At 29.3% G+C, this 144,179-nt stretch overlaps 3 protein-coding genes across 12 annotated transcripts in view; 2 read left to right on the plus strand and 1 right to left on the minus strand.

Moving 5' to 3' along the window:
• The first annotated feature begins 1,272 nt into the window (after nt 1–1,272).
• LOC119609790 lies at nt 1,273–64,033 on the plus strand. Of its 4 annotated transcripts, XM_037964724.1 has the most exons (13): nt 1,282–1,713; nt 11,532–11,759; nt 11,814–11,872; nt 16,037–16,333; nt 28,249–28,840; nt 28,911–29,343; nt 37,711–37,903; nt 38,045–38,324; nt 38,379–38,616; nt 41,290–41,510; nt 57,397–57,717; nt 57,915–58,070; nt 58,128–64,033. In XM_037964724.1, exons 4-13 carry the CDS (start codon nt 16,172–16,174, stop codon nt 60,116–60,118), a joined length of 4,587 nt encoding a protein of 1,528 aa, XP_037820652.1. In that variant the 5' UTR covers nt 1,282–1,713; nt 11,532–11,759; nt 11,814–11,872; nt 16,037–16,171; the 3' UTR covers nt 60,119–64,033. The 4 variants fall into 4 exon arrangements, with proteins under 4 accessions (XP_037820651.1, XP_037820654.1, XP_037820652.1 ...); XM_037964723.1 differs by having other exon boundaries at nt 1,273–1,713; nt 11,532–11,872; XM_037964726.1 differs by lacking the exon at nt 57,397–57,717 and having other exon boundaries at nt 1,273–1,713; nt 11,532–11,872.
• An 8,084-nt stretch (nt 64,034–72,117) lies between these two features.
• LOC119609789 (transcription factor grauzone-like) lies at nt 72,118–118,620 on the plus strand. 2 transcript variants are annotated; one of them, XM_037964721.1, is made up of 5 exons: nt 72,118–72,372; nt 103,998–104,800; nt 112,002–112,199; nt 112,256–112,863; nt 118,572–118,620. In XM_037964721.1, exons 1-4 carry the CDS (start codon nt 72,262–72,264, stop codon nt 112,791–112,793), a joined length of 1,650 nt encoding a protein of 549 aa, XP_037820649.1. In that variant the 5' UTR covers nt 72,118–72,261; the 3' UTR covers nt 112,794–112,863; nt 118,572–118,620. The 2 variants fall into 2 exon arrangements, with proteins under 2 accessions (XP_037820649.1, XP_037820650.1); XM_037964722.1 differs by having other exon boundaries at nt 72,219–72,352; nt 118,572–118,619.
• Nucleotides 118,621–137,726: 19,106 nt separating this feature from the next.
• LOC119609788 (lysozyme-like) overlaps nt 137,727–144,179 on the minus strand; it is a 23,340-nt gene continuing 16,887 nt past the window's right edge. For all 6 annotated transcript variants that reach the window (XM_037964720.1, XM_037964717.1, XM_037964716.1 and 3 more), the window contains exons 3-4: nt 141,373–141,546; nt 137,727–138,016 (exon numbers count right to left, since the gene is read on the minus strand). In XM_037964720.1, coding sequence (XP_037820648.1) covers nt 137,814–138,016; nt 141,373–141,546 — 377 coding nt within the window. In that variant the 3' untranslated portion in view covers nt 137,727–137,813. The remainder of the gene's footprint in view (nt 138,017–141,372; nt 141,547–144,179) is intronic.

A 144,179-nucleotide genomic window follows, 5' to 3' on the forward strand; every position in this document is an offset into this window, starting at 1 on the left:
TAGAGCAAGGTGTGGCTTAAAGCAGGATAGGATAAAGAAGGATAAAAAGAAAATGTGCAGATACGTTTTAAGAACGCACAAATAGAGTTACTAGCCATGGTTGTAAAAAAGGTAATAGATACTTAATTTATTGTTAGTCAACATTTTCAATTTGTAAAAAATAGCTTTAATACGCACACTACTTTTTAACAATAAATTTTGTTTTTTCATTTTGTAAATTTATTTTATAAAATATAAAGTAAATATATAAATTTTGTTTTCATCTCAAATATTTTCAAACTAAAATAATACAGATCAATGTTAATATTAAAAAATTGTTATCTTTAATACGGAGATTAGTCTATAAAGGAATACATTGTACCTATAAAGTTTTTCTTCCTAAATTTCACCTCTTTTATAAAGAACTAATTTACTGGTCCAACGGCGTTGTTAGTACCACTTTTTACTGTATTTACAATCTTACTACTTTAATAATATAACGCTGCATTATCAACAACTCTATGGATAATAGCACAGCTGATTATTATTTGTACTTTCCTTGGGGATTACAACTGTCAATTTTACAGTTTGTTCTTTCTATAAAATATAACAAATCCAAAGACAACAAAAACTACGAAACGATTTTGACAGCATTATACACTTTTATAAAAACAAAATGCTGGTTGTTTTTGTAATTATTGCCACCATCCACTTAGTGTGGTATGAATAATACAGTATATTTTATATTTCTTTTTATGGTTTCTTTCTTATTTTGCTCTCTCTCGCTTTGAATGAAAATTTCGATAAAAAAACAGTGATGGGATATAAGACACAACCTTCTTGTACCGAATTATTTAAATTCAAGTACCTACAGTTCTTATAAGTAGATTCGCTCGAATCTTTAAATGATTTATTTATATTTATTATATTATATATTATATAAATTATTAGAAATTGTGATCGCTTTCGAATCCGTGAATTTTAAACTAAATTTAAATAAAATTTTACCTATCTAATATTAGTAAAGTTAATTTTAGTTTTAATTTTTAAATCAAAAAATGCCTCTCACATCTAAAATAGTAGATATTTTTGAAAATAGATAAGAATAAATGAAAGACGATTTAGAACGGCGCATTCTTTATAGGTAATTCAGTTCTAAAAAAATATATAGATCTATGTATGTATTTTATGTTAGGTACTAAATTGAAAATATTTTGGTACATTTTTAAATTGTACAAAAAAAAAAAAAGAACTTCGCCACTGCCGTCACTGTGCCCAACTAAGGTTTATTTTATCAATCAATTATATAGACTGCTTACTAGATGGATTCATTCGTCTCACATAATTTCACATAAATTGATGGGATTTTTTCGTTTTACGGCGAAACTTTTTAATTGAAAGTAAAAATCACTTGTTAATTTGTCTGACGTTACATATTTTTATTCTGTAGTGAAGTGGTTAAAAAATGTGATATAAAAGTTCGAAAAATAAGAGAAAATATTTACGCCAAGAAAAATATAATATTTATTACAAAACGTAACAAATGCTAATCAGAATAAAAAGCAAATAATAAAATATGGAAAATTTTAATCCAACTGTGAATGAGTGTGTGAGCGTGTGAAGTAACAAGAATGAAAAAAATTAAAAAAGTTTCAATTAATTATTAATATTTTCTTAAAAATAACAATAAAAAATTAATTTTATCTATTATTGTTGAATAGTTATTATTAAAAGGTATATATTTTAAAATTATTGTTTAAAGAATCATTATATACACATTTAATACACACATGTATATATACATATTTATGTAGTTCATACACACATAGATACAGTATTTGTACATGTGTGTATGTACACATTTTAATGAAAGAGAATGAAAAAAGCAAATAATCACACAATATAATACCGAAGGTTGGTTTATCGGTTATTTTACTTGTTCTTCTTTAATTCTTTCTGCGTCTTTTTGAGTAAAAATAAAAACAAATGAATTTAGATTAAAACCGGTATAAAAATTAAATATATTGCTTTCAAGTTGTACTTACCTATTTTTAATATTAGCATGAAATAGGAAAATATCGTTTTATTATGGTCTGTTCTCCATCCTTGTTCACCAAGAATTATATTTTTTTGTCTATACATTTTTGAAACAATTGGGCATAGTCTATTAAATAATTTGTATGCTCCATAGCATGCTTCATTTTACCAACAGATATCAAATAAACACTAAAAAATTAGAATTTGTTCTAAAACAACTGCATACCTAGTTCTAGAACGAGTGCAAACAGAACCACTGATTATTGAGTTATATTGTTCCCTCGACAATTGTTTTTTCACTCCAGAGCGATCCGAGTTTTCCCGAAACCCATAAAGCCTCTTGGAGTAATCAAACGATGGTTAGAATCACAGAGGTGATTGCTCAAAATGAGAAATTCTGAGATTAGTATGATGGTAAGAATTCTTAGTGGACACACGGGATTACGGGCTTAGCTATACAAAATTAGACGTGCGGATTCAGACGAATGTAGAGCATGTAGAGAGTACAGTGAAAATCTGGAGCACTTTGCAATTGTTATGCTTTCGCCGAAATTAGATCCAAATATCTAAGGAGGATATAAGGATATAACAGGAACACTGATTAGAAAATTCTTAGGAATTATGTCTAGGAAACTGAGTTTCTGAACATCGGGTGATAATAGATTTATTGAAATCTATGTATATAAGGTTTTTTAAGGCACAACAGGCCTGAAAGTGGATAGGTGTATTTTTCGGATTTGATGTAGATACATCATCCTGTCAAGCTAATCTTAAGTTTTTCTTAATTTCCATATTACAATACAATTGTCTTCTTTTTATAAAACATGCATTGTTTTGATAGCAAACAGTGACGTTTTCTGTTGTTGTTGTAACAGTTCGACTGTGGCCGATAGTTCTTTCCTGTAGAAAAAACTTTCGATTGATACAGCTGTCACTGGGTTGACAATCTGTGGCCGAGTATGACTCGGGTCGTTTCGGAGCGAAGATCAAATTATCGTGGGAACGGACGTTTTCTGTTGTTTTTTATGGCAAAACTGCGAAGTTTAAATTTTTACTCAAAATATTAAAATGGGATTACCATTAGATTGAATTTATTTTTATATTAATTAATCTGATTATTAATTGACATTTAATTGCCGACACAAAACCCGCTCTTAAGGCTATGTTTCCATGAAGTGTGAACGTTGAACAGCAGCCAGGATCTCATTCTTTGGATTTTATGTGTTCGGTTCATGTTAAAAGTATTGTCCTTAAAAATTCATAATTATTAATTCTAGAATATAACCCTATCAATAAAGCATATATTTTGGCCCTGGATGTTTTTGCCCTAAAATAAAAGAAGTATATTTTTTTAAATTTATAGTTTATGTTTATACCCTACACCACTTTAGTGGGGAGGGTATATTGGGTTTGTGCTGATGTTTGTAACGCACAATAATATTGGTCCTATACCCACCTTAAAGTATACCAATCGGCTCAGAATCATTTTCTGAGTCGATTTAGCTATGTCCGTCAGTCTGTCCGTCCGTCCGTCCGTCCGTCCGTCCGTCCGTCTGTCCGTCCGTCCGTCCGTCCATGTAAACCTTGTAATCAAACTACAGGTCGCAATTTTGAAGATAATTCAATGAAATTTGGTACATGATCTTCTATTGTCCTAGGGACGAAGCCTATTGAAAATGGTTAACATCGGTCCATTATTTCACCTTGCTCCCATACAACTGAACCCCTCGAATAGGGTTTTTAAAATTTGTAATCAAACTACAGGTCGCAATTTTGGAGATAATTCAATGAAATTTGGCACATGATCTTTTATGGTACCGTAGATGAAGCCTGTTGAAAATAGTTTACATCGGTCCATTATTTCACCTAGCCCCCATACAACTGAACCCCTCGAATAGGGCTTTTAAAACTTGTAATCAAACTACAGGTCGCAATTTTGGAGATAATTCAATGAAATTTGGCACATGATCTTTTATGGTACCGTAGATGAAGCCTGTTAAAAATGGCTTACATCGGTCCATTATTTCACCTAGCCCCCATACAACTGAACCCGCCGAATAGGGCTTTTAAGTTCATAATTATGTTTAATATACTCATATCTCGACAAAAAGCTGCAATAACCAAGTTGTATACAAGACTTGATGACCCCCACGAATTCCATAATAATAGGTTCTCATATGACCCTAGTCCCTATGAAAAGCCCCCATAAAAATTTCACTTAAATATCCACAATTTTATTCAACAATAAACGGCTTAAGTATGTATATCTAAGGCAAGGTACAATTCAACTTAAATGCTTTATTATGGCAACTAAATCACATTATATTTTTGTCAAAGGTGTAGGGTATTATATGGTCGGCCTCGCCCGACTATAATTTCTTACTTGTTTAGATTTATAAAAGATGTTTTAGATTATGGATTTCTCTAGCATTTTTCTGTTTCTGTTTTTTTAGCCTTAAATAGGCTAAAAATATTCACATATTTAGTTAATTTAAAAACATTTTACCAATTTTCGGCAAGGTTTCACGTTATCCGTTAATTTTAGATACAAATGAAAAATAAATCGATAGGCTTTTAGTAGCTTTACTGTCAATGTAACAGCAAAATTTCCCAAATTATGTACATGTAACATTAAATTTCATATAAATATTTTGGACAAAAATGGGGAACTAGCAATAGTGGGTGTGGCACTTCCCATATAAAATAAATACTAAAAGCTGTATTTCTGTACATGTAACTTTAGTTTAAATATGTATATTTTGGACACATAGGCTTCTCGCAAAAGTGATAGTATAGATAGTATAGTCCTCCCATATAAGGTAAATACTAAAATCTGCATATCTAGAACACCAGAACTGTTAGACTGCTCACATCTCGTACGAATGTCTTCAGGTTCAATATGAATGTTTAAAAAAACGGCAATCCAGCATTAGGGGGCATGGCACCTTCTTATCTAACATTTTTATAATTTTACTAAAATTCGTATATCTGGTAATCTATAACAGCTAGAAACCTTAAAAATAAAATTAATTTTACCGAAAAGAAAAAAAAAAAAATTAAAAAAATCGGAATGGAATGGAATTTTAGTATAATACAGTGTACTCGAAAAACGTGAACAAATTTTTACCATCGCAGTTTACGTTTTAGAGTTTGTTCACGTTAGCGAATGTTAAGATTTGGAAAAAAATAAATATTTTAGTAAAAGTTATTAAAGAAGTATCACAAAACAAATAACACCCTGTAACAATTTTGAAAAAAAGCGTTCATAAATAGAGAAGTTGATATGCATGTGAAACTAGCATACATTTATAGCCATTCTGCATACTCCGATTTTTATAATCAGCTCTTATGTCCTTATAGAAGGACTTCAAAGTTTAAATGGCTTACAATTTAAATCGAATATTTTAACTGCCTTATTCATTAACATTTATCGAAGGTTTATCGAGGAAATTTTATATGAAAATTTGATTTATAAACCTTTGATAAAAGTTTATGAATAAACCCTAAATATTTATATGTGTTGTATGATGCTAATATTTTTCTTTAAGCTTCCATTTCTTTTTTAATCCTGATGAATTGAAATAAATAATATTATTTTGAAGAAGAGGTTCTCAGCTTCATTTGATATTAATACCAACTTTTTATATAAATTTAGACTTCCATCTTTTGAAATCGTATGTCCTTTAAACTTTTTTACAGGGGCGTAAGAGCTGATTATGAAAAACTACGTCCACAGGGTTAATACTAATGGTCCACAGTTCCTGTACACATAGATTTTTTCATTTGCGAAAATGACTGTTGCACGGTGTAATAGATTAATTTTTAATAAAAAAAATAAATAATAAAATATGAATATACATATGTATATTCAGTTCACTTTTCATATGGGCAATGATGACCATATCATACGTGACAAAAAACGGAAGTGTTTTTAAAGTACATGTAAATATTTACGAAAATCTACGAATTCTGTAGGTGTATCTTTATTGTTTTAATTTCTAACAATATGGGACATATTTTTCATTCGTAATTCATAATTTTTAAATAAAAAAATTTTAAAAATTTCGAACAAAAAATGCAATTTTGAACATACGTTATGCAAAGAAAGTAATCCAAAATTCTCAAATTCGTTACGTTTTATCGAAGTCTAAAATTTATATTTTTTAATATCGCATATTTTCTAAACTACTTATCCGATTTTATTATAAAATTTTATGGTTACACCGTGATACAATTTATTTATTATTTTTTAATTGGAATTGAACGAGACCATATACATATGATACTAGAGGTCATTTAAAGTGAAACTGCGATTTCAGTTTATAATTTTCAGATCTTTTCTTGTTTCTTTTTAAAAGACTTTAAAGTTTTAAGGACATACAAATTTATTAAAATATATTTATTGAATAGTTTCAGTGAATATGGGTATTAAATGAAAGAGGATAATCTTCGGAAATCAAATATATTTATAACCTACACCACTATTGTGGGGAGGGTATTATGGTAATATTGGCCCTAGTACACCAATCGGCTCAGAATCATTCATGTAAACCTTGTGCGCACTCTAGATGAATTCGATTTTCGTAAAAATCTGGCATTATTTGAAGGCCCCATACTAAGTCCCCTTCAGAAAATGACTTGATTGTCCACAATTCACTTATAAACACAAGTATCACGATGAAATTTTGCACGAATAAGTTTTATATAAACATAAATCCCGACAATAAATTCTATAAGGATCGGACCAAGTTTTGCCCTAGCTCCCATATAACCGTACTTCCAATTTGAGCCTTTTAGCTCATAACTACGTCAAATATACAAATATTGGCATAACTAAGTTTGATATAATCTTAATAACACTTTCAATTTTAGTAATTATCGGGCCTCATTTGACCCTAGCACCCATACAATGTTCGCTTCAGAATATGAATTGAATGTCCACAATTCACTTATAAACACTAGTATCGATTAAATTTGGCATAAGTTATAAACATAAATCCCGACAATAAATTGTATAAGGATCGGATCAATTTCTACCATAGCCTCCATACAACCGGACCTACCGATACTACTATCTTTCGAAAAATTTGCAATATTAAGTTTGGTATAATTATAAATAACACTGGCGATTTTCAAAAGTTATAAACACAAAGTCCTCTTCAGAAAATGACTGGAATGTCCACAATTCACTTATAAACACAAGTATCACGATGAAATTTTGCACGAATAAGTTTTATATAAACATAAATCCCGACAATAAATTCTATAAGGATCGGACCAAGTTTTGCCCTAGCTCCCATATAACCGTACTTCCAATTTGAGCCCTTTAACTTATAACTACGTCAAATATACAAATATTGGCATAACTAAGTTTGATATAATCTTAATAACACTATCAATTTTAGTAATTATCGGGCCTCATTTGACCCTAGCACCCATACAAAGTCCGCTTCAGAATATGAATTGAATGTCCACAATTCACTTATAAACACTAGTATCGATTAAATTTGGCATAAGTTATAAACATAAATCCCGACAATAAATTTTATAAGGATCGGATCAATTTCTACCATAGCCTCCATACAACCGGACCTACCGATACTACTATCTTTCGAAAAATTTGCAATATTAAGTTTGATATAATTATAAATAACACTGGCGATTTTCGCAATGATCAGGCCTCATTTGACCCTAGCCCCCATACAAAGTCCCCTTCGAAAATCTATCTAAAAATCTCACTATGTGCTGATGTTTGTAATCCCAAAAATATGTATTTGTCCTTAAGTATACCAGTCGGTTCGCAGTCAATTTCTGATTCAATTACGCTATGTCCATCGTTGTGTTCATGTAAATATACTTGTATCTCATCAAAAAGTCGAACAACTTAATTACCTTGCTGAATTTCATAATAATCGGGCCTTATATAATAGTTATCTCTCATATAAATCCAATCACCAAATTTTATGGCTTACTTGTAACCAATGTAAAATGCAACATAAAGCTTTATTATTGAAAATATTATTTGATATTCGTAATTGGTATTGGGTATCATATGGTAGCCATGCAAAAATGATTGAAAATACCAAAATTTTACAAAAATCCCCAAATCTCTCCCCAAGTAAAACTTTAAATCCCCAATTTGGAGACAATCCCCACATCTGGCGATACTGGTATTTAAGATAAAATACCCAATATGAAAAACCTTTGAAATGATGTAAATATTAGGGTGATCGATTATTCGACATTTTCCAAAAACCGGTTTTCGAATAGTTCGAATAGTTGACATTTAAAAAAAACCGGTTGATATTTTCCAAATTCAGAAAAAACCGGTTAACCGGTTTTTCATTATAAATAAAAAAAATATATTTTAATTTAAAAAACTTAATGTTTATGTTTAAATTTGATTAACAAAACATGCCCCGAAATGATTTTTAACAGTTTAAAAGATTATAACTTTAGATCTAGTCTTCTGATTTACATTATTTCTTTAATATAAAAAAAATAGGAAAAAAGTGGGACACATCTGTTAAACATAAGGTACTATGTAATTCTAGCTTATTTTAAAAGCCCTGTTTAGGAAATTTGCATAGGTATTCCAACACTTCCATAAAATTTCAGCCGTAAATTAATTATTGTAATTGGAATATAATCTTAAGATTGATAAAATTTTATCAAACATTTATCAATTTTACAAATAAATTTTTTTAATTAATTAGGAAAATCAAAGAAGTTTAACCAAAGGAGCTGTAGAAAAATATACGCTAGTTCCTCGACTCGAATATTTTTAAAATTTAGACGGGCTGTATTATTTACTTAAAAATTTCATTTAAATAATCTTTGAATACAAAGCAAATAAAAGTATTCGAAACCGGTTTTTAAAAAGTGAAAAAACCGGGTTATTCGATATTCGAAAAATCAACATTAAGAAAAAACCGACACTGGTAAAGCAGAAAAAACCGGTTTTAAAACCGGTTGAAAAATCGAGTCGATCACCCTAGTAAATATACATATATTTGAAAACATATTTAAATATGTATCATACATAGCCTTTAAGAACAAATTTGAAAATTTTTGTTTTCAAATGGAAAATTCGTGCCATCTCAAACAAAAAGGCAGTTAGAAATCAAACCTATTTATACCCTACACCACTTTAGTGAATATACCAATAGGCTTCGTTTCGTTTTCTGAGTAAGATTATTTTCAAGATAATTGGATGAAATTTGGCACACACGCTTTTTTTGGCCCAAGGATTAAGCCTATTGAAAATAGTTAAAATCGGTCCATTATTTCACCTAGCCCCCATACAACATAACACCCCGAAAAGGGCTTCTGAGGTCATAATTATGTTAAATATACCTGTATATGGATGAAATTTGGCACATACGCTTTTTTTGGCCCAAAGACGAAGCCTATTGAAAATAGTTAAAATCGGTCCATTATTTCACCTAGCCCCCATACAACATAACACCCCGAAAAAGGCTTCTGAGGTCATAATTATGTTAAATATACCTGTATATCGATAAAAAGCGGCACAACTAAGTTTTATGCAAGTCTTGATGACCTTGCCAAATTTCATTAAGATCGGGCCTCATTTGACCCTAGCTCCCATACAAAGTCCCCTTCAAAAAATTACTTGAATGCCCAAAATTAACTTATAAACACAAATATCGCGATGAAATTCGGCACAAATAAATATTATATAAATATAAATACATTCACAAAACTTAATCGGGCTTGGTCCATATTTGCCCATATAAAGCCTCTTTCAGAAAATTAGATTTTCATTCATAAATTGCTTAAATGTATCGGAACAAGGTAATATTGAAGATAAATGCTTTATTATGAAAAATAAATCACATTTAATATTCATAACTGGTGTAGGGTATCATATGGTCGGTCACGCTTGACTATATTTTCTTACATGTTTTCAAATGTATTTCAAATAAGGCTAGAGATAAGCTTGAAACTGAAAAAAATTTCAAACGTATTTCAAGTATTCTTTATTCGTATTTTCCTGCATATTGCAAACTTCATATATTTTTTACATCACCTGAAAACAAGACATTCATTTTATCATATTCCTCAATTATATTTGCGATTATTTCTCCTATATTTAGCGTTTTTTCGCTCCCTTTTGTCTGTAGAAAAAAATGTTCACAGGTTTGAATCAATGTTTATTGGGTATAGTCAAAAACAATATCATTAATAAAATCAGAATATACCTGCGAAATTTGTATCAATTGATCCAAAAGTACCTGTCCTATGATATGTGAAAATAATATTATTAAAAAAAGTACAGGAGTGTGATAGGTTAAAACTAAAGAACTGCAATGATAACACAACAATTTGTTAAAAATATCGTTTGCGCCATCATAAGCACACGACATTTTTAACAAATTGTTGTTTTATTGCTGTCTTGTGCACGCCTTTAGTGAAAACTAGACCTTTTTCTAATTGGTTTAAAGGAACTGACACAAAACTAGTCCATGGTGATCCCTTCCCCGCAGGTATTGTTTATTCTTTGTATTTTTCGTTCGTCTTTGCGACCCATTTATGAATCGTTGATCTATGCGATATAAGGACATATGGACATCCTAAACATATTACGCAGGATTAAAATCATCTTACGGAAATAAATACAACTATTTAGTAACAAAAAATATTTTTCAAAATCGAAAAATATTCACCCACCATTTTCTCGCAAAATGGCATCGAATATTTAGTTCATATATTACGGACATTTTATATACATATATAATAAAAAAATATATGTACGTTTAAGGTTTAATTTCCATTTTTTCGATGTCATTAACGGTGCTAAATGATCGGAGGAATTTGTAATAACTTTTACAATTCTTTTTTTTACCGATTTTTTGTAGATCTCATTTCTACACTTCCGTAAAAATTTTAGCCCCAAATTTAAGGTATTCTTCCATTATTCCAATTGGAATTTAATCTTAAAAAACAAAATTTTATTACACAATTTCGTATGGTTATTCCAATTAATTTTACTTCTGCTGTTCAAAATACAAATAAAATGTGTGAATTAGTAAAATCCAAAAAATTTAACAAAAGCTCCTTTAGAAAAGTGTATTCTAGTCCCTGGACTCCAAAAAATTGAGCAATTTTAAATGTTATTAAATATAAAACACGGGAAATGTTTTATAAATGAAATCTGTAATCTTCAATGTATTCATTTAAGAAAATTATTGCAATAAAAAATTTACTATTACTTCCACCAATTTTGTTCAACTTTTTGCAACACTTTTGTCTCATTTCAACCCAACGTGCGCTGTTATAACGTCTCAAAGGTTTCCAAAAAGGGAATCTGGGTTTCGACTTTTTTAAAATTCTGTTAGTCTGTTTAATATTTCTTTTTTATTTAGATAAAATGCAAACAATTGAGATTTTCGAGGTAAAAACAAAATAAACTGTACTGCAATCTTTTTTTATTAATTTATTATGCGACAATATTACATGTTAAATATCGTTTATTTTTGTTTTTATTTTTTTAGACTCATCAAAATCGCAAATAGAATAAAATTTAAAGGCGGCCTGCTCTGAATTGAAGAACTATGGCCATGCAAGTTGGTCATAATATTAAAAATATTTTTGACGTCAATACTCAACTTATTCCGGCACAACGTTTACAAGACTTGTACGAAGATCACTATTGCAAATATTACGGTGAACGATAATATTTCCGACAGTCTATTCGATAGTGGATAGTTGTGGATAGTATGGTGAATATATTTATATTTTAATAGTGTAAATTCATAACGTATGTCTTCGAAAAGGTCATATACATATATAACATATCTGGAGATTAAACTTTAAGAATGGTCTAATAAAGTTGGTACGTATTGTATTGTCATTCATTGTAATATGTTAAGTAAACTTAACCCTCTTCCTATGTTAGATACATTTTTATCATGCGTTTGTAAAGGCAATGCCACACGTTTAATATACATATATCGTGGTAATTGCTGTATAGTATTGTATTGTACGTGTAGCATGTAATATTGATGGATCGTGTTCCATATCACAGAAAATCCCATTTTTCTGAAATCCAAAATTTCATATTGTATATTTATAACGGATTACGTGATAATATTGGACGTGTAGCATATATTGTGATCAATGATGCCAAGAGCTATTTTTCAGAAAACCCTAGGCTTATCAGAAAAATCCTTTTTTTCCCTACACCTACATTTTATTTTCCCTTCACTACTACTTTTTCCATTTTTTTACAAGATATATAATTTTTTTGTTGTTTTGGGATTTAATTTAATTTTTAAAATTTCCATTTTAAAATTTTATTTTTTTTACTATCAATTTTACATTATACATATAAGAATCTTAACATAAGATTGACAAAAAAACAATTGCAGTATCATGATACGTCGTTCGATCTAAAAAAATGTATTTTATGTGTTAATTACATTTATTACCACATAACTTGACTGCCCCTAAAAAATATTTTCATATAATTATTAATTAATATAATTAATAAAACCAACTTTTATAAATTATCAAAACTCGAAATTAAAAAAATATATGTATATTTCTACAGACAGGCGGACATCGCCAAATCGACTCCGCTATCTATAAGGAGTCATAATGTATCGCTCTATAAGACTAGCATAAACGAGAAAAGTTGTTTCGAAAAAAATGGCTTTGAATGTTTAATGATATTTTACTATTTTTAAATAACTTTTAAACAATTTTGTCAGGTTTACAGGAGAGCAAATTTTGTAATTTCGCGATTTACATTTGAAGTTATATGTTTCGTGCGAACTGATTTTGTTTCAAGTATTTAGGAATAAAAACTTTTGAAATTTGAAACTTTTATTACACATAACCATAGCTATAAAATAATGATTAATAATCGTAATGATTATTAATTAGATTAGTTTTATTAAAAAAGTAAAATTAATGATTAATTAACGATTATTTTCAATTTTTTAATTAATTATTGATTACGATTAAAAATAATCAGGGATTAATTGAAATTAATGAAAATAATCAAAATTAATAAAAAAATTAGTTGATTATTTTCAAAGATTAATTTTGATTATTTTCCATATATTTAGTATAATTTCCTCAAAAAAAAAACTAAGAAAAAATTTATTATTTTTCCCGTAAACAGCTAAAAATTTCTGATTTTTTGAGACCCATTTCGAAAAGATTGCATTAATTTTTTTCTAACATGTTGCACTGAGATCAAGATTTTCAATCGAAATAAACTTGATAAATTTGTTGTTTTCAATAAAACAGTCATATAATTGAATAGTGTCATAACTTGAAAAATAGTTTTCCATTACACTTAATGTAAAAAGGTAGGAAATTATACTAAATATATTAAAAATAATCAAAATTAATCCTTGAAAATAATCAAATTAATTATTTGATTATTTCTGATAATTTTTATTAATTTAAATTAATCCCTGATTATTTTTAGATTAATTTCAGTCGTAATCAATTAATAATCAGACATTTTATACCAGAGAATTAAATAATCATTACGATTATTTTTGATAAATATTTTAATTGAATATTAATTGTAATCGAAATTTTACAGCTATGCACATAACTAATTCTGTTCGTAAAACTTGTACTTTATATGATCAAATGATAATTTCTAAACAAATAAAGATATCTTCACAGAATTTGGTGGGTAAATGTATGACTAATAGGTTTTTGACGGTTTTTTTTTCGTAAAATAATAATCCCAATAATCACATTAGAAAGGATTTATTGGAATATACTTATCAATTCGGATTCAAATATTATATTATATATTAATATTTTTTGTTTCTACACTATCACATTTAAAATCAAGTAAAGCTTCAATATAAAGAAAAAGCTTAAATTTTCTGATTAAATTGTACTTTGTTTCAGTTTTAATTTTTTTGTGGGTTTACACAAAAATAAAAAATCGAATCGTTGTAAAAATAAAAAAATAAATATCACACTATTAATTTTCCATCCGTATCCATTAGAAAGTTTCATTACATATTATATCTACACTACTTTTTCATTTTATTTTAAACTTTGATATATCGTTATACCCTACAGCACCTAGATTACATACTCTTCTCTTGATTCAAGGAAGAAGCCTATTGAAAATGGTTGAAACCGGTCCATTATTTCAATCGGACCCCATAGGACCCCCTCAAAAAATAATATCTTCTCTTTGGGTCAACGGTAGTTTCAACTCTGAAAGCAATCTCAATCAGTTTGCAACACACTTCTTGCGTTATGAACGTCCATACTTCATGGCAGCTCTCCCGGAGGTATGTTGTGTTTTTACATCGGTGTTCGTAATTGTAAACCCTATTTTACCATAAATTCTCAATAGGGTTTAACTCTGGCGACTGTAGGGGCCAACGTAGCAATGAAATTTTAACTAGAGATTTAACCCAGCAAAAAATAATTGATGTCATACTTTACAAACTACATCTTAAAATAAACCCAATATTTCCTTACAAATGAAACCCCAGTTAAAAGTGAGGAAAGAGATGTGGAAAAGTCAATACAAATAACCTATTTGAAGTACATCAAGATTTGGTGAAAGAGTAGTGAAATTTACATAAGCGTGTCATTAAGAGAATGTGTTTTATTTTTGACATCCAAATATCGGATTTTTACTGCTTCTTAAAATAGATTAGATGTAGTTCAAAGTTGCCAAAAACGAACAACATCCCTCCAATGACACGCTAATGTAAAATTCATAGGTTTTTCACCTGAATTTGAAGCACTTCGGGTTACTAGTTGTGATGAAAATACTACATCTTTTTCCACACTTTTTTTGCTGGGAAGCCCTATATTTGGGGCCATTATCTAGTTGCATCACAGTATTTTCAATGTTTTGACCCCAATCATTAAAAATATTCCAATAAAATGGCTTCATAATATCAGTCGAGATTTCAACATTTGTCTTACCTTTGATTTTATACATTTTCCGTACGCCTTCTGATGGGTATAGAACAGTTATTGCGAATTCCACCTTAAGCTATACCAGTATTGTCAACCGTTTCCTTTCCTTCTTTCTATTCTATATGGTTTGCTTTGTGGTTATAGCTACCTAAAGTAAAATCCCCTGTAGCTGATTCTAAACGTTTTCTTGTATGTTTATTTGGGAACACAGCACACCCCCCAACGACGAGCACAGCCGAATTAATAGGTAGCATTGTTCCCATCGTAATACCCCTACTCTAAGAATCGTTACAGAAATTTCCATCTCCAAATTTCATAATAAGTATTATGTTGCGGTCTTTTAATGAAATGCTAAAATGTTTGCACAACAAAATGTTAATTTTTAATAAAAATTTTACTTTAGTACTACGCGCCAAATTTGTGTAAGCCCCGTTAACTCCACCTCCTGTTATCGTTTATCCTGTAGATGCATTGTATATATGGGGAATTTCATGTCAAGTAACCCAACTCAAAAAATCGATTTTGACGAAATTTGTACTAAGGTTAGTACTATTGGATAGTAGGTTAGACATATTCAGCTCTATGGGTGAAGAACTGTCGGACTTAGAGCGGGTCAAAGTTGGACATTTTGGTCATACAGGGTTTTATTTAAATGAGTGTAACTTTTCACCTACTGGTCCTAGCAAAAGTTTTCCAAAGGAGTTCAGATAGCTATTTCTTCATTCTTTCAAAAAAAAAAAAAAAAAAAAAAAAATTTAATTACAAATTTTTTTAATTTTTTTTTAAAATGTTTTTTTTTTTTGCTTAAAAGAAAGCTTATACAATTTCCTTGAAGGGCTTCATAGTCCCATAATGGGATGTGAGTGGGAGTTTTATCAAAAAAAAAAAAATATATTTTTTAACTCAAGAATACAATTTTTTCAATATTTGGCTTTTAATTTTCCCCTATTTTTCAAAAATGGAATTTTTTGTTGTATTTTTTTTTTTTGCAAATATTGAAATAAATTTATTTTTGAGTTAGAAACAAGAAGTTGTATTCTAATAAATAATTGTTATTTTTTATTTTTGCATTTACTTTTAGTGTTTACACCTCTAAGTAACCAGAGTATTTTAATAAGCAAAAAACCTAATACACGTCCATAACATTCCATCTAATCTACAACGAATACTATTTGACTGCACTTAATGGTACCGCTTCAATTCATCTATTATAAAAATGGCATCATCTACGTTAAAGCAAAACTATAAAGTTCCATCTACTAGCAAAGTTTCAGTAGATAAACTTCTACGAGTGGGATGCTACGATTTAGAGAAAACTATTGGCAAAGGTAACTTTGCAGTTGTCAAATTAGCATCAAATATCATAACCAAAACTAAGGTAAGTTTAAAAGTCATATTTAAATTTATTACATACTCTGTTCATATTTGCGAAAAATTATGTTTTTTTCATGCGAAAAATTGTATGTGCAACAAATGTAGTCTATCTCGCGATTTTGGAAAGTTTTATTGCTTGAAAGTATGCATCATTACTTTAAACGCGTTAACAAAAACCACATGTTTTTTGAAAGCTGAAAATGAAATAAAAATTCAATAACAAATTTTAATAAAAGAAACTTTTCTGTGATTTTGTAATTTTTTCGGCTCGACAAATAATAATTTTTGGAAAACAAATGAACTATTTGTTTTAATTTCGTGTGAAAGAAGTGCTGTGTATGCGGGCTTTACACTATTAGACTTTTATTTTTTTTTTTAAATTTGAAAACGATTACATTTTTTCGTTTTATCAGATTTTTATTTTTATTTCAACAAAGAAAAAAATAAAAATATAAACAAAATCCAATTTGAAATTAAAGTTTTATGTTTTTTCTTTGATTTTTTTCGAATTGAAGTTATATGTTTTTTTAAATGAGTAACCTGACCGCTTTTTAAAGGTTGATCCCGACTTAGATTTCAATCCCGCTTCTTAATAAAAAAATCCAGTTTTTTGCATAACAGGTACCACCCAGATTGTGGGAATTTAAGTTTCGACTTATTCGAATATAACACTTTTACTTGTTTTGATATTAAATTTTATTAAATCCCGATTTAATGAATGGCCATTTTCAAAATCCCGCTTTTTAATCACTCGGATCCCGCTTTTGTTCAAAAACCATCTGGTCACGTTAGGTATGAGTGGAGTTCGTCGACAAAAACAGCCACCACTGATTCACCTTTAACAAAGGCTCTAGGAATCATTACAGACTAGTGCAAAGTATTCGTTCAAATAATTTGAGCAGTACTGTAGCCAGAGCAATCGAACGATACGAACACGCCTTGTTGAGATTGTCACCCTTCTTCCCAAGAGGAATAGTCCTAAAATGGAACGTCTCCAATGTAATAATAGCATTGAATTCACTTAAAATACTAAGTATATTAGCTGTATTAAATAGCCGAATGTGTGAATTACGAATACCATTTAAACCTGGCGCAGTGTCCCTTAACGCAGATATCGTCCTATTCAACTCAGTAAAGGAAAATGGTCATGAGAAAATGGCGCAGGTTGGGTAAATGGAATGGGACCCATCAGCCCTGAAAGATTTTCACAAAGTTGTTGGATATAGTACCTAAAACCAGACGTTGTGTCGTTATAATTACCCTTAAAGAATCGCACCTTTCTTCACAGGTCCACTACAGAGATAAGACCATTTAGGGTAGCATAAAAATCTCGCCAACCTTTTATTTTCTCAGACCGGAATGTATACTTGTAAAATTTTCTAGTATTAGACAAATAAAAAAGTTTTCGCGAGATGGATCAACTGAATATTTAGTAACGGACAATCTCAGTATTTCACTCGCCTCGTTGCATTTTGAGTTTCACCACGGATTCGGTGATCATGATATCAGTCTAACCTAATACCAAACGTGCTGGCAAATTTAAGAGAGAAAATGTCAAAAAATTACCCAGCCGTAAAGTCAAAGCGACAATTGGCAACCATGATATCAGATAATTTCCTGTTTAAAAAACATTTGTCAATCAATTTCTTGTTTTTTCAATCATTTCAAAAAATAAAGAGAGCCATACGACTGTAAAATTGTTCAGTCGTATTCTCTCTCATGTTTGACAGATCATATTACTTGTGGTATAATGTAAAAGGGGTTTTTTGTTATTTCGTAAGTAGTAAAACGAGGTTGCCAGCAAAGTATATTAATAAAGTAGCATCACTAGAACAGCTATTTTTTAAACTAGGTATTAATACCAAGTCGGCAAAGATTATTTTGAAAATTGTCAACATTGTTTATGTCGTCATTTTTAAATTCTGTTTTGCTATTTGTAAAAATTTGTGAAAAGTTAAAAAGTGAATTAAAAGTTGTTTTAAAGTGATTTATAAGTGCTATAAATTATATAACCCATCAAAAACTTGGTAGTGGGTTGTACTTCTATAACTACTTACTTTTCAATGACTACTACCTATCGTATGCATTACTTAGAAGTACTCTGGTAATGACTTTCTTATAATCTGATATCGAAGTACTTTATTTTCGGCTTTGTTACTTTGTTTGCACATTTTATTTGATTGCTACTTAATAATTGTGTTTTACAAAAAAGAAGGCTTGAAATGCTAATGAAGAAGTAGTGAAAAGAGGTTTTATTAGCTTTTTAACTCATTACTTTTCAATGTAAGTAAAATAATTATATCCCTAATTTCTTAAATTTAAAAGTGCTGATGTTTGTAACGCATGGAATTAATGGTCCTATACCTACCTCTAAGTATACCAATCGGCTCAGAATCATTTCTGAGTCGATTAAGCCATGTCCGTCCGTCTGTCCATGTAAACCTTGTAAGCAAATTACAGGTCGCAATTTTGAAGATAATTGGATGAAATTTGGTACGCGCATTACTTTTGAACTAGCCCCCATATAACCGGACCCCCTAAATTGGAATTGGAGCTCATTATTATGCCAACTATACTAATATCCCTACAAAAATAGGCACAACTACGTTTTATACAAGCATAAATAATACTGCAAAATTTCGCAATGAGCGGCCTTTATTTAACCCTAGCCCCCTTGCAAAGTTCCCCTCTAAAAATGCTTGAACATCGTTAATTCACTCATAAACACGTGTATTTCAATGAAATTCGGCATAATTAACTTTAATGTCAACAAGAATCCCTCCACCAAATTTTGTTAGGATCAATTCAGTTAGGAAAATCATTTTTTCATCAAAAATATATCGAAATTAAGGAAAAATTAAACGTAAATGCTTTACTATTAAAATTAATACACATTTTAGATATACACTTCAATGGTGTAGATTATCATATGGTCGGTCACGCCCGACTATACTTTTTTACTTGTTTTATTTATCTTTTCTTCACTCTGTTGAAAGAAATTATTGTTCAATTTTATAAACAAAAACCTTGTGAGTTTGGCACAATCGTAACTAATTTAAAAAACAAAATGCATGTGGTTTTTGTAGATGTTGTTGTACAACAAAAGATGTCGCTACTTTCTGAAGATACTTTGGTTGCTTTTCACAATGCTTTTCACAACAAGAACAGAGTACGTACCAAATATTTTATATGTAGTTTGACAGCATTTCGCACGAAACTTTGAAGTTTAAGGGAATCAGGCCATCTTTCTGCTTTACCTTCGAGAGTTTTACGTTTCAAACCGCATTAGGGTTTTTTTTTGAAGTGCATGTTCACCATATGCAATCGGGTTAACTTAACCTAAGTTTTTAATTTTGATTATGGTGGAGAACCAAATAAAACTCAAATTTGTATTCTACCCAGCCGTACTGGAAAAATTAGATTTGGCGTTGTGAATACTCGATTCGTGCCAAGTTAAGTCTTAGGAGTTGCTAAGAAAACTTAAAATATAAACAAACAAATTGTAGTCAATTACCCTTAAAACCCCGCACAGTGTCAGATTTTACCATTTTAGGGGAAACTATTAAAGGTAAAGCTAAACGTCGATAGTCTATATTTGGTGAAGGAAAAAAGAAAATGGAAGATTCCAGGGACTCAAGGACATTTTTTAATATCATTATCCTTATTTTAAAACTATGTATATCATATATCATTTTGAAAACGTATTGTTTTTAATATTAAAGGGGAATACTAAATTTTAGAGTGCAAAATAATCTATAATGTAGTAAAATTCCAAACCCTGTAGTAATGTTGAAAAATTAAGATATGGTCCACCAACACATATGGTCTATCAATGCATGTATGAAATTGTGGAATGGAAAATGGTATTGAAAAAATTTATATATATGAACAATAAATCCGACCATGAATTTTCATGATTTGGAAAACAAAATAACAAAATCATCAACCGAAAACTGCATTTAATAATGTAAGATTTTTTATTTTCTTTTAATACACAAAAATTACCTAAAAGTAAAATCGTTTGTAGAATTAGTGGTAGTTAGACGAAAAGTATTGTTCGTGTTTTGATATTTAACACCAACTAAAGGGCTAATTAAAACCTGGAGTAAACCCTATTGCTCTAAAGTTGGAAGTACACAACACGAGTTGAGGCGGCACCACGATTTACGATTTTCAAACTTTTCGCGCTTTACAAGTTGCAAATTATACACTACGGGTCATTTTGATCTTTCTCTTAATGTTTTTTAAGACTATTACTGTTTTAAAAAACCAAATTTTAAGATTTTGTTTATTTTTTAATCTTTTCTTTCATTGTTAGTGAAATTTATTTAATTTTAATTTATTCTTATTCTACACAAAACAAAATACAACCCTGATCAGCTGCCGACGCGTCAAATGTTGAAAGTTGCTGAACTTTTCGCGGCAGACGCGTTACAAACTACAGTGTGCAACTTGTTAAATAAAAAAAAAAAACACTATTTGAACTATTTTGAGAAAAGCCTATAATGCGTTGCCACATTATAGACTTCTGTGTGTTCGACTGTCGGAAATGACCATATACATACATATTATGTACAATATTTTTATGCTCCTCTTATTAAAAATAAAAATATTGGAATTGTTAACGCTATGTACATTCATACATACATATGTATTAATGAATATTTTATTTTAATCTGACAATTAATGTTCACAAATTTTTTGTAAAAGTGACAATTCGTTAAAATTTTTTAATTTTAAAGTTTCGATGTCTGAATTTATACAAGAAATTTGGTTCCGTAAATCCGCTACAGAAAATTTGGATAAGATTTCCGGTTGCATATTTTCATTAATATTCTTTATTTTTAAATATATGCCATTAGCAGTTGCACGAGATTGTTGAAGATACGCATTTAATTCCCCCGCCAGTTGTATTCGCAATTGCTGGATTTCATTGGCTGTCGAATCATGTTGATTTAATAGAGTTGTTGATGAACTCGCTATATTGTCCGTTATATTTACTTTTACTTCGGTACATTCAATATATTTTTGCTGGGTTTTAAGCCGAGTTAGTTCACATAGAAGTGTTGTGGATGATTTCATTTGTCTAAGTGTCAAAAAACTTGCTCTGTCAACGACGTCGATTGTTCCTTTAACTTTTTCTCCAGCTTTACTTTCATTATATGACAATGTTAAATTTCCTTCTGGAATAGCGTAATCGTTCATTACTTTAAGATTATTATTATATTAAAATATGTATATGAATCCTTCGTGCCACAGATGGCAAATTTTTGGTATAAAATATCTAAAATAGAAAATAGTGAAAGTAAGTAACTAAGTTATACTTTAGTAACTAAATTGTACATTGTTATCTTCTAGAAAAAACGCTGATTTATAGCAATTATTGGCTGCATAAATGTGTAAAAATACATACAGTGTCTCACATAAATATTCGAATTTATTATTTTTTATGAATTACTGTGTTATTGTATGATGCTACTTTAAAAATAATAATAGTATTTAAAATTTTTTAATGAAATTTTATTAATTTATATTATTTTTACAAAATACAAGAAAAAACTAATAAAAAATCATTAATGGTTTCCAAGAAAATGGAAGAAACCCAAAAAGGGTCATTTCAGGTACTGCGCAAAAATATTCGAATTTTTTCTAAGAACTTTATTAGAATCCTTGAACACGTGTTTTATTGTCCATTAATTAACCCATTATGCAGGTAGTGGTTATATGGAATATTTAACATTATATTTTTTGGAAATTTGCATAATTATGTTGTAAATCCTTCCTGTGTAAGCGCTTAAAATGTTCAAAGAAAAAGAGTTGATCAATTCAAATTAAAAAATTAATTTATATCTGTATAAACAAGGCCGATCAATTAAATATATATAGGAAATGGTTGATAGATTCCCATCGACAATATATATTGTCATTTCACGCATGGAACAAAGAATTCCATCGAGTATTTACCATTATCAAGTCGTCCAAAACTGCTGTCAATACAGGACGACAGAGAAATACTGATGAAATACCGAAAGAACCTTCATCTATCAGCTCCAAAAATTAACAACGAACTCATGACAGTCCTGTGAATAAAAATTAGTGTCGAAATTGTGCGCAAAGTACTAGGGAGCAATAATTCGCATGGTCAAGTACCAAGGTGGAAACCGCTCATATCGAAGTTAATCGATGTTAAGTGTCTTGACTCCGCAAATAGACTCATAAGTAAGAATATTGGATTCTGGAAGGAGGTTATCTTCTACGATTAGAACAAATATAATATTTTTGGCTCTGATGGTCGTCAAATGATATGGCGAAAGCTTGGAGATGCCTTGGAATTATCTAACTTAAAATCAATTGTAAAGGACCCAAGTTGCTCTGCCATATTTTGGGGTTATGTGTCCGTCCACGGTGTTGGACTGCTAAAATTTATTATTGTAATTATAGACTAGAAGGTCCACTTGTCAATTTTAGAGCAGAATTTGCATGCTAGTACCACCAAAATGGGGCTACAACCCATTCAATTTATTTTTCAACAGAAAAACGATCCAAAATACACGACCTGGTACGTGAAAATGTTGATCATTAACAACACTAAGTATCTTCTTTCACCAAATTTTCAATGGAGTTAATGTCTGGACTTAAACTCCATTGAAAATTTGTGGTTATATTTACAAGAACAACTTTTAAATCACTCATTATCCTCTAAAACCACCATACGGTTGCTTTGCATGAAGAATGGGACATAATAACGCCAGAACTATTCCATAAATTGGTAGAAACGGTCCCACGACGCTTGGAAGTTGTTTTTAAAAACAAAGGCTACTATACAAAACATTAATTTCATTTTAATTATTTATTTTTACTTCATAATGCTAATCTAAATATGATTTATACAAAAAATTCGAATACTTTTGTGAAGCTATTTTTTGCACTTTTTAAAAAAAAAGTTAAATTAGTTTATGTAAATATTTTTTTTTTTTAATTTTTAAAATGTGGTATAGAATTTAAGGACTGTCTGGACAACATAATAAATTTATTTATTTATTTTTCCCACAAAATCTATTATAAAATGATGTCTGTTTTCATAATACATTAAATTCGAATACTTATGAGAGACACTGTACATACATATGTATGTGTCAATGAAATTGTTGTGCACGTCGTAAATAATATTTACAGTGATTACTAACAATATATACATATATGTTCAAATCTTTGGACACAACTGATACTTCAGCTAATTTTTTTATTGAAATATTCACCACTTTGTTTTAAGCTATTCAGGTCGCAGCACATAAATGTCCTTATGATATTAACTATTGAATAGTCTGACTGTTTATGTTGTAAGTATACGCACATACATAAGCAGTATAAATTCGAATGTTAGTTGCTATAGTTAAGATTGCGCTAGCAATTATATGTTTTCTTCAAAACAACAAACTCTTTAAAAAAATTGACATGTGGTATGTAAATAATTTGTACAAAAAATACCTATAAACGGGCTGGCAAAAATATTAAGCGTATTCTAGGTTACTGTTAAATCGATTGGTTGTAAACGATGTGATTTATACTCTGTATATAACATTTGAACATATATATACGTTTGTACATATCGCCAACTGAAATGCAAAAGAGCGTAGCACTATTAATTACTTTTAAGGAGATGAAAAACTCAATAAAATTAATTCTTTTTTGAATATATGTACATACAAAATATTTTTTTACAACATCATCCTTACATTTCTTTCTTGACAATAAAGTTTTGAATATCGTCATTGAAGTGAAAAAGGGCGTAACCGGAGGGCGAAAATAGTCGCCGAAATATTTATAGTTGCCTATTTTTAAATTGTTCCCATGTAGACCTTGTGCGCAAGGTACAGGTCGCAATTTTCAAGATAATTGGATGAAATTTGGCATGCACGCTTTTTTTGGCCCAAGGACGAAGCCTATTGAAAATGGTTAAAATCGGTCCATTATTTCACCTAGCCCCCATAGAACAGAACCCCCGAAAAGGGCTTCTGAGCTCATAATTATGTTAAATATACAGGTATATCGATAAAATAAGGCATAACTTAGTTTTATAGAAGTCCTGATGACCCTGCCAAATTTCATAAAGATCGGGCCCCATTTGACCCTAGCTCCCATACAAAGTCCCCTTCAGAAATCTACTTGAATGTCCAAAATTAACTTATAAACACAAATATCGCGATGAAATTCAGCAAAATTAAATATTATGTAAATATAAATATATTCACAAAATTTTATCAGGCTTTGTCCATATTTACCCCTAGCCCCCATATAAAGCCTCTTTCAAAAAATTAATTTTTCATTGAAGATAAATGCTTTCTTATGAAAAATAAATCACATTTAATATTCACAAATGGTGTAGGGTATCATATGGTCGGCCACGCCCGACTATACTTTCTTACTTTTTTATGACTATTACTGTTTTAAGAATCAAAATTTTAAGTTTTTGTATATTTTTCTTCCATTTTTGGAGAAATTTATTTCATTTTAGTTTATTCTTATTCTTATTTTTTCGTTATTCATTGTTGTCTATATTAGATCTAATTGAAGTCCCAGTCTGATTTCAATGAAATTAAGTATAAATATTTTCCTTACCTTGTAGATTATGTCCACTAATTCTTTTCAAATTATATTCATAATTATGACCTGTGACCCCATCGGAAATTTCGGATCGACAGACATTGCACTATGGGCCAGAGAGTGATTCTGTGATAAGGGATGTAACAGAAATTAATTATGTATTTTTAGGAAATATGAAAAACTAAAAACGCAGTTTTTCTCCATTAAATTTATAGTTTCAGACGTACATATATCATCCGGTTCATATCTAACGATTTTGGTTTTGTCTCTTTCACATAATTGGCTGAAATTTACCACTTTTTTCCGCTTTAAGCTAAATTTTGACATTTAAGAGTTTGGCGTCAGCGGGGCATTGCCCGCTTAAATGAGCAAAATTTTATTTTATACGCTTACGCATTAAGTTCTCTTAGCGGATCATATCAAATTTGTATATAGTCCCAAAAAAAATTTTTTCTATAAAAGAAAAAAACCTAAAAAATAAAATGAAAAACTAATTTTCTGAAATAGACTTTATATCGGGGTTATGGAGAAATGATGACCGATCCACATAAAATTTGGTGAATGGATCTACGGTTACAAAAAATTAGAGTCCGACCGAACTCAAAATTTCGTTCGGTACCGAACACCGAAGCCGAACTTCGGTAAATTTGAAAGTTCGGCAAAACCCGAACTTTGTTCGGTTTTTAAAGTTCGGTGAACACGAAATTTTTTTTAATGAAAAACGCATTTATGATTAAAAAGTAATAAATTTATAACATTTAAAACCAAAATATGAACATCCGGAATATTTTTGAAGAGGGTCTTGAAATGGCAATTGGGTCAATTATTAACTAATTCCGTATTCCAGAGAGTGATAAATTTCTAATAACAAACCATTTTTTGTGAAATGCATATATCTAAATACTTTTATTTTTGGTTTTTGAACGATTTATTGACAATGATATAATTATCTGTAAGAGCACGCAGAGAAAAAACATGATTGTGGTAACCATGTTCTAAGGCAACATATTATGGTTAAAATTATGATTGTAGTCTAAACATATTATCGTTATTGTAACAATTTTAAAATATAATATTATGATTAAATACCATCAAAATATTTCATCATGATATTTTTGTATTTGTCATAATATTGTTATACATGATCAATTCAATTTGACGATATATATGAAACTTCGGTTCATAAAAAAATATAAGTATAATTTCATAAAAATACTAGTATTTTTAAGCCTGTTATGAGCGTTAGTAATTTTCTAAACCCATGTCTAAATGTAAACGGATTTTGTCCATTTTGAATACCAATCAAACTGCAACAATAGTTTAGGTCCTATCGTTCTTTCAAGAGACTGACTGACTGACAGACATGTCTAGATCGTTTGAGAATAAGGACCTAGAAAATTTCGATGTTACATCGAAACTAGATAATTCAAATTAAATGTTTCACTTTTCTTTGCTTTTTAATCAGTTTCTGGTTAACAGTTTTTCAAATCGCCGAAAAAACGAACGGTTAAAATGCGTTTTGTACCTATGTATATCGGAAATTTATTGTACAGTCAGGATGTATGATAACTTCTGTAAACAAATTTTCAGCATTTTAAAAACTTTTTGATGATATAAAAATATGATAAATAAACATTTTATAAAAAGTTCAGCGTTCGGTCAAAATTTCGCCGAACATTGGACGAACCTAACTTTTTACCTGCGAACCCCTACCTGAATGTTCGGTCGGATAATACAAAAAATGTTTTTATCCGCGACATTGGCCTTTTTAAGCGAATTGTGGAGATATAACTCATTTTCTGAAGGAGTCTTTGTATGAGTGCTAGGGTCAAGCGATGCCCGATCATTACAAAATTCGTCAGGGTCATCAAGGCAAGAATAATAGACGGATTGTAACCATTTTCAATCGATTTCGTCCCTACTGGAAATGGAAAGAAGATCATGTACAAAATTTCATTGAATTATCATCAAATTTATTATATGTATTTTATGTTTTCTATAAAGCAATGAAACACTGTGCAACAAGAAAATCTTTCCCGAATGAGACCAACTGGAAATGAAAGTAGGCCAAAATCCCCAAAGGGTTTAAAAAAGTTAGCTGGATGTATGTATGTATGTATGTATGTATGTATGTATGTATGTATGTATGTATGTATGTACGTATTTATTTAAGTATGTATGTATGTATGTATGTATGTATGTATGTATGTATGTATGTATGTATGTATGTATGTATGTATGTATGTATGTATGTATGTATGTATGTATGTATGTATGTATGTATGTATGTATGTATGTATGTATGTATGTATGTATGTATGTATGTATGTATGTATGTATGTATGTATGTATGTATGTATGTATGTATGTATGTATGTATGTATGTATGTATGTATGTATGTATGTATGTATGTATGTATGTATGTATGTATGTATGTATGTATGTATGTATGTATATCACCTCCCATATGAATTAAATACAAAAATTCGTTTATCTAGAAACTATTGGAACTACAATCTTAAAATTAACATAAAAGTGAACATTTGGAAATAAAACTTACTTACTGTGCGGATATTCTTTTGGGGTTCATGGAACCTCTCATATGAATAAAATTAGTATATCTTTGTATGTATGTATGTATGTATGTATATCACCTCCCATATGAATTAAATACAAAAATTCGTTTATCTAGAAACTATTGGAACTACAATCTTAAAATTAACATAAAAGTGAACATTTGGAAATAAAATGTGCGGATATTCTTTTGGGGTTCATGGAACCTCTCATATGAATAAAATTAGTATATCTGAAAAACTATTAGAGCTAAAATCCTTAAATTTTGCGCTAACAACTCTTACATGTGAATATTTGAATCTAGAATCCTAAAATTTTTCACGAAAAATTTTCACATTCATGTGAACATAGGAGAAACCATACCCCTATTGTGGACTATCAATAGGCATACCTCCCATATGCATTAAAAGAAATATTCGAATAACTGGGAAAGTAATAGAACCAGAATCTTAAAAAATCGTAGTTCTTTTTTATTTATACTGTTTTTATGGTAGCAAAGCACACTGGGTATAGCTAGTTACAGTCTAAAATGATTAAAATCGTATGAATATGTTAGAATACATACAAGATCAAATTTAACCCTTTGTGGAATTGGGCCTATTAATTGTCTACCTTCATTTCCCGTTGGTCTTGTTCGGGAAAGATTCGAGGACCCACAATTTGTTGCATAGTGTTATTTATTGAAAATATTCTGAACAACGGAAATTTTACTAATGAACTCTCTTTTGTTTACTAAACAGGTAGCTATAAAAATAATCGATAAAACATGTCTTAACGAGGAATATCTTGCCAAGACGTACCGCGAAATTTCAATTTTAAAAAAACTTCGACATAGACATATAACACGTTTGTATGAAGTGATGCAATCTGAAACAATGATCTACTTAGTTACTGAATATGCTCCTAATGGCGAAATATTTGATCATTTGGTAGAAAACGGGCGAATGAAGGAACCAGAAGCCGCAAGAGTCTTCACACAATTGGTATCTGCTGTGGATTATTGCCATTCAAAGGGGGTGGTGCATCGGGATTTAAAGGCCGAAAATGTACTCTTGGATAAAGATATGAACATAAAGCTAGCAGATTTTGGATTTAGTAATCGTTATGAAGAAGGAAATTTTTTAAGAACATGGTGCGGCTCGCCACCTTATGCAGCTCCTGAAGTATTTCAAGGTTTAGAATATGATGGCCCCAGAGCTGACATATGGAGTTTGGGTGTTGTTCTATATGCTTTGGTATGTGGCGCATTGCCATTTGATGGTAAAACTTTATTGGAACTTAAAAGTCGGGTCGTAACAGGAAAATTTCGGATTCCCTATTTTATGTCTCAAGGTATTTATGATGCAATAAGATTTAATAAAATCTTAAAATATTAACGTGTTAATTGTTCTACTCTTTATAGATTGCGAGCATCTTATTCGTAATATGTTAGTCGTTGAACCAGATCGACGTTTTACCTTAAAACAAATAATTAAACATAGATGGTTAAGTGAATGGATTGCTGAAGTTGAAAGAGAATGTCATCAAGTGAGGCAGCCATATAATTCGAACTCTAATAATTTGCTTCAAAGTAGTACTACGATCAACTGCACCGAAGAACTATCAACGAATCTTTCAACTCAAACAACAACAAACTCCACATCAGTACCTAATTTGGATTCCGTTGTTATGTCTCATATGTTGCAGTTATCTGGTTTAACTGCAGACAAAATTGCCCAATCCGTACACGAACATCGTTTTGATAATATTTACGCAATTTATTATCTACTCTACGACAAGTTACAACAAAAACGTATAGAACATCAAAAAATCAATCAACATGCTAGTAGAGCTAGGTAAGAAATACAGATGTTTCTTGATTTCGTGATTAATCAATAAAATATAAATTCAGGTGTTATATGGCGAGGGTCAAATATGGACCGATCCTCATAAAATTTGAGATGGGATTTATATCCCTATAAAACTTATTTATGCTAAATTTTATGATAATACTAGTGCTTATAAGTGAGTTATGGACATTTAAGTGGTTTTATTTCTTCATCTGTTTTTTGCAGAATATCTGGCTTATATGCGTCATACACATATTAATGTTATTATAATTTCTATAGAAAATTGATTTTCCTACATTTTGGTTAAAGAACATTTGGCGTATCATAATATTTTCAAATCTTATTATAGATTTTGCTAATAACGAATTTGTCATAATTTTTAAGCTATTCATAAGCAGTTAATATATGCTTAAACTTTGTTACACGTTTTATCTCAAACTCGTTCTATGACCCATAGTGCAATGTCTGTCTATCCATAATTTCAGATAGTATCACAGGTCATATTTATAATCAGAATTAGAAAAAATTGGTGGTCACTATCCACATATTTAGAGTAAAATTTTCACCAAATTTTATTAAAATCAGATTTTATCTTTAAATATTTTGTAACAATTTTTGAATTTTCAAAAGAGTAAACACACTGTGGTTTGCTATGTGCCAATTTGCACTTAGTTATCTATCTTAGTTATCCTTTTCATGGAAGTGTCCATATGTAATTCTTACATATCATCACCTAAAATGCAAACGGTCCTATCTAACATTTTTAAAATTTTACAGAAGCAAAAAACTATTTAAATTGAAAATTGTGTTCCTATCAGCGCAATTTAATTTACAAACTACATCTTAATCACATTTAAAAATGCGATTACAATACAAGAATTCCTTATAAATTAAAACCTACCCAGCAAAAAAATAGTAAATGAATGGGTTCAACTGATAATGGAACTGGTTTAGCAAAAATTATTACCCAGCAAAAAATTTTGAAGTTGTTCAAGAAAAAGGGATATTTTCATGATTTCTTTAGTACATATTATATTTAATGCATTTAAATACATACCTAAATTCTAATAAATTTGTCAAACTCCTTTGACAAGTGCTGATTTTGTTTTTCAAGTTGAGAGCAAACCAACTGATATTGCTCATTATAGAAAGATGAAGAAATAAACCTATAGTGTATGTGTATCAACTAAGTGTCAGCAGAATTTAGAAAACTTCAATAAAAACCGTCGCTGGATTAGATCTAGATCAACGTTGTCAAAAATGAACAACATCCCTCCAATGAAAAGCTAAAGTAAAATTCGTTGGTTTTCGCCAAAAGTAGAAGTACGTCAAATCCGAAAAAATTTACCTAGGCCAATATCGGGTCTGATTTTGCTCATATCGTTGTTTATTAAAAAATTAGCTAACAGGTGTTTTGTTCTTTTTAGTAGTAAACGGGAAGAAAAAGTATTTTCGCACTTGTCTATAAAATTTATATTGAAATGTTTCGAATATTAGTTTGGCACTTTTGGGAAATTCGGACGTTTGAACGGTAAAAATCGTACTTACTTTTGATACATTTTTATAAAACATTGATTTCAATTTATTGGTTTTTACTATGAATATATGTACATATGTACATATGTACATACATACATACATATGTATATTCATAGGCCCCCAATAGAATGTTGAATTTTTTGGAACGAAATTGTTAGAGAGAAAAACTACAAAAAGGCATAAAAATTTGAATTTTAAATTTATTCAAACTCATTGTGCCAAGTTTGATTAAATTTAGTGAGAACATATAAAAGGGGACTTCTTGGAACTTTTTCCTTCTTCAAAGAGTACCTTTTGAATTTTTTATAATATTGAACATTTAGAGCACTTTCTGGTACTTTTTATACCCTTCACCTTCGTGAGAAGGGTATATATAAATTTGTCATTCCGTTTGTATATACATATATATTCTGAATCCTTATAGATAGCGGAGTCGATTAAGCCATGTCCGTCTGTCTGTCCGTCTGTCTGTCTGTCTGTTGAAATCAGTTTTCTGAAGACCCCAGATATCTTCGGGATCCAAATCTTTAATAATTCTATCAGACATGCTTTCGAGAAGTTTCCTATTTAAAATCAGCAAAATCCGTTCATAAACAACGGAGATATAAGCAAAAATCCGAGACAACCTCTGAAAATTTCATAAAAAATAAACAACAACAACACTGCTTATTCATTGCCTTTGTATTTTGTTTTTGTTTTTTTGAGTATTTCGTTTCGTATGTTTAGATGGCTGTGTGTTTCATTGCCTTGTGTATATTGTTTTTGTTTTCTTGGTGTATTGAATTTCGTATGTTTGAATGTCTGTTGGTTTCATTGCGATGTGTATGTTGTTTTTGTTTTTTTCTGTATTTCGTTTCGTATGTTTGGATGTCTGTTGGTTTTACTGCCTTGTGTATATTGTTTTTTGTGTGTTTATTTCGTTTAGCGTTGTTGTTGTTCATTATGTTTTGCTATTGCTATATAATGATATAGTCATGAAAATGACTTTTAAATACACTATGGTGAAGGGTATATAAGATTCGGCACAGCCGAATATAGCACTCTTACTTGTTCGTTTTACAATAGGTATTTTTTGATTTTTTTTTTTTTTAACTTATGCTGTTTTGTTTCCTCTAAATTTTGTTTTCGTTTTTCTTTGTCATGGATCCATTTTACCAATCTTCTCTACACTTTTTTATCGCTTAAGGACCATTATCTCATTCTCTGATTATCGTTTAATCGGTAGATATTCTCCCGGTTAAAATATATAAATTTGTATGAAAACTGTCAATATGTCGTTTCGAGAAAAAAAAAAAGACATTTATCCCCATTTTCACAATATCTGATTATTTTTTATCCAAACGACAAATTGACAGTTTTATTATATTATTTGTATACAAAAGTTATTTTAACTGGCAGTATATCTACTGGTTAAACAATAAACGGAGGTTGAGATATTGGTGGAAAAAATAATAGGAACGACCTTATTTTGTGGTAAAAAAGAATTTTTCTAAAAAAAATTATCCGTTAGAATTTTATGTTTTTTATCTTTATGTAACGGTTCTTTATGTTCTCAGCAAAAAAAATTTAAGTTGTTAAAGAAGAAGGGATATTTTCATGATTTCTTTTGTACGTATTCTATTTAATGCGTTTTAAATACATGCCTAAATTCTAATAAATTTGTCATCAGTGAAGGCATGAAAAATGCACCCAAATTCACTCATGTAACTCCACTATAGGAATTGTAATATTTTACTATAATTTGGTATTCTCTTAGGAGATTTAACGAAAACGTGCATTTCATACAATAAATATTAAAAATGACATTAATTTTTTTATTAGATTTTTGTTTTTGTAGGTACCTACCTACCTAGTAATATTAAGTCCATTTTAACATTAATAAGAGAAGGAAAAAAACAAGACTGCTTAACGGATTTTAAAACACAATGGGTATTTTTCCTCTGCATGAATTTAAATCCAATAAAAATCAGTTAGTTATGTTTTATCTTATTTTATTTTTATCAATATCACGCAAAAAAATATTTAAATATTGATAACTAAATCGAAATACCATTATTAATGCATTTTTAAATAAATATAGTGCACCAATGAAAATTCGCTTGAGAATCATCGAATATTCATTGGTTATAAGAACTTATTTAAATGACGAACTATTTTTCCAAATACGAACACATGCATGCCAATGACACGCTAATGTTAAAATCATGCATGTTTCCCCTAAATATGAACCAGTTCATTATCAGTTCAACCCATGCATTTACTACTTTTTTTGCTGGTTTAACGTGTGTTCAGTTTAAAACAAATATAATAATATAATAGGCACAAAAGTTAAGTAAAATTAGTTTACAATTATAATTATAATGAAATATATAAGGTATGTTTCAAAATTATAAGAACAAACCTATTTCGCTTCAAGTATTGAATGGGTCTACTAAAAAATTTTTACAAATAATACATTTTTGCATTTACTGTTTATACATATACAAAAAATAAATTTGAAATTATTGTTGTTGCATTTCTGAAAGTTTTCCGTTATTTGAATGTTTCATAATTATAAAACCAAGTCAATAAAAACCCATTATGCAACTTAGTAGGCCATAAATCTTGGATATAATTGGTCATAAAATAAAGAAAAAATGTGTCTTTGACATGTCTTTGACATGCCATTCATTCTGACCCTGCAAAAGGTAAAATTTCGGCCATAAAAGACCAACTTTTAAAATTTAGGCAAATTGCTCAGAAATTGGATAGGATTGAGAAAATTGTTAATATTTTTTATTTTTTATCGTGATAATTAAGCACAAACCAAGTGATCAGCACGACAGAAAACACTTTCCCAGCGAAAAATACCCCATATTATTCGTAAAAAGAACAGTTCAACTTTGAGTTTAAAAAATATAAAAGCTTGGATTGGCGTTTCAGTGCCTAAAACAATAGTGTGTTGGACAATTTCAGAAATAAATAATTCAAAATATTTAAAAATGAAGCAAGTTCCGCGGTTACTACCCCATCAAGTATGACTTTATCTATTTTTTTGTAAATGGGAAAATAACTATAAATTTTACATTAGTTTATATTAAAATTAACAGCACGTCCTACGCCAGAACTCTAGAAATTAATTTTGTGCTTTTCATGGCAGCAGTGCTAACTAGATGTAAAGTCCATGGAAAATCTTTGGGGCATACAACCCAATCTAGTTTACTTGGGAAATCAACTGTAGAAAAACCTTAATTTACGAAAAAATGGAATTTCTCAGGAATCATCAAATATTGATCAAAATATAATAAAAACTTTAGTAAAAAGTGTGAATTTTGCAATATTTAATCTTCTTAAATATAAGGGAGGCCGTATAGCAAATAATTTTTTAAAATTGTGTTTAATTTTTAAAAAATAATGAAATGTTTTTATAATTTTGAAACATAGGCAAACTTGTTATTTGAAAAATATTAGAAATTAAGAAAGAAATGGAGACAAATTGCACATCGATGAAAAGCACGTTCGAAGATGATAATTTTTCCAAAATAATTTATAAAATTTATTAAACATTTTTATGAAAAACATTATAATAAAAAGTGTTCTTATAATTCTGAAACACACCTTAGTTGATAAATTCTACAATACAAATAAGAAAAATTCCCATAAGGTTTATAAAAAAGAAATTGTTCAATTAAATCATAATTGCAGTTTTAGAACATTGTTAAAATGTAAATAAAGCGAACAAAAAAAAATAAAAATTACAAATTGATCACGGTTATTAGAATTAAAAGGAAAAAAAATACATTAATTACATCAACACATATATGTGTGTGTGTGTGTGTGTATGTATGTCATATTCCAGTATGGAATGTCCATATGGAATTCAGGGAAAATAAAACGATAATAAAGCCACATGTTAAAGTCATAAAGTAGTATTATATGAAGAAAGAGATATCCTGTCATAAAATAAGTTCAACTTGAGTAAAAGTATATCAAAAAAGTATATGTTTACAATTAATTTTGTTTCTCATTGCACCAGAAACAAAACATTAAAAACATAGAAAAAAAGTCAAAACAGTTCCTCGCTAAATAAACGTTTTAACAAGCTTAAACGAGAAAGCAAATTGGGAAGTTTACAATTAAAAGTCAGTAATAGTGACAAAGCAAACAATATAAAGCAATATAAAAAGACATGTTTAATGTGTGGGCATAAATTATATATTATTTTCCTGAATATGTTCCAACATTTTATGTTTAAAAACATTAATTGAAAGTTCAAATGATTTCATATAATTAGGTAAAGTGTTGAATATGTGTGCAACCCTTACATGAAATGAACGTTCCAAAATTGTACTCAATTTCGGTATAAGAATTTGTACATTACGTTTTGATCTACTAAACTTGAAAAATGATAGCAAATATGAAATATTACCATGACTGAATGTCTTATAAAAGAAAAGCAAAACTCTAAGTTGTACATTTCCATTTCATGGGATATGATTATACACATTTTTCACTTTGTATCAAAGGTATCATGACCATAATTTATGGGTTGTCCATCCATTTTTATAATTGTTTATATGGATGTATAAAATTTCTCATATACAAATTTAGTCTCTAGTTTTTATAGATTATATGCAACGCTCGTTATTGCTAGTTCAACTACATATTTTTCCAAATGCTCATATAGGAATTCTAGTTTAATACTTTCTTAGATATATGAATTTTTGTTATTAATTCATATGGGAGGTGCCACACCCCTATTTCTAGTTCTCCCATTTTTCCTTCAAATTGTTTATATGAATTTCAATGTTACCTGTACAAACTTTTAGAATTTTAGCTCTAATACTTTCCCATATAGACGAAATTTATTATTTTGTTCATATGGAATGTGCCACGCCCCTATTTCTAATCCGCCAATTTATTACCCAAATATTCACATGAATGACATATTTGTTTGTGCAAAATTTGAGGTTTCTAGCTTTAAGCGTTTCCTAGATATACAATTTTTGTATTTAATTCATATGGGGGTGCCGCGCCCCCTATTACTAGTCCTCCAATTTTTCCACCAAATAATCATATGGATGTCAAAATTGCCCATACTAAATTTGAGGACTTTTATTTATTTTTTATTTATTTAATTTGTTATTATACAATTATAACTGAGCCCAAAGGGCCATATATAGTTAACAAATTTACTACATATAATGAAAAACCACTTAACAAAGAGTAAATAACAAAATGTTTAAAAATAAATACAATATAAATCTTATATATATATATATTCTTAAGATAGGAAGAATAAAGAAAGAGAAAGAAAAGGATATAGATATAGAAGAGAAAATGGGGAAAATCTCAATTGCAAGATGGTGATAAAAATCAATTATAAATCATTATTTAGAAGATGAACAAATATTTTATTTTTGAAGGTGTTATAAGAAAATCGAAATGTTCTAAGAGAGCTGGGCAAATTATTGAATATTCTAGCCACTCGCTTTAGTTGTACTATGTTCCGAGATATTCAACTTTTGAAGAAGTGGGCGTGGGACTCCCACTCCCACTTACAATTTCAAAATAAAACATAGCCTATAGTTCCTTCCAGATAAAGGGGAACATACACTGAAAATTTGAAGAAGAACGCTTCAGTGGTTTAGCCATAAAGGGGAACATACACTGAAAATTTCAAGAAGATCGCTTGAGTGGTTTAGCCATCTATAAGGTTCAAACAAACATACATTGATTTTTCTATATATAGATTACGAACAAGAAAGGGATGGAAAAAACTAAATTGTTGCTAGCACTGCTTAAATTAAAAAAATTCTGTATTTGTTATCATGTTGTTTTACTAAAAGTTGATTTACTTGAGATCCCCCCATTGTCCCATTCTGAAATTTTTATATTTTATTGAGAACACTATAAGCTTTTTTTAGTGATGAGATATCCTTGACTGAAGGACGTTTTTCGATATCGTTATCTTTATGTTAAAACTATAGAATTTTAAATAATACCCCATTTACACTGCATCAAAATACAGTAGACTTAAAATCTTTCTTCAAATCTCTTCATATTTTTGGCATTTTGGAAGATTTAATATTTTCTAAAATTTCTTCAAATTGTGTTTGATATGAAAAATTAAAAGGAAATATGGGATATTTATTAGAATTTAATATATAATAATACATAAATAAATAGATATTTAAATATCACATTATCTTCATGTTTTCCAATTTATTTAATCTTTTGTTTGTTTTTTGTCTTTTAAAATCAACTAGATTTGGCTCGAAATCTCGTACTCGTTGCAGTGTAAATGGGCTATAAGATCGCTGTGCCAGGCCAAATCAAATGCTGATTTTATATCTAAAAGAAACATTTTGAAAGTTTTGTTTTACCAATTTTCTTTTAAAACTTTTTCAAGAATTTTACTTGTTGAAGGCAATAATGGGTCTGTACAAATGTGTTGAATTTGGAGTTTTACCAGACTTTTGAATAGGAATTGTTTTAGTTTTTTCCAGTATTTGGGACAGTAGCACAATTTATGGTAACTATTAAACAGATTTGTGAGATATTTATTTTACCTTCCAAAACGGCGATCAAGACTATTGTAGGTATATTACTATATTTTTAATAATTTCTTCGTTCAGACTTCATCCCATTTCTGCTTGTTTTTGGGCAGAGATCTTTTGAGACCTTGTCACCTTGTCCTTTTGTTTTTCGTTTCATCTTGGTTATTTTTTTATTTATTTTTTATAATTGAATTAGTTGTTGTAAGATGAAAGTATAATTAACCGTAAATTTATTCACAAACTACTCCCACATTAGCTAGATAAAACACCTTAATTTATAAATGATAATTTTTAGATCTCGTACCAGCATAACCACTGGCGTGGTAGACCGTTCAGAAATCTTACATCAAGATGCAATAGATCGATTGAGCCCTTTAAACAATACTGGTGTCAATCAAACGGGTATGGAATGTATGTGGTCTGATGTTTCTGTAAATTTAGAAAAGTATGGTGATATTGACCTTGATTGTATCCAGAGACAGAGCGAGGTAAGTGGGAAATTAATTCTTCATTTTAGAAAAAATGGGGAAATCGAAACTAATATTTATCACAGTTTAATATCTCAAAATAATGATATAACTATTAACAATTTAAATTTTAATAAATCTCGCTTGACCTTTTTTTTAAAGAATTTTAATCAAAACCAATTATGCACCAACGTAACATCAGTCTCTCATGTGAGTGGAAACACCAGACGTCATACTGTTGGACCCGGAGATGTTGCTCATGAACAAGCACTTCAAGACCCTAACGTTGTACCGTTAGACTTCAAAAATGAACCTCGAAATAATCAACAACAAGCTGGGAACCATCCTCCTATAAATTTACCCATGTTACAAAATCAACCCCTACATTACTTAACCATCAAAGACCAACACTTATTAAAACCACCCCTCGTTATGGGTGCAAGTAAGTACTATTTTTACATTACCTGCCTAATTAATCTAACAAATTTTATTTTAGCTGGATCATTTAATCGTCGAGCTTCAGATGGAGGAGCCAATTTACCGTATTGCTTTACAACTGGACAACAACTAAACCAAACACATCAGGATCACAATATTCCTCCTGATACCTTTTACATAGATCCTTGTGTCAATGAATTGACAGGTTCAAATGCAAATGAGCAATTTTCTTCAGATGTAACAACTATTAAAACTTCAAATTCTATTCATGATGAGGGTTCTGACGAAATACAAAGGTAATTATTCAAACTATCCAAAACCATAAATAATTAGAACACAAGCTGTTAATTGGTTTTCACAAACATTTTAGTTCTCACGCGAACATTTAATTTTATTTTCAAATTTTCGTATGTTTAAGAAAAAATTAAATTATTTCCCGAATGGGTTTCTTTTTCTTAGCCTTTTTGATATTAAATATGACAATTTTTGGATAATTATCCATTCTCCTAGAAGGGATAACTGAACGAATGCATTCCGTGGATTTTTAACTTCAAATACTCTTGCAATAGTTGAAAGTATTGACCTCAGGATATTCAGGACAAAGTCTTAAAAATGATCTAGTATTATATGCAGTCTATTCCTTTTATAACGAACTCCGGGCACCACTAAAATCTGTTCGTTATAAGCGAAGTTTGTAATAATATGGTTAAAGTTTTTGTAGATCAAAAAATAATGTGGCATTTTACAAAATTAAAAGAATGTGAATTATAAATTTATTTCATATTCTTAACAAAAAAACCACACTATATTCATTAGAAAGATAAATGAATTTTTTTTTCACTCTTCATACTTGGTTTTTCAACCGGCCAGTCTAATTTTTTAAAAATAATTGAGTCCAGTTACTAAAGAGTATTTTTTAAAGACCCTTTGGTTAAACTTTTTTTGATTTACCTAATTAATTAACGGATTTTATTTCAAAAGTGTTTTGATTTTCATCAAACCAGTGCGTGTAAGTTTTTTCACTAACACAATCGAAAAAAATCCTGTTTGTGTAAATTTGTTTTATCATTGCCATCACCCTTAAAGCTCAGTTAGTTTGAAAGTTCCGTAACGTTTCCGTTCTGTGACTGTTTATGTGTAGTTAGTTTCTACGTAAGCAAAAAAAGCAACTCTGATTGGTTGTGTCAAAAATCAGAATTGATTTTCTTTCTTTGTGTTTAAAGCTATATTAATTAATATAAATGAATTAATATTATTACATAATTAAAATAATTATATAAAGTAAAAATATTATCGAAGCATATTTTTTTAATTTCTTTTTTGGTCTTTTTTTTGTACATAATTTTTAAAACTTCACTGTTTTTTTCTTGTTTACATTTTTTTGTATTTTATGTCAGCTGTTTATAACTGTCACTTAACAACTTAATTACAATTGGAACCACAACCGCTGTCGACAATGAGTTTTCATACATTTTGTATGGAGACTCTCCATTGGAGAGCAAAATATCGTCTTGTGTTGACGGAACGTAGAGACTAACTGAGCCTTTAGAGTATTAAAGCTTTTTACCACACATAAATTGTCTACATAGTTGCACAAAATCGCTCGAAATAATAGTACAATGTTTTTATTTATTGCACTAATTTTCTTAAATTAATACATACATTTGAAATTGTCAATTGCAATTTGGATTTATTAAATCCAAAGAAATTGTTGGATTTAACTAATTTCGATATGGCAATGTATCGCATTCACACAACAAAACCAAAATAATTTTCAAAGAAATAAATTTGTTTTTTTTTTAGATTTTTTCAAAATCTTTTTCCTAAATAATAGCTTTGTTCCAGAACTTATCTGGTTAAAGAGAATTAATGAATTTTCTCTTCGTACTTATAAAAAGTACGGGAACGGGAAAACAAAATTTCTCTTTCAATAAATTTGTTTTGAAGTTTATTCATATAAATTTCTATTGAAATTAAAATAAAATTGAAAAACTACAATCACATATACTTATTTATGAAAACAAATCAAAAATATCAAACATTTTTTGTTTTCAATGTATTTTTTTAAACAAATAATTTATTTGACAATTTTTTTTCTATTTGCCAGGAAAAAATGTTCTGGCTAAAACCTGCAAGTTCTGGCAAAGAGAAAATAATTTTAATTGCTCAAATTTGTTCTCTTTTACAATTTCTGGTAAAAACCTGCAAACTTGACAAGTAAAGGAACAAAGCTAATACTAAAGCATTTAGTATTAGAAAAACAAACAAAGAAAAATCAAAATGTCAACAAAATTTGAATAAAGCTATAGCCATATAGTAGGGATATAGGCGAAACTGAAGGGGTTGTCAAACAAAATTTGTTATTCTCATCACACAGACGAGTTCTGAGAGAATAAAACACACTTGAGAGAACTAAACGCACTAACGAAATAGCACTTAATAGTTTTTCTTATCACTTAAACTTAATATTTATTATTTTTTGCGATTTGAATTTAGTTGAAAATGTTAAAACTTACTATTTTTTAATGTAACTTACGCCTTTTTGGGTTTCAGAAAAAACAAATTCTCAAGGGTGTAAGTTCCATATCTCCGTAAGTAAAACAAAAACCGCAAATTTTTCTTCAAATAATAATTTGTCAATAAGAAATAAGCTTAACTTGAGAAAATGTTGAACATTTTTGGTTTATTTATCATTTTAGACGGTTTTTTGCTTCTCCTGAAAAATTTGTTCAATGTAACTTAGGTCTTTTTGGATTTCATATGACGATTTATTAATTATTATAATAAAATAAAAGTCTTATAACTATTTTACATTATAAATATAATATACACAAGTGTTCAATATATACAAAATTTTAATTCAAATCCCGCTAATTATCCATTATTAGAAGCATTACTTCCCAATTATTATTTCCTGAATATTCCTTATTTTTGCTTATGCTTATATTTAAATAATATTTTCATTTCAGATATATGAAGAAACGTGGTTGCACTAAACGCCACACCGTTGGTTGTACAGAAGATCTTTCCGTGTCCCGCCACCCAGGTGAACAGCAGAACTTGCCTCACGTATCGGTAAATTTAAAACCTCAGACGCCAACAGGAGTTATTTCTCAAAATACTGGGTGTGTAGGTGGTGGAATGCGTACGAGGCGTACAGGTTTACTTACTGTAACAGAAAGACCTCCCGGTGAGTCAACTTTATAGATTTAGAAATTGTCGATAGAAAATGCACTCTAAATAATTCATGTCTCATTGTGAAGATAAATATTCCTACCTAAATATGTTTTGACGTAACGAAATATTTAACTAAAAAATGTATGTTTTTAACAAAATTACATGTTTAACTAAAACCGAGCAAAATCACTAATTACAAAGTTACCAGAAAGAGCACATCGATTAAAGTACTTAAAATTCTACTAAAAAAATGGTTATTTTTGTTCGAGTTGATCCAAATATAAGCCCTTATTATTTTTCCGGAAATAAGTGGTTTTGTGAGTTTTTATAGAATTACACTAGTTTACAACGATTTTGTACATGACATAAAATCTATGTGGGTTCTTTTTTTGCCATCTTAGTCCAAAAATATATTGAAACAAATCTAGGACGTCAAATTTTAAATTAGGAAGTAAAAGTGTAATATTTAGAATTTTAGTTATTTTTTATAGAAAAAATTTTTATTGGTCACAACACTCTAACAACATGTTCTTGTCACAAAAGTATTGAAAATTCTTCCAAGAGTTTTTCGAAAAAAAAATTAAAATAGAATGTTAGAAATGAATTATGAGGGTAAATTTCGATCCGTAATTTTTTAATTCTGAAATAAATTGTCAATAAAAAATCTGGTAAAATTCATTAATGCAGTACAATTTAATTGTCCTATAGTAATTTTATATAGTTTATTATCTTTTTAAATAATTCAGTTCTTTGAATTTTTTTATAATTACATATATAATTTTGTCTTGAAAGAACCATTGTTAAGTAAAAATTTGTACCCGCTTATGGCCAATAGGCTAGGTTATTGAATATTGTTAAATAAAGATAAAAATGGGTTAAGGAAGCCCTAAATGTAATGTTATTAAATTTTTTTTACAAGCGAAATTAAGCATAATTATATTATTATTAAATAAAACTACTACATTTTTTATAAAATTTAAGAAAAGGTATAATGTAATTCACGAACTATTTTCATAAAAAGGAAAAACTCGTGTGGATGATAAATTGTTAATTAAAATTAGAAAAATTAATTTAAAATGAACAAAACTGTTTGCATAAAATAATATTTCGTAAATTTTACCACATTTATTCAAATTTTACAATTTATGTAAATTAATTTTTCTAAGATTATCTTGCATTATACTAAAATATTTCGTTCATATTAATAAAATATTTCGAAATGCGAAACAACGGAAGATTCGTACAATGTACGACATTTTTCGTATATATTAGGCATGGATTATTTTCAGTGTAGGGAAAAAATAAAAACTGTTAATTAATCATTAGACATAGATATCCCTTTTCAAAAATATACCGTCACCTAAAATGCAAAAAGGGCGTTTCAACACTTTTTTTTAAATTTTACAGAAGAGGCCTAAATAAAATGAAATATTTTATTGTTATAAAAACGCCATTTTCTTACAAGTATTATATCCTAACATCAATAAACATTGTCCGTTTTGTTGAATTTTTTTAGTAATTATGATTCAGAAAATATTTTAAGAGTATAAATTTTTTTTCAAATTTTCAAACTTAATTTCGAATAATTGGACATAATATTATATTTTCATCAAGTGCAGTTCGAATTTTCAAAAATTTAATTTAATGTTTATGATTTAGTGATTATTTAATTTTCGAATCTAAGTTCTGCATTGTCCGTTTTGTTGCATTTTTTTAGTAATTATGATTCAGAAAATATTTTAAGAGTATAAAATTTTTTTCAAATTTTCAAACTTAATTTCGAATAATTGGACATAATATTATATTTTCATCAAGTGCAGTTCGAATTTTCAAAAATTTAATTTAATGTTTATGATTTAGTGATTATTTAATTTTCGAATCTAAGTTCTGCACAATTTCAGCAAATTCGGTTTGATATCAGTGGTAAAGAAATTTAGCTTACTGTTAATTTCTGTTTAAAAACGCCCATTTTTAACTGTGTTTTAAACGTAAATATCTATAACTAGCATACCCCGGGTGCTTCGCTACCCTAACCCAAATTAAATAGATATATACATACAAAATTTGTATTACTTTTATAGACAATTTTAATTGATTAAACGTTTTTTTTAATTTTTCTGTTTTTATATTCAATATTATCGAAATTTATCACGTGAATAAATTCGCATTCAGTAAGGAACGTGTATTTTTAGTTTAATCGTTTAGCTTCCACATATTTCACATGTCATGTGTTTCGGTTCCCCATTATAGAGAATCCAAAAGGTACTATTTGAAGAAATGAAAATTACAAAAAGTACCAAACAATTTACCAGAATTTAGTCCTATATAGACCTTAGTACCCGAATTCCAAAATAATATACCAATAGCTTATTTTGTGTGAGTAAATTAACTATTTTTTTAAATTTTTTAAAAATTGGCTCATTTAGTTTGAATTGAATAAATTAAAATTTCCTTTTTTCCCATTTTGGTACTTTTCCCCAGTGAAATAGCAAATATTTTGTTTCAATAAATATTACAAAGTTATTACGTAATTTAATAGGTATACGTCAATAACTCAAAAAAGTTTTCTTAATGTGCTGAAAAAAGTACCAATACCAAATGCAATTCTCCCTTTACACCCAAAAAGGACTGAATTTTAAAAAAGTGCGAAATAGGTGTCTCATAATTTTGGAAGATATATCCAAAATATTTACAAAAATTGTATTATGTTTATTAGTTAAAAAGTTATAAAGGGCCAAAAAAGGTACCAAAATCACCTTTGTTACACATTTTTAACCCTCAAAATTACGAATTTCAAAAAAGTACCAGACACCCATTTGATCATTTTAAGAGTAGATACAGGTACATTTAATATCATTAATATTGTGTAAAATAATTAAGAAACCCAGTTTTACCAGTTTTTTTCTTTTAGGGGTAAATGTACAAATTTCCAAAAATCTCTCCTTAGTGGATCTACTTAACCAAAAATACACCTACTGTCAAAATTTCATGATTCTAGGTTCAGCCGTTTGGGCTGTGCGATGATGAATCAGTCAGTCAATATATATAGATTTCTAAAAGCATACATATGTACATACATATATATTTAACTGTATAATTAAATAGGAATATATATCTTCGCACACTTCTATATGCATACAAATTAACATATTTTTTCGTAGATATTAAGAAATTTTTTTTATTTGACGAAAACCATTTGAAAGTAAAATATTAAAGAAATATCAAAACATTTCGTAGAATTTATGAGACATTTTTATATGTTAGACATGGATTATTTTCAGTGTACATATCACATTTCAACACAGTCATTTATTTTTTAAACAATAACTTGTAATTGCCTAAACTCAATCCAATTTAACAAACTTCTTATGTATCTGTTGATCTAAATAAAATTAAATGTATGTACATACATATGTACATGCATATTAATGTACTACATGCATTTCTCAAAACCATGCAGCAAGTTTTAACATTAATCTCATATGCCTAAAAATTTATATACATATACAGTCAAATTCGTTTATAATCGGGTTACTATTAAAATTTGTTCGTTATACGCGAAGTTCGCAATAAGACTGGTGAAGTTAACAAGTCCAAAAAATAAAATGATATTTTTCGCAATTAACGATTTCTTTCATACTTTTTAGAAATATCCACCATTGGTTATATTTGTTCACATACCATAACACATATCGCTCATTTACTTTAAGACTACAAAAAAATAATTGATATCATACTTTACAAATGACATCTTAATCACATTAAAAAATGGGATTACATATTTTTCGCTTTTATAAACCAGATATTTCCTTACAAATGAAAAACAAGTTAAAAGTGATGAAAGAGGCGCGAATAGTCACTACAAATAACATATTCGAAGTACATCAAATTTTGGTGAAAAACCGATGAAAATTACGTAAGCGTGTCATTGAAAGAATGTGGTTTATTTATGACATCGAAATGTCGAATTTATACTGCTTCTAAAAATAAGATTAGATTTAGTCATTTGTCCAATGACACGCTAATGTAAAATTCATAGGTTTTTAATGTAAAATACAGTGAATCAACTAAGTTTTTTGCCTACATTTTTTTAAGAGAATTTTGTTTTTTGTTCATAAATAAAATTCAAAAAAAAAGGTAAAAAGTAAATTTATGTTTTCCAATTGAAAATAGAGATTGTGTAGAATGGGAAAACCAAGAAAAAAACATTAAAGTAAAAATTTTGGTGCATTTGTTGTTGCATTTTATTATTTTTCGTCAGAATTTGCTCGTCAATGAAGTATTTTGCATGTTGAAATTTCCAGTTAATTTCGTTGGGGGTTTCAAATTATTTTTTAATTGCTTTTTGGAATTTATTGTTAAAAAGAACACGTGTTAAGTATTTTTCAATTGTAATTTTTAAAAATCATATCCTTATTGTGTGAAACTGTGTAGTTATTTGCGTTAAAAATGTTTTTTAGAACAAGTATAAATCAATGAAATTCAAATATGAGATGTTTAATCAACCATTAAAAAATATAAAATATAGAAATTAATGAAATAACACAAAGAATTATTTAAAAAACGCACTGAGTTGTCTTTCAAAATCTTTAACTGCCAAAGGAAAACGACTTGTATCCAGCAAAAACCATTGGAGTCCTCATTTATCTTCTCCAAAGTCCATATATGTACGAACTTAAAAGAACAGTATGTTTAAATTTAGACCTCTAAACAGACCTTAGGTTGCTTGGAAACAATATAAGGTGAACTATCGTGTGGTACGGGAAAAATACTTAATTTAGATATTTACAAATAGAGGCGGTTCTCACCACCTAAGATCCACAAAAGCAATACTTTTGAGCTAATACATACACTTATATTTAGTTAGAACCCAAATCAAGAATAACTATCCAACTACGCCTACTGTATTTTATTCATAAAATAATGCATTCAAAATATGAGGTAGAATATCAAAATTCTAGCATGTAATAGTTCTATAGTGGTATACGGTGATATCCCCATACTTAGAGTGGCTAGGATGGTACTTAGTGTTAGCTTTATTGAATAAGAATCAATATTATACAATTCTAAATAAAATTCACACAGTACTCCCCAAATAGATGGGGTTTCCGTAATGTAGTTTTTGTTTATCAATACAAAATGACCAAAAACCCAGATTATTTTTGTTCTAATCTATAGATTTATACCCCACTAAAATTTTTTTCTATGTCCAAATCCATTGATTTCCTAATATATCATGTATCCAATTCAAAATTACTAATTATTTTCGAAATTAAATCAAAGAAACGATAGATTTCATGTAAAGTCAAATATTGAAAAATTCTTATAGGTATATAGGATAATAAATCGGTTAAGAAATGTCCAAACTTAGTTGTTCCACTACTAAAATATCTAAAAAATGTTATTCTAATATATAGGAGTAATAAAAATATTAAATTTTATAAAATAATGCAGCAATATTAAAAAAATGAACAAAAAACCTAAAAAAGCAAAATACATTATTGACCTTAAAGATTAACAATACGTTCACATTTTATCAAAAATCTCGTCAATTAATATCACGATTTTACTTTTTATGGTAGAAAATTATAATATAAGATATTCTTTAAAAAATACTACAAACCAATTTGCTATAAATAATTGTTCAGATAAAGCTTTTTCTTAAAATTTATAAAATTTTACATAGGCAAATTACTTAATTGATTCACTGTATGTATGTGTTCTTTAAAAAGAAAAAATAAATTAAAAATACTTTCTCTTTGTCAGAACTGGCAGTTTTAGCCAGAACATTTTTTAATTTAGTTTTATTTTAATAGAAATTTGTTTGAATAAACTTCAATACAAATTTAGTAAAAGAGCAATTTGGTTTTTTCTGTTCGCATAAAAAACTTCACCCGTCTTATTACGAACTGCGCTTATAACGAACAAATTAGACCGGTTTTGAATGTAAAAAAGAAAAATTTAAATCCATCAGGATTTAAAAAGATATGGAAGCTTAAAGAAAATTTGTTACAAAAAAGTAGTTAAACATTTTTGTTTTCAAAATGAGAGCATTTTTAAATTTAATTTATTTTTCGATTTTTTGTAAATAAATAATGTAGATAGTGTCTACAGATTCCCAACTTTCATTTGATACTAATGTTAGTACCATACAGTACATATAAATATTTAAAATATTCGTTTGAAATTGTAAGTCCTTTAAACTTTGAAGTCCTTTTATAAGGATACAAGAGCTGATTGTAAAAATCGGAGTATGCAGAATTGCTCTAAATTGACTCTAGTTTCACATGCATTCAACTTTTCTATGTGTGAAAGCTTTTTTTAATTGTTACAGGGTGTAATAAAACTTATTCGTTTGATTTCCAAAATTTCAAAACATATTTTTGTTTAAGTTCAATGAAAGCTATTGAACCTGTCATTTCGAAAAGGGAATGAGTCCTTTAATACAAACTTTTCAAGGAGATGAATATATGTTTGGTATAAAAAATTCTATGGGTCTAAAATAGTTAAACATAGAAGTTGACAGATAAAAACACAAGTAATTTTCGTAATATTTATTTTTGTAAAAAAAAAAACAAAGATATCGTACATACACATGTTTTGAGATAAAGTTTTTCCATTTTCATAAAAATAGATTTTGATGGAGAAATATACAGCGAACAATCCCGCATACGTGATGTAAATTTCAAAAACCAAAATATATTTTTGGAATTTTTATAGCATTTTGAAATTTTTCAATCTAAAAAATAACAATTACTGCATGCAAAACTTTCTATCTTTTCCTAATAATTGTTTTAAAATCTATTATGTATTTTGCATGCCGAACACAAATCCTTCAAAATATTTAAATCCACCCAATGGGTTTCGAGATATCGCCCATTATGATACAAATTTTTTTAATTTTATAGCCTCTTTAAAACCCCCCACAGAGGAGTGACTGTGGGACTAAGCGTTGGAAATGAGTTGGTGTTAATTGTATATGGTACGGGATGAATGTGGGGTATGCGGGCCTCACCCACCCGTTCATCTAGAATAAGTGTGTCGTATATGTTTTTCTCTTATGAATGTGTCGAATGAATGAGAAGTGTGCTGGGTTGAATGATGATGGACGAAAGGTATCATATACAAATGATACCATTGAATTTTCCTTGTCCAGATATGTTCAGATATGGAAGTGATGTTTTACATCTCGGAAGTTAAGCAACGGGCAGCAATGGTCAGATATTATATAGCTCAAACTTGCCACTTAATTTCTTCATTGAAGATTGAAGAATGTGTGTGAAGTTTCCACACATTGGAAACTCATTCCAATGTAAAAATATCGCGATTTGAAAATTGAAAAATATGTTAACATCTCCTAAAAGTACATACACATAATTGTCAATAACTCTGAAACTACTTAAAGTCTAACATAATTTTTGATTTCATATTATTATATTATTTCATAAGCCAAAGATATTGTCTTTAAATCGTATAAATAGAACATTTTACTTCCAAAAGGTTAAAGGTCAATTTTCATAGTGTATAGTTCAATGTCAAATAGGGCAAAAATTATACAAATACATGCACAGAAAAAAATAATACATAACTAGAATGAATTTTGTAATAAATTGTATGAATCGAACATGACCTTTTTTTCCAAACCATTTTCATTCAGAATATTAAAAGTTCATAAGATGTATGAAATTGTTTTTTCGTTCACAGAAAAAATTAATTTTAAAAAATTTTCAATTAAACGATTAATCAAAAATTTTAAAAGGGTTCAATTCATTTTGTATTTGATTCATAAAAATGTATAATCAAATACGTATTTAACAACAACAAAAATAGAAAAAAATAAAAATTTTGTGTACGAAATCAATTATAAGTAGTAATTGAATATACAATTTTTGTTATAGGTTGAACTTCAAAACATAAAATAATTGAAAACGAGGTTTTGGTAATTGAAATCGTTTTTCAGTTTTTTCTGTGTTTGTAAAAAATAGATTCTTTTCGGGCTATTAAATGTATTTAAATTGTGCAAAAAAATAATAAAATATAACTTTGTGATAAAAATTACTTTAAAGTGCTATAAGCGAATTTTCGCGACAAAGTTTTGAAGTTTTAAGAGAGAGTGGCATTCTTACATGTGTGTTGGAGTTGCACAGTACTCGTCGGTGAGAAGAGCGTAACGTTACTGTTGTAAAAAAACGTCACAGTTTCATTTCTTGGTGCTTTTCAGTGCTATTGGAAAACAAAATATGAAATAAAAAACATCAACAAATATAGAAAATTTTAAACATTAAACATCACAATACTTCAAAACTTTTTCGCGAAAATACCGGGATAATAGGACTTGAACGACGTTTTTTCACAAACACATAACTATTTTTTAATTTTTTACACAATTTTATCGCATTTAACAATCCGAAATATTTTTATTTTTCACAAACTAAAAAAATATTTTTTTAATTTTTTTGACAATTAATTTTTGTGTGTTGAAATTAAAATTGACAAAACAAAGTTGTATATTTTGGTATTGAAAATGAAAAAATTATTTAAAATAAACTAATTTTTTTGCATAAAAAGAGATTTTAAGTGCGAAAAATATATTTTTTAATTGTTTACTGATTAGATGTGGGCAAAATAAAGTAAAAAATCTGCGAATGTAGAAATTTAAATGTTATTTATTTTTCCTAAAATCTTTATGTACGATTTTATGCAAGTCTGCATGTTTGGAAAGTGTGGTGAAAGTGGTTGGAGCTCCAATACTAATACAAAAATTCTACCAATACATACTTAGAGTTAGGTACCGAATGACAACTCCTTTACGTACCAACTGACAAGCCCCAATTTCTTTATATTCTTTGGCTTCTAGCAAAGAATAATAAGAAATTGGACTATGACATTGTTTTACAACAATAACATATCCCTCTCCACACAGACGAGTTTTGTGTGAATTCAACACATTGGTGAAAATCCGACTCTCTCACAATACTTCAAAACTTTTTCGCGAAAATGTGAAGATAATTTCACTTCTTGCGCATTTCCTTACACACACAACACATTTTTTAATTTTTTTTGCGCATTTTTACACCGTTTAATAGCCCGAAATAGTTTTATTTTTTATAAACGAAAAATATATATTTTTTTAAATTTTTTGACAATAATTTTTTAGGAATTTAAATAAAACTAGAAAAAACGAAGTTGTAAATTTGAGTATTGAAAATGGGAAATAATATTAAAATAAACATAGTATTTTGCAAATATGAGAATAAACAAATTGAAAAATGTATTTATTAAATGTTTACAGATTAAATGTGCAATAAAAAGATTAAAAAATATGTGAAAGTATAAATATAAATGTTTTATATTTTTCCTAAAAATTTTAAGTACGTTTTTATGCAACTATGTAGGTTTGAAATCAGTGGTGAAAATGGTTGGAGCTACAATACTTATACAAAAATTCTACCAATACATTCTTAGAGTTAGGTAACGAATGACAACTCCTTTAGTTACCAACTGACAAGCCCCAATTTCTTTATATATTCTTTGGCTTCTAGATTATGTTTAAATTTTAAACTTTGAACATATATTTAACTTATTTTTAAATATTAATAACTTTAGTCAATGAACGCAGTTCATAATATTTATGTGGTACATTCTAGTGAAAACTTTTCGATGGAGACTAGTGTAGTTCAAGGGTAAAGAATGATAAACTAAAGATTACGTAGTCAAGCGAACACAATTAAAACTTTCTGCGCATATAGCAGCTCTGACGTCACACAATCTTTGTTCCTATTGGTTAATAATTTTCAGCTATAAATATAACAGTGGAACAATTTATTATTTTTATCTAAAAATTAATGGATAGTAACCATTATTTTCAAAAATTTATTTTTTTATTACAATTTCTTTTAAGAAAAATATTTAACAATATTTTAAATATGTACTAAAAAGTAAAAAAAATATACATAAAAAAGGCTCAATGTAAAATTTCTCACTCGTTTTTTGAATATACATTTTGATTACATTTGTCCACTGTTCACTCCATGTTTATGTTTTTTCCTCCAAATGTTGGTTTCGTTTTTGTCCTGGAACCTTTTTACCGCACTTCACTACACTTCTTTATCGTTTTATATTTTTTAATGTTTTATTTGAGTAAATTTAAGGCGAAATTTGTTATATTTTTCAAGAACCGATGTAATATTTTTTTCTAAACTGTCAAAGTAAATTAAATTGCAGGGTTACCAACCATTATAATACACATTAGATTTTTTCAAGAAATTGTAATTACTACACATGAAACATATTTGGAAACCTTCTAAAGGGAACAACTACGTCATCTAACGGTAAGTCACGCACAAGGCGTAATCTTGAGTTTATCATTCTTGTTCAAGAGTTATTATTATCGTATGAAAAATTAAACAAAGTATAAAACAAGTAAGAAAGTATAGTCGGGCGTGGCCGACCATATGATACCCTACACTAGTTATGAATATTAAATGTGATTTATTTTTCATAATAAAGCATTTATCTTCAATATTCCCTTGATCCGATACATTTAAGCAATTTATGGATGAAAAGCTAATTTTCTGAAAGAGGCTTTATATGGGGGCTAGGGGCAAATATGGACCAAGCCCGATAAAATTTTGTGAATATATTTATATTTACATAATATTTTATTTGGGCTTTATATGGGGGCTAGGGGCAAATATGGACCAAGCCCGATAAAATTTTGTGAATATATTTATATTTACATAATATTTTATTGAGCTGAATTTCATCACGATATTTGTGTTTATAAGTTAATTTGGGACATTCAAGTAATTTTCTGAAGGGGACTTTGTATGGGAGCTAGGGTCAAATGGGGCCCGATCTTAGTTGTGCCGTATTTTATCGATATATCTGTATATTTAACATAATTATGAGCTCAGAAGCCCTTTTCGGGGGGTTCTGTTCTATGGGGGCTAGGTGAAATAATGGACCGATTTTAACCATTTTCAATAGGCTTCGTCCTTGGGCCAAAAAAGCGTGCATGGACAGCCAGCCAGCCAGACGGACGGACGGACATAGCTTAATCGACTCAGAAAACGATTCTAAGCCGATTGGTATACTTTAAGGTGGGTCTAGGATGAATATTTTTGTATGTTACAAACATCAGCACAAATCCAATATACCCTCCCCACTAAAGTGGTGTAGGGTATAAATACACATTAGTAACAATTTTAATTTATATGGTAAATTACATTGTATCTTATAAACCACTGATCCGATTTAAATGAAATGTACAAACAAATTATTGAGGAGGATCAGGCCTTACTGAAAGTATCTTTTGTCATCACAATATTAAAATAAAGGTGGAAAACAGCGTGTTAGAAGTGAACTCTTCAATAATTATTTTAAAGTTTCCAGCAACTATAAATGAGATCAAATTTAACTGATCATAAACTTCTCGTAATCTATACAATACAGTAAAGCTAGATCCATATTGCAGTACTAATTAAATTTAAGGGTTTAATAGATATAATTTAAATATAGTAGTGGACAAAAGTTAAACAATTAAACTAAAACAATTTTTCCATTATAACTTAGTACTACCATTAAGTTTTATAATACTCTACTCTACTATAAAAAAAATTCAACTTCAGCCAAATCGGTCCATATTTGCAGATTTGTGAAGCTTTAACATCGAAGCTTTATAATCGAAGTACTTTCATTTAACACCACGTATTTCACCTTGTATTTTAACAGGGTGGCAACAAAGTAAATTTTCGGTAAAGCTGCAGTTTAAGAAATACAGGGCATTTTCCATATAAATTGAAATTGATTCCACTTTGATTTTTTCTGTTTGTTTAATTTTTCATACGATTTTATATAAAAAAAACTTGCTTTAAATTACGTTTTGGTTAATAATTCCTGAACTAAACGAGCCTTCATGTCCCTTTATAATTTTTAATACGGGGCTATCTGATATATTTGGCATTGAACAATATACTATGAAGATTGACCCTTAACCGTTTGGAAATAAAATACGATTTTAAAGTCTTTAAAACGAAATCAAAAATTATCCTGTACTTAAAGGAATTTCAAAGTTATAGGCAATTATATGTATATACTTTTGGACAATTTAAAATTTTTTTTAATTTTTCAATTTTTTATCAAAATATATTATGTAATTTCATTATTTTAAATTTCTCTTCAAATTATCTTGAACTACTATTCGCAACATTCGCAAAAAATAACATTTATTCGCTTTCGCTAAATTGGCATTCGCAACAACTCTACCATAATGTAATATTATAGCCATAAGTACAACAGCAGATAAGATATTATTGAGATATTTTTTCATACAAACTTAATTTTTCAATGGCTTAAAAATGGTTGTACTTGAAAACATCTGATTTTCACAGGGAATATATAAAACACTCCAATAAATGAAATGACATCAAAAAGTGACCCGTGTCCTTTTCGAAATGTCTGTGTCTGTTGTTGTTCAGCATTGAATTTACATATGTACATACAGTGTCTCTCATAATTATTCGAATTTGGGTAAACTATAAAAAGAAACCAAATTTAATAATATATTTTGTGTGCAAAATAAATAAATTAATTTGTTATATTGTCTAGATGGTCCTTATGTTTGATATCACGCTTTTTAAAACTTGAAAAATTTGCATTGACTTAAATTAATTGTCGATTTTAAAAAAAAAGTTCATGAAATTGCCTCTCAAAAGTATACGAATTTTTCCTGTATTTCATATTTGATCATATTATACGCAACACAAATTTTAGAATCGAATGGTTTTTATGCGTAATATTGTTTTAAGGGGTTACTATCCACGGAAAGGATATATTTTTGGCCCATTTGGTCCACAATTTTGGGGAATTTGTACATTTTTTCAAGTAATATCATTAAAATGGCGATTTTTGGCCATAATTGTAAATTTTTCTCCTTATTTCCAGAGATAAAACAAAAATTTGATATTGGGACTTAAAAGACGCCTTGGGGTATCTAAAAATAATATTTTTTGTTACAAGAATCTGTATTTAAACGTTCCAAGATAAATTATTCGGATCATTCTTCTTTCGCTAATTCAATATATTGGAACTTAAGTCCATTTTTATAATACTAGGATCAACTATTTTCGGGGAAAGTTTTCTGGTATATATTCTTTTAGATATCAGCTTTTATACATTTTAAGTTTTCAATGTGTTGTGGAAGTGTACATCTCCAAAACATGCCTCTAAAAAACACCATACAAAATAGTAAAATCATTATTTTTATATATCAATGGCCTCCATGCTGCATGGCACGATATCATTATGATCTAACTCAAAAATGTTGATATGTGTTTAAATATTATTTACTATGATCAAATTAAAACCAAAATTTTGGACTTACAGTGTTATTGTAAGGGGCAACATAAGCGTGAAAGTTACGAGTAGTAAAAACTGAAATCTACTATATAGGATGACGTTTTGTTAAGACATGTTTTGGGGTTGTATACCGCTATAATATATTGAAAATTTTAAATATATTAGTGCCAATATGTACATGAATATACACTAAACAACTTTGTCGGAAAATATCGTTCCTAGAGGTACGAAAAGGGACTTATGATCCAGATTATTCAATTAGAAACTGAAAAAAGACACCAAAACTACATCCTTATAACAAAAAATATTATTTTTAGACACCCTATGGGTTCTATTAAATTCCAATATTAAATTTTGGTTTTATCTCTGGAAAAAGGGTGAAAACATTACAAATATAGCCAAAAATCGCAATTTTAATGATATTACATGAAAAGAGGGTACAAATCCCCCAAAATTGTGGACCAAATGGGTCAAAAATATATCCATGCGGTTGATAGTTACCCCTTAAAACAATATTAAGCATAAAACGATGCGATTCTAGAATTTGTGTATCGTATAATATGATCAAATATGAAATACAGGAAAAATTCGCATACTTTTGTGAAGTAGTTTCATGGACTTTTTTTAAAAAAAGCACAACTAATTTAAGTAAATGTAAAGTTTTCAAGTTTTAAGGGGCGTGATATTAAAACTAAGGACTATGTAGACAATATAACAAATTAATTTATTTATTTTCCACACAAAATATATTATTAAATTTGTTTTTTTTTCATAGTTTACCTAAATTCGAATACTTATGAGAGACACTGTACATACTCCAATAAAATAACATAGCCCAATTCATGATCTGGTGTATTTTTCCAATGGTGTTTATGCAATTGTAAACTCCGATTCCAAAACACAAAATACACTGGTTTTTGCTTTAAATCCGTTCTTACCTCTATCTCCGGTGCTTCTAGAAGACAAATTAGAATTATTTTTGTCGTTCTTAGTCCATTTTTTGTTAAATTTAATCATTTTTATTGCTTTTTTCGTTTCCATTTGTTTTTTTATTGTTTTTTATTTTATTTTTTTTTTTTTTAATTTTTGAACTGTCAGTTTGCATTGCAAAATGTTGAGTAAATAAAAACTACGTTTCTAAGAGTATTTATGTATATTTTGTTTGTGTTGTGTAAAAACTATTTTGCTAATGTAATTTTAGTCAACGCCAAGCAAAAATTTTATTAGTTCCCCAGCAAAAAATAACTGATGTCATGCTTTACAAACGACATCTTAATCACATCTAAAAATGCGATTATATATTTTTCGCTTTTATAAACCAAAAATTTCCTCACATGCAAAAACCCAGTTAAAAATGAGGAAATGATGTAAAAAAGTCACTAGAAACAACATATTCGAAGTATGTACTTCAAATTTTGGTGAAAACCCAATGAAATTTACATAAGACTGTGTTTTAAGAATGTGGTTTATTTTTGACTTCCAATTATCGTATTTTTACTGCTTCTATAAATAAGATTAGATCCAATTCATAGTTGTCAATAATGAACAACATCCCTCCAATGACACGCTAATGTAAAATTCATAGGTTTTTCACCCGAATTTGAAGCACTTCGGGTTACTAGTTGTGATGAAAATACTACATCTTTTTCCACACTTTTTTTTCTGGGTCCATAACTAGATCTAGAATGCATGATTATAGCCGGTACTCGTTCTACTTTGGCGTTGAAACCAATGGATTTTGTTCGAAATTGTCACCTTCGGAACTAGATCTAAGGAATCGTATAATTCAGTTGTATGTACAAATATTCATATGAATGCGTTTTCTATTTCGATAAAAATTATTTTGAACTATTTAATTTTTGAAATTTTTTTAAACTGATTCCAAGAAGTTGTTTCGAAGTTGTTTTAAAGAACAAAACTCTTCAAAATTATTTTAGAACCAAAACAATGATCCGAGGAACGGGTTTCAGAAGTAATGGCGACATCACTAGGTAGTTGTTTAAGAATCTGAAGTGGTTCTGTTTGCATTCGTTCTAAATATTATTGTCTTCTTTTTTCCAAGTTCTAAATTTATTTTGTTTTTAAATTAAATTTAAATTCCAATAAAATTTTATTAAGGCCCATTATTACAACTTGCGAATAAATAAATTTACGATTTTATAATACCGATAATTTGTTTATCGTTATTATATGTATACGAGTTATCTGTATTATTAAATCCTACTTTTCGTTATTGCCAAGTTGTAATAATGGGCCTTAGAATTTAAATTTACTAATTTTCTATTATAATTAAATTTTATTTTTTGCTTTATATAAACCTATGTATGTTTTTTGTTTTTTTTTTTATTTTATTTTTATTAATTTGTTTTTATTAATTTGTTTTTATTTTATTTTTTTTATTTACAATGATTTTATTTAAAAATATACATGTGTAAAAATAATATAACTGATGGCTGAACTAAACAAAACCAATAATGCTGCTAATATTAACGCTGATTCATTGGGTCAAACCTAATAATTCCATATTGAACTTAATTAAGTTATAAGTCCTGAACTTATACGTGAAGTTGAATCACGTATGAATCGAAATTATTTGCCGCCAGCGCTAAAATTACAGAGTAATACATCTGTTAGTTTAAGTCAGTCACCCCCAAAGTCCTCTGGTGGTCATTCTTATGTAGGCGGTACTTATTATAATTCTTCATCAATTAGTTCTCCGTACCCTACAGTGGGGTCTTCTCCAATGTGTAATCCGCCATCTTTATCATTAGCTTCGGCATCTTCTGCCCCTTCTGCAGTTAATTACCCTAGTAGACGAATTTATGGCAAAGCTTGCAAATTGCCACCTGTTCAAGAAGTTGGTAAGTTCTTTCTTTGCTCAATTAATGTATGTTTTTAAATTGTTGTATTTAGCTTTTTTGTTTATTTTTATTGAAAAAAAAACTCATGTTAATTACTTAAATATTTACATGTCCGTCTCTCATGGATACTAATAACATACATCATTTGCTGTCCATAGAAAAGACGTTGTGATTATTTTTTATTTATATTTGCTTAGGTCGATATAGCCCCGTGAGAAGAGCATCTGAAGGATCTAAGACTCAATTTCAAGGACCATTGCAAGAATGCCAATATCTGCAAAAGGGTATTGCACAACGAAATTTTCTGGTAGCGCCCAGCCCACCGCTTTTAGAGAACTCAATAAGTTTACCTGGTAAGTCTGAAATATATTCATTGTAACGGTAAAAAATATTGTATTATTTATATTCAGGATCTCCTATACATGGTAAACCATCAAGTACACATAATATTTTTCGCCGCAACGGTGGTGGTAATTTATCGTCTGTTAATGACATAGAAATTCCAGAAGATGCGTTAAAATCTATAATGCCTTTGTTAGACCAGTTAATAAAAGAGCAGCGTATAACCGTGGAATTAGTAAATAAAATTTTGTTAACCAGACAAATACCAATGGATTTAGCTGGACACTTTGGTTTATTGGCTCATAGTTCGGCGGCTAGTAGTGGTAACCATATAGAGAATGTAGGATCTTATTTGCAACAACAAATGTTTAGTCTTAGTGTTTCTCCCTTATCCCTGCCAAATTCTGCAAATTCTAGTCACTTACAAATGAGTGGAGTAGATCAAGCTAGCGGTGTTAATACGGCCAGTAGTGGTCCCTTAGTTCAGCAACAAATTTCTCAAAATCGAAAAATTTCTGAAGGAGACGCCATGGAAGGTTTACATTCCAAACAATTACTTGATGTAGCTTACGCTCAACAAAGTAGTGGTGGATTAATCAGCACACATCCCGTTATCGGTTCCGGTTGTCAGTCACCTGTTTATAGTAGTTTCAGTGGAACGACATCTCCGAATCCCTATGTGCCAAATACGTCTTTGTTTTGTGGTAGCAGTCAAGGAGCCGGCGGTTCATCCCCCTTGCATCAAATCACTAAAGGTATATCATATCTCACTACTGGCGGTGGTGGGTCTATAACACGAGGTACATCAGCAGCTAGTGAAATTACAAATCAACCTTTAGATTTATCTATGGATGTTTGTAATTCTGAAGATTCGGAAACACCACAGGGTTCATTAACACCACAGAACTGGTTTGTACCGTCTTCGCCTTACTACGATTTAAAACCACTAAATTTATCACCTATGCAACCTGTTAGAGTTGTTTCCACACCACCATCTTCTCCTAATTTGTGTATAATACAGGAAGAAAACGCTAACGGACAAATGTGTCATACAATCTCTACTGGCACCCCTTATGTCGGCTGTACTGGAGGTGTTACTCCAACTCCATGTCCGGAAGTCATAACTTTAGGAGACGATAACATATCTCCTGGCCAACAACTGTCACATCCACAAATATGTTTAACAGATGTGCAAGGAAGTGAAATCACTCTTGTAGCACTATCATCAGAAAACAGTAGGGACAGTGATTGCGACTCATTGGACCAAAACAACATGTCCCTAATGTCATTGCAAGGTTTAATAATTACGGAACCTTCTAGCGATATGCCCTCTATAACAAGAGGTATTGGACGTAAGACTAGCTTGGAGACAGATGTTAATTCAAGTGTATCGCAACCATCAATAAGCTCCAATCAACCAAATGATAGAAGAGGAAGCGATAAATCTTTAGGGTTTTCAGATGACTCATTAAGCAATGATTCTAACAATCTCTCACCATGTCAAGAACCATCGGCCTCATCAGGCTTTAAGTCCGATTCGCATTCAGAAATAGGTGATCACACAGAGGGACATTTGACTCCTGATTCCATGTGTGACTCACGCCGTATGTCAGAAGAAATGTGCTACGAAGTTCCATTACCACACGAATGTTCAAATTTGGATACAACACGAATATTACAAATGGTGAAACAAACTATTGACTCAACAATGCCACCAAAAGGGTTCACCCTTCATAATGCAGATGATTGCACGACATCATCATCTGCTACTAATACAGGTAATTGGCCAGAAACTAAATTGAGCAGTGCATCTACAGGTACAACTGATTCTTCACTATATTCCGTGGATATGTCTACGTCTTCAACTGCTACAAATTTAAGTTTGGAATACTCTGGAGGTTTGCAAATTGAAGTTCAAGTTTGTGAAGGTCGTAATAGAGACAATCAGACTACCAGTAAAGGTATTAAACTGCGGCGTATATCTGGAGATCAATTTGAATATGGAAAGTTATGTCAGCAGTTAATAAGTCAACTCACTATGCAACAAGTAGCGGTTTAAAAATAAAAATAATCCATTTACACCGCTTCAAAATACCGACAATTACCTTTGCACTGAATCTAAATATCCTGGCTCAAATTTAATTCAATTAAATACGTCATAAAATTAAAAGACTATAGTTTATTTAATTATTATTCCAATTTATATTAATAAAAACTTTATATTTAGTGCAATCAACTTATCCCTCTGTACAAATGCAAATCTATCAATTACATGGCTATCAACGAGAAGTTGCAAATGAAAAACTTGATAAGTTTCATGTAGAGAGTTATTCACTAATATATAATTTGAAATATGGATAAAAAGTTGTATCAAATGCCTGCATACATACATATGTTCATTAGCGTGCTCCCTTCCGTGTAGAGACAAAAAACCTAGACTATTGACGGCGTTTCGACAATAAACACATTACATTTAACTTGTATATGCAGCAGGACAACGTTTTAATGATTTTCCTTCTGAATATTCTTACTTGAAAAATTGTATGTACATATGTATAATGTCAAACATTTTGTTATTAAAGGTTGGAAACGAAAAAAAATTACATTTTCAAATTAAGATATTTTACGATGTTATTCCGATTGCGGGAAATCCCAAGAATATAAATATATTTTTTATTTTTGTTCAAAGTTATCAGCCGTTAGATTTTTACTTCGACTGATAGTTTTGAACAAAAATAAAAATTATACATATGTTTTTATATTCGGTAAAAAAGCAGAGTGTCAGAGTACAAATACAACCTTAGGGCTGCGGAAAATCTAATTTTGACAACTTAAATCGTAGAAGAAATCCACAACAAATTCAAATTTATTTTAATTTGTTTACGAATTTCCTCTCTTTCACATTTAGAGTTGCCATGCCATTCATACTTTATATGAACAAAAATCATGTGTTAAATAAATAATCTATGAAATACAAAAACAAAAAACAAATAAAATGGCTACAAATCTGCATCCGTAGGTTTGTATTTTTACTCTCAATCTCGAATACTATTTTTATACAACTATTAATTTATATTGCTTTCTCTTAATTACTTACTGCCTTATGCAAAAATAATTATTAACTTAACAATGCTTATTAAAACCTGTTTTTATATGGAAAAAGTGTGTAGTAAACCATTGTTAACGTTAATAATCGTTTTTGCATAAGGCATTAACTCATTATCTGTTAATTAGCTTATAATTTTAATAAAAACATAGAATCCCAGCAAAAACATACATTGGGTTAAAATCAAGGTTGGCAACCGATACCATTTTTAGTACCGATACCTATTAAATACCGTTTAAAATTGGTATTGATACCGATAACAAAACAAGTTTATCATTATGATAACGGTATTAATACCAGTATTAAACCAGTAAGTAATTGGATAGTTATATGTTTTCAAAATTGCAATCATGTCTGTGGTATTGTGATGACGACCACTTATTACAAAGCAATGTATTAAAAACCAACGGGTCATTACGAAAACATGAACAATTTTCAGCGGTATATGTCTAATGTTTCTTTTTGAATTAATAAAAAAAAATATCGTAGAACCACAAAAGTATAATATATATTCTGGGTGTGTTTTAAGATGATCTGTAACACATTATAGGGCCCAAACGGATGTTCTTTACTTGTTATTGAAAATAGGCAATATCAGTCCACAATTCAAGGGTCTTCCTAAATACCGTGTATACGCACATAAATATGAAATTATGCAATAATCATAATATATTTTTGCACAAGTTTCTTTTAAGTATCCATAAGTCATACAATGCCATAAATGTGACCTTATAAAATATCTTTAATATTCATATTGAACTTATAATTATTAATATCGAGATAAAATTTGACATAATCTCCAATGAAGGGACTATTCGAAAATTCAGAATGTGCGCTCATAAATTCACTAACAGTGATAAATTTCGATATTAATAAGCAGAATAATAATTTTAACGATTTTCTAAATTCTATGATAATAGTTCTATTCTATAATAAATACCGATTAAAATGGTAAAATTTATTTACACATTAACATTTAAGTCATTTTAATACGGCGATAATATTGGAGCAAGTACTTACCCCACTCACTCACAAGTAGAGAGCTATGTCAATACTTAATACGATCGCCTGCAAATAAGGAGTTACTCGTTCTACAAAACGAAAAAAAATCTTTTTTAAAAAAACAACGTTCGAAAACAAAATGTCAAGGCTAAAAAGTACATACGAATATATTAATGCAGGCGGTATATAGTAGTCATTGAAAAGTAAGTTCTTGCGTAATTACGAGTCATTAATATGTTTTGCTGGGATCTTCAAAAAATTTCAAACAATAAAAAATTTATCTTATTCTTAATGTTTGAAGTAACAAATTTTGTAAATTTATATTCTCCTTAAAATATTAACATTGCGCAAAATTTTCAATTGCTTTACAATTTTAACGTTTATTAGCTGACTGATAAACATTGGACCAAAAACAAAAATGGATTGGTATTCTCAAGAGTTCACAGAATCCAAAACCTATTAGCTTTTTTGAATATTGTTTATACGGACTTAATATCTAAAATTAAAAATGTAAAATTTGTTTCGTTTCCATCCTTTAATCCTATATGCAAAATAGTATATATTACACAAAAAAGTTACTACTCGAATAGATCTATAACTTATAATTACGTAAAATTGTACCGAAATTTGTGAGAAAACAAGTAAGAGTTCTATATCGTCATATGAAATCCAAAAAGCCCCAAGTTACAAAAAAATCAAAATCGACTTTTTGATTGATTATGATGCATCGTATCAAAATACATGTTCCTACTGAATTTTACACTCCTACAATTAAAATCAACGTCCCTATCAAAGAAATTTTAAAAGGTTATGTTCTAAAATTACCTTGAAATTCATGAAAATTTTAAAATTCTTTTGAATTTTTAACTTCGAAACTGTGAAATGTTATAAGTTGGCATCAAATGAAACAAAAATGGCACTTTAAGCGAATCCTTGTAATTTAGAGATTATTTTATCAGTTTTAGATTTTTTTCAAAGAAAAATTCCAATTTCCTAAAATCTTTATGAAAACAAAGAAGCCTTATGACTTCCATGTTTCGGCCTATTTGACCAACAAAACCGATTTGAATTTACTATTTTTTAATGTAACTTAGGCTCTTTTGGGTTTCAGAAAAAACAAATTCTCAAGGGCGTAAGTTTCATATATCCGTAAGTAAACCAAAAACCGCAAATGTTTCTTCAAATAATAATTTTTAGTTTATTTATCATTTTAGACGGTTTTTTGCTTCTCCTGAAAAATTTGTTCAATGTGACTTAGGGCTTTTTGGATACCATATGACGATATTCGCCTTTGCCGAATCTTATATACCCTTCAACATAGTGAGTTTAAAAAAGTTTAATTTTATTAAATTAAATATTTCCCGGCTATTACCAATAACTTAGAAATAGCAAAACAAAAACAAAAATATATTGTGGGAATTATAAACTTATATATTCCCTTCTCACGAGGTGAAGGGTACAAAAATTAAATATTTTCCAAAGTTTTTTTTAATTTACTTACTACATTTAACTATTTCACAGATTTTAAAGTTTAAATGTAATAACCAACTGCGTATATTTTTGCATTTTTAGAGCATATTTTACGTATTTATAGCATATTTTGGAATTTCACGTATTATTTTTTTATTTTCGTTATTTTTCATAAATTTTTTCAAATTTAATAATTTTTAAATTTGTTGTGTGATTCAAATAATTTTTAACCTGAACACAATACTTTTTTACATTGACGAGGTCAAAAAGGTCTGAAAATTATGTTATAAAAAACAACATTTCGTGTCTTTATGTTTAAACTAAATTTTGAAATAGTTTAAATGTTAATTTACCTTCGAATAACCATTAAATAACAGAAAAAAATAACCTAAAAATTACAAATCGTTTATGCGCCTAAAACCTAAAATATGCTTTAAAAACTCAAGAAACGCCCTAAATATGCTATTAGAACCAAATTGTGTAAAAATATGATATTTTGGGTAAAATATGGCAAAATATGCTCTAACAAATCGATGTCAAACTTATTGAATTACTCCGAAATGTATAAATATATGGTCCATGAATTCATACGAAGCCCCTTATTTTGGTTTCCCTGATTATAACCAGCAACATATATTTATTTAGTTTTTATTCCAACTAGCTGCTAATCTTCTAATCAGAATGATGGCAGCACGTTAGCTAGCATAACAATAAACTGTTTAGAAGAATAATTCAGGCAACCAATGGCTAGCGCTTTAATATCGATATCATATTTTTAGGGCCGGCTTAATGTACATTCTTTGAGTTATGTATATAGTAAAAACATTTTTATTGCAAAGCACAATTATGCATATAAATCTCGTTGAAATGTAGTAACGCATATTAAGTATGTATGTATATTAATTAATGTAGTATAAGGTTAAGAAGAAATCTATTTACAGTAATATTTTCTTTATGTTAAATGAATTAAAAAACATTTTAGCTAATTCATGTCATTCCAAACTAGGTATATTAATGATATGTATAAATTTGTATATTTATAGGAAATAAAATAATTTTATGGAAATATTTCCCATTTTACTTTTAAGTGATAATTTTTTCTTTATCAAAAAATATGCAAATAAAGCGAGAGTTAAAATAACTCATTGTTAGTTAAAAATTGAACCATATAATTTTCAGTATTCCTAAGTTCATTAATTTTGTTTTAGTTTAATCATAAGTATTTAATTTTTTCTGTATAGCACTATTAGTGTAGAAGTAAACAATACATACATAAATATATTATGAAAACATGTAAATTTCTAAGTGATTGCATATATATGTACATCATATGTATGTATATTAATTTTTAAGACATTAAATAAAGACTGCTGTGATTAAATAAAATATGTTTAAATTATAGAAAAAATGTTATGTAATTAAATTATTTAACTTTTAATGTCTCTTAATAAAAACAATTAAATTTTAAATCTCAAAAATAGTTGTTGTTTTTTACGAAATTAACCTGCCAGCAAGAATATACCCAGGAAATACTTTACTTGCCCGGTAACCAGGCAAGTAATATTAGAACAAAGTGGAAGTGCTTTTTACAAACTTTTTCATTGGACAGATGCTCTAGATAATTGGCTACAAATCTTATTCAAAACAATAAATAATGTTATTGATAACGCAAAGTGGTTTAGAAACTTTTATTTAATTTGGTGTCTCTGAAACTATTGGATATATCGCAATGAAATTTGACAAATGCTCTAGATAATTGGCTACAAATCTTATTCAAAACAATAGATAATGTTATTGATAACGCAAAGTGTTTTAGAAACTTTTATTTAATTCGGTATCTCTGAAATTGTTGGGTATATCGCAATGAAATTTGAGGTGTTTTCGAGTTGATTGACAGTTGTAGGTGATTGAGGGCGGAATGGGGCCCAGTGGATAACCACACAAAGTTGATCACCCCGGGTATTAATTTTTTTTAAATCCCCAAAAATCCATTTATTTGAAATACAACTACTCCTTGATAAGGTCTCCAAAAAAATACGCTTACATATGTGGGTTATTTCTTTTGCTTTGAGAGATACATTTTATGTTTATTTCTTTTTATTCTTAAATTTTCCCTATCTATTTTTAGTTTTTTAAATGTGGCGGGCGTACGGAGTTTCGTATTTTTTTTTAATATCATCTAGATTTAGTGTTTATAAACCGGTTACCCGGTTAACCAAAAAAACCGGTTTTTATTGCATATTTCGGTTTTTCGCAGACCGTTTTTTTTAAACATTGGTTTTCTATTAACCGGGTTATCCGGTTTTAAAGTCTAACCAGTTTCAAAAAATTTAAATTTTTAGTACCAAATTATATGTTTTTATGGTGAGTTTTTATTGTGATTCACATTTTAAAAAATTTTGGATAGATAATTCTAAACAAATTTTTCCGTTTGTATATATTAAAACAGACCTAAAATTGTTAAACAAAAGTTAGGAAATGTTAAAACTATATTATGTATAAAAAATGGAGATTTACAATATCAGACAATCAGGAAATTAGTAAAAAGTTGGCATTTAAACCAATAAAATACTAACTATTTATACTTGATAGTCGTGGATATACTTTTTTTATTGGTATAGCTGCATTATATATTTATCCCTCCTATTACAACTTCCATATACCTAACGAATCAATAATATCATCAGATCTGTATAAATTTGTTTTCTTACGATATATTTATATACATACATACATATCTATACTAAAAAGTGCAAATATCTTATTAAGTATGTAATTCATAATATCCTATTATGTATGTAATTCGCAAAATGACATTTTTCAACTAAATATTAGAATATTTTAAAGATTTCCAAACATTTCGGTTAACGGGTTTAACCGTATTTTTTATGCTAGGTTAACCGACAAACCGGTTTTCTAGAAATGATCAATTTTCAAAATTCGAAATAAAACAAAAAATGTCTCAACAGTTATCTTGTCCCTATAAAAAGTTAGACGCATTCAAAGTTGCAACATGTTGAATGTGTCGTATTTTTTAGGTTTTTTCAAAAAAAATCCCTGTATTCTTTCTTTTATAGAAACAAATTTAATTCGGGACAAATTACATTTAAGCAGACACATCCCCAACCAGCTCTATCCAAACATGGTCAATTTTGAAAAAAAAATATTTTGATTTGAATAAAAATTTTTAAAACGCAAAGCACCGATTCTCACAACGATCCCATATTTATATAGGCCACATATCGCACACCCAGCACAAAAGTGACTCAACTCAAAAAACATTTTTTCAGAAAAGGGAACAAATTTTTTACAAATTCTGAAAGACATTACGTTTTTTTCCTCAACAGTTAACAACAACAACATACACTGATATCTTTTTGGAAATAAACAAACTTATTTTAGGTTTATTAACCAATTTTAGGCAAAATTCACGAAAATCGTATTCATAAACATTTTTCCAGTGTTCATTATTGTGCATTTTATTTTTACTGTTATTGCTTTCAGTTAAGTAAACATATAAACCTATATTTATTTTTTTTTGTAGTATTTTTAGTTAGTACCTTTAATTAGCCATATAAGGCCCTAAAGGGCTCGGTTATGTAAATGAAGAACTAATAAATAAAAAAAAACTTCAAATAGCTTAAAATACCTTCAATAAACCATTGACAAATATACGAATTTTATTGTAGTCTCGAAACTTTGCCTTTTGATTTGATTTGCCTTTTTGATAGTTGGTTGGCTAAATATAATGCCATAAAGTACTTAATTACGTAAATTATACTGATTAGTGAGTGTTATACCAATGCAAAATATATTCGCCGGCGTTAAAATTAGGCAAATATAAAAGAAATTTATCAATATTTGCCGAAATTTATCAAAAATTCATATACATATACTTATTAGGGTGACCGATTTTTTCAAAAACCCGGTTTCGAATAGTTGACATTAAAAAACCGGTTAATATTTTTCAAACTCAGAAAAACCCGGTTGACCTGTTTTTTATTATAAATAATAAAATCTATTTTATTTTGAAGAAATTAACGATAATGTTTAAATTTGATGGCCCGAACTGATATTTAACAGTTTAAAAGATTATAAATTTAGATCTAGTCGTCTGATTTATATTACTTCTTTAATGGAAACAAATTGGAAAAAGTGGGACACTTCTGTTAAATATAAGGAACTATGTAATCCTAGCTTATTCTCAAATCCCCGTTTAGACAATTTTCTTAGGCATTCCAACACATCAATAATATTTTAGCCGCAGATTGCTTTAATGTTATTGGAATATAATCTTAAGATTAATAAAATTTTATCAAATAGTTATTCCAATAAATTTTACAAAGAAAATTTGTTAATTAATTAGGAAAATTAAAAAAGTTTAATCAAAGGTGCGTTAGAAAAATATATGTACTCTAGTTCCTAGACTCCAATATTTTTAAACTTTAGACGGGCTGTTTTATTACTTACTTCAAAATTTAATTTAAGTAATCTTTGAATACAAAGCAAATAAAAGTATTCGAAACCGGTTTTTCCAGTTATAGGCTTTAATATATTTTTCTGAAGAGAAATTTATATAGGGGTCAATTTGGGTAGCGTCAATTTGGACAGATCATCAAAAAAATTAACAGAAGGATTTTGGATCTTATAAAACTTTTTAATGGCGAATTTTATCGCTATACATGCTTTTTAACCTTATATGAGGGTAGGGGGTAGGGTGATCGAATCGGTTTTTTCTGCTTTATCAGTGTCGGTTTTTTCTAAATGTTGATTTTTCGAATATCGAATAACCCGGTTTCACTTTTTAAAAACCTGCTTCGAATACTTTTATTTGCTTTGTATTCAAAATTTACTTAAATTTAATTTTTAAGTAAATAATAATACAGCCCGTCTAAATTTTAAAAATATTCGATTCGATTAACTAGAGTATATTATTCTAAAGCACCTTTGGTTAAACTTTTTTCATTTACCTATAGATTAGGATTATATTCCAATTACAATAATTTCTTTGAGGCTGAAATATTATGGAAGTGTTGGAATGCCTATGAAAATTGCCTAAACAGGGACTTTAGAATAAACTAGGATTACATAGTACCTTATGTTTTTCCTAATTTTTTTACATTAAAGAAATAATGTAAATCAGACGACTTATAATATAATATTTTATATTATATATGTTATAATATTTTATATATGTTATAATATTTTAAACTGTTAAAAATCAGCTCGGGCTATGTTTTTTTAATCAAATTTAAACATAAACATTAATTTTTCAAAATTTAAATATTTTTTTAGTTATAATGAAAAACCGTTTTTTTCTGAATTTGAAAAATATCAACCGGTCAAATGTCAACTATTCGAACTAATTGAAAACCGGTTTTTCGAAAATGTCGAATAATCGATCAGCCTAGTAGGGTCAATTATGAAGCGATCCTCATAAAATATGAATTATAAATTTTAGTTCTTATAAAACTTCTTTATGTCAAATTTCATCGCTATACTGATAATTTAAATCGAGTTATGGGCGTTACTCATTTTCTGGCCTTGGCCATTACTTGGTACCTCTACCAAGTACACAGGTGAGTAGAAGTACCGGGAGGAGTTTTCCCTCACCAAATGGAGTTCAAAAGTTAAAAATTATTATATTTATAAGAAATCAGCATATAAATATTTATGTTTTGGAGAACACTGTAACTGTGATCATCCATACGACAAATTTGACCTTACAGTGGACACACATATGTATACCTTAATCATATTTTCTGCTGATAAGATGATGGTAACTATATAATGCTAGATCAGTGCTAAAACAGTCTACTGAATATGCTGAGGTTAATACTTTCAACATTTACCAGAGTATTTAAAGCTACAAGTTCACAGGATGCATTCGTGGACAGTTACCCTTTTAGGACATTAATGGGCAAACATATCGAAATACATATTTATACAAAAAACTTCATATTTAATACCAAATAGAACACAAAGAATATATACCCAAAAAGAGAACCTCTCGGAAAGTAATTTATCTTTCATAGTTTGTAGTCTTTTGTGAAATTTAAAATATGAATAAAAATCTTAAAAATATTTTATTTATTGAAATTAAAAAAAGATGTCTATTAATTTACGTACATATATGTATGTACATTACATTTACCAGAATGTAAGAGTTTATTTTTCTTGAATCTATCGAAAAATACCAATCAGAAACATCGTTTGTAGACTTATATAGCATGGTGTAAATATTTCCGCATACCCGACTTATACATATATCCACATACACAATGTGGATATTGTGATTAATATCATAACGATATAATTGTGTCTTTTGACGCGTGCCCGAAGAATGAGCCTTTCCCGATTTATTATTACCTTCATTACCGACAGACTTATACTGTTTACTCCGCTTTTTACATCTTTCCACAGAATTCTCTCTGCTATTCGTCAGCCATATCCGCGCGTTTGCCAAAGACAATTCCCTAATCGTAAATACAAAAAAAAAAGACAATTCCCGAAAAATGGAAACCAATGAGATGAAGTTTAAAGAACAATGATTCTGTGAAGAGTTGGAAAGAATTGTTGAAAATTATGGCAAAATGCCTCTCTGAAGTTATTCACAAAGTCCAAAAAATTCCAGCAAAAATTTCCGTGGTCAGCAATGAATTGATAGATATTTTCTTTTTATTCAATGAACTCACTGGAATAACAGTACATATTAATTAGCAAAACAAATACTCAGCAACAAACAGAAGACGTCCAAAAACTTCTAAAGAAGAATGCGTCTTGTCTAGTAATTTGTTTTATTTGTTTATGTTAAATTAATAGAGACTCACCACACAACAATCGAAAACAGCTGTTAGAGTCTGCTTTTTCCCAAAGGTTTGTTTTGTTAATGTGTATGTAAAACCCTTCTATTTCCAGTGGCAACATTTTTTGTCAGTGATGTCAACTTTTGCAAGGAAAGAAACGCGCTAAGAAACAGTTTGAAACGGCTTGGGTACACATCAATATGGTTGACTCAAACGTTAAGTTTTTTTATACTGCATATATACTTGTGAGTTTTTTTTCACTAAAACCAGGATGCACTCATAAGTTAAAGTCAATTCAACAGCTGATCACTCATTATACGCTACACCACTTTAGTGGGGAGGGTATATTGGGTTTGTGCTGATGTTTGTAACATACAAAAATATTCGTCCTATACCCACCATAAAGTATACCATCGGCTTAGAATAGTTTTCTGAGTCGATTAAAGATTTGCCAAATTTCATAAAGTTTGACCCTAGCTCCCATACAAAGTCCCCTTCAGAAAATTACTTGAAAGTTTGATCCTAGCTCCCATACAAAGTCCCCTTCAGAAAATTACTTGAATGTACAAAATTAACTTATAAACACAAATATCGCAATGAAATTCAGCACAAATAAATTATATAAATATATTCACAAAATTTTATCGGGCTTGGCCCATATTTGCACCTAGTCCCTATATAAAGCCTCTTTCAGAAAATTAGTTTTTCATCCATAAATTGCTTAAATGTATCGGAACAAGGTAATATTGAAGATAAATGCTTCATTATGAAAAATAAATCACATTTAATATTCATAACTGGTGTAGGGTATCATATAGTCGGTCACGCTCGACTATACTTTCTTACTTGTTTTTTTATTTGAGGTAGTCACAATTGTCAAAGTACACCATTTAGAGTTGCCCCAATTAATTAATTAATTTTTTGAATAAGCTATAATTTAATATTGTATTCTTATTATATTGGTGGATTTTTTTCAATTCATATATAATTTTTAATAAATTGTATCTTATAATACATATTTATTTTACATGGATAAATTTTTGGGTATGTGGGAACCAAGTTGATATGTTACCATGTCGCTTTACAAACTACAATGTGAAACTTATTAAATGAAAAATACACTTTTCAACTTTTCTACAGAAGCTATAACGCGTGTTGTGTATGTAGTAAATGAGCGATATGTGTAAGTCAATAAATTGAAAATGTTTTATAAAAAGTACCAAGAAATGGATACGATTTTTACCCCTTAAATGTCCGAATTTTCCAAAAGTATGAAACTTATATTCGAAATTCTTCAATAAGGGACGAATGCATATTAATTTTATTTTTATACTCACTGGTTTAAAGATACATGTTACAAGTATATTCCTGAAAAGGGAAAAATTACCAGACACCTGTCCGCTTATTTTTTTTTTTTTTTTTAATAAACCAGGTTAAGTATTAACTTTTTTTGTATATATGTATTTCAGTTTGTGAGATATGAGGTTACCCTTTTTAACCCCTTAAAAATTCTAATTCCTCCTTAGTGGTTCTATAACACCAAAACTACAAAAAGGCTTTGCGATGACGAATCAGTCAGGAATGTGACTCTTTTATAAATATAGGGTAGATGGATTAAAAATAACGCACTAATGTGTTTCTACATGCGGTTGTTAAATAATCGCTAATTACTAAAAAGGAGCTAAATTGGCATCCTTGTTTTATCTTTAAGTTTTAGCATTTTTATGAAGTAAAAACTAATTAAACTTAAATGAAAAGTAAAGTAATAAATTGTTCGGAGTTTTTAGTTGGCTAAAAATCAAGAAGTAGGGGACAAAAATGATTTGTCGAATGTGCTTAAATAATATAAATGAGTTTATTAATATTTTCCGTGAAACTGATAATGAACACAACATATCCGAAATGATCGGTAAATATTTTTGGTTTAAGGTAATTATAATGAAATAAACTAAAATTATGTTGATTGGAATATTAAAAACACTTAATACCGTAGAGGAACTCGTTTGGAAATATATGGTTAATACAAAAAATTCTTAAATTTAGGGGTATGTAAAAAGTGTGAAATTTTTTATGATAGTACATTAAAGGCCTGCACAAGACAACAATTTGCGCGTCATCATAAGCACAAGACATTTTTTAACATTTGCAGGCCTTTTATAGTCCTTTTATACACGTGTAGACTTATACACGTGTAGACTTATACACGTGTAGACTTATACACGTGTAGACTTATACACGTGTAGACTTACATACTCTAAACTATGCCAAACTATGCATGAACGTTTTTTAAGAAGGTATGTACGTCAAAGTTATCGCAGTTTTGTAATACATATTTTCTAAAAATATTGTACTAGGGTGTTGCGAATGCTAGTTTAGCGAAGCGTAAGCAAAAATAAATTTTATTTTTTGCGAATGCAAATAGTATAATTCAAATTAATTTAACATTAATTTTCTGGCTAAACTAGAGGCGCTAGGGCAAAACAAAAGAAAATCTATTATCACTTTAAACACAACAAAAACAAAATGAATCTTTGAGTCAAAAGTCCAAACATAAAAGTCCATTTTCTGGCTAAACTAGTCTAGGCCCTAGCATCTAAGCTAGGTGCTAGGGCAAAAAGAAAAATAAAACATAGCTAAACTAAAGGCACTAGGGCAAAAAGAAAGAAACTCTAATCACTTTAAAAACCACATAAAAAAACAAATTTTCGAGTCAAAACATAAAACATAGCTAAACTAGAGGCACTAGGGCAAAAAGAAAGACAATCTGTGATCACCTTAATTTCCCACCAAAAACCGAATTTTTGAGTGAAAACATAAAAGTCCATTTTCTGGCAAAACTAGAGGCGCTAGGGCAAAATGAATGAAAATCTGTGATCACTTTAATTTTTCACCAAACGCCGAATTTTTTAGTAAAAACATAAAAGTCAATTTTCTGCTTAAACTAAAGGCGCTAGGGCAAAAAGAAAGAACATAGGTATGTGATCACTTTCATTTTTCACCAAACACCGAATTTTTGAGTGAAAACATAAAAGTCCATTTTCTGGCTAAACTAGAGGCGCTAGGGCAAAAATAAAGAAAATCTGTGATCACTTTAATTTCCCAACAAAAATCGATTTTTTTAATGAAAACATAAAAGTCCATTTTCTGGCAAAACTAGAGGCGCTAGTGCAAAAATAAAGAAAATCTGTGATTACTTTAATTTCCCAACAAAAATCGATTTTTTGAGTGAAAACATAAAAGTCTATTTTCTGGCTAAACTAGAGGCGCTAGGACAAAAATAAAGAAAATCTGTGATCATTTTATTTTCCCAACAAAAATCGATTTTTCGAGTGAAAACATAAAAGTCTATTTTCTTGCTAAACTAGAGGCGCTAGGGCAAAAATAAAGAAAATCTGTGATCACTTTAATCTCCCAACAAAAATCGATTTTTTGACTGAAAACATAAAAGTCCATTTCCTGGCTAAACTACAGGCGCTAGGGCAAAAATAAAAAAATCTGTGATCACTTTAATCTCCCAACAAAAATCGATTTTTTTTAATAAAACATAAAGGTCAATTTTCTGGCTAAACTAGAGGCGCTAGGACAAAAATAAAGAAAATCTGTGATCACTTTAATTTCCCACCAAAAATCGATTTTTGAGTGAAAACATAAAAGTCCATTCTCTGGCTAAACTAGAGGCGCTAGGGCAAAAATAAAGAAAATCTGTGATCACTTTAATTTCCCAACAAAAATCAATTTTTTGACTGAAAACATAAAAATCCATTTTCTTGCTAAACTAGAGGCGCTAGTGCAAAAATAAAGAAAATCTGTGATCACTTTAATTTCCTACCAAAAATCGATTTTTTGAGTGAAAACATAAAAGTCCATTTTCTGGCTAAACTAGAGGCGCTAGGGCAAAAATAAAGAAAATCTGTGATCACTTTAATTTCACTCAAAAAATCGATTTTTGGTAGGAAATTAAAGTGATCACAGATTTTCTTGCTAAACTAGAGGCGCTAGTGCAAAAATAAAGAAAATCTGTGATCACTTTAATTTCCTACCAAAAATCGATTTTTTGAGTGAAAACATAAAAGTCCATTTTCTGGCTAAACTAGAGGCGCTAGGGCAAAAATAAAGAAAATCTGTGATCACTTTAATTTCCTACCAAAATTCGATTTTTTGAGTGAAAACATAAAAGTCCATTTTCTGGCTAAACTAGAGGCGCTAGGGCAAAAATAAAGAAAATCTGTGATCACTTTAATTTCCCAACAAAAATCAATTTTTTGACTGAAAACATAAAAATCCATTTTCTTGCTAAACTAGAGGCGCTAGTGCAAAAATAAAGAAAATCTGTGATCACTTTAATTTCCTACCAAAAATCGATTTTTTGAGTGAAAACATAAAAGTCCATTTTCTGGCTAAACTAGAGGCGCTAGGGCAAAAATAAAGAAAATCTGTGATCACTTTAATTTCCCAACAAAAATCAATTTTTTGAGTGAAAACATAAAAATCCATTTTCTTGCTAAACTAGAGGCGCTAGTGCAAAAATAAAGAAAATCTGTGATCACTTTAATTTCCCAGCAAAAATCGATTTTTTGAGTGAAAACATAAAAGTCCATTTTCTGGCTAAACTAGAGGCGCTAGGGCAAAAATAAAGAAAATCTGTGATCACTTTAATATCCTACCAAAAATTGATTTTTTGAGTGAAAACATAAAAGTCCATTTTCTGGCTAAACTAGAAGCGCTAGGGCAAAAATAAAGAAAATCTGTGATCACTTTAATCTCCCAACAAAAATCGATTTTTTTAATAAAACATAAAAGTGCATTTTCTGGCTAAACTAGAGGCTCTAGGGCAAAAATAAAGAAAATCTGTGATCACTTTAATTTCCTACCAAAAATCGATTTTTTGAGTGAAAACATAAAAGTCCATTTTCTGGCTAAACTAGAAGCGCTAGGGCAAAAATAAAGAAAATCTGTGACCACTTTAATTTCAGACCAAAAATTTTTTTGAGTGAAAACATTAAAGTCCATATTCTGGCTAAACAAGAGGCGCTAGGGCATTTTCTGGCAAATTTAACGATTATTGTTAATTTCAAAGCAGCCCAAATGCAGTCACCCTACACCACACTAATGGGAACGGTATTTTGTTTACGTCTTAAAGTTTGTAACACCCGCGTCGATGTAATGATGTAATCCGCCCATAAATAAGCCTATTGAACTTTTTTGTAAGCGGTACATGCTATACAAGAATAGGGTATTTATAAAATTCGACTCAACAAATTTTATATATACGAAATTTTGACTATATATTGTTATAATGAGTAGTACATTCATTAATTAAGCAAACATCAATCTCTTGAATATAACTTCTACATTAAAAAATACTAAATATGATGTATTCGGATACATTTTGTACTTTCATATTTTTGTTATTTTATGTAAACAAAAATAAAAATACTCATACAATTGTATTAAATTCACACAGAACCTGTACATGTGAGAGAGTAATATTTCTTATTCTCAGTTTCAGTTCTATTTATTTTTCTATGCTCTAAACTATGCCAAACTATGCATGAACGTTTTTTAAGAAGGTATGTACGTCAAAGTTATCGCAGTTTTGTAATACATATTTTCTAAAAATATTGTACTAGGGTGTTGCGAATGCTAGTTTAGCGAAGCGTAAGCAAAAATAAATTTTATTTTTTGCGAATGCAAATAGTATAATACAAATTAATTTAACATTAATTTTCTGGCTAAACTAGAGGCGCTAGGGCAAAACAAAAGAAAATCTATTATCACTTTAAAAACAACAAAAACAAAATGAATCTTTGAGTCAAAAGTCCAAACATAAAAGTCCATTTTCTGGCTAAACTAGTCTAGGCCCTAGCACCTAAGCTAGGTGCTAGGGCAAAAAGAAAAATAAAACATAGCTAAACTAAAGGCACTAGGGCAAAAAGAAAGAAACTCTAATCACTTTAAAAACCACATAAAAAAACAAATTTTCGAGTCAAAACATAAAACATAGCTAAACTAGAGGCACTAGGGCAAAAAGAAAGACAATCTGTGATCACCTTAATTTCCCACCAAAAACCGAATTTTTGAGTGAAAACATAAAAGTCCATTTTCTGGCAAAACTAGAGGCGCTAGTGCAAAATGAATGAAAATCTGTGATCACTTTAATTTTTCACCAAACGCCGAATTTTTTAGTAAAAACATAAAAGTCAATTTTCTGCTTAAACTAAAGGCGCTAGGGCAAAAAGAAAGAACATAGGTATGTGATCACTTTCATTTTTCACCAAACACCGAATTTTTGAGTGAAAACATAAAAGAGGCGCTAGGGCAAAAATAAAGAAAATCTGTGATCACTTTAATTTCCCAACAAAAATCGATTTTTTTTAATGAAAACATAAAAGTCCATTTTCTGGCAAAACTAGAGGCGCTAGGGCAAAAATAAAGAAAATCTGTGATTACTTTAATTTCCCAACAAAAATCGATTTTTTGAGTGAAAACATAAAAGTCTATTTTCTGGCTAAACTAGAGGCGCTAGGACAAAAATAAAGAAAATCTGTGATCATTTTATTTTCCCAACAAAAATCGATTTTTCGAGTGAAAACATAAAAGTCTATTTTCTTGCTAAACTAGAGGCGCTAGGGCAAAAATAAAGAAAATCTGTGATCACTTTAATCTCCCAACAAAAATCGATTTTTTGACTGAAAACATAAAAGTCCATTTCCTGGCTAAACCACAGGCGCTAGGGCAAAAATAAAAAAAATCTGTGATCACTTTAATCTCCCAACAAAAATCGATTTTTTTAATAAAACATAAAGGTCAATTTTCTGGCTAAACTAGAGGCGCTAGGACAAAAATAAAGAAAATCTGTGATCACTTTAATTTCCCACCAAAAATCGATTTTTGAGTGAAAACATAAAAGTCCATTCTCTGGCTAAACTAGAGGCGCTAGGGCAAAAATAAAGAAAATCTGTGATCACTTTAATTTCCCAACAAAAATCAATTTTTTGAGTGAAAACATAAAAATCCATCTTCTGGCTAAACTAGAGGCGCTAGGGCAAAAATAAAGAAAATCTGTGATCACTTTAATTTCCCACCAAAAATCGATTTTTTTGATAAAATATAAAAGTCCCTTTTCTGGCTAAACTAGAGGCGCTAGGGCAAAAATAAAGAAAATCTGTGATCACTTTAATCGATTTTTTGAGTGAAAACATAAAAGTCCATTTTCTGGCTAAACTAGAAGCGCTAGGGCAAAAATAAAGAAAATCTGTGACCACTTTAATTTCAGACCAAAAATCGATTTTTTGAGTGAAAACATTAAAGTCCATATTCTGGCTAAACAAGAGGCGCTAGGGCATTTTCTGGCTAATTTAGAGGCGCTAGGGCAAAAATAAAGAAAATCTGTGATCACTTTTATTTCTCAACAAAAATCGATTTTTTGAGTGAAAACATAAAAGTCCATTTTCTGGCTAAACAAGAGGCGCTAGGGCAAAAATAAAGAAAATCTGTGATTTTAATTTCTCAACAAAAATCGATTTTTTGAGTGAAAACATAAAAGTCCATTTTCTGGCTAATTTAGAGGCACTAGGGCAAAAATAAAGAAAATCTGTGACCACTTTAATTTCAGACCAAAAATCGATTTTTTGAGTGAAAACATAAAAGTCCATTTTTTGGCTAAACTAGAGGCGCTAGGGCAAAAATAAAGAAAATCTGTGATCACTTTAATTTCCCAACAAAATCGATTTTTTTAATAAAACATAAAAGTCCATTTTCTGGCAAAACTAGAAGCGACGGGCAAAAATAAAGAAAATCTGTGATCACTATAATTTCCAAACAAAAATCGATTTTTTGAGTAATTTTGAGTGATTTTTTTAATAAAACATAAAAGTCCATTTTCTGGCTAAACTAAAGACGCTAGGGCAACAATAAAGAAAATCTGTGATCACTTTAATTTCCCACCAAAAATCGATTTTTTGAGTGAAAACATAAAAGTCCATTTTCTGGCTAATTTAGAGGCACTAGGGCAAAAATAAAGAAAATCTGTGATCACTTTAATTTCTCAACAAAAATCGATTTTTTTAGTGAAAACATAAAAGTCCATTTTTTGGCTAAACTAGAGGCGCTAGGGCAAAAATAAAGAAAATCTGAGATCACTTTAATTTCCCGACAAAAATCGATTTTTTGAGTGAAAACATAAAAGACCCTAGATATCTTCGGGATCCAAATCTTCAATAATTCTGTTGGACATACTTTCGAGAAGTTTCCTATTGAAAATCAGCAACATCGGTCCATAAATAACGGAGATATGAGCAAAAATCCGAGACAACCTCTGAAAATTTCATCAAAAAAGCAACAACAACACTGCTTATTGTATAAAAGGTTGGTTTCATTGCGATGTGTGTTTTGTTTTTGTTTTTTTGTGTATGTATTTCGTTTCATATGTTTGGATGGCTGTGGCTTCATCGCCTTGTGTATTTTGTTTTTGTTTTTTTGTGTATATTGTTTCTAATGTTTGGATGGCTGCGGTTTCATTACGTTTTGTATTTTGTTTTTTCTGTTTTTTATTTCGTTTAGCATTTGTTGTTGTTTCTCTTGTTTTGCTTAAGTTATGACAGGGTCGGGAAGATGAAATAAATTGACATTTTATAAAATTAATATTTTTTAAACACATTATGGTGAAGGCTATATAAGATTCGGCAAAGGCGAATATAGACTTCTTACTTGTTTTTAATATTTTTGACTATTTAGAAAATGATTTTAATATATCATTTTTCAAAAATTGATTACTTCTTAAATTACTTCTTAAAACTAGAGGCGCTAGGGCAAAAATAAAGAAAATCTGTGATCACTTTAATTTCCCAACAAAAATCGATTTTTTTAATAAAACATAAAAGTCCATTTTCTGGCAAAACTAGAGGCGCTAGTGCAAAAATAAAGAAAATCTGTGATCACTTTAATTTCCCAACAAAAATCGATTTTTTGAGTGAAAACATAAAAGTCCATTTTCTGGCTAAACTAGAGGCGCTAGGGCAAAAATAAAGAAAATCTGTGATCACTTTAATTTCCCAACAAAAATCAATTTTTTGAGTGAAAACATAAAAATCCATTTTCTTGCTAAACTAGAGGCGCTAGTGCAAAAATAAAGAAAATCTGTGATCACTTTAATTTCCCAGCAAAAATCGATTTTTTGAGTGAAAACATAAAAGTCCATTTTCTGGCTAAACTAGAGGCGCTAGGGCAAAAATAAAGAAAATCTGTGATCACTTTAATATCCTACCAAAAATTGATTTTTTGAGTGAAAACATAAAAGTCCATTTTCTGGCTAAACTAGAAGCGCTAGGGCAAAAATAAAGAAAATCTGTGATCACTTTAATCTCCCAACAAAAATCGATTTTTTTAATAAAACATAAAGGTCAATTTTCTGGCTAAACTAGAGGCGCTAGGACAAAAATAAAGAAAATCTGTGATCACTTTAATTTCCCACCAAAAATCGATTTTTGAGTGAAAACATAAAAGTCCATTCTCTGGCTAAACTAGAGGCGCTAGGGCAAAAATAAAGAAAATCTGTGATCACTTTAATTTCCCAACAAAAATCAATTTTTTGAGTGAAAACATAAAAATCCATCTTCTGGCTAAACTAGAGGCGCTAGGGCAAAAATAAAGAAAATCTGTGATCACTTTAATTTCCCACCAAAAATCGATTTTTTTGATAAAATATAAAAGTCCCTTTTCTGGCTAAACTAGAGGCGCTAGGGCAAAAATAAAGAAAATCTGTGATCACTTTAATCGATTTTTTGAGTGAAAACATAAAAGTCCATTTTCTGGCTAAACTAGAAGCGCTAGGGCAAAAATAAAGAAAATCTGTGACCACTTTAATTTCAGACCAAAAATCGATTTTTTGAGTGAAAACATTAAAGTCCATATTCTGGCTAAACAAGAGGCGCTAGGGCATTTTCTGGCTAATTTAGAGGCGCTAGGGCAAAAATAAAGAAAATCTGTGATCACTTTTATTTCTCAACAAAAATCGATTTTTTGAGTGAAAACATAAAAGTCCATTTTCTGGCTAAACAAGAGGCGCTAGGGCAAAAATAAAGAAAATCTGTGATTTTAATTTCTCAACAAAAATCGATTTTTTGAGTGAAAACATAAAAGTCCATTTTCTGGCTAATTTAGAGGCACTAGGGCAAAAATAAAGAAAATCTGTGACCACTTTAATTTCAGACCAAAAATCGATTTTTTGAGTGAAAACATAAAAGTCCATTTTTTGGCTAAACTAGAGGCGCTAGGGCAAAAATAAAGAAAATCTGTGATCACTTTAATTTCCCAACAAAATCGATTTTTTTAATAAAACATAAAAGTCCATTTTCTGGCAAAACTAGAAGCGACGGGCAAAAATAAAGAAAATCTGTGATCACTATAATTTCCAAACAAAAATCGATTTTTTGAGTAATTTTGAGTGATTTTTTTAATAAAACATAAAAGTCCATTTTCTGGCTAAACTAAAGACGCTAGGGCAACAATAAAGAAAATCTGTGATCACTTTAATTTCCAAACAAAAATCGATTTTTTGAGTGAAAACATAAAAGTCCATTTTCTGGCTAAACAAGAAGCGCTAGGGCAAAAATAAAGAAAATCTGTGATCACTTTAATTTCCCAACAAAAATCGATTTTTTGAGTGAAAACATAAAAGTCTATTTTCTGGCTAAACTAGAGGCGCTAGGACAAAAATAAAGAAAATCTGTGATCATTTTATTTTCCCAACAAAAATCGATTTTTCGAGTGAAAACATAAAAGTCTATTTTCTTGCTAAACTAGAGGCGCTAGGGCAAAAATAAAGAAAATCTGTGATCACGTTAATCTCCCAACAAAAATCGATTTTTTGACTGAAAACATAAAAGTCTATTTTCTGGCTAAACTAGAGGCGCTAGGGCAAAAATAAAGAAAATCTGTGATCACTTTAATTTCCCACCAAAAATCGAATTTTTTGATAAAACATAAAAGTCCATTTTCTGGCTAAACTAGAGGCGCTAGGGCAAAAATAAAGAAAATCTGTGATCACTTTAATTTCCCACCAAAAATCGATTTTTTGAGTGAAAACATAAAAGTCCATTTTCTGGCTAATTTAGAGGCACTAGGGCAAAAATAAAGAAAATCTGTGATCACTTTAATTTCTCAACAAAAATCGATTTTTTTAGTGAAAACATAAAAGTCCATTTTTTGGCTAAACTAGAGGCGCTAGGGCAAAAATAAAGAAAATCTGAGATCACTTTAATTTCCCGACAAAAATCGATTTTTTGAGTGAAAACATAAAAGACCCTAGATATCTTCGGGATCCAAATCTTCAATAATTCTGTTGGACATACTTTCGAGAAGTTTCCTATTGAAAATCAGCAACATCGGTCCATAAATAACGGAGATATGAGCAAAAATCCGAGACAACCTCTGAAAATTTCATCAAAAAAGCAACAACAACACTGCTTATTGTATAAAAGGTTGGTTTCATTGCGATGTGTGTTTTGTTTTTGTTTTTTTGTGTATGTATTTCGTTTCATATGTTTGGATGGCTGTGGCTTCATCGCCTTGTGTATTTTGTTTTTGTTTTTTTGTGTATATTGTTTCTAATGTTTGGATGGCTGCGGTTTCATTATGTTTTGTATTTTGTTTTTTCTGTTTTTTATTTCGTTTAGCATTTGTTGTTGTTTCTCTTGTTTTGCTTAAGTTATGACAGGGTCGGGAAGATGAAATAAATTGACATTTTATAAAATTAATATTTTTTAAACACATTATGGTGAAGGCTATATAAGATTCGGCAAAGGCGAATATAGACTTCTTACTTGTTTTTAATATTTTTGACTATTTAGAAAATGATTTTAATATATCATTTTTCAAAAATTGATTACTTCTTAAATTACTTCTTAAAACTAGAGGCGCTAGGGCAAAAATAAAGAAAATCTGTGATCACTTTAATTTCCCAACAAAAATCGATTTTTTTAATAAAACATAAAAGTCCATTTTCTGGCAAAACTAGAAGCGACGGGCAAAAATAAAGAAAATCTGTGATCACTTTAATCTCCCAACAAAAATCGATTTTTTGACTGAAAACATAAAAGTCTATTTTCTGGCTAAACTAGAGGCGCTAGGGCAAAAATAAAGAAAATCTGTGATCACTTTAATTTCCCACCAAAAATCGAATTTTTTGATAAAACATAAAAGTCCATTTTCTGACTAAACTAGAGGCGCTAGGGCAAAAATAAATAAAATCTGTGATCACTTTAATTTCCCACCAAAAATCGATTTTTTGAGTGAAAACATAAAAGTCCATTTTCTGGCTAATTTAGAGGCACTAGGGCAAAAATAAAGAAAATCTGTGATCACTTAATCTGTGATCACTGTGATCACTATAATTTCCAAACAAAAATCGATTTTTTGAGTAATTTTGAGTGATTTTTTTAATAAAACATAAAAGTCCATATTCTGGCTAAACTAGAGGCGCTAGGGCAACAATAAAGAAAATCTGTGATCACTTTAATTTCCAAACAAAAATCGATTTTTTGAGTGAAAACATAAAAGTTCATTTTCTGGCTAAACTAGAGGCGCTAGGGAAAAAAATAAAGAAAATCTGTGATCACTTTAATTTCCAAACAAAAATCGATTTTTTGAGTGAAAATATAAAAGTCCATTTTCTGGCTAAACTAGAGGCGCTAGGGCAAAAATAAAGAAAATCTGTGATCACTTTAATCTCCCAACAAAAATCGGCTTTTTTAATAAAACATAAAATTCCATTTTCTGGCTAAACTAGAGGCTCTAGGGCAAAAATAAAGAAAATCTGTGATCACTTTAATCTCCCAACAAAAATCGATTTTTTTAATAAAACATAAAAGTCCATTTTCTGGCTAAACTAGAGGCTCTAGGGCAAAAATAAAGAAAATCTGTGATCACTTTAATTTCCTACCAAAAATCGATTTTTTGAGTGAAAACATAAAAGTCCATTTTCTGGCTATATTAGAGGCGCTAGGGCAAAAATAAAGAAAATCTGTGATCACTTTAATCTCCCAACAAAAATCAATTTTTTGAGTGAAAACATAAAAATCCATTTTCTTGCTAAACTAGAGGCGCTAGGGCAAAAATAAAGAAAATCTGTGATCACTTTAATTTCCCAGCAAAAATCGATTTTTTGAGTGAAAACATAAAAATCCATTTTCTTGCTAAACTAGAGGCGCTAGGGCAAAAATAAAGAAAATCTGTGATCACTTTAATTTCCCAGCAAAAATCGATTTTTTGAGTGAAAACATAAAAGTCCATTTTCTGGCTAAACTAGAGGCGCTAGGGCAAAAATAAAGAAAATCTGTGATCACTTTAATTTCCCAACAAAAATCGATTTTTTTTAATGAAAACATAAAAGTCCATTTTCTGGCAAAACTAGAGGCGCTAGGGCAAAAATAAAGAAAATCTGTGATTACTTTAATTTCCCAACAAAAATCGATTTTTTGAGTGAAAACATAAAAGTCTATTTTCTGGCTAAACTAGAGGCGCTAGGACAAAAATAAAGAAAATCTGTGATCATTTCATTTTCCCAACAAAAATCGATTTTTCGAGTGAAAACATAAAAGTCTATTTTCTTGCTAAACTAGAGGCGCTAGGGCAAAAAAAAATAAAATCTGTGATCACTTTAATTTCCCACCAAAAATCGATTTTTTGAGTGAAAACATAAAAATCCATTTCCTGGCTAAACTACAGGCGCTAGGGCAACAACAAAAATCGATTTTTTTTAATAAAACATAAAGGTCAATTTTCTGGCTAAACTAGAGGCGCTAGGGCAAAAATAAAGAAAATCTGTGATCACTTTAATTTCCCACCAAAAATCGATTTTTTTGATAAAACATAAAAGTCCATTTTCTGGCTAAACTAGAGGCGCTAGGGCAAAAATAAAGAAAATCTGTGATCACTTTAATTTCCTACCAAAAATCGATTTTTTGAGTGAAAACATAAAAGTCCATTTTCTGGCTAAATTAGAGGCGCTAGGGCAAAAATAAAGAAAATCTGTGATCACTCCCAACAAAAATCAATTTTTTAAATAAAACATAAAAGTCCATTTTCTGGCTAAACTAGAGGCAAAAATAAAGAAAATCTGTGATCACTTTAATTTCCTACCAAAAATCGATTTTTTGAGTGAAAACATAAAAGTCCATTTTCTGGCTCAACTAGAGGCGCTAGGGCAAAAATAAAGAAAATCTGTGATCACTTTAATTTCCCAACAAAAATCAATTTTTTGAGTGAAAACTTAAAAATCCAAAAAATCCAAAAATAAAGAAAATCTGTGATCACTTTAATTTCCTACCAAAAATCGATTTTTTGAGTGAAAACATAAAAGTCCATTTTCTGGCTAAACTAGAGGCGCTAGGGCAAAAATAAAGAAAATCTGTGATCACTTTAATATCCTACCAAAAATTGATTTTTTGAGTGAAAACATAAAAATCCATTTTCTGGCTAAACTAGAAGCGCTAGGGCAAAAATAAAGAAAATCTGTGATCACTTTAATCTCCCAACAAAAATCGATTTTTTTAATAAAACATAAAAGTGCATTTTCTGGCTAAACTAGAGGCTCTTGTGCAAAAATAAAGAAAATCTGTGATCACTTTAATTTCCTACCAAAAATCGATTTTTTGAGTGAAAACATAAAAGTCCATTTTCTGGCTAAACTAGAAGCGCTAGGGTAAAAATAAAGAAAGTCTGTGATCACTTTAATTTCCAAACAAAAATCGATTTTTTGAGTGAAAACATAAAAGTCCATTTTCTGGCAAAACTAGAAGCGCTAGGGCAAAAATAAAGAAAATCTGTGACCACTTTATGTGTTGTTTCTAGATAACGTGTGAGTAGTTTGAGTTAAAATTTTACTTGTATTTTGTTTTTGTTACAATAACAAAATACAAGTAAAATTTGTGCTCAAACTACTCGCTCGTTATCTAGAAACAACACATTAATTTCAGACCAAAAGTCGATTTTTTGAGTGAAAACATAAAAGTCCATTTTCTGGCTAAACAAGAGGCGCTAGGGCATTTTCTGGCTAATTTAGAGGCGCTAGGGCAAAAATAAAGAAAATCTGTGATCACTTTTATTTCTCAACAAAAATCGATTTTTTTAATGAAAACATAAAAGTCCATTTTCTGGCTAAACAAGAGGCGCTAGGGCAAAAATAAATAGAATCTGTGATTTTAATTTCTCAACAAAAATCGATTTTTTGAGTGAAAACATAAAAGTCCATTTTCTGGCTAATTTAGAGGCGCTAGGGCAAAAATAAAGAAAATCTGTGATTTTAATTTCTCAACAAAAATCGATTTTTTGAGTGAAAACATAAAAGTCCATTTTCTGGCTAATTTAGAGGCACTAGGGCAAAAATAAAGAAAATCTGTGATCACTTTAATTTCTCAACAAAAATCGATTTTTTGAGTGAAAACATAAAAGTCCATTTTTTGGCTAAACTAGAGGCGCTAGGGCAAAAATAAAGAAAATCTGTGATCACTTTAATTTCCAGACAAAAATCGATTTTTTGAGTGAAAACATAAAAGTCTATTTTCTGGCAAAACTAGAGGCACTAGGGCAAAAATAAAGAAAATCTGTGATCACTTTAATTTCCCAACAAAAATCTTTTTTTTTTGAGTGAAAACATAAAAGTCCATTTTCTGGCTAAAAAAGAAAATCTATGATTATTTTATTTTCCCAACAAAAATCGATTTTTTGAGTGAAAACATAAAAGTCCATTTTCTGGCTAAAGTAGAGGCGGTAGGGCAAAAATAAAGAAAATCTGTGATCACTTTAGTTTCCCAACAAAAATCGATTTTTTGAGTGAAAACATAAAAGTCCATTTTCTGGCTAAACTAGAGGCGCTAGGGCAAAAATAAAGAAAATCTGTGATCACTTTAGTTTCCCAACAAAAATCCATTTTTTTAATAAAACATAAAAGTCCATTTTCTGGCAAAACTAGAAGCGACGGGCAAAAATAAAGATAATCTGTGATCACTTTAATTTCCAAACAAAAATCGATTTTTTGAGTGAAAACATAAAAGTTCATTTTCTGGCTAAACTAGAGGCGCTAGGGAAAAAAATAAAGAAAATCTGTGATCACTTTAATTTCCAAACAAAAATCGATTTTTTGAGTGAAAATATAAAAGTCCATTTTCTGGCTAAACTAGAGGCGCTAGGGCAAAAAGAAAGAAAATCTGTGACCACTTTAATTTCAGACCAAAAATCGATTTTTTGAGTGAAAACATAAAAGTCCATTTTCTGGCTAAACAAGAAGCGCTAGGGCAAAAATAAATAAAATCTATGATTTTAATTTCTCAACAAAAATCGATTTTTTGAGTGAAAACATAAAAGTCCATTTTCTGGCTAATTTAGAGGCGCTAGGGCAAAAATAAAGAAAATCTGTGATCACTTTTATTTCTCAACAAAAATAGATTTTTTGATTGAAAACATAAAATCCATTTTTTGCTAAACTAGAGGCTCTAGGGCAAAAATAAAGAATCATCTTTAATATCCCAACAAAAATCGATTTTTTGAGTGAAAACATAAAATTCATTTTCTGGCGTAACTAGAGGCGCTAGGGCAAAAATAAAGAAAATCTGTGATCACTTTAATTTCCAAACAAAAATCGATTTATTGAGTGAAAACATAAAAGTCCATTTTCTTGCTAAACTAGAGGCGCTAGGGCAAAGATAAAGAAAATCTGTGATCACTTTAATTTCCCACCAAAAATCGATTTTTTGAGTGAAAACATAAAAGCCCATTTTCTTGCTAAACTAGAGGCGCTAGGGCAAAAATAAAGAAAATCTGTGATCACTTTAATTTCCAAACAAAAATCGATTTATTGAGTGAAAACATAAAAGTCCATTTTCTTGCTAAACTAGAGGCGCTAGGGCAAAAATAAAGAAAATCTGTGATCACTTTAATTTCCCACCAAAAATCGATTTTTTGAGTGAAAACATAAAAGTCCATTTTCTTGCTAAACTAGAGGCGCTAGGGCAAAAATAAAGAAAATCTGTGATCACTTTAATTTACCACCAAAAATCGATTTTTTGAGTGAAAACATAAAAGTCCATTTTCTGGCTAAACTAGAGGCGCTAGGGCAAAAATAAAGAAAATCTGTGATCACTTTAATATCCTACCAAAAATTGATTTTTTGAGTGAAAACATAAAAGTCCATTTTCTGGCTAAACTAGAAGCGCTAGGGCAAAAATAAAGAAAATCTGTGATCACTTTAATCTCCCAACAAAAATCGATTTTTTTAATAAAACATAAAAGTGCATTTTCTGGCTAAACTAGAGGCTCTAGGGCAAAAATAAAGAAAATCTGTGATCACTTTAATTTCCTACCAAAAATCGATTTTTTGAGTGAAAACATAAAAGTCCATTTTCTGGCTAAACTAGAAGCGCTAGGGCAAAAATAAAGAAAATCTGTGACCACTTTAATTTCAGACCAAAAATCGATTTTTTGAGTGAAAACATAAAAGTCCATTTTCTGGCTAAACAAGAGGCGCTAGGGCATTTTCTGGCTAATTTAGAGGCGCTAGGGCAAAAATAAAGAAAATCTGTGATCACTTTAATTTCCCACCAAAAATCGATTTTTTGAGTGAAAACATAAAAATCCATTTCCTGGCTAAACTACAGGCGCTAGGGCAAAAATAAAAAAATCTGTGATCACTTTAATCTCCCAACAAAAATCGATTTTTTTTAATAAAACATAAAGGTCAATTTTCTGGCTAAACTAGAGGCGCTAGGACAAAAATAAAGAAAATCTGTGATCACTTTAATTTCCTACCAAAAATCGATTTTTTGAGTGAAAACATAAAAGTCCATTCTCTGGCTGAACTAGAGGCGCTAGGGCAAAAATAAAGAAAATCTGTGATCACTTTAATTTCCCAACAAAAATCAATTTTTTGAGTGAAAACATAAAAATCCATTTTCTGGCTAAACTAGAGGCGCTAGGGCAAAAATAAAGAAAATCTGTGATCACTTTAATTTCCCACCAAAAATCGATTTTTTTGATAAAACATAAAAGTCCATTTTCTGGCTAAACTAGAGGCGCTAGGGCAAAAATAAAGAAAATCTGTGATCACTTTAATTTCCTACAAAAAATCGATTTTTTGAGTGAAAACATAAAAGTCCATTTTCTGGCTAAACTAGAGGCGCTAGGGCAAAAATAAAGAAAATCTGTGATCACTTTAATCTCCCAACAAAAATCGATTTTTTTAATAAAACATAAAAGTCCATTTTCTGGCTAAACTAGAGGCTCTAGGGCAAAAATAAAGAAAATCTGTGGTCACTTTAATTTCCTACCAAAAATCGATTTTTTGAGTGAAAACATAAAAGTCCATTTTCTGGCTAAACTAGAGGCGCTAGGGCAAAAATAAAGAAAATCTGTGATCACTTTAATCTCCCAACAAAAATCGATTTTTTTAATAAAACATAAAAGTCCATTTTCTGGCTAAACTAGAGGCTCTAGGGCAAAAATAAAGAAAATCTGCGATCACTTTAATTTCCTACAAAAAATCGATTTTTTGAGTGAAAACATAAAAGTCCATTTTCTGGCTAAACTAGAGGCGCTAGGGCAAAAATAAAGAAAATCTGTGATCACTTTAATCTCCCAACAAAAATCGGCTTTTTTAATAAAACATAAAATTCCATTTTCTGGCTAAACTAGAGGCTCTAGGGCAAAAATAAAGAAAATCTGCGATCACTTTAATTTCCTACCAAAAATCGATTTTTTGAGTGAAAACATAAAAGTCCATTTTCTGGCTAAATTAGAGGCGCTAGGGCAAAAATAAAGAAAATCTGTGATCACTTTAATCTCCCAACAAAAATCGGCTTTTTTAATAAAACATAAAATTCCATTTTCTGGCTAAACTAGAGGCTCTAGGGCAAAAATAAAGAAAATCTGTGATCACTTTAATTTCCTACCAAAAATCGATTTTTTGAGTGAAAACATAAAAGTCCATTTTCTGGCTAAACTAGAAGCGCTAGGGCAAAAATAAAGAAAATCTGTGATCACTTTAATTTCCAAACAAAAATCGATTTTTTGAGTGAAAACATAAAAGTCCATTTTCTGGCAAAACTAGAAGCGCTAGGGCAAAAATAAAGAAAATCTGTGACCACTTTAATTTCAGACCAAAAATCGATTTTTTGAGTGAAAACATAGAAGTCCATTTTCTGGCTAAACAAGAGGCGCTATGGCATTTTCTGGCTAATTTAGAGGCGCTAGGGCAAAAATAAAGAAAATCTGTGATCACTTTTATTTCTCAACAAAAATCGATTTTTTAATGAAAACATAAAAGTCCATTTTCTGGCTAAACAAGAGGCGCTAGGGCAAAAATAAAGAAAATCTGTGATCACTTTAATTTCCAGACAAAAATCGATTTTTTGAGTGAAAACATAAAAGTCTATTTTCTGGTAAAACTAGAGGCGCTAGGGCAAAAATAAAGAAAATCTGTGATCACTTTAATTTCCCAACAAAAATCGATTTTTTTAATAAAACATAAAAGTCCATTTTCTGGCAAAACTAGAAGCGACGGGCAAAAATAAAGAAAATCTGTGATCACTTTAATTTCCAAACAAAAATCGATTTTTGGAGTAATTTTGAGTGATTTTTTTAATAAAACATAAAAGTCCATTTTCTGGCTAAACTGGAGGCGCTAGGGCAACAATAAAGAAAATCTGTGATCACTTTAATTTCCAAACAAAAATCGATTTTTTGAGTGAAAACATAAAAGTTCATTTTCTGGCTAAACTAGAGGCGCTAGGGAAAAAAATAAAGAAAATCTGTGATCACTTTAATTTCCAAACAAAAATCGATTTTTTGAGTGAAAATATAAAAGTCCATTTTCTGGCTAAACTAGAGGCGCTAGGGCAAAAATAAAGAAAATCTGTGACCACTTTAATTTCAGACCAAAAATCGATTTTTTGAGTGAAAACATAAAAGTCCATTTTCTGGCTAAACAAGAAGCGCTAGGGCAAAAATAAAGAAAATCTGTGATCACTTTAATTTCCCACCAAAAATCGATTTTTTGAGTGAAAACATAAAAGTCCATTTTATGGGTAAACTAGAGGCGCTAGGGCCTCCACCAAAAATCGATTTTTTTAATGAAAACATAAAAGTCCATTTTCTGGCAAAACTTGAGGCGCTAGGGCAAAAATAAAGAAAATCTGTGATCACTTTAATCTCCCAACAAAAATCGATTTTTTGAGTGAAAACATAAAAGTCCATTTTATGGGTAAACTAGAGGCGATAGGGCAAAAATAAAGAAAATCTGTGATCACTTTAATTTCCCACCAAAAATCGATTTTTTGAGTGAAAACATAAAAGTCCATTTTCTGGCTAAACTAGAGGCGCTAGGGCAAAAATAAAGAAAATCTGTGATCACTTTAATCTCCCAACAAAAATCGATTTTTTTAATAAAACATAAAAGTCCATTTTCTTGCTAAACTAGAGGCGCTAGGGCAAAAATAAAGAAAATCTGTGATCATTTATTTTCCCAACAAAAATCGTTTTTTTTGAGTGAAAATATAAGTCGATTTTCTGGCTAAACTAGAGGCGCTAGGGCAAAAATAAAGAAAATCTGTGATCACTTTAATTTCCCACCAAAAATCGATTTTCTTAATAAAACATAAAAGTCCATTTTCTGGCTAAACTAGAGGCGCTAAGGCAAAAATAAAGAAAATCTGTGATCACTTTAATTTCCTACCAAAAATCGATTTTTTGAGTGAAAACATAAAAGTCCATTTTATGGGTAAACTAGAGGCGCTAGGGCAAAAATAAAGAAAATCTGTGATCACTTTAATTTCCCACCAAAAATCGATTTTTTGAGTGAAAACATAAAAGTCCATTTTCTGGGCAAACTAGAGGCGTTAGGGCAAAAAAGAAAATCTGTGATCACTTTAATCTCCCAACAAAAATCGATTTTTTGAGTGAAAACATAAAAGTTAATTTTCTGGCTAAACCAAAGGCCCTAGGGCAAAAATAAAGAAAATCTGTGATCACTTTAGTTTCCCAACAAAAATCCATTTTTTTAATAAAACATAAAAGTCTATTTACTTTTATTTCACTTTAATTTCCCACCAAAAATCGATTTTTTGAGTGAAAAGATAAAAGTCTATTTTATGGGTAAACTAAAGGCGCTAGGGCCTCCACCAAAAATCGATTTTTTTCAATAAAACATAAAAGTCCATTTTCTGGCTAAACTAGAGGCGCTAGGGCAAAAATGAAGAAAATCTGTGATCACTTTAATTTCCCACCAAAAATCGATTTTTTGAGTGAAAACATAAAAGTCCATTTTCCGGCTATACTAGAGGCGCTAGGGCAAAAATAAAGAAAATCTGTGATCACTTTAATTTCCCACCAAAAATCGATTTTTTGAGTGAAAACATAAAAGTCCATTTTCTGGGCAAACTAGAGGCGTTAGGGCAAAAAAGAAAATCTGTGATCACTTTAATCTCCCAACAAAAATCGATTTTTTGAGTGAAAACATAAAAGTTCATTTTCTGGCTAAACCAAAGGCCCTAGGGCAAAAATAAAGAAAATCTGTGATCACTTTAGTTTCCCAACAAAAATCCATTTTTTTAATAAAACATAAAAGTCCATTTACTCTTATTTCACTTTAATTTCCCACCAAAAATCGATTTTTTGAGTGAAAAGATAAAAGTCTATTTTATGGGTAAACTAGAGGCGCTAGGGCCTCCACCAAAAATCGATTTTTTTAATAAAACATAAAAGTCCATTTTCTGGCAAAACTAGAGGCGCTAGGGCAAAAATGAAGAAAATCTGTGATCACTTTAATTTCCCACCAAAAATCGATTTTTTGAGTGAAAACATAAAAGTCCATTTTCTTGCTAAACTAGAGGCGCTAGGGCAAAAATAAAGAAAATCTGTGATCACTTTAATTTCCCACCAAAAATCGATTTTTTGAGTGAAAAGATAAAAGTCTATTTTATGGGTAAACTAGAGGCGCTAGGGCCTCCACCAAAAAACGATTTTTTTAATAAAACATAAAAGTCCATTTTCTGGCTAAACTAGAGGCGCTAGGGCAAAAATGAAGAAAATCTGTGATCACTTTAATTTCCCACCAAAAATCGATTTTTTGGGTGAAAACATAAAAGTCCATTTTATGGGTAAACTAGAGGCGCTAGGGCCTCCACCAAAAATCGTTTTTTTTAATAAAACATAAAAGTCCATTTTTTGGCTAAACTAGAGGCGCTAGGCAAAAATCAAGAAAATCTGTGATCACTTTAATTTCCCACCAAAAATCGATTTTTTGAGTGAAAACATAAAAGTCCATTTTATGGGTAAACTAGAGGCGCTAGGGCAAAAATAAAGAAAATCTGTGATCACTTTAATTTCCCACCAAAAATCGATTTTTTGAGTGAAAACATAAAAGTCCATTTTATGGGTAAACTAGAGGCGCTAGGGCAAAAATAAAGAAAATCTGTGATCACTTTAGTTTCCCAACAAAAATCCATTTTTTTAATAAAACATAAAAGTCCATTTTCTGGCTATACTAGAGGCGCTAGGGCAAAAATAAAGAAAATCTGTGATCACTTTAGTTTCCCAACAAAAATCCATTTTTTTAATAAAACATAAAAGTCCATTTTCTGGCTATACTAGAGGCGCTAGGGCAAAAATAAAGAAAATCTGTGATCACTTTAATTTCCCACCAAAAATCGATTTTTTGAGTGAAAACATAAAAGTCCATTTTCTGGGCAAACTAGAGGCGTTAGGGCAAAAAAGAAAATCTGTGATCACTTTAATCTCCCAACAAAAATCGATTTTTTGAGTGAAAACATAAAAGTTCATTTTCTGGCTAAACCAAAGGCCCTAGGGCAAAAATAAAGAAAATCTGTGATCACTTTAGTTTCCCAACAAAAATCCATTTTTTTAATAAAACATAAAAGTCCATTTACTTTTATTTCACTTTAATTTCCCACCAAAAATCGATTTTTTGAGTGAAAAGATAAAAGTCTATTTTATGGGTAAACTAGAGGCGCTAGGGCCTCCACCAAAAATCGATTTTTTTAATAAAACATAAAAGTCCATTTTCTGGCAAAACTAGAGGCGCTAGGGCAAAAATGAAGAAAATCTGTGATCACTTTAATTTCCCACCAAAAATCGATTTTTTGAGTGAAAACATAAAAGTCCATTTTCTTGCTAAACTAGAGGCGCTAGGGCAAAAATAAAGAAAATCTGTGATCACTTTAATTTCCCACAAAAAATCGATTTTTTGAGTGAAAAGATAAAAGTCTATTTTATGGGTAAACTAGAGGCGCTAGGGCCTCCACCAAAAATCGATTTTTTTAATAAAACATAAAAGTCCATTTTCTGGCTAAACTAGAGGCGCTAGGGTAAAAATGAAGAAAATCTGTGATCACTTTAATTTCCCACCAAAAATCGATTTTTTGGGTGAAAACATAAAAGTCCATTTTATGGGTAAACTAGAGGCGCTAGGGCCTCCACCAAAAATCGACTTTTTTAATAAAACATAAAAGTCCATTTTTTGGCTAAACTAGAGGCGCTAGGCAAAAATGAAGAAAATCTGTGATCACTTTAATTTCCCACCAAAAATCGATTTTTTGAGTGAAAACATAAAAGTCCATTTTATGGGTAAACTAGAGGCGCTAGGGCAAAAATAAAGAAAATCTGTGATCACTTTAATTTCCCACCAAAAATCGATTTTTTGAGTGAAAACATAAAAGTCCATTTTCTGGCTAAAAAAGAAAATCTATGATTATTTTATTTTCCCAACAAAAATCGATTTTTTGAGTGAAAACATAAAAGTCCATTTTCTGAGTGAAAACATAAAAGTCCATTTTATGGGTAAACTAGAGGCGCTAGGGCAAAAATAAAGAAAATCTGTGATCACTTTAGTTTCCCAACAAAAATCCATTTTTTTAATAAAACATAAAAGTCCATTTTCTGGCTATACTAGAGGCGCTAGGGCAAAAATAAAGAAAATCTGTGATCACTTTAGTTTCCCAACAAAAATCCATTTTTTTAATAAAACATAAAAGTCCATTTTCTGGCTATACTAGAGGCGCTAGGGCAAAAATAAAGAAAATCTGTGATCACTTTAATTTCCCACCAAAAATCGATTTTTTGAGTGAAAACATAAAAGTCCATTTTCTGGGCAAACTAGAGGCGTTAGGGCAAAAAAGAAAATCTGTGATCACTTTAATCTCCCAACAAAAATCGATTTTTTGAGTGAAAACATAAAAGTTCATTTTCTGGCTAAACCAAAGGCCCTAGGGCAAAAATAAAGAAAATCTGTGATCACTTTAGTTTCCCAACAAAAATCCATTTTTTTAATAAAACATAAAAGTCCATTTTCTGGCTAAACTAGAGGCAAAAATAAAGAAAATCTGTGATCACTTTAATTTCCCACCAAAAACCGATTTTTTGAGTGAAAACATAGAAGTCTATTTTCTGGCAAAACCAGAGGCGCTAGGGCAAAAATAAAGAAAATCTGTGATCACTTTAATTTCCCACCAAAAATCGATTTTTTGAGTGAAAACATAGAAGTCAATTTTCTGGCTAAACTAGAGGCGCTAGGCCAAAAATAAAGAAAATCTGTGATCACTTTAATTTCCCACCAAAAATCGATTTTTTGAGTGAAAACATAAAAGTCCATTTTCTGACTAAACTAGAGGCGAGTGGCGCTAGGTAAAATAATACATAACTAAAGTACAAATACAGCTCAGGGAATTTAAATTTTCATTCACTAAAAGTGAATACATCTAATTTTTCGTTTTGTTTTCTTAGAAATAGTATTCGCTAATGCATTCGCTAAGATTTAACGAATGCAAATGTAAAAAAGTAAGCGAATAATTCGCATTCGCATATGCGAAAGCAAGTATTCGTTACATCCCTAGATAATAGTTAACTAGGTCTACTGATCTGTGTAAAAACGTTATTCGTTTCAGGCTCCTTTAAAAGATAACTTTGTTGAAGTAATTATTAATAACGTTATATTTCACTTTTTTTGCAAATAATGTAATATCCTTTACGGATAGAATTTTTTTTAAATATCTTGGAAATGTGAACATAGTGATTTTAATGTAATGTTCTAGACCACTAAATATGATATTATGAGTGTGCCTAGGAAAAAAGTGATATATTCAAAAGTTTCACGTTATCTATAGCAGTTTTTGTAGTCCTCCTATATCTATTCCATTTTGGGCACACCAGCGAGATTTTTTTAGTTTGTCACAAGCAATTTTTTTTATAGAAATTTTAACTTTGACTGCTCGTAGCAGTAAATTTAAAAACATTTAAAACATAGAATTCGGGAAGCCTATGAGTCAAAGTATCAAAATTTAAATTTGTACAAATAAAATTATTTAATTCCCATAAAAAGGAAATACTTGAGCATATATGGAACTCAGTTTCATTGAGCTAAAATTATTTTTGGATTTAACCATATATAGTTTAATCAATTTAAAAACAAAATACAGAAGACAAGGATGTAACCAAAGTGCATTGATATTAATATACTTCTTAGACTAGTACGAAGACTAGACCATAGACTTGTCAACAGGCTAGTCCAATAAATAGTTAATAGACTAGCCCATAGAATAGTCAATCGACTTGGAGAGGTGTTGTTAATTTTTGACAACTTTGAACTAGATGTAGAAGCAATAAGAATCCGACATTTGTATATCAAAAATAAACCACATTATTTCAATGACACGCTTGTGTAAATTTCATTGGTTTTTCACCAAAATTTGATTTACTTCAATCGACTTGCCAACAGACTAGCCCTTAGAATAGTTTATAGAGTAGTGTATAAAAAAGTCCATAGCCTAGTTCAAGACTTGTCAATAGCCATGTAAAGATATATCTACATATATATATATATATATATATATATATATATATATATATATATATATATATAGTCCAATAAATAGTTAATAGACTAGCCCATAGAATAGTCAATCGACTTGGAGAGGTGTTGTTAATTTTTGACAACTTTGAACTAGATGTAGAAGCAATAAGAATCCGACATTTGTATATCAAAAATAAACCACATTATTTCAATGACACGCTTGTGTAAATTTCATTGGTTTTTCACCAAAATTTGATTTACTTCAATCGACTTGCCAACAGACTAGCCCTTAGAATAGTTTATAGAGTAGTGTATAAAAAAGTCCATAGCCTAGTTCAAGACTTGTCAATAGCCATGTAAAGATATATCTACATATATATATATATATATATATATATATATACAGTGACTCAAACAATTGTCCGTACAGCATGTTTTAAAAACATATTTTATAATATTTTCTAAAATAGTTGTCCGATTTACAAAAAATTTTTCTTATAAGTAATATTGTCCTAATAAATTTTTATTTTTTAATTGCAACACCTCTATATTCAAACTCAAAAAAATGTACGTACAGAAGAAAAACAATTAAAGGATACAGCTCTAAAATATAACGGTACATTAAAATGAGGTGTATTCTAATTTCTTATGTTATCAGGACTGCTTTAAAGTCTTTTCGTTAATTTTTACTTTGTTTACATTTAAAATAAGTCTGAGAATAATGCCGGTACCAGAAATCTTCTCAAATTCAAAGAATTAATAATTTGAATGAGTAATGAAGGAAAATTTTTCGCAAAATATTATCAAATTGTATGTAGGCCACTATCTTCTGTTTAATATATTACAGAAATGTACAAAATAACCAGGAAAAATGGAAACGTCTACATATGGAGGAAAATGTATTGATTTTCAGTTTGAGCGAAAATTTGAACGGATATGAGACGTGATTTATAAATTAGTGTCATTGAAATAGCTAAGAGTTGTACAAGATGTTAAAATGTATCTGTAAATACACAAACTATACAACATTTTCATCATCTGAATCAATAAAAGGCATGTGTTCCACCTAAGAAAGTGTTTATTTGAGTAAAGAATGTGAAGAACGCTTTGAGTATCCCGATATTACGCAAATAAAGCGGAATACAGCTGGAAAACTATATTTTGTTACAGATGGAAGTAAATACAACATTTTCGGATCAGAAAGCCGAAGATTTAAAAATAAAAGTAATTAAAACAATCATAAAGCAAGTGTGAAATCCGTTGGTGGTATAGTGATGGTGTGGTGTATAATATCTGTTTCCGGATGTTTCCGAAACATCATAAGCGTTGAAGGACATTGGATAATATAATTAATTAAATATTTTTAAACAACATTTGGAAGCCAATGCAGTAAAATTAGGCATTAGGATACGATTTTCGGTTCGTTTATGATAACAAACCCAAACAACCCATACCCCATGGCGTATTTCTTTGAACTCGCCATAAAACTATGCTGACAAAATTTAGGACTCGTTTGAGTTCTAAGCATTATGATTTTCGGACATTTTTTTGAGTTTGATTGTAGAGGTGTTGCATTTAAGAAATAATTCACAAAAACATAGAGTATTATTTAAAATTTTTACAATTAGAAAATTTATTAGGACATTATCACCTTTGGTAAAATACTATTTTTTTAAATCGGACAAATTTTTTATAAAATATAACAAATAATGTTTTTAACTACATACTGTACGGAGACTTATTTGACTCAGTGTATACATATGTATATAAATATTATATATTTTAAACCGTGAATATTAAATGATTAAAATGAAATAGTACCTAATTCTATCCTTAACTATTTTTTTTGGAAACAAGTACACATTTTCAAAATTAACAGTTCATATGTTAGATAGATTAGTCCTTAGTCTATACAATAAATAAGTCCGTTTAATCAATAGACTAGTCCATAATAGTCAAAGTCAATGTCTATCTACCTGAATGGAATTTTTGGATATCATATAATTTACGAGACAATCGTTTGTGATACGGATAGAAACCAGAATTTGTTCAAACTTTCATTTTGCATTTGTATTTTTTGTAATTTTTACCCAGCAAAAAAAGTGTGGAAAAAGATGTTCATCACAACTAGTGACCCGAAGTGCTTCAAATTCGGGTGAAAATCCTATGAATTTTACATTAGCGTGTCATTGGAGAGGTGTTTTTGACAACTTTGAACTAGATGTAGAAGCAATAAGAATCCGATATTTGTATATCAAAAATAAACCACATTATTTCAATGACACGCTTGTGTAAATTTCATTGGTTTTTCACCAAAATTTGATTTACTTCGAATATGTTATTTGTAGTGACTTCTACAAGTCTTTCCTCACCTTTAACTGGGTTTTCATTTGTAAGGAAATACTTGGTTTATAAAATATGAAATCGCATTTTTAGATGTGATTAAGATGTTGTTTGTAAAGTATGGCATCAATTATTTTTTACTGGGACACAACATTTTGTAATTTTTACAGACTAAAAAAATTTTTAAAATCTGCGAAAGTAGTAATTTAAATGTTACATACCTTCAGCTTAGTACGCAAACGTGACAATATTCGGCATAAACAAGTTTTATAGAAAAAATTCTAACTAACTACTACGAAATTCGGTCCATAATTTACTCTATTCTCTATATCATCCCTCTTAAAGAAAATTAGTTCATTGTTAATATTTACTTGTTTTACTTTATTTGAAAAGAAGTATTCCATGAGTTCTTAGTCATTTATAAACTAAGTATTATTTCCTACACATTGATGTACAACATGTTTGATATTTCTCTTTGATAATAGCAAATTGTAAGGACATAGCACTTTTTCCTTGTATGTATATTTGCATACCATAACAAAAGTACATTTTTAATGTTTCAATAACGGCAATTTTTGATTGCTAAATGTGCATTTATAGTTATACTACTATTCTTTATTAAAATCTCAATTTCGTTTAAAAGTTGTCACGTTTGCGTACTAAAGCTGGACAAACACGTTGGATTTGTGTGTGCGATTTGTTGAATGTCATTTCTCCACAGAAGTCGAACATACGAAATTAAAATTAAATTAATAAATACCAGAGACTGAAAATATCGGGTCCACTTTGTTTTTATAAGGTTAATTGCTGTGATCACTATTTATAAATGTGTTTTTGCAGTTTATCACTGAGAGAAACCTTTATGTTAGATTTTTTTGATAAGTGTTTGAGAGAAACCGAAAAGAAAAACAAAATAACTCGCTACAATTGATTTTTATTTTGTAAACATTTTTGAAAAGGTCTGCTTATGATTTTTATTTTTAAAAGCAAAACAATAAATCGCAAATGTAAATACACGATTAGGACACACATACACACATACTATCTTCAGAAATCATAGCAAACAACAACAATATACTCTCCCACTCTCATATAAGCAAGAGAAAAAAGGAATACAAAAACCAAGTGCTCAGCCAAAAACATAAGTAACAAAACAAAAGTAGTAAAGGTTATACTAAACCATTTATCAATTACCAAAAATTTCAATTTTCGGAAAAAAGTGAATTTTATCCAAGTTATAGTGTACAAAAGATTTTATTATAAAGTAATTCCATTCAAACAGGTAACATTTTTATATTTTTTTTTTAATATCATTAAACCAAATACATATTGAAATTATCTGTATACTTATTATTGTGACGTAAATTTTACACCTATTTAACTTCACCTTAAATGAGAACTCAAATAACTAAAATAACCCAGAAAAAAGTAGTTAATAGTTATCATAATTGTTTTTAATAAATAAATGTGTTACTTTTTTTGGTTTTTGTAAAAATAATATAATTTTTTAAATAAAACCAATTGTCAGTATTTCTGTATACTTAATTTTGTGACTAACTGTAGGTGTACCAATCAAAATTTGTTTTCAAAAATAAAGTTTTTTGAAGTTTAATTTTCTCTTATTCATTATGTGTAGCGTTGCCACAATCAAAAAAAAAATATATATATATATATTTTAATTTACAAGAAATTATTTATGACAAATGTGTAATTTATAATTTTGTTAAATAAAGAATAACATAAACATTAAAATGCATTAAAAGCTGCACATAGGATGATCAGAAATAAAAATGTATATTGTTAAAAGCAATTGATTTTATTAAGTTAGTACAAAATTATAATAACAACATAAAGACAGTGAGATTTTTTTTAAAGTTTTTATTAATATACATAACCTTTTGGCTTTAATCCATTATATTTTTGCTATAACCAAGTCAATAGTCTTGTCTATAGACCAAATGTGGACGCTAGACTGGATTATATACCAGTCTGGACTATAGACTAGACTTTAGATAAATCTATGTGCCTCCGGTAGGTACTAATCTGTCAGACTGGAGGTCGTAGATTCGATTCCCACCTGAGGCACTGGTATTAGTATTAAAAACACTATAAGCAAGTCATTGAAATTCGATCACAAATATATAAACCAATAACGCGGACAACGTTTCGTAGTGTTTAGACAAAAGAACAGCAGGAGCCATTGGAATAGCCGACCTGTAGCACGGCAGCAACTGACCGCGAACTCACAATAGCAGGTTAACTTCATTCCAGAAATACGGTCAGAATAGAACGCATCCAGACTTTTATTCTCATTATCACCTGCTTCAACAATGTCATATATTTAATACAGAGGTCAAGCATATTTTTCACACTCAAAGATTCTCTCGGCTTCAACACAGACTGCATGTCAAGAAATCTTTTACAAGGTCTGTTCTTCCTGGATTCAGATAAAATTTCATTCAAAGCAGCATCAACGATCTCTAACCTCTAATCATTGTCCACTACCTAACAATTCATACTACACAGCATTCTCACCATGTAACTCTCAATCAGTGAATATATTATATATTCACTATTTATTTATTTTATTTATTTATTTACGAAAAACCAACCGAGCCCATAGGGCCATATATATTTGGTAGACTAGCATATGTTAAAATAGGCAACTTAAATCAATATTACAGATAATTTCATTAATACATAAGAGGCTGACTACAAAAATGAATTGCTTATGTGTACATACATATGTGTGTGTAAATAACTTCATATATGATAATATCTTTAGCGCTGTATAATTTTAAAAATTCATTGCAAAAAAGTAATAAATACATTAAATCACATTAGTGGATGCATATTCAAAAAGCTGCGTTTTAAATGTTGTAAATCGTAAATCAAAACATCTAAGAACTCGAGGAAGAGAGTTCCAATGTTTAGAAACTCGCACATGAAAAGATCTTTCGTAAGTGGTTCGATTTATTATAGGAATTAAAATTTGAGGATTTCTGTCAGAATGCAAAAATTTAAAAGTATTTCTAACATATTCAGGGCAATTAGCTATTACTACCTTACAAAAGAACAATAACAAACGGATTTGAACAAAATTCATAAAAGAGCAACCCAAGAAATCTCTAACATAGTCAGACACATGATCATGCATTTTTAATTGATAGACATAACGTATTATTCTGTTAAAAAGTAGTAAACACTTATTAAACTCCTGAGCATTACATCCAGAATAAACTTCAATACAATATAATATAATATTTTATTGTATTGTTTAAATATTTTCCAATTGAATTAAAATTATTATTAATGAATATGGTAGCACAATTTTAACGAAAACTTCAAAATCCTTAAGCATGTCACATGGAGAATTTGAAAAAATAAAGAGAGAATGACACTATCTTCTTTATTTCTACCATAGCAGAAATATATTTTTGCTATGATTTCTACCATAGTAGAAAGAATAAAGGTATAGCCGTTCTCTCTTTTTGTAGCCATATTAAACTTCTGACGTTTGGGCGAATTATTATTTTATTGCTTAAAACCGTGCTACCATATCTACCTTAAAAACCTATGTTTTTTGTTTACTTTTATATTTCTTTTTCAAATGTCTGTAAAATATATTTTTTCAAACATAAATTAAAAAATATTATAAATAAAACAAATAATCCGTGAGATTACAAAATATAAATCAAATAATACTATCTACCAAAGTCTGTTGCTTCCAAATTTGTGTGTCGGGAGATGCTGGCCAGTCTCACTGGCCAGCATTATATGGGAGTTTCAACATACCATCAAAGAAGAAAGTTGCTGACGTCTTTGTTCTAAAGAATATAATTTTGTTTAATAAATAGCGAAAATGTTCTGATCAATCTTATATCGTACTAATCTAGCAGCGCTCACGATATTTGATAGTTTTACTTCTTCAGGACCATCGTATATATTGTGTGTGTGTATGTCCGGTAGGCCATTTATTAACACTGTAAAGTCTAATAATATCCCTTTTAATCCAGTGGCATACTACGTTTTACAAAAAGGAAAATATCCTTATTTTGACCTGACTTTAAAACGGAATATGCCAGTGGATTCTATTTTCGATTTTCATTGCACACAGGCGACAAGATCTAGGAATACCAGTAAATCAACCAGTACCTTTTAGCAATTCGGAAGCACGTTCTGAAGTCCCTTAAAAACCAAATAAAAAAATTAGGTGGCGTGTCATAATGTCCATGGACGATATGACACACTAAATTAAGTCATAGTGTCCATGGACGTTGACAATTTTAAAAGTGTCACAATGTCTACGAGCAAAAGGACATAAAAAAGTACATTTATCAAAAATGTCTTAATATAGCGAAGCCGGTATTCGAAATACCCTAGAATTTAAAACCTCCTATGGTTAATCACCTTCATTCGTTCTTTGTAAAGTGTTAGTTTATATAAAAAGTCTGGACTACAGTCAAGACTATAGTATATTCTATATTCTGGGCAGTAGTCTAGTCTATAATCTGGACTATAGTATAGCCTATAATCTGGACTATAGACTAGTCAATATTCTGAACTATAGAGTGTTCAATAGCGTGGACTATATCAACGCAGCGATTGTGTATCACTTTTTTTACGTTGCGTAGCTGTCAGTCGCAGTTCGTCGAAAAGTATTGTATGTGTATAAGCATGTCAGATAGTTATTTTTAAAAATAAAAAGAATGACACTATCTTTTCTTTTTCTGCTATGTTTGCTACTATGTATATTAGGGATATAACTAATTTGGCGAAATTTTTGGCATACCACCACATGATTGCCAATGTTGTACAAGTAATGAATATAATTTTTTTTGGTCAATTGGAATCAAAAACATCACGCACCAACCCTAATTTCTAATGTAAACCAAATTTTTTTTAAATGTTTATTTTTTATTATTTTCAAATTTTAATATTTATATACGGTCATTTTTTACCGAAATCTCTGGACTTTTGGCTTTTTAAGCAAATATACTATTTTACATCCCTAAATCAAAAAGTCTATAATATATATTTGTTGATCATATTTGTTCTGACCATATCTCCGATTCTTATGGACCGATTTTATGGGGCCTTCAAAAAATTAATTTAAAAAAACAGACGGACAGACATTTGATGCGTATACTTATTTAACAACCGTGAAAAAAAATATCGTAGTTTCTCACATTTTTTAATGGACTATTCGACTATGCTGTGCCAACTTGCATATATGCAACGAATGTCAATAGTTATATCCCTAATGTATATGTTTATATTCTTTGTTTTTAAACATGAAAAATGTATGGAAAAACGTGTCGAATTTTGAAAGAATAAGTATACTTACATATTTTTTTAGCCCAAAGAGGATGATCCAATATCGACATTTATTTGTACAAATTGTTGGCTCAAACTATATGATTTTCACGAATTTTATAAGATGGTAGACAAAGCTCACAGACTATGGAAAAACGGAGAGAATACTAATTGTGATTATTCTACAAATAAACTTAAGGAATATTGTTCTTTACCTTATAAAAGTGAAACTTACGAGAATACTTACGAAATGGGTGAATTACCATTTCTCATTCCACAAAAGGATAATGAAGAGAGAAATGCAACAACAGATCGAGATATCCTTTCCGATAATATTATTTGCAATGAGATCGGGCAGAAAACAAATTTGTCTTATAGCGAAATTATGGTTGAAAGCAATGATGGAAATAAAAGAGAAGCGAATACGAAAATTAATGAATCAAAGTTATCAAATGAAAATAAGATTTCACAAAAATCGTGTAGGCGTCAAAATAAAATATCCAAATCAGTCAAAAATGTGATTGTAAACAACATTAAAACTCCTTCAGAAAAGAGGAGAGGTCGCCCAAAAAAAGAGAAAGGCATAATTAAGACAAAAAAGAGTGCAAGCGACCAAGAAGCATATAAAGCTAAAATAATAGAGTATGACGCTGAAATTGCAAAGTACATGTCATTATACTGTGATATTTGTAATAACAAGTCAGATAATTTTCCTGCTTTAAGAATTCACATGCGTGAAAGTCATAATATTAAGGAGGGATATGTGAATTGCTGTGACAAAAAGTTTAATAAAAGAGCCCTACTTTTGTATCACATACGACAACATCTAAATCCCAGTTATTATAGGTAAGTTTTTTACGAATACATATTAAAAAGTCTGGTTTTTGCGAAAACTTTATTTCGAACTGCAGTTATTTTAAATATCGGATTATTATACTTATACTATAGTTCCTATAACTTATACTATAATTCCTATAATGTTTGTTAAATAAGGCGGGCAAATAAATAATATTTTGATAACATTAAACAAGAATTTCCAAATATTGCACAAAATTGGTTGAAATAATAGTATGTACTATGTTTTTATTACAATAATTTTCTTAAATTAATATGTATACATATTTCAAATTGTAGATTGCGTTTAAAAGCGTGATAACCAGGGAAACTTAATATGCAATTAGTTTCTTCTAGACATACATGCTCAAAAAATATTTTCTGCAATCTTTTTGAAATGGGTCTCAAAAATTCCATAATTTTGAGCTTATGACGGGAAAAATAATTAAAACTTTTGTTAGACTATTCCTGGTCCGCAAAACGACTTTTAGTGTATTATAAGGGGTATATAAATTTCAAAATAATCTAAACAATTCTAGAATAAACCAAACCAAATCCCAAACTATTTTTTTAATAATTCTCTGTTTAAACTAAAAATTACGACAATTTTGACACCTATTTCGATGATTCGAAAACGATGTTTCATTGGTTTACGCTATTTAATATTTTGAGGACTATTATAACAAATATGGAAAAATATATAAAATAATATTAATAATGAAAAATATTTCTAACCAGTGTGCTTCGCTACCCTCATCTTAATAAAATTAAATAAAAATTATTGTAAATTTTCAGTCAGTCCACAATATACATTTAGGTATATCTGCAATATTAAAAAGTCCCCTTTCATAGATTTTCATACAGGTTCCTAGGTTCAATCTATATATATAAAATTCTAACGTTACTGACTCACTGACTGACTGATTCATTATCGCAAGGTTGTATTTCATAAATTTTCAATCAATAATGATTGATTTTAGTCTCAATATTACAGGAAATTCAAAAAATATCAGTTGGAGAACGAAAATGTAAGAGAAAGTCCCTTTTTATAGATTTTAGTTAAATAAGGATGGAGCAGGTTACATTTTCAACCATAAATTCCTCTCATACAGATATTTATACATTCAAGAAGCTGTGTGTCCAATTCATGTTTTTAGTTTCAATAATATAGAAAATTTAAAAAGTAATACTAAAAGAACAAAAAGTACCAGAAAGCCTCTTTTTTTACATTTTTGTTCAATGTTTATATATTCAATATTTTACAAATATCAAAAAGTATCAGTTGAAGTACGAAAACATACCAAAATACATCTTTTATTTATTTTTGTGTTTCTAAGTTCAATAGTTTCAATGTTTCTAGGTTCAATATTATAGAAAATTCAAAAAGTACCTTTTGAAGAACGAAAATGTACCAAAACGTCCCTTTTTATTGGTTCTCATTTACTCCAGGCTCTACATGCTTAATTTCATGTGTCTACGTTCAATATTATAGAAAACTCCAAAAGTACCGAAAAAGTCCCCTTTTATAGGTTCTCATTTTCTCCGGTCTCCACATGCTTAATTGTTTGTTTAATATTATAGAAAACTCAAAAAGTACCAGTTAAGGAACGAAATAGTACCAAAAAGACCCCTTTTAAGGATTCTCATATACTCCGTTCTCTACATGTTTAATTTGATGTTTCTAGGTTCAATATTACAGGAAATTCAAAAAGTACCTTTTGAGGAACTAAAAAGTACCAAAAAGTACGCTTTTATACTTTCTCACTTACTTGGGGCTCTACATGCTTCATTTCATCTTTCTAGGTACAATAGTATAGAAAATTCAAAAAGTAAGTACCTTTTGAAGAACGAAAAGTACCAAAAAGTCCCATTTTTTCGATTCTCATTTACTCTGGCCTCTACATTCTTAATTTCATGTTTCTAGGTTCAATATTATAGAAAATTCAGAAAGTACCTTTTGAAGAACGAAAAAGTACCAAAAAGTTCCCTTTTATTGGTTCTCACTTACTCGAGGCAGTACATGTTTAATTTCACGTTTCTAAGGTGTGTTTCAGAATTATAAGAACACTTTTTATTATAATATTTTTCATAAAAATGTTTAATAAATCTTATAAATTATTTTGGAAACATCATCTGATCTGATCATCTTTGAAAGTGCTTTTCATCGATGTGCAATTTGTCTCCATTTCTTTGGTAATTTCTAATATTTTTCAAATAACAAGTTTGCCTTTGTTTCAAAATTATAAAAACATTTCATTATTTTTTAAAAATTATACACAATTTAAAAAAGATATTTGCTAATTCGGACTCCCTTATATTTAAGAAGATTTAGTATTCCAGAATTCACACTTTTTACTAAAGTTTTTATTATATTTTGATCAATATTTGATGATTCCTGAGAAATTCCATTTTTTCGTAAATTAAGGTTTTCGTAGAGTTGATTTCCCAAGTAAACTAGATTGGGTTGTATGCCCCAAAGATTTTCCATGGACTTTACATCTAGTTAGCACTGCTGACCACTCTGAAGCAGGTGTATTTTTGGTGTTAAACCAGTTTTTGAAAAATCTAATGTTGGGTTTAAAAGCATTTTCTTGCTGAAAATTTAGTTTTTTGTTGGACTTTGTGCCATGAAAAGCACAAAATTAATTTCTAGAGTTCTGGCGTAGGACGTGCTGTTAATTTTACATGAAAGAAATTGGAATTGAAGGCAGACGTCGGAGCAAAAAGCTGCACTAATCATCAGCAACCCATCACTAACATTTCTCTTGGAAAAGTGTAGGGAATCCTTGCTCATAGCTCTCCAATATCTGGAATCCACTTCCTTCCTTCGATAATATAAACTAATGTAGAATTTATAGTTATTTTCCCATTTACAAAAAAAAAAAAAATAGATAGTCATACTTAGATGTAATTTGCTTGCATGTTTTCTTTCGCGAACTGGAGCGTTGCAGTAACATAAGTAACCGCTTACTTATGTTACTGCAAAGCTCCAGTTCGCGAAAGAAAACATGCAAGCAAACTTGCTTCATTTTTAAATATTTTTAATTAAGATCTGAAATTGTCCTCCACACTGTTGTTTTAGTCACTGAAACGCCAATGTGAGCTTTTATATTTCTTAAACTCAAAGTTGAATTGTTCTTTTTACGAATAATATGGGGTATTTCCCGCTGGGAAAGTGTTTTCTGTCGTGCTGATCACTTGGTTTGTGCTGAATTATCACGATAAATAAAAAATTAACAACTTTCCCAATCCTATCCAATTTCTGAGCAATTTGCCTAAATTTTAAAAGTTGGTCTTTTTACCTTTTGTAGGGTCAGAATGAACAAAATCTACATGGCATATCAAAGACACAATTTTTTTCTTTATTTTAGGACCAATATTTATGGCGTACTAAGTTGCATAATGGGTTTTTACTGATTTGGTTTTATGATTATGAAATATTAAAATAACGGAAAACTTCCAGAAATGCAAGAACAATAATTTCAAATTTATTTTTTTGTATATAAATAGTAAATGCAAAAATGTATTATTTGTAAATTTTTTTGTAGATCCGTTCGATACTTGAAGAGAAATTCGAAAAATATGTTTGTTCTTATAATTTTGAAACACACCTTAGGTTTAATATTACAGAAAATTCAAAAATTACCCTTTAAAGAACGAAAAAGTACCAAAAAGTCCCCTTTTATTGGTTCTCATTAACTCTGGACTCCACAAGCTTAATATCATGTCTCTAGGATCACATTATAAAAAACACAAAAAGTACCAGTTAAAAAACGAAAAAGTACCAAAAAATAGTCTTTTGTACCGGAGTTCCAAGTAACGCTCCATTGGTATATTTAGTGTTACTAAATCTATCAATTTCTCCAAATTTATTAAAATTGGGTCACTGAGTTTGAATAAAATCAAATTTTCCGTTCTTCCCCCTTTTGGTATTTTTTTCTCCCTATTGAAGTAATAAACATTTTATTACAAAAAGTTGCAATATCGTTGTGGGAGCCCATCATTAAGTATTCATTCACATGTACAAATCAATACATAGGAAACAATGTTTTATGAAAAAAGTACCAACGTAGCTACAATTTTCACCCCTTAAAAGTCCGAATATCCAAAAAGTACAAAATTCATATTTTTATTTTTTCGTCAAGTTATAAAGTAGTCAAAAATATTGTTTGAATGTTCACTGGTTTAAAAGATACATGGGGTGTCAAAAAAGTAACAAAATACAGTTTTTACCCGTTTATTCCCTAAAGGGACCAATTTTGAAAAAAGTACCAGACACCTGTGCGCTTATTTTTTAAATGAACGACAATTAGCTTTAAACTGTTTTTGTATCTTTTTTAGTTTAGGAGATATGAGGTTACCTAATTTACCCGTTTTTACCTCCTAAACATTCGAATTTCCAAAATCCCGTCTTAGTGGATCTATTTAGCGGGAGACCAACCTCCTGTCCAAATTTCAGCTCTTTAGCTTCTACAGTTTAGGCTGTGAGATGATGAATCAGTCAGTCAGTTTTGATTAAATTAACAATCTGAATTAATTATTGAAGTTTCAAAGCAATTTTTAACTGCGGAATAGGTTGAATTTAGGAAGGCACTTAGAATGAGTTGTATTAGCACTGTTATTAAAGAAGTCATGAAACTTACATTCACTTTACACTACTGCAAATTTTTTTTGCTGGGATTGTTTATTCTTTGGTCTCAACCAACAAAAATACAATGTCAAAAATAAAAAATATTTTTTTGTTTGTAAAAAATAGGTTCTTTTTCAACGATGTTTCGTTGGTTCAAGCTACTTGTATGTATTTTTCGAAAATATTTTTAAGGAAAATATTATAATAAATGTGGACATATGTATGTATGTCGAGGGACTATATTCAATATTCGCTATCTGTCATTTTTTGAAAATAAGATTTTGATGGCAAAATATTTAGCAAACTATCCCGCATCAGTGATATACATTTTAAAGAAAAAAAAAATATTTTTTTTGGCAATGTTATAGCAATTTTTAAATTCTCTATCTGAAAAAAGAAAAATTCTAAATGCAAAACTCTATCCAATCCAAAAATTGCTTCAGACTCTATTATTTTGGATAATTTTCTGTTACAAAACAAGTGATTTTACTTATTTGGACATGCTGAACACAAATCCGCCAAAATGTTTAAAATCGGTTTAATAGTTTTCGAGATATCGCTCACCACCAGATATCGCTCACCGCCAAAACCTTATAATCTGTTGCTTTTTCAACAATTTGGTTTCTATTACTTCATTAAATTGCATAAAATATAATATTGATTGATATTAAATCAAATAAAAAATGTATATTTCTATGAAAAACTTTGTATCTGGCTGTATACAAATTGCATAATATTTTAGCCGCAAATTAATTATTGTAATTGGAATATAATCTTAAGATTGATAAAATTTTATCAATCAGTTATTCCAATAAATTTTACAAATGCAATTTGTTAATTAATTAGGACAATCAAAAAAGTTTAACCAAAGATGCGTTAGAAAATATATATTGTTCCTTATACTCCAGTATGAATTTGGACGAGCTGTATTATTATTTACTTCAAAATTTCCCAGCAAAAAATAATTGATGTCATACTTTACAAACTACATCTTAATCACATCTTAAAATGCGATTACATTTTTTTCACTTTTATAAACCAAAGAGTAGTGAAATTTACATAAGCGTCTCATTAAGAGAATGTGTTTTATTTTTGACATCCAAATATCGGATTTTTATTGCTTCTAAAAATAAGATTAGGTGTAGTTCATAGTTGCCAAAAGTGAACAGCATCCCTCCAATGACACGCTCATGTAAAAAAGTATTCGGTTTTTAAAAAGTAAATAAACCGGGTTATTCGATATTCGAAAAATCAACATTTAGAAAAACCGACACTGGTAAAGCAGAAAAAACCGGTTGAAAATCCAAGTCGATCAAATACTATCCAGCAAAAAAGTGTAGAATTTTCATCACAACCCAGCAAAAAAAGACGTGCAAAAAAAGTAGTAAATGCATGGGTTGAACTGCTAATGAACTGGTTCATATTTAGGGGAAACATGCATGATTTTAACATTAGCGTGTCATTGGCATTTAAATGAGTTCTTATAACCAATGAATATTCGATGATTCCCAAGCGAATTTTCATTGATGCACTATATTTATTTAAAAATGCATTTCGATGGTATTTCGATTTAATTATCAGTATTTAAATAATTTTTTTGCGTGATATTGATAAAAATAAAATAAGATAAAACATAGCTAACTGATTTTTATTGAATTTAAATTCATACATAATTCAGGTGAAAAACCTATGAATGTTACATTAGTGTGTCATTGGAGGGATGTTGTTCATTTTTGACACCTTTGAACTACATCTAATCTTATTTTTAGAAGCAGTAAAAATCCGTTATTTGTATGTCAAAAATAAACCACATTCTTTCAATGAAACGCTTATGTAAATTTAATTGGTTTTTCATCAAAATCTGAATTACTTCGAATATGTTGTTTGTAGTGACTTTTCTACATCTCTTTCCCCATTTTTAACTGTGTTTTCATTTGTTATGATATGTTTGGTTTATAAAAGCGAAAAGTATGCAATCGCATTTTTAGATGTGATTAAGATGTCGTTTGTAAAGTATGGCATCAATTATTTTTTGCTGGGTAGCTTTGTGTTTAGCATGTTCATCGTGTTAATATACAAAAGAAATTTTAAATTAAATATAATTTAAATGTGCAAAAATTACTTTTTTTGAAATTTATACCAGACGTGTATCATGCATTGAGGAATACTTTGGCATCAAAAACTCGATATGCCCAAAATTGAGTTCGCATTTTTTGAATATAGGGTGACGATATGTAGTATTTTCATCACAGCTAGTAACACGAAGTTCTTCAAATTCAGATGAAAAACCTATGAATTTTACATTTTACATTTTTTACTACTTTATATAAAAATATAAATATTTTCCCTACTTTGATAGCTCACTACGGAGACTACAGTTTATATACATAAGAATTAAAATCTAAACATTTTATTTTTAAAATCTAAACATTTTATTTTTATAGCTTTTTTAAGTTATACACCCAATATCAACAACATAATTTATAAGTTATGTATGACAGTCATGTAGTAAATACGCGGTGATTTATATAATGAGTAAACTAAATTTACATGTATTTTTTTTACTTTTTAATTTTTATTTAGATGCGAAGAATGTGATTTCACATTTTCCGATCGCCAATCTAAGCATAATCATTTCTTGGTTAAACATCAAAGAGATGAAGATAAAATTTACGCATGTTCTCAGTGCTCAAAAAAGTTTGTAAGGAAATATCTTCTGGAGCAGCACAAATCATTTTCTCATCGAGATTTTATACCAAAGTGCAAAAATTGTGGTAAAAGGTATTTTTGTATTTATGAAAAAATTTTTAAATTCTTTGTAACACGACTTATTTTAGATTTAAAGCTGTAGAGGAATTAACGGAACATCATAATAAGGAAGACTGTAATCCTGGTACAATGTGTGATGTTTGTGCAAAATATATTCGGGGCTCAGCTGCTTTTAAACGGCACCAGTTAGAGCATCAGGGTGTTTCAATACCAAAAGTGCAATGTGATTTATGTGGCTTGTGGTATAAAGATAAAAGAGGATTAAAGAGGCACAAAATAAAACATATAGAAGCAAAGCAACCTCATGTTTGTGACATATGTCAAAAAATATCTCCAAGTCGTAGTGCGATGCTAAGTCACAAACGTTATGCTCACGGAACCGACCGAACACATGAATGTAATGTATGCCAAAAGACATTTAAGAAGCCAATATCACTGAGAGAGCACATGACCACACATACTGGAGAAGTGCTCTATAAATGTCCACATTGTACTAAGACATTCAATTCAAATGCAAATATGCATTCTCATCGCAAAAAAGTGCATCCAAAAGAATTTGAAGAGACTCGGAAACAACGTAAGCAAAATAAGCAATCTATTGATTAACAGCGGTGTTCTCAATTTCAATAGTGTTGTGAGGAAGCAATTAATTATTGATGGATTCAATAAATTTCAGGTATTTTTCAATTTTTTATGTTTACATTAACTACCCAGCAAACAAATTGTGGAAAAAGATGTAGTATTTTCATCAAAACTAGCAACCCGAAGTGCTTCAAATTCGGGTGAAAAACCTATGAATTTTACAACTAGCATGTCATTGGAGGGATGTTGTTCATTTTTGGCAACTTCAGAAGCAGTAAAAATCCAATATTTGGATGTCAAAAATAAACCACATTCTTTCAATGACACGCTCATGTAAATTTCATTGCGTTTTCACCACATTTTGATGTACTTCAAATATGTTATTTGTACACTGAAAATAATCCATGATTAACTTTACGAAACAAAATTTCGTAACTACTTTTTTCGTAATATATACGAAAATTTCGTGTATAATACGAAATATTCGCAGCAAAAAAAGTGTGGAAAAATATGTAGTATTTTCATCACAACTAGTAACCCGAAGTAATTCAAATTGATTTATTTTGATTTATTTTAAACTAATCTTGATGGAAATAATATTTTGAAAATTGTTATCCAATTTGAAAACTAAAAGTCATCTGGTGGGCTAGCCATTATTTTTTAAAACTTCAGATAGACAATTTGACATATTAGAGATAATATTTTCAAATTATCCCGTTCTTCTTGCAATCTTTTTTTGGGGCTCGTTTTTAGAAGAAATTGGACTTGTACGACTTTGCCAATCTAAATGCTTCCATAAATTTTCTATGGATTTCAAATTGGAAGATTGGGCTAGTGTTTCAATCACTTTTGGACAATTATAAAGCAACCATTCAAGGACAAGATGCCTGATGTTTGGAGTCATTAAGTTGGTATAATTTAAATGTTCATTCAATTTCTATTTTTTCTGCTGATTGCTTTAAATTATCCCTCAAAATAGTTAAATACAAATCTTTGTTCATGTTAATGGCGATAAAAGCTAGGTTTCCGATTCCATTTGATAATATAGAGCCCCAAACCATCACATGTCATTCTCTGAGTTTTACTATGGGAGTAACGTTTTTTCCATTAAGCTCTTCATTTGGTTTCGGGCACACCATTGTTCTTCCGACACTTCAAATATATTAAATACGCTCTTATCAAAGAAATATAACGTCGTCCCACGTTTTGAGACGTTCATTCACAAATTTTATTCGGTACGTTCCATCCTTCCCAGCAAAAAAAGTGTGGAAAAAGATGTATTTTCATCACAACAAGTAACCCAAAGTTCTTCAAAATCGGGTGAAAAACCTATGAATTTTACATTAACGTGTCATTGGAGGGATGTTGTTCATTTTTGACAACTTTGAGCTACATCTATTCTTATTTTTAGAAGCAGTAAAAGTCCGATATTTCAGTGTCAAAAATAAACCACATTCTTTCAATGACTCGCTTATGTAAATTTTTTATTGGTTTTTCATCAAAATTTGTAGTGACTTTTCTAAATCTCTTTCCTCACTTTTAACTGTGTTTTCATTTGTAAGGATATGTTTGATTTATAAAAGCAAAAAATATGTAATCGCATTTTTAGATGTGATTAAGATGTTTGTAAAGTATGAAATCAATTATTTTTTGCTGGGTTATTATTTACTATCGGCTTCTTTCTAGATGAATTGTTGTTTCTGAAACAGTCTTTATTAATTACTCTTTCACTTCAGAAACAATTTTAGATGCACAATTTTAGATGCACTTAACGCGGATTTGTTTTGTTTTTTCTAAGTTTTAGACGCTTTAATATTTCACCAATATTTTTATGTGTTTTTTCATTTTTATAATGCAAAAATACAATAAAATTATTTTCTAGAGATGATTTTTTTTTCCTTACGACCGATTGTTTTTTATTAAAAAAGAAAAATGATGGTAGAAACATAGTAGTACGTACTATATGGTTTCTACAATGATGCCACGTGATACACGAGCTCAATTGAACATCATAATATAAATTCTTATATTATTCACACAATTTTTGAAATGGTTGCAGCGATTAATATTTTCATAGAAGATAAAACCGAATATTAATGAAGCGTACATTTATGTAACATTCCATGTTTTTAAATTTTTTTATTCTATTTAAACGATGTATATAAAAAATTTTGGTATGTATAAAAAGCTCTTAATATGTACAACAATAAGTACAAAATATTTTATTAAATACCTTAACTTTTATTTAAAAGTTATGAACAGAAAAAACGGAAATGTAAAAACCGAATATTAATGACAGTCACTGTATACGAAAAAAGGTATTACGTCAGGTTTTCGTACTTTATTAAAATTAGAAAAGGGGTTGATTAAATAATATTTCGTTTAATACACGAAATTTTCGTATATATGTATCACGAAAAAAGTTAAGCATGGATTATTTTCAATGTATGTTTTCGCTTAACTCAAAATTTTTTGAGAATCATCATAAATGTAACATGTAAAATAATTAACATGTGAATTGCTGGGCAAAGTAATTAATTTCTTGATATCCAATAAGTTTTATTAACGCGACCTCAAAATCCTCTGTTTTTTAAAACCACTATTGTAGTTTTCGCTTGACTCAAAAGTTTTTGAGAATCATCATAAATGTAACATGTAAAATTGTGTCCCAATTGGAATATGTAATTGAAAAAGTCACAGCTCATGAACTGTCTACCCCAGCATTGCCACTGACCAAACTTTAATCCTACAAAATTTCCAGTTTTTTGAAATCATATAATTTTTTTTTGAGAAAAGAAAAGTATGACTTTGTATGTATCTATAATATAATTTTCCTACCCTATAAAGTATATATATTTCGAGTCCTTATAGATAGCGGAGTCGATTAAGCTATTTTCTGTCTGTCTGTATGTTTGTTGAAATCAATTTTCTGAATTTTCTATAATATTGAACCTAGAAACATGAAATTTAGCATGTAGAGCCCGGATTAGGTAAGAACCTATAAAAGGCAACTTTTTGGTACTTTTTCGTTCTACAAAAAGTTCTTTTTGAAATTTCTATAATACTGAACCTAGAAACATGAAATTTATCATGTAGAACCCGGATTTGGTGAGAACTTATAAAAGGAAACTTTTTGGTACTTTTTCGTTCTAAAAAAAGGTACTTTTTGAATTTTCTTAATATTGAAACTAGAAATATGAAATTTAGCATGTAGGGCCCGAGTTACAAAAAGTTCTTTTTGATTTTTCTATAATACTGAACCTAGAAACATGAAATTTATCATGTAGAACTTATAAAAGGCGACTTTTTGGTACTTTTTCGTTCTAAAAAAGGTACTTTTTGAATTACCTTAATATTGAAACTAGGGTTAGGCGAGAACTTATAAAAGGGGACTTTTTGGTACTTTTTCGTTCTAAAAAAAATACTTTTTGATTTTTCTGTAATATTGAACCTAGAAACATGAAATTTAGCATGTAGGATTAGGTGAGAACTTATAAAAGGGGAGTTTTTGGTAGTTTTTGAACCTAGAAACGTGAAATTTAGCATTAGGTGAGAACCTATAAAAGGGAAGAATCCGGATTAGGTTAAAACTTCTAAAAGAGGACTTTTTGGTACTTTTGCGTTCTACAAAAGGTACTTTTTGCATTTTTCTATGATATAGAGTCTTGATTAAGTGAGAACTTATAAAAAGGGACTTTTTCATTCTTCAAGGGTACTTTTTGAATTTTCTACAATACTATCTAAACCCACTAACTATAATAGTTTTTAGATATAAATTTTTATACATATTGGGGATGCCACGCAAATTATTGCAAGTTCGCCAATTTATCCAAATGTTAATTTAGATTTTAATGTAACCTATGAAAAATTTGGGAGATGCCAAGGTCCCACTGAAAGTCCGCCCATTTTTATCTAAATGTTCGTATGAATGTCACATTTTTTCATGTAAAAATTTCTAGCTCAAATAGTTTCTCAGATATACGAATTTTTATATTTAATTCATATGGGAGGTTCCAATTTGCTAGTCCGTCAATTTATTACCCAAATGTTGACATTAATGTCAAAGGATTTTTGATCTAATAGTTTCCCAGACATACGATTTTTTCTATTTAATTCATATGGGAGGTTCCAACCACCCCTAATGAAAGTCGGCCCATTTTCCCCAAATTGTTGAAATAAATGTTAAATTTCTTCGTGCAAAATTTGAAGGTTTTAGGTCTATTAGTTTCCCAGACAAACGACAACTCCAATTTATTACCCAAATGTTCACATGGATGTCAAAGTTGTTATTGCAAAATTTGAGGATTTTAGCTCTAATAGTTTCTCAGATATACGAAATTTTCTATTTAATTCATATGGGGGGTTCCAAGCCCCCCTAATGAAAGTCCGCACGTTATCCCCAAAATGTTTAGATAAATATTAAAGTTCTTCGTGCTAAATTTTATGAAGCTAGCTCTATTAGTTTCCCAGGTAAACGAATTTTTGTATATTTTATTCATATGGTAGGAGCAACGCCCCCTCCCATAAAGTTCTTCGTGCAAGATTTTAACGCTAATAGTTTCCCAGATAAGCGAGTTTTTGTATTTAATTCATATGGGTGGTGCCACGCCCCCTACTTCTAGTCCGACCCCTTTTTCCTTAAATAATCATATTGACACTACTATATATACTTATTTTATATTTTCTTCATAAGGAAGGTGCCACGCCCACTACAGCCATTCCGCCCATTTTATCCGAAAATAATCTTATGGATGTCAAAGTTGTCCATACAAAATTTGAAGACTCTAACTGTTGTACTTTCTAAAATATGCGATTTTTAATACTAAGTTTGTATGTGGGCGTGGCATTTAAATTTCGAAATAAAAAGTAGCCTATAGTTCCTTCCAGACATACAGGAAGACACTGTGAACATACATACATACATACATACATACATACATACATACATACATACATACATACATACATACATACATACATACATACATACATACATACATACATACATACATACATACATACATACATACATACATACATACATACATACATACATACATAACATACATACATACATACATACATACATACATACATACATACATACATACATACATACATACATACATACATACATACATACATACATACATACATACATACATACATACATACATACATACATACATACATACATACATGTTAAGCATTAAGCATGTAGAGCCCGGAGTAAGTAAATGTGGACTTTTTGATACTTTTGAGTTAATACAAATCTGGAGGAAACGATTTTTTCTACTTCTTTGTTCTATGACAGTCTTTGGTTTTTATGCACATACGCAACACACTGTTTAATCAAAAATCTATAAAAGGGGACTTTCTGGTACTTTTTCGTATTTTTTGATTTTTTTTAAAATAAATTTTGTACTGACTATTTTTTTAACACATCATGGTGAAGGGTATATAAGATTCGTCACAGCCGAATATAGATCTCTTACTTGTTTAATGTGCGTTAGATACGCGAATGCGAATGGTATAATTCAAGTTAATTTGAAAAGAAAATTAAAATTATGATATTACATATTTTGATGAAATATCGGGTTTTTATAATTCGATTCAATTTAAAAAGAAAGCTAAAAATTATGATATTACATATTTTGATGAAAAATCGAGTTGTAACATTTTTATTTCATAATACCTTACTAATACAAATATAGCTCAGGGGCTTTTAATTTTTATTCGCTAAAAGTGTTTACATTTAAATTTTTATTAGTTCTTTAAGAAATAATATTCTCTAAAATTTAGGGAAATTCTTGGAAAATCATTAATCATTCATACAATGGTTATACAGCAATTGTGAAGAAATTTTGATTTAACTATCATCAATATCCACTAACTGTCAATAAAATGCCCTCAAAATAACACAAATATGTATGTTCCTATAAAATACTATTATTTACCTACATACATATGTAATAGATATACATATTATGTATATTATGTAATCGTATTGATACTTTACTTTTATTTAATTTAATTTATTACTTTTATTTAAATCATAATTTTAAGTATGAAAAAAATCATTTTTATGTAAACTATTCATAAGTAGAAATTTATAACCGATTATGGCCTATATAGGCTAGGTTATTGAAATAAAGAATTTGAAATTGAAAAAAAAAAAAAAAAAATACTACATATTTTTCCACATTTTTTTTTGCTGGGTTATATTACACCACACAGTGGGGCAGAATGAACATTTTTGGAAATAAATCTTTGACATTTCTAAATGGCTAGTCTGATCGGTATAAAATTTGACACGGGCGTAGCCAAGGAGTATTCGAGTTTAAACGGATCCCATAAATGCTCCAGGGGGCTCAAAGTAGAGTACCTTCGACATGAAAAATTTTAAAATGCGTGCCATTTTTATATATTTATGAAAAGCGCTCAGCTAGGTATTAAAAAACATGCTTGTATATGCTATTTACTTCTTACAATTTCTGATTTATAGGCATTTGAAAATTAAAATTTAAAAATTTTGCTATACCTTGGTCCACACTTTTCAAAATGTAAAACGTAATTTTGAACCAAATAAATTTTTTTGTGTTAGACAACTAAATTTCCAAAAACATACCAAAATTCAGGGCCCAAACTACGACATACGATATCGATCGAAATCTCAATAGAATCTAAATGGAGATTTCGATCGATATTGTATGCCATAATTTGCGCCCAGGGCAATAGCATTTATGGATCTAAAAATAAACGATTTTCAATTTGAATCCAAATGTAACCCTTACTAATTATTTTAGTTTAGCTAAGTTAATTTTTGATCTTTGATATTTCAAGTCAATAGCTCAATTAGATTCAAAAATATACCCATTTAAGCCTAAGTCCTTTTAAAGATATTTCTTAATATAAATTTTTTAGCGAAAATCACTTTTATTTCACGTAGTTCAATTTCTATGTCATCATAAAAACGGGTCCTCATTTTATATATTTATGCATTTTTCCCATTATCTGGAATTTTATTTTCTGAAAAGTTTTTGTATAAAATGCATAACAAACATGAAGGAATTAAGGCAAATTTTCAAAAATATACACAGGTAGCGCTTATCTATGCCCATAAGACACATGGAGGTTTTCTTAAAATTTTAAAATGTGCTTAACAAAATTGTTAAAAGTTTGAAACTGCCGTATGTATATACATATATACACTCCTCCATGAATAGCACATATATCAATTTTTTTCAAAGCTTATATTTTTGGATCGGGAATTTCTGGAAACTTCTTTTTCCCCTCATTGTAATATTTTTTGTTCTGAATAAAATGTGATACGAATGGTTGTCATATCTGTAATAGTTGATTTTATATAATTTTTTTGTAAATTAACTGAAAAAAGCTACTGTTAAAAATTCGCCACTTGAATAGAACATCCCCCAGAAAAAGTGATTTTATAGCAACTTTTGTAATTAAAACTTATTGACCAAATTCCTCGTTAATAGCCGTACTCTGAAAATCATCCATATGTCCATATTAATATCCATACATGGTAGTACAATTTGCCATATATCGAATAAATAAGTAAATTCTGGTAGTATCGATTCTTTAAACGAGTCCATATATAGGTCCGCCTTCCGAAATCGACAAACTTACAGCCATTTAGTTAACAAACTCACACCATTGGTTAAATGGTAATAATATAAATGCAATATATGTAATTAGTAATTAAAATGAACTAAATACATAAAATGTTATAGAAAATTATAAATTTTAGCACATAAATTGAAATGGCTAGTGATAATTACATGAATTTATAACAATTGTACTCCTATATTTGGCATTTCATTCATAAATTTAATAAATATTTCTGTAAATTTAATATGTTTAAAAAGAAAATTTAGACGTAACTGACATCCTGCTGTTACAAAAATTCGAAATAATTTCACCGAAATAGTTTTTTCCGCCTTTAAAAATTCTATCTATCTACATAGTTTGTATTTTATTTTAGTTTTTCGTGTATCCTTAACAATTTTTCTAACTACATAACTACATATTTGTTGAAAAAGAGTTAAAGAGAATAGTTTTGCAAAGAAATCCCGATTCCCGGAATAATAGAACCATATCTTAAACCATAGTGTATTAATTAACTGTCTACAGAAATTGTTAAGCACACATCTGCAACAATCAGTAGAAATTGGAACTGATTAGTATACTTTACGGTGAGTGTAGGGAAAATATTTATATTAATTACAAATATCAGCAAGCATTAATTATACAATCCTCACTATAGTTTAGGAAATAAAAAACATTCCTATAGAAATGTGTCAGGCTTGTACATAACATAAAAATCGTGTCCCTTAACCTCATTTTATTTAATTTTAATTGCCTTTTTATGTATATCTAACTATAAATATCTTAAAAACAAGCAGGGAAGTATAGACGGGCATATTATACCCACACCATGAGTATATTTTACAAATAATTTTTTTTTTTTATACAGAAATTTTTTTGTTGGCTTGGTGAAATAATGGACAGATTTCAACCATTTTCAATAGGCTTTGTCCCTGTGCCGAAAAAGACGTTTGGTCCATATTTCATCAATATATCTTGAAAATTGCGGCTGTACCTTGCGCACAAGGTTCACATGGACAGGCAGCCGAACGGATGGCTCAGAAAGTGATTCTGAGCCGATCGGTATACTTTAAGGTAGGTGTAGGGCCAATATTTTTGTGCGTTACAAACATCAGCACAAACGCATAATACCTTCCACACTATAGTGGTGTAGGGAATAATAATAATATATTCTTAAGATTCCCAGAATTTCAAAATGAAATAAAAAGAGCTTAAGGGGCACGATTTCTAAGACTTGACATGAAATCCCAAATATGTTTTTATTTGCGCCGATTTGAAATCGTCTAAACTTAATTATTTACGAACTACTAAATTGTATTTAAACAGTCTATGATAATATGCAGTGTACTTTAAAATGACGACAGTACTTGTTGTGCAACCAACATCTAAAACAATCACATGACATTTTTTGTACAAAGCTGTCAAACTTTGCCTGTGTTCTTGTTATAGATTAACAATCTGTCAAAATTTACCTGTTGTTTTTGTTACTTTTATGATTAAAAAAAACAATCAGCTGTACTTATGAGTCCAATGTATTAAGACACTTTGGTAGCAACGTTACCGTTGTGCGACTAAAGTCTAGTATTTTGACTCGATAGCGGCCATAAATTGGACAAGAAGGACGAAAATTTCAAAATGTTTTCAAATTGTAGGCAAGGATATATAAATGAGTTGGCATTGAAGAAATAAGAAAAAATGTTAAATAACTGAAAATATGTTCATAAATGCATCAGCAAACTTTTAAGTACAACAAAATAATATTGGTATTATTGTTTTACATGCTCTTTTTAAATTTAAACGAAAAACAGTCATTAATAAAACATAAATGAAAAGTAACAAGTGAGAGTCCTATATTCGACTGTGCCGAATCTCATATACCCACCATCAAACTGGATGCCGTAAAAGGAATGCGGCATATAATATCAGGGTGATATTGGGAATATGGCTTAAGTCTATTATGTAGCGAGCTCTTTTGAACTAACAAAATATTAACTTTTACAAAATATTTTTGTTCAGTAATTTTCTGAAGGGGGCCTTATATGCCCCAATTATGAACCGATACTCATAAAATTTTGTACATAGATTTTGTTTTGTATAAACTTCTCGTAATTTTCTGAATAGTCATCAAATTTTCTGATGATTTCCTACGAACATATTGTAGACCGATTTTGGTAAAATTGTTTACATTGAATATCATCGCTGTACTCTCATTTTTATACCAGCTATTATCGTTAAAATAATTTTCTGAAGGGGGCTTATATTGGGGGTAGGGTAATTTACCGACACATCCCGCATGAAGAATGTGCAAGATTAACGTTCGTATAAAAGTTTCTTATGTCGAATTTCATAACTCGTATTTTTAAGCCAGCAATGAATGTTTAAGAAATTTTTTTATGGACCAATTCTCGAATTTAATCGCTTTACTCATATTTTTAAGCCAGTAATGAGCGTTAAAGTCATTTTCTGAAGGGGACCTTATATGGGGTGTAGGGGACCTTATATGGGCCGATCCTCAAACAAATTGGTAGAGAGATTTTGGGTCGCATAAAACTTATGTGTGTCGCATTTCATCGCTATATTCGTCTTAGCCCCGTTAACTCCACCTCCGGTTATCATTTAACCTATTCTGCGGTTAATATATTTATACCCTACACCACTTTAGTGGGGAGGGTATATTGGATTTGTGCTGATGTTTGTAACATATAAAAATATTCGTCCTAGACCCACCTTAAAGTATACCAATCGGCTTAGAATCGTTTTCTGAGTCGATTAAGCTATGTCCGTCCGTCCGTCCGTCTGGCTGGCTGGCTGGCTGGCTGGCTGTCCATGTAAACCTTGTGCGCAAGCTACAGGTCGCAATTTTCAAGATAATTGGATGAAATTTGGCACGCACGTTTTATTTGACCCAAGGACGAAGCCTATTGAAAATGGTTAAAATCGGTCCATTATTTCACCTAGCCCCCATAGACCAGAACCCCCCGAAAAGGGCTTCTGAGCTCATAATTATGTTAAATATACAGATATATCGATAAAATACGGCATAACTAAGTTTTATAGAAGTCTTGATAACCCTGCCAAATTTCATAAAGATCGGGCCCCATTTGACCCTAGCTCCCATACAAAGTCCCCTTCAGAAAATTACTTGAATGTCCCAAATTAACTTATAAACACAAATATCGCGATGAAATTCAGCACAATAAAATATTATGTAAATATAAATATATTCACAAAATTTTATCGGGCTTAGTTCATATTTGCCCCTAGCCCCCATATAAAGCCTCTTTCAGAAAATTAGTTTTTCATCCATAAATTGCTTAAATGTATTGGAACAAGGGAATATTGAAGATAAATGCGATATTATGAAAAATAAATCACATTTAATATTCATAACTGGTGTAGGGTATCATATGGTCGGCCACGCCCGACTATACTTTCTTACTTGTTTTTGTACGATAAAAGTACATTTAAACCATCAAAATCAGACATTGAGATAATGGGGGTTTGAATTTAATAAGGATCCAGAATATATCGAGGGACTATATTTATAACTCTCTATCTAAAATAACACAAGTTTTCAAGACAGCAAAAAAATATTTATTTCGCTAGTTTGTGAAAATTTTTCTTCTACAATATATTTGTACAACCATTTCTAAGACCCTTATATAAAAAGAATATACAATTTTGCATTATTTGTTAAATTATTCACAAATTTATATCAGATACAGCTTTTTATTCTACGATCATTTTCATACAACTAACTATTCTAAAAACATGCTGAATCTATTCTAAAAACATGCTGAACACAAATAAGTAAAAATATTGCTCTATGAAAAACTCTCCCCCCTTATTCATAAACACAATTTTATTTTACAAACGATTTATAAATCAAATTTCGTATGGAAATTTTGTTTTATAAACCTTTCATAAAATAAAATGTTGTTTATGAATAAGGGGGGAGAGTTTTTTATAGAGCAATATTTTTACTTATTCGTGTTCAGCATGTTTTTAGAATAGATAGAGAGTTTTACATTCAGAATTTTTTTCTCTTTTTAAGATAGAAAAATTTTTATAATGCTATAAAATTGCAAAAAAATATGTTTTTGTCTTTGAAATTTATATCACTGATGCGCTATTGTTTGCTGGATATTTTGTCATCAAAATCTGATTTTCGTGCAAATTACAGATAGTAACTATTGAATATAGTCCTCAATAATATTTCGATGTGTTACAAATAACCCCTTTTTTGATGATGGATATAAATAAAAAGAAGGTTGCCAATGTTTGAGAAAGAAATAAAAAACTCCAGTGATGTTAACAATATTAATAAAGTGAAGAGTTACTCACTTTTTGGAAATTTTAGTTTTTTTAATATAATTTCGGTATTGATATTTTAGCGTTATCTGTATTTTGGCTTATATCGGTATCGGTATTAGCGGTAATGGTAGTTGTGCTGAAAAGGTATTTTTGCGGTAACGATAGCTTAACGATAACGGTTGCCAACCTTGGGAAAAAATATGACAAATTTTTATATTAAAGTTTATGGTAAAAGCATAATATATTACAACCAACAATTTATGTCAATTTATGTTTGTTCCAAGTTATATCTCGAAAAGAAAGTCGATAGATTGGAGAAATTCCTTTGAAAAGTATACTTGGATCTCTGTGTAAAATAAATGTTGACCTCTTTTATTATTCTATCTACTTTAGCGGAAAAGGCTCCTTCTGAAAATTAATTTTTCATATGAATAGGTAAAATTTTTATAAATAAAAATAAGAATTATAGTACCCTCCCCACTAAAGTGGTGTACATTTTCATACTTGTTAAATTTTTTGTGCGACTTTTTTCCCAAAAATCCCTTTTTTATGCGACTTTCAAAAATTTTCCAACGGTAACGCTGTTTGGTAGTATGTCTTAAAGGCGTTTTGGTCGCAAACCAACACATTTAATGTAGGCTTTAGACACGCAACATGTTGGTTGGATTGACTTATTTAAAACCGCCACTTGTGGATTGAGTAAAAAAGTGGCTATGATGCAGTTACCTTAAAGAGTTCAAACTGACAACAACATTGTGCTTAAAACTTGATCATATGTGAATATATATATGTACGTTAAAATAAAAAATACATACATTGAATATATATTCAGTCTGTTTAATATTGTGTATTTATCAAAGTGTAGTGAATAATCTCATTGAAAAGTAAATAAAAAATGAGAGTGTGGATATTGTTTATTTTGTGTTTTTTAAAAATAAAAAAATAATATTTCTTACTGCCATTTACGGCAACATTTCTGATTTTAAATAAATATACCTACGTTTATAATAATTTTATTTGGAATGACAATCTTGTTACGCCTACATGACTTATCATAGAAAATCACGGTGACGTCTGTTTTTCTCAATCAACTTTAAAACGCCTAAAACACAAAAGTGAGTTCATTACATTTGTATGTTTGTACGCACATATTTACACTTTGAAGGCACTGATCTTTGTTACAAATAGACTATATATCCAGAATTTCAGTATTATGCGTAAGTTAGCTCAATTCTTTTAATGAAATTCAACTACTTTTAAAAGTCTGCTGCTATTTACAAAAATCCATGGTTTGAAAATACAAATACAGATAAATGTAGCAGAAATTAATATCTTTAGTAATTAAAAATTTTTTGTAAAATGAACGTAAAAACTAAAGTTTTAGTTCAACATTTATGACACAAAAATATTCTTACATCTAAAATGACGAGGTTTTTAAAAATTATAAAACTATATGAAAGATTTTAACACAACATATATTTTGTATATTCAGTTATGACCCATTAGTTGCAAATGAGCGATACGTATTTAATCGAATTTTTAGTTTTTTTTATTTGGTTATGTTGTCGCCTTCCATTAAATTTTTTTAAGCTTTTGAAAAACCTACTCAATTTTAAATAAAAACAAATACTCCCACGTTCTTCGTTCACAAATTGCTAAAAAACTTAGTACGTTTGTGCTGATGTTTGTAACGCACTAAAATATTAGTACTATACCCACCTTTAAGTATACCGATATACAGAAAGTGATTCTGAGTCGATTTAACGATGTCCGTCCGTGTGTCCATGTAAACGTTGTTATCAAAGAACAGGTCGCAATTTTCAAGATAATTTGATGAAATTTGGCATACACGTTTCTTTTGACCCAAGGACGAAGCCTATTGAAAATGGTTAAAATCGGTTCATTATTTCACCTAGCCCCCATACAACTGAACCCCCCGAAAAGTGCTTGTGTGTATGTATGTAAGTATGTATGTATGTATGTATGTATGTATGTATGTATGTATGTATGTATGTATGTATGTATGTATGTATGTATGTATGTATGTATGTATGTATGTATGTATGTATGTATGTATGTATGTATGTATGTATGTATGTATGTATGTATGTATGTATTCAATAAGCAAACTATACCGGTAACCCCTTTCAATTATTCTGCATTGTATGACAATGCATCAAATCTAAGTCTAAATTGTTTTGAGGAAAATTGTTTATTCAATAAACAAACTATATAACTGTAACCCCTTTCAATTATTCTGCATTATATGACAATGCATCAAATCTAAGTTTTAATTGTTTTAAGAAAATTGTTATGAGACAGTACATAAGAATGAATGAAGAATGAATAAGTCGTTTACAATTTGTTAGTTCGGGCCGCTTGCACCCGTGTTTTTTATGCTTATTATGAAGGAGTTTTACATCAAATCAAAGAATTTTTAAATTTATTTAATAACTTGTAAAAACTAGAAAAATAGTAAAAACTTTAAGAGTTTGTTTTATTAATAATCTATTAATGAATAACTTCAAGTAATTATTTTTCGAATATACCGATTAAAACAAAAACCGGAAAAATTTAATACTATAACAACAACACTTTTTAGATATTTATAATTTTTTTACATATAGTAGTGGTATTTATTTGAGTCAACTTTCAAACACGCCTACATGTATTTATTATAATATTTTTGTTTAGTTTACACAATTAACTAAACAACAGTTCAACAAGCCATCCTCTTGTGTGGGTTTTGAACTTGAGTTTGATAAAAAACGCTTTTGTACCCACATTAATACACAAATTAAGAAATGTTACTTCAAAAGCTTTAAAGATTTGTAAACTTTTATAACACCGTTCAGCAGCATTTTCACAATACACAACTCCTGTATTTCATGAGATAGGGCTCTAAAACATATTTCGTATGGAAGTCCAAAATGTTGTATTAGAACACACAAATTTCACCCTGGCTCCCAATGAGTTAATGATTTATGTCATATTATATATCAACCAAATGCTATTTTAAAGAACTTTTCATTGATTCCCATATCGATCATATATACAGTGTCAGACAAAACTAACTTTTACCTGTTAGAAAAAAGCTCAGTAAAAATAAAAAAATAGGTTATTTTGTAATTAAAATTATTAGTTTAGATAGAATATTGTCTAGAAATTATAAAAACAACGAAACATTATGTTGAAAGAAGCAAAATACATTGTTTTTGATCAAATAATATAAATTAGTCTAAAATTGCAGCGACAATACTAAAGCACATAACTTCGAATATATTAAATTTTAGTAAATTTTACGAAACTGTTAACAAAAATTACTATTGAATAAGTAAATACTTTCACTTGAAGAGTGAATTAACGTCATATAAAGTAAATTTTTACGATTTTATAAATATTTTTTGATAATTCGCCTTTGTAGTGCACTTTTATGCAGTTTAATATACAAAATGGCTCCTAAAAAGTTTTTTTCGATTAAAATAAAAAAATAAGGATAATTTTAATAAATATGAATCAGTAAGCCAATTTCCTTAAAAAAATTGTATCCATTAGTCTATAACAGTGCCAGGCATTTCCAATGCACGCGTGCTTTTCGGCCTTTACTAAATTTACAACAAATTAACGTGATATAAAAAACAACTTAACGAATCAGTTACAATTAATTAAATTTTAATAACAAAATAAAGTTAATCTCAAAACTAAAATTGACAAATGAGTATTAACTAACATTCCCCATAATAACTTCCAAATATCTCACAAAGTTTTTTTAAATTAAATATTTCCAAAAAGAAACAAATTTAAATCTAAATATTTCTTAAATTGATATAAGTAATAAAGTCTAAACGAAATTTACAAATTATAACTATTGCTGTTAATTAAAATACCACCATTAAAAAATAAAATTTTCCATGTTGTAGTGAATATGAGAGTACAAAACAAAGAATAAACAAGAAGTGAAACGCTGTCATTTTTTTACAACAATAACATTACGCTCTTCTCACAGACGAGTGCTGTGTAAATCCAACACATATGTAAAAATTTAATTCTCTCTCCAAACTTCAAAACTTTTTCGCGAAAATTTGAGGATAATAGCACTTTGAAATATTTTTTATCACTTAACATTATATTTTATAATTTTTTTGCACAATTTAAACACATTTAATAGCCCGAAAATAATATATTTTTTACAAACGAAAAAAAAATATTTTTTGTTTTTTGACATTGAATTTTTGTTGTTTGAAATTAAAACTAAAAAAAACAATGTTGTAAATTTTCGTATGGTAAACGAAAAAGATATTTCAAATAAATAATTTATTTTTTCAATATTATAGATTAAAAAACAAATAGACGTGTTTATAAAATGTTTGTAGATAAAATATGTGGAAAATATCTTAAGAAACCTTTCAAAGTATAAATTGAAATGTAATATTTTTTTTCAATATTTTTCAATACGATTTTTTGCAACTATGTTGACTTGAGAATTCTACTAATACATTCTTAGAGTTAGGTACCGGATGACAGTAGACTTAGGTACTTTTGACAACAGTTTCATTTCTTATTTATTCTTTGGTACAAAATGTTCTCTTTTCTTATTTTGTGGTCTTGCAACAACTGACCAATCATAGTTGTCGCCGGGCTTTGGTCTATAATTTCGCAAATTATAAGCCCTTGGTAATCGTTTTACTGTTGATCTCTCCATTTTAGATACATTATTTGTTCAATTCACAATCGATGTTGTAGCGTTGTATGTCAGCAGCTGCTACAAGTCATAACAATGTTGTTGGTATTTTCTATGCAAAAGCTCTATACAACTCCCACGACAATTTTTCATATGTTTTTCGAATGTTGTAAGAAAGTTTAGTGTTGCCAATTGTTTATTTAAACATATAAACAAAAAATTCAAACGATTTTAGCATAAAAAACGATAAAGTGGTAACACTGAAATCAAAAATAAACAGCTGTTTACCAAAACAAAAAAACTAAAATTTTATTAAAAACAGTTTATTTATTAGTTTAAAATGTGGAATAAAGAAAATAAAAGAATTGAAAATTCAAAGAAATTAATTTGGTTTATTTCGCATGTTTAATTAATTTAATATTTTTTGATTTTTTATTTTTTGACATTGTTTTTTTCTTTTTTTTTTCATTGAGAACATAAACTTATGACTTGCTGCAAAGATCTGTTCACAATCACTGTTACTACACTTTAGTAGGACAATATACAACTTGATTGTGAACTTTACATTGTGCAAGACATTTTCATACATAAAACGATCCTTTATCCCATTTATTCACTTTATATTTATAAAATTTTTTGATATCATTCGTGAAAAACATCCCAAAACCACAATATTACCCACTCCGTCCTAGCCAATTTGAAATTTACGCAAAATAAAAGGCGTTTTTACTTCAATATGACTTTGATCAACCATCTGCAGTTCTTCTGTGGATAGTTATGGACATTATATTTGATAGAATTTTAATTGCCATGAACCTTGTTAATGCAATAGAACCATTTTTAATATTTTAATAATATAATATTAATATTAATAATTTAATAATATTAATATTGGACACTGGTCCTCCCTTTTGATGTTTTTTTCGAGGTCCCCCACTACTGCCAATAAGCAAATAATTTTCACAAATCCCAGAGTTCTTTCGTGTGCTGATTCCGAATATGGAAATAAAAAAGTCGCATCTGCACATTTTCATCTTTTTGTGCATCTTACTGTGTACTTGTGTTCTGTAACATTACAGAAGTTGCGAATATTGGCTGCCTCTGCATGTAGACTTATACTTTGAGTTGTAGAAATGCATTCAGAAGGTAAAAACGATTTTTACAAAAATGTTGGCACTAAATTTATATTATTAAATTTTTTATAATCAGAAAGTATTTCCAACAGTCTAACTATGATTTGCTAGAGTTTAATATGTAATTAATGTATGTTATATAAAATGTAATATAAATAATATATAAAATACCACAGCATTACCTTATAGCCAATACTGTGCTGATAATAAACGGCTATTTTTTAAGTCAATTTGGTGAAAAAACTTCCCGCGCCGAAAGCAATTTCTAAAATGCTTTTGTTCGTTATTTTTACTAAAATTATTTTAATAATTTTCATATACATAAATGTATTCTATTATCTAAAATATGAAATATTGTCACTATTTATTACAAATTCCATAACAGGGTTTTAAAGAACAATATTTTTATTTTTTTTTAATCATTCCCGGGAAAACGGGAAATTTTGAGTAAACGTATTTGTAACATATTTTGGAAAAATTAGCGATTTTTTAATTTATCGTAGATTTTTAAAGTCAAATTACAAAACATCATTAATGGTGCAGAAGGAAATGAAAAAATTCTTAATTAAAAACTATCAATCTATAAAAGCTTAACTGGAAGCAAGTACAAATAGAAACCAACATTTTGACATGAATGAATTTCTAGAGCCAACGTCTGTGGAAAGCGTTTGAGTTATCTCAGTAGCTGAACATTTTTCCACAAAATAACAGAATAGTTGATATTTTCCTATATTTAATTAATTCTAAGAAGTATAAATGAATCTTATTAATTTAATACTTAACTATTCTTCTGCTTATGGAGTATATGATCTGTTTAGTAGTCCTATGGTATACAAACTATCTCACCAAGGTTGGCTATGAAGTAACTGCCAAAAAACAGTTTCTTTAGCGACTAGAGCAGGACATTCACAGAGAAGATGGAAGACAGTTCATTTTACCTGCAACTGCGACAGTACTCATTGCAGGGTAGCCCAAGCCGACTTGCATATCTGCCTAGCACTCAGTGTCTTGTTATTACTGCTATCAACCTTGTCTTGTGCGTTTCTCATTGAAAGAAGGCCATAATGCCTTCCATCTATCTTTAGCATTCTGAAGAAAGAATGTGAGGATACGGCTCTTTATAATACCTAACGGAGTTGCTACTGAAAGGCGTTGGAGATATCAAGAGCTGATCCCGTTCTATCAAACTCATCTGCCTGTTCATTTCCATAAAAGCCCCTATGCACAGGGATCCAAACAAAGACAGGGACTGATCATTCTTGCATTGTCTAAATAATAGGAAAATAGTAGTATAAGAGTTTAGTGGAAGATTATTTCTATGTTGCCGCGAATATTGAGATCATGTTTCGTTGGCAAAATTAAAAAAAATGGTTTGATTTGTTCTCAAAAGAGAGAATATTTTAGATATCGCTAAATTTATAAAAAAGTAGTCTGTTTTTGTTAAAAAATGTTGTTATTAGTTAAAAATTAAGTTTTATATAAATTCTCGGGAAATGAATTTTTTCATTCCCGTTTCCAGGGAAATTGAAAAGTCCGGGAATTCCCAAACTCTAACTACAATATAAAATACATAACCAGAATTTAAATTCTTTCAATTCCATTTTTAATTTAAAGTTATAAGTTTTACCCCAATTTTCATCAAGTACCCCCATTTTCACCAAGTTTTGTTATAATTTAACTTTAAGGGCGTAACAACAAGATATTATAGACAATTTTGGCAGAATTTTCGAATTAATGTTTTTTTGTGTGTTTAAAATAATGAAATAATAATGCTATATTCCGGGAAGGCACTTCCATATTATATGGACCGATTTTATAGAAATTAAGTTCATTGATATACTCAACATCTTACTGTTTTGAAATATTAAATTTTATATCTACATACATATATCTTATATTAATACATGAAAAATCACTTTAACATTAACAGTTGTTCAATATAAAGTCTAATATATGGCATAAGTCCAATAATGGATCCATTCTGAGAAAACTTGATAACACTTATTACATCGAACTTTATCATAATATCGATACGATATTTTTCAACATCAGAGTGATTTTTAAAAGAGGTCCTCCTTTGAGGGATTAGTTCAATTATAGGCTAAATTGTACAGGATTTGAAAGATATATTAATTTCTTAAAACAAATAATTTATCTCGAATTTTATCTTAATATAATTTTATTCAAACAATTTTCTAAAAATAAATTAGTTCGTTAGTTGACTGTCTTACTCACAAACCCACTGCCTAGTTATTTCATTGTGCGTCAAATAATAGTTTTCACACAAAAAACTATTTTTTTCTGTGTGTGTAAAAAACAGTGCAAAACTCAAAATAAAATACTTATGTACGTGTATTAAATGTAATGTAGACGGTATGTAGTAGTTATTGAGAAGTAAGTTGTTCTGTAAGTAGAAGTCATTACCAAGTTTTTGCTGGGTTGCCACAAATATTTGTTATTCCAAAAACACTTTTAATGCTTTTGTAAACACTTATGGAAGTCACTGTACGTACATATTTAAATATGAATGTTTATTATATACATACATATATCTATGTAGGTGTACTAATACACGTGTGTGTATGTCATTAGGGTGACCCCGTTTGTATGGAAGAAAAAAGGTATCAAAGTTCCCAACTAAAATTAAAGTTTAATTGATTCTAAAATACCGTCTCTAAAATTTTTGTCCTGGCATCAATATTTGGTGAGTTGGATAAGAGGATAAAAAGAGGAACTTTTTACGTTTTTCATGATTTTTCATAATATATATAAAAGTGAATGTGTGTTTATTTGTTTGTGGGTTTGTTTGTTTGAAGTTTATAGACGGCTAAAGCCCCCTTCACACGAGCACACAAGTAATATGATCTGTCAAAATTTAGTGTAGAAAAGAACGGATGGGATCGTCTAAATGCAATATGTAACGAAATCGTCACACATTGAGAGAGAATACGGAAGGAAAATATGACAGTCGTATGGCTCTCTTCATTTTTTGAAATGATTCAAAAAACAAGCAAGTAGCATTAGATCAGGGATGTATTTTTATGTAAACACATAAAAAAAAGTGAAACAGCTAATTCATCTTACTTTGTTATTGTTTTATACCAATCGTGTAAACACAAAAAATATAAATCATACGACTTTTATTCTCTTTTTGGTCATACGGATGGAATTTCAATTTACTTTTTCATTAGACTTGTCGTACGTAAAGTGTGACTGTATGAAGGGCCCTTAAACGGCTGGATCGATTTTCTTCAAATTTTAACAGTACCTTCCTGTATATCTGGAAGGAACTATAGGCTACTTTTTATTTTAAAATTTCAAGTAGGTGAGGTGCCACGCCTACTTATTTAATAACTATTAAAAGCCATATATCTTGGAAACTGGTACAATTAGAGTCCCCAAACTTTGACATTCAAATCATTATATCTCGGAAAATGTAACAGATTGAGCTCTCAAATTTGTTCGGAGCCACATAAGTGTCAATATGATTAGTTAGGATAAAAAGTGGGCGGACTAGCGGCAGGGGTCGTGGCACCTCCCATATTAATTAAATACGCTAATTCGTTTACCTTGGAAACTATTAGAGTTAAAAGCTTCAAATTTTTCACTATGAACTTTAGCATCCATGTAAATATTTTGGGTAATAAATTGGCGGAGTACCAATGGGGGGAGCGGCACCTCTCATATGAATTAAATACAATATAATATTTTCTCTAAAAAACTAATAGAACTAGATTCCTAAAATTTTGCAAAAAGAAATTTCATTTTCATCTAAACATTTTGGGGAAAAAAAGCGGACTCTCATCAGGGGGTGGCTTGGAACCCCCATATAAATTATATAGAATAATTTGTATATCCGAGCTAATGTAGAAGCTAGAATCTTCAAATTTTACATGAAGAACTTTGACATTCATGTGAACATTTAGAGAAAAATGGGCGGACTTTCAATGGGGGGATTGGCCCCTCCCATATGAATTAAATACAATACAATATTATTTACATTTTTCATAGCTTACATTAAAATCTTTATTAGCGATCTTAAAAATTGGCGAACTTGCAATAATTTGAGTGGCATCTTTCATATGTAAGTGGGTTTTTTTTTTTTTTGCTTTTAGGGTAGCAAAGCACACTGGGTATAGCTAGTTTTTTCATATTTCTTCCAAAGAAAAAATACTAAATATTGGTAAAGGTGCTTGATAGACGCTTTAATTTGCATATCAGAAATTTTTGTGTAAGAGCAAATGTATTCGAAATTTCATTATTTTTCGGTAAATTTTCAGATTTTTACATTTTCACACAGGTAAATTTAATATAATTCGTTGAAATTAATATAAAGGTTGAACTCACCAAAATCGAATAATTTTTTAATCGTTTTTATCTACAAAACTAATTGACCAATTAATGTTTTGTATTTGAATAGCCTATAGTCTCCTAATTTTACTCTAATAAATTGAATTTTTATATTTTATGCCCTAGTTTTGTAGGATTCAAAGCACTCTTCTTCATGAATTTTACCTCTTGTAAAATAAGATTTTGATTTTAGAACACAAGAACAAATATTTGGCTTAAAAAGGGCCTTTTGGAAATTTGGGCTTTATTTTCTATTTACAATAATGTGGACAAATGCTACATAATATTTTTAATAATTTTTCCTATCATGGAATACAATAATTTAACGCTTTTTGGTATCAAACATTTTTATTATATCCGTGCAAAATAAATTTTCTTCGAAAAAGCCTCTGAAGCCATTTTTTCAAAACTATATGCTATTTAAATACAAAATTTTATTTTGATTGGACAACTAGTTTTGTAGATATCAACGATTAAAATTGATCGATTTTGGTGGGTTCAACCTTTATAACCTCATTAAATTTGACCGAAACTTTTTAGATTTTCAAAATTCAATCTAGATCGTATTTTATTTGAATATATCGAAGCCTACGTAGTACGTACGTTACTAAAACATTGCAAAATAATGTAAACAATAACATACAAACCGTTATTAACATAGCAAGTATAACAAAGGAGTACATGTTTAGGATAAATTGTGTTAAAAATTTAGTTAAACTGAAAATTATAATTTATATTCGAATGAAACCATAAAGCGCGTATACTGATTTACATATTATGTATATCAGTTAAATAAATACAGCTAGTACAGTATCCGGGAGAAAATAGGGTTTAAAAATTTTAAATAAAATACAAAACGTCGACTTTTGAAAAACAGAAAAAACCGTTTCGATAAAATTGAAACCGTCTTTCATAGATCTTAGTATTATTTTTAACAGAGGTATTTCTCTGCAATCCGCAATAATCGGATTTGCTTCAAATTCAGTTTTAACAGAACCAACGAAAAGACATTTATTTTTTTAGTGATCATTCAGACAACTTAAAATATTTGTGTATGTCACAACAAAAGAACTACCGGAAATTATATTCAATATAATAAAAATAAAAACCTCAAAACATGGAAAAGTAAACCAAACAACAATTCTATTCAGGTGCAATCAACAACCGAAACATTTAAAAGAAAATTAAGAGACAAAGAGTTAATGTCTTCGTATGTGAGTTCATGTACATACGTACATATGTATTAGGGTTGTCAATTATTCGTATTTTAAATTATTCAAATAAAAATTTACAAAAATTTGTTCATTCGAGTAGTCGATTAAATTGTAAAAATTATTCGATTAAATTGTAAAAATTATGAATAATTTAATAAAATATAAATAAAAACTGAATAATTAAACTAAAATTAACCAGAAGAACAAAACCGAAAGTAATAATGCATTAAAAGTGAATGTAAATAAATTGAGATCATATAAAAATAAATCATTTTTAATAAAAAATTAAAAATAACTTTCGTTTTCTGAATTTTAGTAAAGCTTTTGAAATTCGACTTTGACCAAAAGACAAAGGCCTATGAAAAAGGTTAAAATCGGTTCATTATAAATAAAACTTTAGAGTTCATAATTATGTTAAATATCTACAAAAATCGGCACAGCTTGAACAAAATTTCCCTCAGCATAAATAACTTTAATGTCGACATAAATCTCTTCTCCTAATTTTCTAAAGCTCGGCCTTAGCCCCACTTTCAGCAAATAATTTTGTCAACCAAACTTAAATATTATTAACTTTTGTCAATAAAAGCAGTTCATAATATTTAAGCTGAAACTTTTTTCTTTGCTTAAGCAGGTTTATTAATGTTTCTATGTTCGCTTATTGCATAAATTCACTTATAAATCTGGAATCATTATATTTTTAAAACAATCAGTGAAATATATCTAATTTTTTTATAAATTGCAAAAAGTTGTAAAAAATTACTTTGTGTTTCAATTAAAGCAGATCTTTAGATTTATTGTATTAATATAATTCTTTATTCAGTACTATAATAAATATTTGCAAAAATGAAACATTAGAATATTATTCAAATATTCGATTAATCGAGAAAAATTGTTCGAATTATACTCTATTCTGAATTGGAAAAATTTTATTCGTTCGAAGAAACGACATATTTCTCCTCGATTAATCGAATAATTTTTATTTGAGTAACAACCCTATTACATAGGTACATATTTTTATGTCACTTATGATTTTATAGTCTACCGTACCTTGATTTATTGCCTCCAAAACTTTCCATTGAGCCTATAGTGAACGGAGATACCAATTCTAAGGTACCTTCATAGAAAATTATGAATATTTATATCAGTAGTACGAAATTGTGTTTGCATTTTTATAAATATTTTTTTTTTGCAAAAGTATTAAATTTTATTTATTTTAAATAAAGATACTCTTGTTTTAATTTAAAAAATATTTTTTTATTATCAGCTGTGACCGCTTTTATTCTATTGAAATCTCCTAATCAACGTAATTTAATCTTAATCAAACCTAGCGTAAACTAAACATATTTTTAGTGTCGTTTTACCGTTATTATTTATTTTTATGTTTTTACTATAACTATGAAATTGTATTTAACTGGCGGTTATATGTAAATGTTAGAAAAATTTTAAATTAAAAAAAATCAAAAATTAAAAACACTATGGTAAAGGGTATATAAGATTGGACACAACCGAATATACTTAGCACTCTTACCTGTTTCTTTAGTTTTTGGCAAAATCTAGGTATATATCCATATAGCCTTTCGGGCTAGTAAAAAATTATTTCATTCAACTTACCTTTTTTTAAGAAAGAAAGAAAAAGTTCTGTTTTCCACAATTAAAGTTTTTACTACATAAGAAATTTTTTTAAGCGCATAAATACTTTTTTATAATATAATTAAGCATTAGATTATTGTCTTGTACTGGAACTCATGTAGGAAAGAAATCGGGATAATGGGGAAACTGTGTTAATATTACAAGCAACACTTAGATTTGGTAAATTTTGAGTATTGCGACAGTACGTACTCCAACCATTCCAGTTTCGAAAACCTTTGAGTTCAAATATTCTTTTTGCACAGTGGACGTCATCGGCAATATCGTCATTCAAGAAATCTACAGATTAAGAGAAAGTTCAAAGTGAGTTAAGGAAGTCGTCGATTTGTTTATACATACATATATGAGCAATTATCGAAGTTTTTTTAATTTTAGAGTTAAAAAAAATCAAAACGAACTGATGGCCGCAGATGCTAGTGCTCAATGCTACTTTTCTTAGACTTAGAATTTATTCTTAGGTTTAAGTTGAAATAAATAAATAAATAAAATCAAAAAATTGATTTGATGGCACATTTAAAATATTTGATAATTTTGACGAATTTTGAGCATCATCCAAGATGTGCCTTGGCAAAATGTGTTTAGATAAAAGTGACGTCATTGTAGCTTACAAGGACATTTTAAATACATTTGAGATCCCAAACCATTGTGTTTGTCATTACCTTCATATCTATTTATTAAATGTTTGTATAAGTCGATGTTTGATATATAAAATCGCAAAAATAAAAAATTTAATTTTGCAAAATTTTTAAAAAGTTCATAAAATTTTTGCATTCGAATATTTTTGCATGCTTCTCCGATTTTATATTTTAAAATAACAAAAAACTCAATTTACGCAATAATTAAAATTATTTCCTATATAAGTGCGAATGTGCCGCGCTAAAAACCGATATTTTAAAAAATTTACGTTCAAGTTTACCAACTTTTGTAGCTGTCGTACCCATCTCCCATTCAGGGCACATTAACGAGATATATGCCATACTGTGTATTATTACATCAGCTAACCACTGTTGTCCCAATTTTTGTATTTTATTAAGGGGCGTCTGCGCCCGGTATTTCAACATCCAAGTTCTAATACGTAAAGTGATATCACACGGATAAGCTTGTAAAGAATTTATCTCCTAAGTGTCTTTAGTTAGCATTATAACGAATAGTGTCCAAAAGTTTAAAGCTATGGACCAAAAAATAAAAAGAAAAAACTAGAAGTGACACACGTTTTTTTTTTTTAATTTTGTAAACTTTCAAAACCGATTACGTTTAGAAATGAAGACCTAGTGTTTTACAATTTTGCAATTTTTAGGCTGGGAGTCTTGTGTATATAATGCTGTAAAAAATTTGTTTGACATTTTACTCTTACCAAAGTTATTAACAATTTAGTTCAATTTCAAAGGAATTAAAAAACTTTGATAATTGCTCATATAGCATTTTCCATATTGTCGCCTAAAATGCAAACGGCCCTCTAACATATTTAAAATTTTACTTCAGAAGCAATTGAAAAAAATGGATTAATTGGACTTTCTGCCTTTATTATTTAAACGTTAATTTTGGTCTAATATTTTGTGTGCATTTGTTTTGTGTACGTTTGCGTATTAGGTGACGGTATGTTCCATAGTTTTAATATTGCATATACAACAATATGTGGTAGCACTAAACTTATATGTAAACTTAATTTTTATGCAAGTTTCACTAAAGTCAGGATTTACAGAACGAAATTATGTTATATTCTAATAGGTTAACACGATTTGGTTTGCCTGAAAATTTTCACTTTTGTCAAAAAATATAAAAAATTTAAATTTGTGTAATAGAAACTGGAACAAAAGGTTGTAGATTTGGAAGCCTACAGCAAAAAGAAGAAATGGATTGATTGCCATGGTTTATATTGAGCAAATAAAAGGGAGGAAAGGGAATAATTATATTTCTTTCTTCTTCTCTATCCCACAAAATCAAAAACTTGCGCAAGAAAAATTGCTCAATGTAAACAAGGACTAAATACGTAATTTCTTCATGTTTTATTAGCTGAATAGAGTTCTAGAGTTTCCAAAAGCTAATTTTTACACAACGACATAAAGTAAAAAATAATTTACATGGCGATTAGAAAACAACTAAGCCGCTCTTTGTCAAAACAAAAAAGTTTATTTATTAAACTACAATGAAATACTTTCGAAAATTTCGTGTTAATACAAAAGACGGACAAGACATTCTAAAATGTTGTATTAAGGGTTAATAATCGCTAAAATTTGTTCTAATATAAGCACAGTAAAAAGTGGTAATTTGAACCATAGTGGTATGTCATCATCAGGGAAACCAAAATATGCAAATACATGTTTTTTTATGGTGCGCCTTATGGACTCATGGATAAGATATTTATACGTTTCAGACAAATTTAAGAATTTTGGCATCGATTTGTTAGCTCATATTTTAGTAGTATATTTTACTTTTTTAAGCTCACTACCAAACAATAATAAGAAGTTGGACTATGACATTGTTTTACAACAATAACATATCCCTCTCCACACAGACGAGTTTTGTGTGAATTCAACCACTTTCACCACTGATTCCAAACCTACATAGTTGCATAAAAACGTACTTAAAAATTTTAGAAAAAATAAAAAAAAAAACATTTAAATTTATTCTTTCACAGATTTTTTAATCTTTTTATTGCACATTTGAATTGAAAACAATTATTTAACACATTTTTCAATTTGTTTATTCCCATATTTGCTAAATATTATGTTTATTTTAAATTTATTTCCCATTTCCAATACTCAAATTCACAACTTAGTTTTTTCTACTTTTATTTGAATTCCTCAAAAATTAATTGTCAAAAAATTAAAAAATATATTTTTTCGTTTACAAAAAATAAAACTATTTCGGGCTATTTAACGGTGTAAAAATGCGCAAGAAAATTAAAAAATGTGTTGTGTGTGTAAGAAAATGTGTAAGAAGTGAAATTATCTTCATATTTTCGCGAAAGTTTTGAAGTATTGTGAGAGAGTCGGATTTTCACCAGTGTGTTGAATTCACACAAAACTCGTCTGCGTGGAGAGGGATATGTTATTGTTGTAAAACAATGTCATAGTCCAACTTCTTATTATTCTTTGGTTGTTATGCACATAGAAAAATAAAAAATTTTAACATTCAGGGATGATAAATAATAAATAAACGAAAAGAAAACTTGATAGTTATAAAATCGATTACTCGGTTTTTCAGTTATTCGGTGTTGGCAGCTGTTTCCCTATGGCGAATGATCACCCTTATAACCTATGCAAATTCAGAAATGGAAGCTTGTGTTGTGATATCCTGTGTTTTTTCCCATACTCGTTCTACAACTAATATTTACACAATATTTTTAAAACTTAAATCTTGTGGACTCCGGTAGGTGAGTGGTTAGTGTTCTAGTCTGGTAGACACTGGTAAAGGAGCGTACAACAGGCCCGATAGAGGCCTAGGTGTATTTTTATTAACTAACACTTGAATCTTGTCAGAAAATGTCAAACAATCATGAAATTTGTATATAAAAAGTTGTCAATATATACATCCCCTTTTCAAACTAACTAAAACTTAAATCTTGTCAGAAAATGCCAAACAATCATGAAATTTGTATATAAATAGTTGTAAATAAATAGGTATATACATACTTTCGCATTTCATTTGGCAGCATGGAAATTTTGACGTATCACATGCTTGGATTTTGTTGCCTGATCCACATTCTTTGCTGCTTATTTGAAAGAGGCCGTATTTATTTTCACCATTCGTTAAAGTAGTCCTTTTTTGTGTATCTCTGTCGCTTTCATGTTCAATCAAACAAATCCCTGAAAAAATATATAATGTTTTATTGGATTATTATATATAATAATTAAAAATATTTACTTCTTTTTCATTTTAAAAAATAAAACATATGGTATATTTACTGATACTGGATAGTAGACTAGACACAAAAATTGTCCAAAGGAGTTCAGATAGCTATTTCTTCTTCATTGTTTCCAATTTAATTAAAAAAAGTATTTTTCTAAGGCCGGCAGTTCTGGACCGATAGTGCTGAAAATTTGTGTCTGGCCTACTATTCAATAGTACTGACCTTGATGCAAATTTCACCAAAATCGAAAAACATCGATTTTAAAAGTTGGGTCACGCAACGGCTTCAGTTTTTTGCCATTTAATAATAAAAATTTTGCACTTTATTGTAAAGGAATCGTAATGTACACAAAATAAGCATTTCATAAAGATATAAAACACAAAAATTGGTTGAAAAATTTAAAAGGTGTGGCAAATTCTCCAGACAATTAACGTGTCTCACAGCACATAAATTCGAAATGTGACAAAAAAATAGTTTTTTTGATATACAAATATACATTAGGGATATAACTATTGACATATTTTGCAAATATGTCACTTGGCATAGCAAAGCCGAATCGAACATTAAAATATATGAAAAACCCCGTTATAATTTTTTCACGACTCTTAAAAAAGTTCACGCACCAACTGTCTGTCCGTCTGTTTATTAAAATCAGTTTTTTGAAGGCCCCATATATCTTCGGAATCCAAATCTTAGAGTGTTTTTGATTCCAAATGACATAAAAAATTATTTTAACTACTTATATAATGATGACCATCACGTGGTGGGATGCCAAAAATTTCGGAAAATTTGTTATATCCCTAATGTAAACTTTGTTAAAGAAATTTAAAAAACTTTGTTAAAGAAATTTAAAAATTTTTGGGAAATCTCATAGGGATTTATGGACAATATATAAGGAAATAGATACTATCGGATATCTAATGGGTATATCAGAATCTATACTGGATAATAAGATAGCATGAAGATAATCACCGTTATTTGGGTAAGAAGACACGGGGATATAACTAGTAATAATATTACTGATACCAAGGCAAAAGCTGGAACTAAGGCGGCTATACTGGATATAGACCAGTTCTGTAGTGTTCCCCTACCGACCATTAAGAACCATATGTCCTATATTTAGCGCAAGAGGGATGGAAGGTATCAACTAATTGTATTGAAGTAAATTTTTATAGATAATTAGAACTTAAGTTTTTGACAATAAATACATAGGTTCTTGATGACAGAGGTACCGCTTAATGTACTCTAATACCTATTTAACAGAATCACAATCTCGTGTCAAGTGACCCAACTCAAAAAATCGATTTGCATAAAATTTGCACCAGTACTATGGAGAGTAGGCCAGACACATAGGTCAAGAACTTTATCGGTCAAGTACTGCCGGAGTTAGAAGGGATCAAAGTTGGACATTTTGGTCATACAGGGTTTTTTTTTCAAATGATTGTAACTTTTCACCTATTTGTTCTGGAAAAATTGTCCAAAGCAGTTTAGATAGATATTTCTTTACTGTTTACATTTTTTTATTTATTTATTTATTTTTTTTTTTAATTTTAAAAATATTTAAAACTACTTAAAAGTTATTTTGAGTTACTGACTACAAACATGCATTTGCATACAAATCCTTGCCCTGGTTATTATACTTGCTTGTTTATTAAAACAAAGCAAAGAAAGAACAACAATTACGAATGAAACTGTGTGTTGTTATTGGCTAGAAACATGAAATTAAGTACAGTGGTTTCCCGGTTTAACGAAAGATATAATGTCGGGCCCATTCGTAAAAACGAAAAATGTGCAAAATATAGAAACATTTTTCGTTAAAATTAGAAACAAACCAAAATTCAAGAAAGACATTTATTTATGTTAGATAAATGGATTTTATTCCAATTTGTAAAATTCTGAATATTTTCGAGTAATTTTGTTAACAAACAATTCCCCGATAGGCGCCCCGGTAGGCTAGTTGGTAGTGTGCTAGCCTGTCAGTCTGGGGGTTGTGGATTCGATTCCCACCAGAGATTTTGCTCTGCTACATTGCTATATGCTGCTTCTCTCTGTAGCTTGAAAATAATCACAATATTCCTTTAATTAAAGATTTTTACGTAAAAATGTATGTACATCTTCTTTTAAAAATCGTGTTTCCGAAAATAATTTTTTATAAGTAAAATGAATTTCTATTGTAAGATTTTTTTGAATTTCAAAGTGTGTACCCATTTAGTTGGATTTAAAATCTCAATTTGTTAGGCTTTCGGATAATTATAAAGTTTAGTGCTCTTTTTGTATTATAATTTTCACGACTTCACAGTGAGACATTTGGCACTTTTAGAACGACATTAATCAAATCTTAGTGATATTGAGTTCTAATTTTAGTTACAGTTAGCAAACAATTGGCCAAACGCTCCACATAATAATCAGCACGATAAGACTGCTGCCACGCCCATTTTTTACAAGTATACATTGAATAAAAATTAAATTTTTGGTCGCATATATCTCAAAACTTTTGCAATCGCTTTTGAATTTTTGTATATTTTTAGAAAGACAATTTTATACAGATAGCTATTTATTTATAAGAAAATGCAAAATATAAATATTTGT

The sequence above is a fragment of the Lucilia sericata genome, unplaced genomic scaffold (genome assembly GCF_015586225.1).
Source record: "Lucilia sericata isolate MDLA Ls3-8-SP2 unplaced genomic scaffold, ASM1558622v1 Contig001061F_arrow, whole genome shotgun sequence".
Classification (NCBI taxonomy): Eukaryota; Metazoa; Arthropoda; class Insecta; order Diptera; family Calliphoridae; genus Lucilia; species Lucilia sericata.

Excerpts from the sequence above, each read along its gene's own strand:
- LOC119609789 (XM_037964721.1), top strand. The coding sequence starts at position 72,262 with ATGATTTGTCGAATGTGCTTAAATAATATAAATGAGTTTATTAATATT. Across the intron at positions 104,801-112,001 it reads CTAAATCCCAGTTATTATAG|ATGCGAAGAATGTGATTTCA; the intron begins GTAAGTTTTTTA and ends ATTTTTATTTAG. Across the intron at positions 112,200-112,255 it reads TGCAAAAATTGTGGTAAAAG|ATTTAAAGCTGTAGAGGAAT; the intron begins GTATTTTTGTAT and ends GACTTATTTTAG.
- LOC119609790 (XM_037964723.1), top strand. The coding sequence starts at position 16,172 with ATGGCATCATCTACGTTAAAGCAAAACTATAAAGTTCCATCTACTAGC. Across the intron at positions 29,344-37,710 it reads CAACATGCTAGTAGAGCTAG|ATCTCGTACCAGCATAACCA; the intron begins GTAAGAAATACA and ends GATAATTTTTAG. Across the intron at positions 58,071-58,127 it reads GAACTCAATAAGTTTACCTG|GATCTCCTATACATGGTAAA; the intron begins GTAAGTCTGAAA and ends ATTTATATTCAG.